The following is a 144179-nucleotide window of genomic DNA, read 5'->3' as shown; positions in this document are numbered from 1 at the left end:
GGCAAGGTCTCAAAGCTGTATCTAATTTTTTTTTTCTTCAAGGTCATGCAATGTTTGTCTATTCTGTTTTCCTGTTTTTATGTTTTTATAAAAGGAGCCAAGGAGCCTCTTTTTTTTTTTTTTTTTTTTTTTTTTTTTTTTTTTTTTTTTTTTTTTTCCTTTTCTGGCCCTTTTATTAGTGATACACTCGCATGGATTACCTACTCCCTAGTGTGGTAACATTATGGACTATGAAACATTACTGGCCATGAAGTCTCTGAGCAGTACCAAGTGAAATGTCAATATAATCAGATAGCATTCCACAGGTGTAAAAAGTGGTGATATGCATGGAAATATTTTTTTTTATTATGTATTATGTACATATGTATTATTTTTTTTTATTATGTATTATGTACATATGTATTTATATATATGTATTATGTAATTTATTATTACAGTTTATATGGCTAAACTGCCTTAAGAGTTAGAGATGACGGACAGATAATATAGAACAGAATTAAATACAGAAAGGTGCCATGGTTTTGCTACATCATGAATGCAAATTCAATTTAAAAGGGGTGAATGGTGTAGAAATCCTTTAAACACAAGAATCTTATTAGCAGACTAATACATGAAATTGCTTACTGTACAATGGGCAGGACAGTACAATGTACTTACCTTACAGTAGTAAGATGTAAATATACATGGTGCAGTGCAAGTCAAGTACCAGTAGAGGTCATGGAAGCAGGAGTAAAAGCATGAAAAACACCAGTAGACTTCCAGAAAAGATCTGTGAGGGGTAAAATAAGGGCTGAAATGCAAATCAAACAGTCAGAAAGTACAGAGCCCCAAACTTAAGTATCTTGTAAACCTATGTGATGTATTGTACCAGTTGAAATCTTAAAGAAAATGTGAACTTCTCAGAAACAATAAAGGTGTTAAAGTGCTAAGGTGCAGCAAACTGCATTACAAAACTATCTGGTAGTAGGAGGTATATACTCCTTTAATCCAGATACACTGGATTAAAGAACATTTAGTAAGACATTACCAAAAAGCATTATAAAAATTAAAATCAAAGTGTCATTTATCCCAGTGATCAATGACAATTTTCTAATAAAAAGCCAAGAGGTACTAGTGTTTATATTAACGGGAAAAAAAAATAGTGGAAGTAAACTACTAGAATTTCTTATTCAATCCTTATTCAGACTTCTCTTTGTAAAATTTCAACACGCATGTGAAACTTTTATTAGAGCACACACCAAATTTTTGATCTGTTTATTAAATCATGAAAATAGCATACTGGAGATTGGGAAGGTTAAATCTATTTTGGAAGCATTATATTGCCTTTAATTATCAGAAGATACTTTAAGCTATCTGTAACTGATGTAAATGATATTGTGTGCAGTACTATAATTTTTATAGGACAAATAGACAAGAACAAGAAAAATAGAAGTTTATTTGTTAATGTAAATACTACAACGTTTTCACAATTTTGTTCTCAAGCTCTAACCAGGCGATGGCAATCAAAGAGGAGCGGGGAAAAGCTGAGCAGTGTTTAGATTTCTGGCCACTATTTCTGTGCATTAATAAAAGCTATAAATCACTTGGATGTACAAGTAGAAGCATTTTAAATACCGAAGACAAACACAGAGCAATTCCCCTAAATGCCTTATGTTTTAAATGGCACTACAATGATTTCTTTAGAATGAAGCCTTGCTCTAGTAGAGAAAAATCATTTATTTATTTAATGAATCTGCTGTTGCTCAACCTGAAAAGATTGAGACAAACACTTAAAACAATGGTCTTTATATTTGCAGGTCCCCATTTCTGTGTGTTTCTGTAATGGGTACAATAAAAATATTTGTTTCTTATATTATTATTAACATCTTAGATTCTTAGATTATTATTAACATCTTCAGATACCTTTTTTTTTGCTGCCTTTACAAATGTGAAGTGCTTATTATTGTAGATAGCTTTATCCTCCAGTTTTGAGGATTTGTTAATATGTTTTGTTAATATATAATTAATATATATTTCTTAATAAAAAAATATATTCATGGCATTAAGGTTCTAAGATCTTTCAGAAAAATGACAGATTGCAAAGAATTCACCCTCTAAAAAAATCATATTTAAGTTAGAAAACTCATTTCCGTTGAATCCTTTTACTATCTGAATACAAATCAGAGATTTGAGTCACGACAATTATCACTAAATTTACATACTGTAAGTAGGAATATGATCTGATGAGAGACAGTATCTTCAATAACTTTTATGACTTTTGCAAGTTGAGTCTTTCATTCTAAACTGTAACAGCAATTAATTATAGATCTATGCATTTTTAATTATTGCTTTTTTTGAATAAAATTCTTTTACTACTCTATAATAAGGGACTCAGGGTAATATGGATCACAATTACTATAAAAAAAAGAAATAAATCCTGGGAAAAAATGAACGATGACTGTAGCCTATAAGATATGTGTAGATAAGATCTAAAATGAAACTTCAAGGTATTTTGATTTGAAAGTAAAGCTTGTCAGCTACAGGCAAGTGAGATGTCCATTAAAAGGATCATAAATATAGCTGTGCTTCATAGGAGCAAATCAGTTACACTGAGGGCAGTGATGAGAGTCGTTAGGAGCTTTATTGGATGCTCAGGGTCTTCTTAGACGCTTTTTACTCTTACTTTTGAAGCAAGTAATGTTTCCATACTCAATATCATGTATATGCATATCAGAGATATTGTGAAGCAACCAGGTGAGATTACAACCAAATATGAGAGAAGGTCTTGTAGAATGAATATTTTTTTAACACCTCTCAAGTAAAACAATGAAGTATGAAAAATACTGGTACCTCTTGGCAATGAACAGTGGTCAAAGCTGCTATGAGTGTTTGTTGTTGTTTTATTTTATTACCATGTGTGGCCTCCATTTGTAATTAAAAGTGCACTACCACTATAGTGTGAGACCAATTGAGTTTTGAAAAGCCAGTCACAAGATACAAATTTCTGAAAAACTGATTTTTTCATGGCAATGCTCACAGGACTACCTATTTAAAATCTAAGCAGTTAATGCCACTTGATAGCAGTGACGCATTCTAGCCTTAGCATGTGATTCTCTCTGTGCTATTAGCATATGCCTTCTAGCTTTACCTATTTCAAGAACATCTAATAGGCTAAGACCACTGTAACTTTGTTTTTGACATTTAGTGGTTTTTTTTTTTTTTTTTTTTTTTTTTTTTTTTTTTCACTGCATATTTTATTGCATTTACAGACAAGTCTGTGTTCTATTTGTGTTCCTGTCCTCAAGGTACCTGCCCTTTTCACCATGCTCTGGCAGCCATTTTAGATTGCTGTTGCCTGAAGATTTAGGGTAGTTGCCCCTCTGCATGTACGTCTTCATTGGAGTAATGTGTGTGTCCTGTGTAGGAGCGATTAAAAAATATATTAGTGAGAAGTAGTTAAGTTTTGAACACGACCAAATAGTGCAGAGTCAGTTATAAAGCAAGTGGCAGTCTCTAGTTTTGGAGGCCTCTGTCCCCCTTGGGCCTACTTGCAGGAAACCTCTGAAGTCACACAAATTCTAAGCTAGTTTATTTCAAATAAGCTGGTAGGTAGAGATTTGGGGAGGTACTTAGAGATCAAGTTGTTCACAAAATCTTTTAAATGTTTTGGCCCAAAATAACATGGCTCAAACTGAAAAATGGTGGAAAACATATTGCCAGGGAAATGCTGCAGTACCTGTGGAAATTAATGTGAGGCTACAAAGATATTAGCAGTTTTGCATCACTTTTTGTAAAACTTTGTGGATTTGAATTTGACCTGAAACAACTTATTGAAACATGTAATGGAACTTCTCACACTCAGAAGAGATAGAGTCAAGGTGTATGGTGTATTTTTGGTAGGGCACATTTATCAATTCCAGGTGAACCTGTGAGTAGAAGCAGAAATAAAAAGGGGGGGTGGAGGGGGGGGAGGGGATAGTGGAGAGAAGTTTCTTCCATACAAAATTAAAATTGAGTAAATTTTACAAAATAATAGATTTCAACTTTCCATAAGGAGTTTGAGAACAAAACTTTAATGAAAATTGTAGTCCATTTTTGGCTTGTGAGCAGCGGAAAGGACACTTTGTCCTGTTTGTTAGATTTTTTTTTTCTTTTTTTTTTTTTTTGGGGGGGGGGGGAGGGGAGTGCTTGAGGTGCTGGAACCTTTCTGATCAGCTAGTATTGTTTTCCACAAAGAAGGTGGGCCCTCTTGGCCTGCATACTGCCATACACCTGGGGAGATTACTACCTGTTGTGAGGTGAACTCTGCTTACTCTTTGTAGGAAGGTAGGAAAGTGAGGAAAAATAGATTTCTTCTACAGAAAGAACAGTAGTAAGCTGGGAATCTTCCCTCTATTTCCAGTGCCACCTTTTTTAGGTTAACATTTTAGTGCTGGTTTTCATCTGATGTGTATGGATGTAGTTGAGCTGTCTTCTATGGATCTGCATGGTTTTCTGACAGCTGTCTGGCATGTGGTATGCATATCATAATTTTACAGATTTATGCTCTTGTATAAATAGTTTCTTCATTTCTTTCTATGTGATCATTATTTCCACGTGAAAAAAAAAAAAATCTAAATTCTACTTTGCGTATGAGATATGAAGGATATTTAAATTTCACTTCCAAATTAAAAAAAAAAAAAAGCGCTACAGAAAATCTTCACTGGTATGTTTTTATGGTACACAAGCTAGCTGCTGTGTGAGGAGTTTTGTATTAAAGTTGATATGATTAATATTGAGCTTTGTCCCTTCTGAAGTGGTGAATAAACTGCTTTCCATCTGTTTAATTCTTCTGATTAAAATCTTGCCCTCTAGTGCTCATGGATATTTTTACTGCACTGGGTAATATTTTGACACCCATCTTTGATTTCCATTTTTTTCATTAATCAAAAATTGCTAAAAAGTCATATTTCTCAAATTAATTTCCACATTTTTCAATTCTAACCATTTATCAGTATAATCAATGGTACACGATGTACTTATACCGCTGAAATTAGTTTTATTGTTAGTGCTCACAGAGTTAGAAGTTGAATGATGCTAACGTTTACTGAGATCCCCATAGTTAAAATGAACGAGTAATTTTGCACTAGCGATAAAAGTTACTTATATTGCAAGATACCATACCTGATTGAAAAGAATTTAGATTTCTTACCCAGTTGATGGCTAGGTAATAAACCCAAGCTAGAAACACTTTGAATGTAGTACTCATAGTGCAATTCATACCTGTATTGCAGTGCACTTTAAAACATGAAGCAAAAATATTCTTGTAAAGGAGAACTGATTACTACTACTACTACTAAAAAATTACCAACAGTGGTGTAAACTACTCAGATGGTGGGAACTGTGTTCACATAGCAGAGAACAGGGTACTGAGAGTGATTGCAACCATCTAAGACAGCCAAACGGGGGACCAAATTTTGCCTTCATCAAAACCTTTATTAGCCACCACTGCACTTGATAAGTTAGATTAAATCATAGAACTGAACTGTTGAAAGGAAAAAGCTTGGACTACTTTGTGGCTTAAACATATGCCATGAAAACAATTAATGTGAAAGAAAAGATAACCCACAAAAAATGGAACATGTAGTTTCATAAGGATATTCTTGGATTAAACCTATACAATATTCACATTCTGTTAATGTTTTTAAGGAGGAAAAACATAGAAACTACAGAAGTATAGAATGAGTCAGTGCTAGCCAATGGGAAGAGTGGCTGATCCATCCCTGAGGGGAATTAAATTGGTCATGAGGCAAGTGTCTGAAACACCAAACTTCTATTTAAACTGATTTTAATAGGGGAAAAAAGTGCCTTGAAGTTGAGCCTTTAGACCATGGTCTAAAACTTGCTGAATTTGACAAAATCATGCCTTGAACAAATGCTGAATTATCCTCACAGTAAATAAGTATAAGTACCCATAAAAAGCAAATATGAAATGTAGCCTGTCAGCCTTGTGATATGCATATGAACATGATGGAACCTAGTTTAACTTGCCATACATCTTCCTCACCTACAGGTCACTTAAATCCTTAATTACCAGATATAGTAAAGTAAATAGGACACTATGCTTGACAAATGAATATCAATGAGGGAATTACTCATACAAATTAACAATTAATGATGACTTAATTTATAAGGAGCATAGAGGAGGGTGCCTGAAATCATAAAAATATTACATATAACTATGTGGCATGCAGTGCTTCCTGATGATAATGCTCTTAGAGGAACACCACCACTTGATTCTGAGGAAAGCATCTTTCTTCTAGTGGTGCTCTAACTGTGTTTTGACTACAATCTCAACTCCCCAATTTACCTGTCTCCAAGTTGTCTATTTTGCAGCTTTGCAAAACTTCTACACAGGAAAATAAACTAGAAGATGATACTTGAACTTAGGAACAAAGATTCTTTTTTCCTTTTTGCAACCCTAAAGCATTAAGTGGTCAAGAAGCTCGCCATGTCAAAACCTACTCTGCTTACACAAGCACTGAACTATCTCTCAGATAAAAATGCTGCAACCAGTGAAAGGTAGTTGATTTTCTTGTGTTGATTTATAGCAAAGTATGCCTATTAACCATTGAGGAATAAGGACCAGTGAGAAACTTGTCATGAAATAAATCTATGCAGCTACATAGGCTTGCTTTTCTTCCAAATTATATTCTGAGGGAAATGGGGACTGGCTGCACTTGTGAAATTATTTCTGAGATTTTCTGATTGATTAGAGATATGGTATTGGGTCAAGAATATTTTTAAATAAATAAAAACAAAACAAAAAACAAACAAACAAAAACAAACCACTACCACCACCAACAAAAAATACAAAAAGCTTTTTTTGGTGAGAACTTGTGGTCAGGGTAGCAGAACTGCCTATATTTCTGGAGTGGTGCAGTGGAGTGGAGTTTATTTCTGGAGGACAGCGGTGGCTCAAGACTGACAAGTTTTGCAGTAGAGCTAAGAAATAAATCCCGGTTAGCACCTTTAACATGTGTTTAAATCACTAATTCTATGTCCTGTTATTAATTTTTTACTCTTGCCTTACCCATCACTATCATTATTCAGTTACTTGTGAGGAAAAAGCACATTAAAATATGCTTTCAACTATGTTTCTGACTTACCTCTATTCTTACTTTTCTTGACACCTCTCCTGCCTCACGGGTTTGTTTCTCTCTTGTGTTGTTTGATGCCACCTTTCTGCATGTTCCACCAAATCACATCAGATGCTGAGTTGCATTAATGCATGATTTGGAGATTTTTTGGTTACTTGGTTAGAAATCATGAATGTGCTGTTTAGCATAGATGTTCAAGTACATTGATAAGGAATTGCATATCTACATATACCATATTGTATATAAGGTTGGTCACCAATAACTTTTTTTTTTTTTTTTTTTTTTTTTTTTTTTGTGTGTGGTCTAGGAAACAGCTGTTGAATTGATACTGCTAATCAAGTGATAGTTACAGAATTAAACCCCTAACTTTAAACTAGTAAAAAGGAAATGACATTAGAAAATGCCTCATATCAGAATATACCATCATACCCCTTAATCTGTGACTGTGAACCTCTTATTTCTGTTATTGACTACTAACAGCTGAAGCATCTCCTTTAAGCAAGCACTCATCCATGAAGCAGGCTATTCCCTACCTGCTCAGTCTGACAGAATTTGAAGAAAGACTGACCACCTATCAAGAAAGACTTGGCCACCTATCAAACCTCTAACTTTATTGAACACAGGAAGAAAAATCTCTAATGCATATTTATTTTGCAAATGAAACTGGTATTGCATCTCTGTGGGCATTTTAAGCCCATTGTTTTGTTTTGTGTGATGATATTTTCTATTACTTATGACAATCGTTAATGTTTTATGAAGTGCTGCATTTATTTGCTTAATGTTATTCTAAATCTGTTCTAAACAGCCCTGAATCAGGCATGCCTGACTGCCTGGAATGCTGACAAGTATCCACGTTCATGGATGGTTAACTAGGCAATAAACTATTCACCACCTCAGTGTGGAACACTGCATTTTAGAAAAGGCATAAGAACAAATGTATTTCCCTTTCATGCAATACAGAATGCAAATTAGATTTATGGCTGGCAATAATAAATGGATTAATTGACATGGCCTATAAATCTAAATTTTGCTTAAACTTCAGCTGGGGGTACAGCCCAATGGCTCCTGTTCCACATGGCTAATGAGCTGAGTTAAGGGTCACTTGAAATGTGCTGGAATACAAGTGGTCTTGCTGTATGTTTCATACCTGCAATACTGCACCTGCAACTCATACCAGAAGTCAGTAAACTGCTTCTTCACTAATTATAAAAAAATAAAAATAAAATAGAATTATTTTACTTCTATAAAAGGATTTTTGGTGTTTGACTCTTTCTCTAGTGCCTCTCTAATTTGAGTATTCAAGTGTAATGATGATGAATAACAGATATTTCAATAGTACCTGAATTGACTGAAATATTTGAGTTTAAAAATGAGTACTGAACTACATCATTTAAACTGAGAACATGCTCTGAGATGAATATAGTCATGAGAAGATCATGTGTTTATTTTAGTGAACTTTGAGCTTAAAAGCTGGGAATTCAGCTAAAATGTACATCTGCAGATGTCAGTAAGGTGAGAGGAAAAATAAAAAATAAAAAGTTTTGGTTCCCAGACGAAGAGACAGATGAAGGTAGCTAGAGAAGTCTTCTGTGAGAAGAGATCTTCTTACAGTAACCAGGGGATGGGTCAAAAAGCAATGGCACGGGCAGATCTTAGCGCAGCAGCAGATTTACAGAAAGCAGAAATGTAGCCAAGCTAGAGGTTTGTTGGAGATCCAGGTCCTGAGCTGAATTTGGGATGATTGTCTCAGGTTCAAGATCTTGCAGAACAGAACTACTTGAATATGGACAGTTAAAGTGCCTAGTCCACATACCAAATTCCCTGACCAATCAACAGGTACTACTTGAAACTAGATGATGGCAAGTAATTTTTTTAAAGAAAGGTTTAATATTAATGTTATTTTTAGAAGTGTTGTAGTGGCTTTGCTGTAGGCAATATGTGGAAAGATAATGGTGCTGTGTCTCAGGAAAGGATCATTAGCATTCAGTTAGAGTAAATGATTGCTGTTAGCATTCAGCTGGAGTAAATGATTACTGTCAAGAGACAGCTATACTGCAAGCTGTTCTCTTTCCGCATTACTGCTTATAGTTGAAGAGTCTTCCAAAATCTTGCATTCAGTTTTCCAGAAGAGTTTATCAGAATATCAGATTTTTACTCTTCTGGGGGACTGAAATTAAAAGAAATATGGATCTGAATATTTGTAATAAAGAAACAGTTACAGTAATTTCAGCAGCTTGAGAAACCATTAGTGCTCTGGATAGTTGCTTTATAAACAAACATTTGCTTGTACATTGATTGGAGGAGAAAAAGATAAAGGTTAAAGGAGAGACATGTTTGCTTGTGGTTTTGTTTAATGTGATACCACATGCATTTGGCCCCCTACAGGCAGATTTAATTAATACCAAATTTTATTTAATATCAGAACAGCAGGCATTTACTGGGAATAATTGAAATAAAAATGAACTCCTTCCACAGATCTTTCTTTAAAAAGATGCTTCAAATTTAGGAAGAAATGGTGGCCTCAAACAGTTATCCAAGGGTAGTGGGAAGAATGGTGGACAATATCTAATAAAAAATGCAAAACAAGATGATGTTAAATTAAGTCATGCTAACATGAGGCCAGAGAGTCACTTTGTGTTGCCTAATTTACTGAGAATGATGTCTTTGAAAGACTTTGGTGAACCTAAAACATAATCACATGGCCTTTTCAACTTTAATCATTCAGGTAGAATACACAGTCCTTCACAAACTGAATTCGGTGAACTCTCAAAATGTGCACCTTTAGGTTAGCTTCCAGCATAAGATTTAAAAAAGGGTATACAAAGGCAGTGGCTATTGAAAGTGGCAGTCTGCCAGAGGGTGTGCTGGCTTTCCACCTGACTTGGTCTGTGCTGGAGGAGCCTGACTTTTCAGCAGCATAACATGCAACCGGCCCAGACCTGGCCCTTGTCCCGCTGCTGCAGGGTGCAGGACAGAGACAGGCGCAGGGCTGGTGGGCAGCTTCTGCCAGCAGCTGCACAGCAGCATCAGGAGCAACAGGCACTGCTCACCCGTCCTCCTAGCAGCAGGGTGAGAGCTCTTGACTGCTGAGAGCTCTTGATCCCGGTCCGCCAGCAGGATCTGAATTGTCAGGTCTTCAGTATCACTTACATGTGTTTTCTGTAGTGATATTGCTGACTGCTTTTAACCATTCTGAATATAATCCTGGTTTATTTGGCTATGTCTGTGCATGCTCTAATCAAAAGACTACAGCTGTGTGGAGCCCTGGGAAAGATGGAAAATAGACTTTTTGGAACACAACTATGTCTGAAAGAGTGTTTCAGACTTGCAGGAAGCAAGACTGGGAGAGCATAATGCAGGAACTCTTTAAAAATTCAATAAAAATCACTATGATTTGGTATGACGGGGATCCCTCAAATTTGAGGATTTACTATTACCTTCAAGTAAGTTCTTAGGAACTCTACAAGAAAGATAATAGTGTGCACAAAAATGCATCTTCCTACAGAGCTGCTTCAGCGTGCATGCTTGTTTGAACATTTTCCCCACAACCAGATCTTGTCTGTTACAGCCGCTTGTAATAATGATAGACTTTCCTTATTAAATTTCTCTATTCTATTCTGCCTTTTTTTTATATATAGTTTAGCCTGAAAATCATTTGCCAATCAAACTTTTTAAAGCAAAATAAATGTGCTCATAAAGGAGAAGGAAATGTAGAATGTGAGAATGCTTGTGTGAACTTCTAACAACCAACATGCAGCAGTAGGAAGGCAGACAGAGCTGGCCATGTTCCTTTCTGAAGCTCTCCAAGTATATAAAGGTAGAAATTTTGGCTATCATATAAGCCCTGCTCAAAGCAAGGTGCAATATCTACCAGAAAGGAAACGCATATGCAAAATGTTACCCACGGACTGACTTGCTCAAGAAAGATGTTTACCAATTACTCATGAAAATTTGGGCCCCATGGGGGCTGGGTGAAACTAGAACAAATCAAACCAGGAAAAACCACACCCGAAAGTCTCTCATCCTTGGCCAGTACTTACAGACAGCCCACATGTGACATATGTTGGTGTGCTGTTTTGAAGGCTTTGAGCAGAGCCATTGATATGCTGAATATGTCCTAGGTTTATAGCAAATTTAAAGAAAATAGCTGTAGCACAGGAATAAGAAAAGTGCTAAAACTGAGCAATACTTTGCTGAAACACCATCTTACAAAGTCAAGTCCAGGTAGAAATTTGTATCCTGAAGGGACAACATACTGATTTATATATAGACACCAAAACAAAATATGGAAAGGCAATGTTGCACAGCAAGAACTGCAGATCCTGGCAGTTTCACAAAATTTTTCAAATTCATAAGTGCAGGACCAAATGTTTAGCTGGCATAGATTGGGTTAACTCCATGGAGTTTACTCTGTTGGGAAATGTATTTTGATAATACACAGGTATGAATACCTGTGCTGCCTTGGAAAAGGGGTCTACACATTCAAGTTCAAGCTTAACTTGTCTTGGAGGGTTGTAACACAGTTCTTACATTGCTGTAACAGAAGAACTGGTATTTCTTCCAGTATTTGTCTTGTTACCATAACAGTAATTGCTGTTACTGTGCTGTGTTTACCCCCTGCTGGTTCTTGCCTCTTAAACTGCCAAATATAGCTCTGTGTCTATAAATAGCTGTAATTCATTGCAAAAATTTAATCTCCTGAAAGCAGTCACATTCTGAATGTGTAAATTGTAATCTGAGACCACTTATCAGCATCTACTAATCTGAGATTCATTCTACTTTGAAATTTGCTGTTTTAGGTAGTATTTAATACGTGCTTGAAAAAACTTGAGAAAACTTAATACCACGAATATTCATTTTAATAGGTACATTTAAAAATTGTTGGCCTGTTATTTAGCGTGCAATGTACAATATATTGTTAATAACTAAATCTTACTCTTGGTTTTGAAACCAAAAATAAAAGCATTTCATAGTTGGCCAGAATTTTTCTTTGTGATAGTATTCCGGCCTATTTTAGCAAATGTCAGTGCTCTGCATTTTTTACTTTGGAAATACAGTATCTTGGAATACAAAGCTAAATCAGGGGCAGCTCTTTGTACTGTTTAGATGCACTGAAGCAACCATGAATCAGTGTTGACTCACCATTTCTCCACTGTCTTTGAAAAATACATATATTGATGTCGTAGGTAGTTCTGGAGAGCTATAAGAATGGAGAACAGAGAGGTAGCTATTATTTCTAAGCCATAACTTATTTCCTATGGGGCAAACCTTCATTATGTATTTGTTCTCCTTTCACTCTAACCTTAAGCTTTGCAACTGGCTATTTAATTCAGGATATTAACAACCTCAATATGTTCAGTTTATAGCCCTTTTTGTAGAGTTGCTCACACAGCTACAAGAAAATTGACGTAAGGCCTCCTGAATACCTTCTCTTCTTGTGTATAAGAGTCTTCAGTTTGTTATTCAAGCAAACACTCTGATAGTCTGTGACAGTTCCCCTCAACTGAGCAAATATAAATCTGGACCTTTCATCTCCATTGTCTGTTTGCTCCCAGATGGAGTGCCTTGTGGCTTATCTCTCCAGCTGCAGCTTGTTATCACTGGAGATTCTTTGAAAAGCTAACAATACGTTTTAAGTTTTAGAGGCTTATGCAGGACAGTGGCTTTTTTGGATATTCTGAAAACCAACTGGATTTTCTTTTGAAAATGTCCTAAAAGTACCATCTTACTTGCTTGTAGTAGCTGTTTGCAAATTTCTCGGCTGTTTTGCGATGCAATGACAGCAAAATGAATGTTCAGTGGTTTCTGAGGTACTCTGCTTTGAGTATACCTGTACCTATATCTACTTGGCAATAATAAATATTCGGATAGGTTGGCAAAGGAGAATAACGTCAGTAAAATAAAATAGTTCCCCAAAATTCCCTTTAATATGACTATCTTCTGTTCCCTTTTGCCTGTACAACCACAGAAAGAGCTTTCACTTCGGGTAACCTTTTAGGAAATGTTTATTGATATTTTTTTCCTATCTGTGGTGTCAGCAATCATTGTTCACTTTTTCCTTTAAAAAAATAAAAACCTATATAAAGAAAAAAGTCAGGTGGACTTGAAAAGCCCACTGTACATTCTTACTGAAGATGAACAACAGAGTTTAACTGAACTTTCACTGCTGTGAAAGTCACTTTGTAAAATGAGCTATTTCCCCAGGCCCACATTTTCCAATATTTTCTTTATAATGTATTTGAGTTTTTTTCTTGCCGACTGGCCATGTTGCCAAAGTCTTGTAGCTGTTAAAACTGAGATTTTGTTATAGCCCATCTGAAATACTGTAAATACTGTGAAGTCTTAAGAGGTGAGGTGAGGGACTTTTAAGGGAATTTAGGTGTTAAGAATTATACATTGGTAGCATGTGGATGTTTTCACAGATTATAATGCACATTACTTGTTAGGTTATTCTAATGTAACTAATAAGGGTGTAAAACTATTGCAAGGCCAATATCAAAAAACAGTGATTCTAGAATTTTCTTCCTTATCAATCCAGGTATAGATGAAGGGGATATACATGTACTCTCTTTATAGAAAGCACTAGGAAGAGGAGGATAAAGATGACTGGACATTTGAATCTTTTGCAATGTATTTACAATTGGTAGACCGAACCAGCTGTCTCCCAGGCAACCACAGCTCAGTCGCCCCAAACAGTTTAGTCAGAGAAAAACAAGATCAAATTAATTATCTCGTAGTGATGCATATAAATCTGAATCTACATGTCGTCCTCCTTCAGAAAGAGCTTGTTGGCTGTTTCTATAAGCAATGAGCACCCAAATAATCTGATTCAGGCTATCGCTGGTATCTGAGAGCTGCAACTAATTTGCATGCAGTTAAGTCATGAGGTACATGTATTTTGTAACCCCACAAAATTCATCTAGCATGTCCAGATGTTGCCTGTGCATAATTATGATTTTATTTGTATTTATTTATTTATTAAAACTAAAAGCTGAAGACCTGTAAGATACTGTATTGCTTTCTTATTAGCTCAAATTCTGTTCTGGCATCACTGCCCTCTTAGTGATCAAATCTGTCATGGATCACGCAGACAGCTATGTAGTGCAGGTCTTTCTGGAGACCCTGCATGGAGATAAGTGCTTTCCTGTAGCCTTGTGGTGGCAGGGACCAGTTAGGATGCCATAGAGTCTGCAGGACACAAGCCATGCTGCAACTATTGGAAATGAGGTCTTTCTAGACTCCCAGGGTTTCCTACTGTACATAAAGTAGGTGCCTGAAAGCAGACTCCAAGTCAACAGTCAGGGAAGTTCCAAGTCAGGGAAGTCAACAGTGCTATGTACCTGTTATGTACTGAGATAACAAAACCAAGAAAGAAAAACAAGCAAGTTTCTGTTGGATTTGTATTTAATTTTTAAAATCAGAAATAGATTTCTTGTACCTAGGGAAAAAGAAATACAACCTCCAAGATTCTAAATACTTGGGTAAGTCATATCAAAGGTTTTATTAATTAAATACTTCTGAATAAGTAGCATAAAACTGAAGAAATACAAAGCCGCAGAGAGAATGCCACTTCACAGGAGTCCAGAACACACATAAATGGGTGATCACTTGGGCCTACTGAAGTTGCTGCTGTATGGTAAAACTCATCTGCTTTTTATGTAGACCACTCCTAAAATGTGCAAGGACACCTTCAAGGACTTGGCCATCTTATTACATTTGTTTGCAAAACCTGTCCTTCAGAGGGGTTGCCCATTGCTTCAAAGTCTGAAGGTGTTTTTTTTTGTTTGTTTGTTTGTTTGTTTTTTCTTTTCTTTTTTTCCAGTAGCTATATTCTATAGCCACATAAACTCATGGCAATTTGAGAATATTTGAAATAAGGAAACGAAATTTTCCTTAAATGGGAATTTACTGAGAGTAATGAAAATTGGAAAAATCAAAGCTACACATCAGCAACCATCTTTCATTAAAAATAAATACTGGCTCCTGCCCAGCATAGGGTGGATCTCTCTTTACTTGCACAGCTTTTTCTGCCTTCTTTTATGAAAGAAGGGTACCACTGAGATCAAACAGAGTACTATTTTTAAGGGTTGTAATTCATAAAAAGCAAGAGAATGCTGGCATTTGAATTTCACTGCCCTGCTCTCCAAACGCAATATTTCTTTGTATGACAGGAGTTCATCTGTTCAAAATTGCTAATGTGAGGAATTTGCTTTTACTCACAATTGTCAGAGTTTCTGGTCCAGTTATGGAACATACTAAAGTACAGCTATGAATGAAAAAACAGTCATTTGTAACATGGACAAAAGCTCCAGCTCAATAACAGGGGAAAAAAAAAAAAAAGAGGAAGAGGGAAGAACACCTCTACAAGTAGAGTTCAACCTCTACTAGCTGTTAAAGCAGTAGCAATTATATATTTGTACGTTCTTTCAGGGAACTATTCTTCCCATTTTTCAACAAATACTCTTTCCAATGTTCAGCAAAGCAAAGAGGAAGAATAAAAAGGTAGAAATGGCAAGCAAGAGGTGATGGTACTGAGATAGTATAAGAATTTTATAGAATGCAATAATACAATACAGTAACTACTTTCCTAACATTTTCCCAAATGATAGAGGAAAAATACCAGATTTTGAACAACCTGATAGTGGCTAGGGTGTTGCAAAGTGACTCAGTAGTAAACTCACACAGGCTAAGAATACCCAAAGACTTTTGATGTGAGGTGAATGTAGGATATTATTAAGTAGATTTAAACAAATATTTACATTAATATAATAAGCAATTATCTGTGACAAACTTTCTATCCTAATTTGTATTAAATAAGGGACAACACATGAAAACTTTTAGCTGTTCTGATTTGGCCAAGAGAAATGTTAGAACAAATTACACAAAAACATTTTCCAGTCTTTTCCATTCCACATCTTCTAACCAAAGTTTTATTGCATTTTGGATTCTGCAGACATTTAGGACAAATTTCCTAAAGACTCTTTAGTATCAACACTAATCTATTTTGTTGTATAAACTGTTCCAGAGAACATGTGTTTTATGAAAATAGTAATGCCAAAATATGCCAAAAATGTTTAATGTTGGTATAAAATAATTTGGTATAAATTATAATTGTTTTGGTATATAATAATTATTTTGGTATAAAATAATTGTTTTATGAGTTTGTAAGGTTTATGCTAGTGATGCTGTGCCAGCATCTTCCTACATACAAAGATTTATATACTTATTAAATTGATGTAAGAGCAAATATTAATTATGCGGTGAATCAATGGCCTGACCGGCACCATGAATCATTTCATAATGGATGTCAATAGCAGTGGCAGGCCAAGTCTAGTATTGTCATAGCAGAGTACTGAAGATTATTCTGAAGTACACAGGAGCTCATTTTTCCTCATATGTGTAAAACCTGAGCTGATTCAGAAACTATAGTGTATGAAGAAAAAGAGGAGTAAGTGAAGAGGATGAATAGATGGAACATGATAAAGTACAATAAGTACAATGTTGCTATTCAGTGGGATTTAAAATGTATGTAAGTTTCTGATTAAGAAAACAAAAACAAAAACAAAAAACAAACATCAACAATAAAATACACAAAACACATTTTAAAACTAGTGCTGTGATAGAGGGATTGGAGTCAATGTCCTTATAGATATAGGAGAAATAGATTTTATTGGGAGGGAGAAAGCAATTTTATGACTTAGAGGTAAAGCATTGCTGTCTTTGTAAGCTTAGATACAAGTTAGATTCATGGGCACCTATGGGCAAGGAAGTGTATCACACAGTAAAGTTGATCACTTTACTGGGAGCCTGTTGCATTATTACATTGAAAAAAAAAAAAAAAAGTAAAAACAGCAGCTAGAAAGAGTGAGAGGAGGAAAGAGAATCAATTGTATGACATGTTATTCATGTGTAGTTCTACCTGAGACTGGGGATAATACTGATGTGACAAAAAAGTTCTTAAGTGGAAAAGCTTCACTACTATAACTCAATACTGACTCAAAATTTACTTTGTAGAAGTTCCTCTTTATAATTTCCTTCTTTGCTCTTTTAAAGATGCTTTATTTTGTTTTACTGCATTTAATTAAACCTGATTTATAGAAAAGGCTGATGCTCTAATGAATTTTTTAATATAGGTCCTCCTAAAATAAATGAAATTTTCTTGGTTTCTTCAAATACCCAGGGTATAGGAAGCTTCTGGAGCTTAAGTCCATTCATAATATCAACAAGTAGAAGAGAGCACAGAGGTATCCCTTCCCAGTAGTGCATTTCCTAAAATTTAGATCAAGAAAGACTGAAAAAGTGATTTTGGCCATTACGCTAAGTGTAATGGAACAAGGTATTTTGTCCTTTCCACTCCATCACATTAAGAGAAGGGGAAAAATGGTGAAGGATGTGAAAGAGCAGACAGAGAAGACATTTTATTTATTCTAAACTTGCCATGGCTTTTAATATACAAACTATCTAATGCTACTCTGCACTGCTAAACTCGGCACCTTGTTAGTACTGCTGGTACTGTTCACATTTAAACAGGAGATTCCTATCAGGAAGATCTCTAGAGAATTTTAATCTCATGTCATAGGTACGAGTTTGTAGTGTGACAGGAAGGGTGACTGGGGACTCTGATTTGATTTCCCAAATATGTTGATATGAATTCTCATAACTAAAACTAAAGTGAAGGCACACCAGATGGCATTAAAAATAATATTGCCATTTGCTATAAATGTTTATGCTTTGTTATTGAAGACTACAGTCTTAGCTCAACTATTTAAGAGCATCCTGCCCTGAAAATTGACTGATACATGATGTTTTCCGGAGGGAAAATTCCTCTTCAGAAATACTTTTATCCATAATACTTCTATCCATCTCTGGAATAGAAGGCAACACTGGTAGAGATGAGTCAGTAAATTCTGAAGGCAGTGATTGAGCTGCTATTAGCAACTGGGGATTTGCTGAAGTACTTGCTCCTCTGTTACCTTACATTAACAGAGGATACCCAGGACTTTGCTGCAACACACAACTGCACTTCCTGCAAGGCAACCCAGAGAATTCTCATACCTGGGAGCGAGCTATCCTACTCCTCCCCAAAAGCTAATTAAATATTATGAAAAACAAAGAAACAAACAAACAAAAATTGGATTTTAACCATTTTGTGTTCCTGAGTAAGAACTGGGGACTTACCTCAAAAGAGAAACAAAAACCAGAAATGGTTTCTGATACTTTCAATGCTTGGATAGTGTGTGCTTTTTTTTTTTTTTTTTTTCCTTTTGTAAACTTTAATGTTCAAGATGAGAAAAGTATTTAGTCTACAGAAATGAATTTGCAATTGAAATGTAATGTGCAGCAAAGAGAACGCTAATTTTAAGCAGTATTGGTTATTTATATGAAACAGCTAATCAGAAACTAAAAAAAAAAAAAAAAAGGCATTGCATGACTTAGTTTAATAATACTTCATACGGAAAATGAAGCACTTGTAAAAAACTACTTCAAATGAGATTCATGGGCTCAGATGAGGGAAGGGATCGAACGTGTCAGTTGATAAAAAAAAAATCACAGGCAATTTGAAGATGGAAAGAGGAGAAAGAAAAAACTATTGGAACAAATAGATTACAGCTCTCAGAAAAATGCTTAAGGATTTACAAGATAAATGTTTAAATGTTGGCTAACTATGCCTGTTCAGGAGTTAAACAGCAGAGATCACATTAAAATTTACAGTTGGACTCCAAACCCCACCTTAGTCTGGGGTACTTATAAGGACCAATTTTTTTTTATTTTTTTTTTCTATTAGGCACTTGATAAACCTATAAGAAATGCTGTGCCAGGAGGGAGGAGAGACAGTGGTCATGCCTGTTTTCTTGATAAGAAAGGAAGCCCCTGGTTTGCTGTTGATGGTTAGGAATGTAGCCTCTTTTTCTGCTACTTTCCTTTCTGTTTTTTCTACAGTTATTTTTTTGTTGTCCAGCTTGAAGCTTTGAGCACTGACTTGGGATTTGGCTTGTGACTGGGGCTGGGGAAAGAGTCAGTCTTTTCTGTGTCCGGGCAGCCTGTGTACTCACTTGCTGTCAGTCTCTCAGCTGGAGGACTGCATCCACATTTAGTTGCTGTTCATCAGGGAAGACACAGAGCAAGTGCACAGATCTATCTGAGGGAAATCTTAAACCTCTAAAAAAAATAAAAAAATAAAAAAAGCTATACAACTGGGAGTGATTAAATGAAAGAGTAGGAAATTTTTTCAGCCTAAGGACTGAGGGCAGTAAGCAGCAACACAACTACATAAATGGTGCTAAATTTATTATCCACTGTCATGTCAGCTTAAAATGTGGAAGTAGAATTTCAAATATGACTGGAGATTTTTTTTTTTTTTTTTTTTTTTAAGCTGGAAAAAAAAAGGAACCATAGAAATGCAATTGGTAATTGTTAAGAACAAATTAATTTTTAAGAACAATTTAGATGATTTCTTGGAAGTGCACAGGTAGGTACAGCTGGGCTTGCCTTGATGCAACAGAATAAACTACACATGAGGAGATCCCTTCTTGCCTAGACTTCTGCTCTATTATGGCTCCAATGTTGATTTTTTTTGCTCTTATTGGTTTAAAGGAGGGGAAGACATTGGAACATTTTCCTCCTTCACTTTATCCTTTCTCAAAACAATGAGATGATTTATCTGGGTCTTAAAGGAGATTTGTTTCTAATAAAATTTGAGAGGTTTGTTAAGTTTTAGCAGAAGTAATCCAATATCAAAAGATAACCATGCAGAAAGTTATGAAAATACATATTTGTTCAAGTGCATTGAAAATTTTCAGATGCATGCCACTGAGCAGGATATATTTTAGATGGGGACATAGATGATTTGAAAAAGCCCCCCTATCTTCCCCCAAAATGGATAGAGATATTTATGAGGCAATGAGAGTAAAGATACCTAGGCTTTTTTACTGAAACGTCTGCTGCCAGTAAGTGAGTTTGTGTGAACATAACTGCTCTCAAGTTGGCAGCTGCATCTGTCTATCCACTTACTGTACCAGCCATGGTCGTCTTGGAGCTATGAAGGAAGATATATGGGTGGACTAGCAAAACGCTATCTTTTCTGATAATGAGGTGTAACAGCTTGCCTACAGAAATGCCTTTCTGTAGGGTGTTTGGACTGAAAACAAGCCAGACACATCAAAGGAACTGAATCCCTGACAAGACATTTGAAAAATAGGTCTGGGCATACAGAGGAACAAGAACCTAACAAACGGAGAAGTGAATGAAAGTCTAATGGATAATGCCTCCCTCTCTCCTCCCAAATGTTTTCAGAACGGACACTTATTTCTGGAATTCATTTACTGCTTTACTGAATGCTTTCTCTTAGAGGTGTTTCAGAAATGATATTTTCTCTTGAGTGTTCCCCCTACACAGCTGCCACTTTCTCTCTTTTGTTTGTTTTTAATGAATCTCTTTGAAAATACCTTCTGAGAATTAGATGGGTTTGTATAGTTTGTCACCTTCAAGAGCAAAATCTTTACATGTGACAGGAGAAGTAATAAAGGCTGAAGGCTTGGAGTTCGGAAGCTGGTATCATTTTATTTGTTATTTTCTTAAGAGACTTCAAAAACAGAGCAAGCAGAGCAAATTTATGCCTATAAATGGGCAAGAAAACTGGTAGGGAAGGTCCAGGAGCAGCAACTGACACTTCTCAAGATAGCTGTAGTAAAATTGCTTGGTCAAGCAGCAGAAGTTAGAGTCATTTTTGGGTCATGCTCTAAAATGCACTGAAAATACTGAAGTGGTAGTAGTGAAATGAGGGATACATCTAAGTATGCTTCCCTCCTCAGAATTAAACATTAAAAATGTATTCCCCAGGACTTGGTTTCAAATCTCAGTTCCACTTAGCTGTGCTAGTTCCAGGAAAATTGATGGAAAGAACTTGAAAAACATATTAGGAAACTTACTTGCTATGATTTTTTGCAGTAGTTCTGACTGCAGATAAGCAACCAAGAAAACTGTCCTTATTAACCCAGTGTATTTTGCTGAGCTTGCATTTAGATTTTGGTGCATTCTCTTGTCAGCAACATGTACTCTTTGATGGGTTTGTGCTAATGTGTCTGAGCATTGTGCTTAATCAGTTGAGGTGATATGATGCAAAAAGTAAATAATTGAATTATAAGCTTTTTTTCACTAAATATTCTCAGTGCCTCCTTTCATCTCCCCCTGAAAGCATGCTCTATGCTTTTCATGAAATAGTTTTTAATTCATATCCATTCCACTGAAAAATGATATAGTCAACTTTCCAGAAATATATATATATATATATATATATATATATATTTGACACTACTTATTAGTAATAATTTCTCCATCAGGTCCCTTTCTCCATCAGCAGTCATTTGTAATACCTGACTGTTACTGGGCACTTGGCCCAGAACTTTTTTTGGTCGTTTTCAGTGACCTGAATTTCAAACCTGAAGGCAGTAGAAGCTGTGGGGCTCAGCATCTATGAAAAACAAAGACAAAACTAGCTAATTGAACATAGTCTTCTTAGGTTGTTGCCTGGAAAAAAGTATTTCTATTTTGTCTCCAGAAACACTGCAGTGACTTGTCTTTCTCACTAAAGCTCCACTTTGTAGTGCAGGTTCCAAGCAAAACACCAGCAGATGCATGTCAGTACTCTCCTGCCCTTCCTAGGTCACTGGCAACCAAGTAATGTGATTTTAGTCCCTCTCTAAAGGATTCATACGTAGTTGATTACAAAGGACTATTTTCCTGGACTGCAGCCAGAATGTAAGGCTTTCTGAAAGCCACTTTTCTATATGCATCTGAACTTTCCCAAAAGGTGAGGGCTGTGAGGTTAGCTGTTCATCTGCCAACTTCTATAGGATTGACTTACATGAACCCTAATGTGGGGGATTGGTCCTTTGAAATGAAAGGTTAATTAAATGTCTTATGTTTTTGAGTCCTACCTTTTCCAACAATAGTGCTGAGTTAGCCTCATTGAGAATTTGAAACAAGCCAACGTGCCTGCAGCAGCATGTATTGTATATCTCCGTTATCTGTCAGGAGTCTAAGAGCCAGAATCTGTAATCCAGCTAAACCTATTTTATTCTATGTTCAAGTGCAAAGTAGCCTTCAAATTTGAAATACTCACACTGTGTGAGGCCAATTTGGGCAGGCTGAGATATTACAGAGGTTTGTTTTCTGTTAGCAAAACTCTTTTGCCTATTGTAGGAATTAAGGAGGGGATAATGTGGTTAAGACATTTTGGAGTACAACTTTTGTCTTGAAGATAGAGAACAAAAAAGCATAATAGATTTGAATTCAGCTGTGTTTATTTACATAATATGATAGCTGTGTTTATTTACATAATATGATAATATTTGGGAGAGAGAAGACTGAATTGGGTACTCCTTACAATTTGTTGCTTATTTAATCATAAGCCTCATTTGCTGAGGCCAAGCCTTTTGGCCAGGAGTGTAATTAAGTTTTCAGCAGTAAGTCTTTCAGAGAAATAGAGCAAACTCTCTATTCACTTTCAGGAGATTGGGAGTACTGTGGCACAGCTGAGAAATCAGCATTTCCTTTCCTAAATTTTTGGGGAGATTTTGCTCTGACATGAACAAAAATGAAAGCAAGCTTCTAAACTCTTAAGTTTTGATAAAAGTCATAACATCAGTCTTAGTCTTATGTCTCATTTTACGATGGTTGTAAGACGTTTTTGCCTCGTGCTCCATTTCCACATACATGGTGAGATTTGTATCACCACTGTACTGAGGGAACTCAACTGTTCATGTAAGAATTTGCACTGTTTACAGCACATTATAGCCTATTATAGGCTATATAGTCTATAGCCTAAGTCAGTGTGATGATTCAACAGATACACCGTAAATACCTGAAAAGTCTCTGCAGAGAGAAAAAAACTTTTTAGGGGTAAGTAGGAAAGACAGAGGAGGTTTCCCCAAGATAAGCTTTTCTCATTGAGGAGTGAAATCCCTAAGTAACCTTATGATCTTAGTGTAAGTCAGTGCTGCTATTGTGAGACTGAATTAAGAATTCATGAGAAATCTGTGCCTTGCACTTCCCTACTCTAACTCAATGCCTTTCCTAATTTAATTCATGAATAAATTTTGGTTAACAAATTCTTCAAGGGGAAAAAAATGGTGTCTCACTGTTCTGGCTTAAGGAAACTAAAAATGTAAAGAAAATAAAAAACATTAGCATTTTCAAAATGAAACAATACAAGTTTTTATTCTGAAGACAGTTGAAAAGAACTTTTTCATGTGTTTATTTTCAGTAGTGCTTTGAAAAATGTGAAAATATTTATATGAAGTATTAAATACTTACACATACCAGTGAATTATAAGATTGCACATTATATAAAAGAACCTAATGTAAATAATTTACAGATCTTAGACAGGGACGATACTTGTCTAGCTGTTGTATTTGACTATGAATGCAATCTATATATTCGTCTATATTCACTCTCTTTATATTTCAACCTGAGTAACAGGTTGAAGAAAATTACCTTTGGGATTTGTATTAATTGCTTTGTTACACAAATTGTAAAAATTACCCTATTGACTGTTAGATTTTTCTTTTGTATTATTATTTATTTATTCATTTATTTATTTTTAAGACTACAAGTCCCTACAGCTGTATCTTTTGTTCTGAACAATAGTTTTGAAACATATATTACAATAGAAGACCTAGAGAAATTCGAAGAGCTAGAGAAATTCAATAGCAGAATTACAGTTTGGGGATAGATAATAAACTTCTAATTATGAATTCAATAAATATCATATTTCTATATGATATTTATATGCTGTTCTCCAGTTTAAGTAACTTTTAGTAGCTGTCATTTCTAATAAAAGTAACTTTGCAGGATAGAGCATGAGACACCTTTGATGTCTTAGTTTCCCAGATCCAAACTGAGAATTAGGTTGATTTTTTTTTCCTTTAGAGTCAGAGAACTGTTTATGTGCTTAATACTAAACTTCTATGTAAGTGTTTTCCTCAGTCATGATCTGCATAATTGAAACAGGATTGGCTGTCAAGAAAGCGCAAGGCTTATTTTAGCTTCTGTTGATCTTTAGAACGCAAGCAGCACTGATGCCATTGCTCTGCTCAGGCCTTCTTCTCCGCTGAGAAGAACAGGAAGACAGCCCTTCTTTTCTGCCACATGGAGCTTTTGGCATATGGCAAGTGCTGTATTAAAATGTAATGCAATTAGGGTTTGTATTTAACTTTAACCTATTTTTCCAGGCTCCCCTTTCTCATGTAGTGTGTTCTGGCCCTGATGATATCACCCTCCTTAGACTAGCAATTAATTCATAGACATCTGGCATGCCTTTAAAATCAATTTGACAGTATAAAAGAGGACATTTTTCTTCAATTGTGCTCTGCTTGATTTTTGAAGAATATGAAATATCAACTGACTGTCTTCCTTTCTCTGCTATAATAGCTGAAATCCTAAAAGAGGCACCAGCCCCAGTGAAATAATAGGGCTATATTTTCTACAGTAACCTCTTCAGAAAACAAAACAAAACAAAACAAAAATGGAGCTCATGAGCATGTTTTAATATATAGTGGGTAAATATAATTTCTAAACATTTTGACTTTTAACTAGAATACTGGATTCTCCATAGCCTCTCACATACTGGGTCTCTATATACTTTTTTGCAAGTGTGATTTGATTTGTGTGAATGCTCATAAAAAGCAAATTTTGATATGATACTAAGATTTGTGTAATCAAAACATGATTTTAACAAGTGGAAATAGTTTACAGAGGTCAGATCATGCAATCAGGAACAGAATCTAGTGTGAGTTTGATCACAACACAAGGACTGAATACTTGAACAGCTCACAGGTTGAAATCTACAACCTGTAATAACTTGACATAATGTTGGTAGCTTGGAGAGAAAAAGGATAAATCAATTAAGTGAATGATCACAATCTTTGTATATAGGTGTTCCATTCGTATCACCATCATGGAGTTTTCCTTGGGGACTTGTATGTTTAAATTACTGAATTGTTTCAGACTCCTAATGGCTACCACAGTTGGAGACTCAAAAAGGAGAAGCAGATAAAGAACAAAGCACTAATCCTGCAAGCTGGGAGGTTAGAAAGTTCCGCAGATTTCCATTTTCCAAAGAATAGAACAGATTGCAGACTATGGCAAGAACTTAGAAATTTATATGGTCTTTTACTATGACTCAAATAATCCCATTATAAACTTGAGATATCCAAGATAAAACTTCAGACTATTAGAAAGTGCTGTGTGTGGAGGATGAAGATTCAGGATACTACTCCAGCCAGAGACCTTGGGGTAGAAAGATATGTAGAGTCCAATCAAACTGTATTTAGCACTGTTAAATTACAATAGTGTGGAACAAATGTTATGACCTGCTGCTGACATTTTGTTCAACAGAAAAATGAAAACAAATGTCTGCTATGTTATAAAAGGATACCAAAACTTCAGGGAACAGCAGAATCATAAGAAAGATATGAAATAGCAAAAATACAGTATCAAAATGGGTTCAAAATGCTGCTTCATATTTCAGCAAGAAGAAACTGGCTGAAACAGTGGTGGGTGTTGTTAGGTTCTCCCAGTTGCTGGAGGTTGTCACCCCAAAAGGATAACTGCCACAGTGTAACATCTTGAGACAACTGTTTATGCTGTGTTGCTGCACTACACAACAGGGAATGTTCTGCTGCATCTTCCAAGCTTCAAGATGGTTTTAAGTGGAAAACAGATCAGGAATTTGGGCTGGTGAATACAAGACACAATGTGATCTGTTTACTATTAGTGAGACTTAATGACTCCATTCTGAGTCATGGGCTCAGTGGTAGATGTGGGGTTGACATGCACCATCAGCAGGACTGTTAAGAGGATAACTTGTGGTAGGAGTACAAACTTGTGGGGTTTCAGCCATTATGGCAGTCTGCTGTTACAGTCCAACCTGTGTGGGAGCTCCTCATAGTTCAGTTGAGGTAAAGGCTATGTGTTGCATTGCATTTAAATGCTTTCTCTACAAATTTGCTGGTTCAGACATTGGGTATTCTAGCACACATAGGTTCATAAAGTTTTGTTTACCCTTCCTCCCCCTCCCATGAGCTTTATTAAAGCTCTGCGTGACTCTAATGTACCAAGAAAATGGAAATAAGCTTACACTGCCTAATTGATGTAATTGTGAATAGTTTTAGGACTGGCTTACTGTCTGTCTTCACCCCATGAGTAGTCCCAGGGGAAATCACAAAGGCTGCAGTATCTATTAAAAACTGTTTGTTTATTCAGGAGAATATGCAGAAAATATTAAATATTCCTCTGTAAAGGATAACAAGATTTCTCACATTTTTAATTAAACTGAAAACTTGTGTTTGAACAATAGACTAGTTTACTTGCTTGGATGCATGCTCTTTTTAGTTATTTCTACTTATGCAAGAACCCTTTTCACACCTTCTATTTGCTCTCTCTAAGCAGTTTATTTTCAGTTTGATCTTCACTGACAGTTTCTTTGCTGTGTTTTCTGTGCACAAAGAGTAAAACATACATTTCATACTCAATGACTTTCATTTTAGATTAGGAAAACTAAAATACAAAGTGAGAACAAATATAAAATCTTTATGAGAGAGAAATGAGCAATCTGTAAGATCTGCAGTTTAAAAAACTCTGCAAAACCTTTCATCTTTCATCTTCTTACAATGCTGTCACTGGGTGACAGTCAAGTGGAGAGATTTTTCATTTTGTGGCAAAGAAAGGACAGATTTGTGTTTAAAGCATAGACTGAGTCTCAAAGGATTCTAGTTCAGTTTACGTCTTTTGGTACAAGCTTTGCATATGTGTCAGTTTAGACTTCACCTTGCCTGTATCTTTTTTCTCTTTTCCTCTCCTCTGTAATATGCGGATCATAGCGTTTCTCAGTCGTCTTAGATGTTGTAATTTAAAAAATGCTCAGTTGCAATGGGATTTTGGGAATTTTGCTATAATCTGAAATTTAGGCCTGATAAGTGTTACACAATAACTCCAGTCAGGGATGCAGTTGTGCCTGGGCCTACTCCTTTTGGGATGGGTGGCTAAGATCATACTCAGTGTATGTTTCTATACTCTCACCTGAACTGTGGCTAAAGTTGGAAAACAAAGAGTTTTTTGAGACGAATTAAATGTGCCAAATATTTCTATTAGGAATATGAAATCTGCACAGCACAAAGAAAATGTTAAGCAAGTTTCAATGATGTGAGAAGGATGAGGGTATGTTTATATTTGAGTGGGTTGCTATCTTTGATCTGTAAGCATAAAGGAATATTCATCTCTTTGGTGCTGCACAGACAGCACTGGGTATTTCCAGTCCAATGTCAGCAACGTTTGAAATGCAGGTCAATACTGTAAAACACTCTCATTGGAAGCTCATGTTGTCTTACATAACGACAACTTATTTTGATGCTGTTCACATTTAGTTGATGTTGTTTTATATCTTATCTGAATTTTACATTGTTAAACTCACAATGAAACCATGTTTCTTTTCAGTTAGGGGTAACATGCCTTTTTTAATTTTAACATTTTTTTGTTTATTATTTTTATGTTGGAAGTATACAAATAACAAAAAATTGTACACCAGGAAACAATGCAAGCACTCTCATTCAGCCTTTTAGACTTATAATATCAGTGAAGTGAAGATTTCTGTGCTAGTAAAAGAGTGAATTAATGATGGTTCTACAAAGAAAACTTTTTTTATTCCAAATGATGGAACTAGGAAGACTTTTTTTTTTTTTTTTTTTCCACATTAAGCAACCTTAAATGGCTCCTTGAAAGCCTTCTGATATTACCTGCTGACAGTTTTAATATCTGTAGGAAAGGAGAGCTGTGTCTCAAGATGACTTTTTGCTTCACCCAGACTCTGCAAAATAGGCTCAAGAGAAAAGGAATTCACCAAGTGAATGGAGAAAAGGATTAAAAAAAGACTTGAACAAATGCCCATTGCATTTACCACTGGCCCCATGAGTAGTACCACCAGACATCATCTTGATAGGGAGAATTGCTTGGCGGGGTGAACCAATATACCTGCTTTTTACTTGCAGATCATGAAGTCTATACAGTAAGAAAGCTCTGCACAGTTGTCCAAAAGTGCTGCAATTGCTGTCTGCTTGATTCTTTTGTCATTCTGTCCTAGAAGGTGTAGGAAATAAATCATTCTTCTACATTGTCAGGTGGGCTCCCTTTCACTTCTTTCTTCTCCTGTGAAAAATAGCTTTCAGAAATACATTTTCTGTTCATCATTGACTCCAAATGGGCATCTCAGTCTTAAAATGAGCCAGCCCAGGGGATGAGTAAAAACTTGCAGATCATCTATAAAGTATGCATCTCTGGTTTGTGGAGTAGAAAAAAGAATTTATCTGAAGAAAGCCTGTACAATGTAAATCAAGACACAATTTGTATTGCTAGCTGAGTGTGATTGCTTGAAGGAGGATTCAGGTCTTAGCTATTGTTTCTTGAAACAGAAAATCTCTTTTTAGATTGAAAATAGAAGGAATAGTGTAGTCTGCCTTTATAAATTACCCCCTAATCTGAAAAAATAAAAAAATAAAAGACAGAATTAAGGCTGCTTCTCCAAATGATGGCATTTTCTATGTTTCTCTCCTTAATGGTGTTTGGCAGTTTGCTAGACAGTTTGAAAATGCAAAAGAATGCTTCACTTGCTCTCAGAACATAACCAGGCAGCATGATATCTCACAAAGAATATTTAGATAATGTTTAAGAATCTCATAAAACAGATTAATTTATTGTTTACAATATTTGCTGCAAAATATTTAGTACAATAAAACTGAAGGTATCTTAATAAGGTCATATACCCAAATGGATTTTTTTTTATTTTAAGTGGTAAAATAAACATATTGTTGCCTTTTAAAGCTTATTATTTAACTTTATATAAAAAAGTATGGCAAAGAGAAGATTGTATCACTGAACTGATAACTGTCTAAATTCTGCATGTACCTGTCCAACAATCTGGGAAGAGGGAAAAATACTTATTAGTTTATAAGCAAGGATCTTATTGATATAAGCTAGTTTATGAGCAAGGAGCTCATTTATAAGATCAAAAGGAAGAGGAAGGTTTATGAAATGTGGAAAAAGTGCCTGTCCTTGTGGGAAGAGTATAAAGGTGTTGTCAGGGCCTGCAGGGACGTGACAAGGAAGGCCCACCTAGAGATGAGGCTTGCAAAAGATATAAAAGATAATACGAAGGTTGTTTTTAAGTATATAAACAGTAAAAGGAAGACTGGGGATAATGGAGGTCCCTTGCTGAATGAGGGGAGTATCCTGGTAACGGGAGACACTGAGAAGATGGAGATACTGAATGCTTTCTTTGTTTCAGTCTTTGCTTCAAGGACTCCCCCCGGGACTCCTCAACCCTGGAGGGAGGAGAAAGGGTCTGGGAAGCGAAGATCTCCCCCCTTGTTGACAAGGGAGTGGTTCGGGAGCATCTGAGTGGGCTCAGCACACACAAATCCATGGGTCCTGATGGGATACATCCACGTGTGCTAAGGGAGATGGCCGAGGTGATTGCCAAACCGCTCTCTATCATCTTTGAAAGGTCCTGGAGAACAGGAGAGGTGCCTGAATACTGGAGGATAGCCAATGTCACTCTAGTCTTCAAGAAGGGCAAGGAGGAGGATTCGGAAAACTACAGGCCAGTCAGTCTCACCTCTGGCCCTGGAAAGGTGTTGGAACAGCTTGTTCTGGATGACATCTCCAATTGGAAGAGAAGAAGGTTATGAGGAGTAGTCAGCATGGATTCAGCAAGGGGAAGTCACACTCAACCAACCTTATTGCCTTCTAAGATGGCATCACCAGCTGGGTAGATGAGGGAAGAGCAGTGGATGCCATCTACCTTGACTTTAGCAAGGCTTTCAATACTGTCTCTCATGACATCCTGCTAGCAAAGTGGAGAAAGTGTGGGATAGAGACAGTAAGGTGGGCTGAGAACTGGCAGACTGGCCGACTTCAGAGGGTGGTGATCGGCAGCACAGAGTCTGGCTGCAGACCTGTGACTAGCGGTGCTCCCCAGGGGTCAGTGCTGGGTCCAGTCATGTTCAACATCTTCATCAATGACCTTGATGAGGGAATAGTGTCTGCCCTCAGCAAGTATGCCGATGACACAAAGCTGGGAGGAGTGGTTGACACACCAGAAGGCTGTGCTGCCATTCAGTGAGACCTGGACAGGCTGGAGACATGGGCAGGAAGAAACCAAATGAGGTTTAACAAGAGCAAGTGTAGAGTCCTGCACCTGGGAAGGAACAACCACACGTATCAGTATAGGCTGGGGGACGACCTGCTGGAGAGGAGCTCTGAGGAGAAGCTCTGGGGGTCCTGGTGGATGACAACTTGACCATGAGCCAGCAGTGTGGCCTGGTGGCCAAGAGGGCCAATGGGATCCTGGCGTGCATTGAAAGGAACGTGGCCAGCATGTCAAGGGAGGTGATCCTCCCCCTCTGCTCTGCCCTGGTCAGGCCTCACCTGGAGTACTGTGTCCTGTTCTGGGCTCCCCGGTGCAAAAAAGACAGGGATCTCCTGGAAAGAGTCCAGTGGAAGGCCACAAAGATGATATGGGGCCTGGATCATCTTCCTTATGAGGAAAGGCTGAGAGACCTGGGTCTATTCAGCCTGGAGAAAAAAAGACTGAGAGGGGATCTCATCAATGTGTACAAATACCCGAGGTGCAGGAGACAGAGGGATTTGGCCAACCTCTTTTCAGTGGTTTGCAGGGACAGGACAAGGGGCAATGGCCACAAGATAGAGCACAGGAAGTTCCGCACCAACATGCGAAAGAACTTTTTCATGGTGAGGGTGACGGAACACTGGAACAGGTTGCCCAGGGAGGCTGTGGAGTCTTCTTCTCTGGAGATATTCAAGGCCTGTCTGGACGCCTATTTGGGCAGCCTGCTCTAAGGAACCTGCTTTGGCAGGGGGGTTGGACCCGATGATCTTTCGAGGGCCCTTCCAACCCCTTCAGTTCTGTGATTCTATGGTTATAAAAAAAACTTGTAATTCTCTCTTGCCTATCCCTTTTTATGCTAAGCTCTGCTTCCAACTACATACCTCCGTGAATTTGGGGATAGTCAATAAGATCCTTGACAAAATGCAGCAAGTCAAATCACAAAAGATGTTCCCATAGCTCTAGGCTAAGACTGGTCACAATATTCTCTTGTGTACTTGTGTGCTAGACCTCAGTGGGGATTTCTCTGGTACTCCCAAGATGGGCATGTAGGATATAGAGATAATTACAAAATGTTACTAGGTACTTTATTAAAGAACATTTCTTTTTCTGTTTTCCAATGTACAAGAAGTAAATATTCTTACTGTGTTAATGTTGTATTGATAATGAATAACTTATATTTTTTATGTTTTGTAGAGATTTTTTTTTTTCATAAAAATTAGTTGTTATAAACACATGTATTCTTTTCTACACACCTGCCTGAAAGCTTCTGTTGAGATCTCCAGCAGTCAAAATGAGTTAAAGCCATCCTGCTATTCACGGAAGGAGCTGGGAAGAGGTAGTAAATCTGTTACACAAGAAAGGACACGCCATAGCAGTGTAGAGTAGTAACCATGCTAAACAGTCTGCCCCTCAGAGTTTGACAGCTTCAGTGTTTTCTCTATAAGAGTTCAAGAGGAAATGTGAAAATATAGATTCTGAAGTCCAGATAGATAACTAAGTGCTATGTTTTAAAGCGTTCTGAGTTACCTGGTGTTTTTTCTTCATAAACTTTAGTTCTTTAAACATACTTTAATTAACAGATAAAATTAGATTCATTAAAAAAAATAATAATTAGATTCATTAGATTCATTTAAAAAAAAGATATTTAAGGGAACTTCAGAAAGAGGATTGATAATTGTTTCTGAACAAGATAAAAGTAAATTATAGATAGAGCAAAACACAGGTGCTTTGCTCTAAAACATTCAGGATGGGGATATATTTATCGATTATTTTAAGTGTTGGGCAACACTCCAATGTTTCAGATTTTTGAATAGCAATGTATTTCAAATTAAGGGAAAAGAAGAATGTAAACTTCGAACGGTGCTAAATCTTAAAAAAAAAAAAATAAAAGTAGCTAATGAGATTTTAAACTTCTGGTTTGCATTACTTTGCTGTATTTTCAGATATGTACTTCCTTTGTCTGGTTTCTTTTTATTTTCATTTCCTATTTAATTATTTTCATTTTTTTTCTTAACAGTAATAAATAGAGGACTTTATTTTAATTTTTAAACGCATATTATTCCTTCAAACTGATAGTAATTATTGAGCATCTTTAAAGACTGGTTGTTGAGACTGTTAAGAATAAAATGCATTCTTCTACTATAATTTGTATGTCTTTTTTGTTAGTATTTTGAATGATATTTTGCCTGTTACCTATGAATTAAACAGAATTAAATAAATTAATAAGACTTTTGTTACTAAAATTGAAAACTGGTACTCTCCCTGTCTGTTTAAAAATGTTCATTGTACTGATGTTCCAGGTAATATCAGAATGTCAATCCACTTACTGGAACTGTGACAAGTTATTTAGGCAGGATAAGATTATTTAATTGTACCAATATTTGAGCTGACTTAGGAACTAGCGTACTTCTCATAGGATTGGTCATAATGCTCTTAGTGTACTGAGATTTCTTTCCTAAATTACTAATTTCTTAATCTGCTGAAATTTTACCATAACATATATTGCTTGTATCAGAAACAGTGTGGCCAGCAGGGCTAGGGAGGTGATCGTCCCCCTGTACTCAGCTCTGGTGAGGCCGCACCTCAAGTACTGTGTTCAGTTTTGGGCCCCTCGCTACAAGAAGGACATGGAGGTGCTTGAGCGGGTGCAGAGAAGGGCTGGTGAGGGGCCTGGAGAACAAGTCCTACGAGGAGCGGCTGAGGGAGCTGGGCTTGTTCAGCCTGGAGAAGAGGAGGCTCAGGGGCGACCTTATCGCTCTCTATGGGTACCTCAAGGGAGGCTGTAGCGAGGTGGGGGTTGGTCTGTTCTCCCACGTGCCTGGTGACAGGACGAGGGGGAATGGGCTTAAGTTGAGCCAGGGGAGTTTTAGGTTAGATGTTAGGTAGAACTTCTTTATTGAAAGGGTTGTGAGGCATTGGAACAGGCTGCCCAGGGAAGTGGTGGAGTCACCATCCCTGGAAGTCTTCAAAAGACGTTTAGATGTAGAGCTTAGGGAAATGGTTTAGTGGGGACTGTTAGCGTTAGGTCAGAGGTTGGACTCGATGATCTTGAGGTCTCTTCCAACCTAGAAATTCTGTGATTCTGTGATTCTGTGATTCTGTGATATCTTATTTCAGGTTTGGGATGAACTTCTGGACTTCTCAGAAAGGTCAGTGTTTTGTCCTTAAATTCCCTATAAAGGACAGAATCACAGACACACAAGTGTATTAACTGATTCTCAAATTCCAGAGCTCTGGAGCAGACCTATCCTGTTAATTATTGCTGGATGGGCTTCCTGTATTTTTGTTTACTTCAAAACTTCTAAAATATGCAGTTACAGAAATATGCTTACAGAAAGCTGCAGGATATTCAATGAGATTCTGAAATCTAAATTCCTTCATGGGTAGGGAAGAAGGCTTTGTGAAAGATTTTGGAAGGAAGTTGTTTTTGATTAAAACAGTCTCCTAAACTGGGAGTTCTACACTGTTATTTGGGGCTTCAATTTGTTTCTTTGCACGCAAATGGTAGGGTATGAGGTCAGCCAGAGCTGGAAGGAGGAATTACCCTACCTTTTCTTGAAAGTGAATGCTCTAAAGGACAGAAATCCCTAAAATATCAATTTAATAAAAAACAGACTAATGTACTCGAACAAGATGACTCTTCAAATACCTTCTGGTTAACTTCTTATTGCATATTAGGAGTTTGCAAGGTGGTTTCTTTCACACATTTTTACTCTCTACTCTAGAGATTTTGGATGGATCTGTAATTTGAGCTAATGCATTTTGCAATGTACCATTCTCACAGGGAAGCTGTCTGTCTATCCAAATGTTCTATGTGATCTAGAGGAAAAACAGTCACTAATGCTCACTCAACTTAATAGCAAATTTTTACTTAGGATATCAGTACAGCAAATTTGGAAGTAAATTATTCTAACAAATCAAAACTAGAGCCATACTTGATATTCTGTGTATTTATTTATTATTTTTTTTTTAATACAGATGAATTTTTATTGTAGTATTTTCATAAAATAATTCATAGAAATAATGGGGGAGAAACACTTTAATAGCTCATTGGCCATTTCTTAAGGTGCTTTTTCAGTGTCATTCTGTTGAGTGTTTTTGTTCTTTAATGCTACTATTTCTTCCATATCCCAAGTGTTTAAGCTGAACAACAAATATTTTATCAATTCATTATAAATTCAGGATTTAGTGAACTAACTTCTCTCAGTTGTCAAGGTCTTCTATCAAGGGGAGTTCACACTTAGGCCGTATCTGTGATTTCTTGACATTGAGAGTCCCCTGAGAGCCACGCAGACTATGCTCAGCAAGTGTATATCATTCCAAAAGAGTTGCTGAAGACTCCTGAGAAGCCACCAAAGCTATTGGATACAGGGAAGGCAGCCAAAAAACGCTCCTGAATTGTTACTCAGGTTTTGAAGGAGTTCATGAAAGTTGTGGCTGCATAACCATTATTTTTGTTTGACAGAAATATTTGAGGAGCTAGAGCATCTGTAGAAGGCACCTTTGTGTACTTGACACCAGCAGGACTGCTGCTATACAGGAAGGGTACAGCTGTGGGGAGACTTAAGCTACAACTACATGTCACCAAGGTTTGCAGGCTGTGCAAAGAAGGGTGCTCTCCAGGGTACTAAAATTCAGTGTTGACAGACTGGGTCTTACTGAGAGCTGGCATTGATTCGGCAAAACCAGGTAAAGTAAAGGCAAGCTTGAACTTAGCAGTTTGTCTGTCTTACCTCTTACTAGCTTCCTAGTTTTCAGTCCATTAGCTATACAGGTTCACTTGAAGTTTCTTTAAAATTTTTCAATTTACAGTAATTTTTCAGAATTGATCTAGAATCACAGAAATCTGGGTGAAGCTGTGAGTACAGTGATTTGTGGGACAGAAACATGCACACAAGAAAGAGGAAGTGCTGCTAGACAAAGCAGGAAAGTTATCAAATTCATGTGGAAATTCAGAGAGTACGAAGGAATTGGAAAGGGCAAAAGGAAAATTCCTTTTTCTGTAAGAGATCTCACTGTAGCAGCATGTTAGGAAGCCCTGATATAAGTACAACAACTATCTCAGAAGCAGAATAACATATGAATCTGAATAGATGTGAAATTATAGAAGGGGAAATGCTATCTGTAATTGATGAAATTGTTCTAGTCTTTTGCTCCTAGTTTGAAGGGAAACACTGAATTAAATTTTTAGAATCTATGAATGTGCATTGTCTTTTAAATACAAGCACACATATTTATTTAGCAAAAACATGAGATTTTTTTTTTCTTTAATCCAACAGTCTTCAGATAGGCTACATTCCCTTTAGCATGTCTATTTGACTTTCAAACAATTTGTAACACAAGCTACAATTTTTATAGATATCATATAAAAATATTAACTGGAAAGGTGTTTCTGTGCTTGTGTCTCACTTTAGGAATTAAATGAGAAGTTTTTGTATGTGTGTGTTTTGGGTAAATTAAAGTTAAGCTTCTCAAAGCAAAATGATTGAATCTGTAGCTAGGCTTATAGCACATCAGAAAATTCTAAAGAAAAATAGTGATGTCAAAAAAAAGAAAACTTCTATCTCATCAGATAGAGATTTCAATACGCTAGTATCACAAAGCATGTGTCTGGGAAGATCAATATATCTAATGATTTTCATAATGGTTGAATTAAAGTTATATTAATGCTTCTTCATTTCTTATTTCCCCTTTTCTCATTTTGGTGAAGGATATGAATTTTATGTAAGTTGAAATGAGAAAATCTTATCCATCTTATCATACTGTCCTTTTTATTTTTCCTATGACAGAAGTAAACTTTTTTAATATCTGTTTTTTTTTCTGAACTAATTTACCATTCTGAAATGAATCATTCAAGGGGGTTTGCTGGTGTGTAAGCAAAGCTTTTAGTTCATGTCTGTTATTCAACATCTTTTAAAGGTCATGAACTTTCTTTTACATATTCAACAGATATACTTTCCATTGTAAATCTTGAATTTAAAAGAAAAACATGCTAATGTGGAAGTAGCAAGTACAAATCTTCTAAAAAAGGAAGAAAGGCTTTTAATTTTTATAAATGAAACAATATATCTCTCATGGATATAATAAGCTGATTTACCTGTGAAGTTTTTCACAAGATTTAATTGAGTTCTGTTTACATAGCAATTGATTTTTTTTATGAAAGACAACACTTGCATTTAAAAATGCCACTTTTTCCCCTGGGTTTTAATTAAGTTTCATCTAGACAGTTCCTTTATTTTTATATTTTCTTCCATGTATTCCTTAGTTTATAACAGGCTTTCTTCTTCCAGCTGCAGAAGCCTATGATCAGGCTTCACTCTTTACCTAATTCTTATCTTGGACATCCCTATTCATCTGTAAATAACATTAACCTTCTCTCATAGTATCACCAAATTCTGGTTCTTTATGCACATAGATGAAACCTGGCCCCTAAATATGCTCTAGTTGGTTCAGAGAACTGCAGCCTTCATTATTCTGGCCCTCACAATCACTGTCATTCTGTGGGTTGTATTGCCTCCTACCTTCTCTTCTTGGCTTGTTGCTTTGAGCGGCCTCTTTAGTCCCTTGGTGTACCTAATTCAGTAAATTATTTCTGTTGCTTCTCTAATTCAGTCCTCAGCTGCAGGCTTGATAGGGTACATTAGCTCAATATCAACCTTAGCTTTTGTGTCATATCATGCCTTAATTTCATTCCTCAACTACCATCTTCTCCCACAATGACTGCATTAGTTGGTTCTGCCTTTCCTCTGTTGCATGAGAAACACTCCAGCAAACCTGGAATTCTTTGTTTATCCTCTTTCAAATCCCACTTTACAGCTCTTCTTCATGATCCTACAAAACCAAGCTTTTGTGGTAAAACAGTTCTGTTTTTCCCTATTCTCTTAATGGTTCCATGTACAGTGATGCCAGCTACTAAAATCTGTGCAGTTAACAAAGCTTTCTTGTTCCATTACTGGTGTTATTCATTTGCTGGAGTTTTTTGTAACTATTCTTTCTTTTTTCCTTTTTCTATGTTTTTAGACTGAAGGGCTTTGGGGCATAGTGCAAAGGAGGTCCAAATATTTGTATGTTCAGTGTATGCCAAATATTTGCTGCTATGGATGTGTCATTGTAACTGTTACACACAGAATATTTGACCAGTTCATTCAAGTTACATAGATTTATGTGGCTGTGGAAAAACATGATAGAAATAAAATACTCATATATGGGGCAGGCAAGTGGATTGAAAGAGGAAACAAAACCACCTTGTGTGTGTGTTTGTATATCATGAGCTGGGAACAGTGCCTTTAGGAGGCTTTAGCACTTTGTACTGTACAGCATCAAAATTCTTTGATACGGACTAGTTAGAATATCATCTGTCATTTGTGGTTGCCACATTTTGATGACAGAACTGTTGCTGAGTTATGTTCTCTCTGAATATCAGCTTTTTATGTAGAAACTTAGGACTATATATTTTTGAAGATTTATAAAAGCTTTCAGGGTGTTCTCTATTGATTTGATATGTCATTATGTCATATATGACATAATCACTGGGATATGAATGCCTTGTCTTGGTTGGGACATCTATATACTCTTGGAACACAAATAACTTTGCCATTAGTGTATGCTTTACAAAACTCTTAATGACCGTCTGAATATCCACAGACATATCCCAGAGCTGTAGTAGCAGTCTGCAGTGTGATGAAAACATTTTAACAATTCTGCTGAGTGAGGACTTTCTTCCCTAGAACGCAGCTGGAATGGGTTAATGTGTATGAGTGCACATATATATATAAATATGTGTGAATGTCTTTATAGTTCAGTTTCTGAGCAGTTTTATCCTGAATAATAACCCTTATGGTATTGTATATAACCCAAATAGTATTTTTTATGTAACCCAAATGGTATTTTGCTTGCTGTTTAGTTGCTTTGATGGCAGTCTAACTTTACAATACAAGGGTCATCTTTTGGTTCTGTGCTGAATAGCTAATGCAGTCTCTGTTCATAACACAAAACTTTTTGCTCAGAGAGCATTGCATTGTGCTTTGGTATCACATCCTTACTGGTAATTACATGTTTCTCCATGAAATGTCTTTTTGAGTTTCATGTATCTGCCCCAAGAGGAAATTACAAATCACCTAAATCAAAGTGGTAAAAGCCACTGTGTTGGGTCATGAATGAGGAAGGGCTTATGTGCTCTACTTTGTCTAGTGACAGATGGTGATAAATGGTCACTCAAATTCTTAACTACAGGGGTGGCATACTTTTCTGTAATTTTTAACTCATCTCCTTCCTTTCTGGAAGGAGGAGGCCACATTGATTGCTCTTTCCTCAGTACTACGTGCAATTCTGCCATGCCTCAGGCCTTCTACAGGCACATGCGGTCTGCTGGCTGAACTAGTGTTGAGTGACTGAATCCTTAGTTTCACTGGTCTTGACAGAAAAAAAAATAATCTAAAAATGTTAACTGAAATACACTTGACCTCAGCAAATTAAAGGGCTGATTTAGGCTGAGACTCATAGTGATCTGTATAAAAGCTATTTGGTAACAAGAAAAAGATACAGGTAAAAATTGAATTCTTACATATTTAACATCAGCCACTCTCATTAAATGGAAGGAACTAACAAAAAGCTGTTATGTCAATGACCACTGAAAAAAAAAAAAATATTCGTTGAACAGTCTGGCAGCAGCTGAAATGCACTTCCATGTGAAAGATGATTGAAACTTATTCAGGGAATGGAGACACAAAGTGGAAAAGGAATAAGTTCTCTTTTTTTTCTTGTGATGATTCCAACTCTTTTTTTTTTTTTTTTTTTTTTTTAAGAATAAGATAATCTTAAAAATGCTTTAAAAGATTTAGTCTCCAACCATGAAAGTTACATGAGTGAGCCATTTGACTACAAAATAAGACAACACAGAGGGTTATGAGGATTATAATCAGTTATATTTAGGCAACTGATGAATCCAGCATCTTCAAGATGTCTACTCCTTCAAGTATGATTTTAACAAACCAATTACAAGAAAACTGTGGAGTTGAGTGCAGCAGTTTTATTGGAAAAAGTCCACAGGTGTGTGCAATTCCTTTATTAAAAGGTTTTCAAATATATTGGACAAGGAGCAATTGATGTTCAGGTTATTCCTTTTTTGTACATTTTTATTTCAAAACTATACAAACATTGGAAAACTTCCTTTTTCTTTTCTTTTCTTTTCTTTTCTTTTCTTTTCTTTTCTTTTCTTTTCTTTTCTTTTCTTTTCTTTTCTTTTCTTTTCTTTTCTTTTCTTTTCTTTTCTTTTCTTTTCTTTTCTTTTCTTTTCTTTTCTTTTCTTTTCTTTTCTCCATTTTAGCTATTAGTAATTCTGTAATGATAATTAAATATCTCCCATTTCAATCTGCAAACCCACATTTCTGGAGGTGACATTTTACATCTTTGACAATAATTAAAAAAGAAGTCAGTCATATTTACATGTGCTTAAGGTTGCATAATTGAGCATCATAGAGGTTCTGAAAACCAGTGGGTAAGTGGGTTTCAAGATTCAGCCAGGTGGGCTGAATTTTTTAAATACACATAAACTGCATAAATATGACTTAGTAGCCAAGACACTCTTTGTTCTCTTTTATTTTCAAGGCTATCTATAAACTGTGTGCTAGCTATGGTGTTAGGGTTTGTTTAGTAAAGGTACTCACTGAGTGAAAAGCATCACTAGCAACAACTATTGCTGATCGATGACATGAATGGGCAGAGAGTTGTATGTAATACAAAACCTAGTATTTCAAAATGAACTTGAAGTCCTTATGTAAAAATGTCTACAATAAAAGCTATTTCCTGACTGGATTAAAGAGGGGAAAAAAAAACAACCTTGTGTGAGGAAAATAGAGTTCAAAGAGTTCAACATGGGAAAAAACAATGGAAACACATGGATTAAATTTAGAAGCTGATCTTGCGATTTATAATTACTGGAAATTCAGTTGAAATATAGAAATGTTATCAATGGAAAATGAAGGCTACAACTGCAGCAGACGTATACTATGAGCTATTATATTGGCCATACAGATTTGTCTACATTTTATTTATTTGAATCCTTAAGGCTTCTCTAATGTCTTACATGAAAGTGCTGTCTGCTTGGGTCTTCCATGCATGAGGGAAAGGGGAAATTTTTCAAGGAAAAATGTTTTTAATCCACATTTAAATTACAATAGCACAGCCAGAGACACAAAATAAAAGACAATACTTTATGGTACCTTTGTTTCATTTATTTTGGCCCCCAGAAGATGCATGCACTAGACTTTATGTACTACAAGGTATTGAAATATTTACAGCATTGTACATGTGCTCTTAAAGGGATGGCAAAGGGAAAGGTCTATTTTTATTTTGGTGGGAGTAGAAGTTACTTTCCTAGCTTAATAATACCTATTCAAAGTGAGAGATGACTCTTCCAAAAAGAAAAGCCCACAGAGAATAAAGCTATAGCATAATTATAGCCAATGTTAACAAACTGTACAGTACTTTACCTGGGAATTCTCTCTGTCGCTTCTGTTTGAAATGGCAGTGCCAACTTAAGTGATGTTGCCATGCTCCCCTTGCCCTTTCTGCTCTGTTTCTCTATTCCATCAGGTATAGCTGTATATTACCTATTTATAAGATTTTTATTTCAAATTATTTCAACATGTTGAACAGACATTTAATTCACAACAACCTGATGGTAATTTTTGGACAAATGATATGACTGGTATTTACTGGGTAATGGCACTAAAGAATTCAGACCACTATAAAGCGCATCATAAATACTTCAAGTGGACTTAGGAAACCATCTCTCTAAGAAATTCAGTGAGTAAGGCTCATATCACTGATTTCCTTTTGCATTTAAAGGTAAAGATATGATACCCAATACACCAGGTTAAACAAACAGAAGGCAGTTGGGAAGAAGATGCGGGCATAGGAGTCCATTTTGGCAATGCGGATATGTATTCTTCCATGCCTCCATGCTCCTGTTCGACAATCCTCAAAGCAGCAAAAAAAACTAGCACAGTCCTTGCCATCAAGACACTCATACCCATATTCTTCATCCCTTTCTTGGAGGTGTGTAGCATTGTTCATTTGAATAGTAGCTGATCGAGGTCGGATGTCAATTGTAGGTGCCTAAGGTGAAGTGGCAAAAAAGAAAAAGATGGCAGGAGGGAGACACTCTGTTATTATCACCAGACCAACAGGGAGACAGACTAATGGGCAACATGTGAATGATGGTTCTGTGTGGGATACATGGCAAATTGCTAAGAAGTTCTAATGGTAATATTACCTTGAACTTGTTAAAATCAGTTGTGTCATACACTTTAATTTTACAGGAAAGCAGCACAAATCAATATCAAGTTAACAGTTGTGGACGATTAACTTTAATGCTGAAGTACTCAATAGAGGTTGAAGTAAACATTCAGGAACGTAATTGATGGTATTTTGAATGGATTTTGTTTTAGACTTTACATAGTTGCTTGGTACATGAAGGCAATTTGGGTGTTGCATGTGGACAGCACTGAAATAATCAATTGGAAATGCAGGATTATTTTTAATATAGGGATGGTTCATGTTTAGACATGGGCAAATATATATATGGAAAAAAAAAAGGCAAAAAGTGAGTCTTTTGAATAAGGTTAGGAGAATCTTGAAAAGACTCTACAACAGTTTGAATACATGCAGTTCACCATCTACTAATGTTCACCAACTAGAAGATTCAGTGTGTTCCAGATATTGTGTGGTAAGTATACATATACATATATTTGGAATGAATTGAGCAAATTAAACATTTAAAGTATGATTAAGCAGTTGGTGAACATTAGTATGAAAAGTCTTATAATTTCTTGGTGATAGATACTAGGGTAAAATTACAATAATTTGATTCCATGAGTATGTAAATTTCTTGGCTTTCATTTGATATGTTGGGTTGTGTTTTTTTGTTTTGTTTTGTGTTTTTTTTTTTTTTTTTTGAGAAAATCTCTGCATTTCTGAATGAAGATAAGATTTAGATGTAGAACATAGATATATTTGCTTATTTGCTGAGAATGTGTTGATCCAGTGACAGCATTAATAAACATATGCATCTTAAACCCTTTCAAAACTCTGACTTTTAAAAAATTATTTATTTATTTATTTATTTTCTTAAGAAACAGCATTTGATGATGACAATGAATTTTGTTCAGGTCAATATCAGACCAGATTTGGTTTTATAATTTGAAGCTAAATAGCAAAGGTTAAACAGAATGATCAGAGCTGAGTTCTAAAAGGGTGTAGTGCAGGTTTCTGGTGTAGCTGGTGGCATTGGATCCCATGGGCAATTGAGTAAGAGACAAGCAGAAATGTTTTCAACACATTAAACTCTCTTAATTCATGCGATCCAATAATGTTGGTCACTCTTGAACTTAGGGTAAGTTCAAAACTATAGTGAATCAGTATTTGGGCTGCTGAATCAACTCTACATATTATTTAGAAATACGTAATCATTCTACTTAATTAGGAAGTTGCCTTGGGTAGAATGGATGTCTAATTAAAAACAAACAAACAAACAATAGCACTCTCATGTAAGCTATAATAGTTAAATTCAGCAGTTGCATGCAGTGAATTTCCATTCCAAAAAACTTTATACCTTGAAGGAAAACATCCGAAGAAGCTTTCATTTTGTAGACAGAAAAGAGAATCAGAGGATTTTGTTTTAAATTAAAGAAAGAAAGAAAAGAAAGAAAGAGAAAAAAATAATATAAATTAAAAATATGTTTCTAAAACATAGTCAAAAAGAACTAAATTTATAGAAAGGTTGGGGTAATAGCCATTTCAACAGGTATCTATGATATAAAACCACATATTTTTGTCTTGTAACTGGCTTGTAGCTACATCTGGGCCAAAGACAGAACATCAAACTTCATTTGATCTTTTCATATTCCCGGTAGATTTCATTCTTTTATGTTGGACTGTTTTAAAAGAGGAAACTGATCACAATTTATGAATGCAAGTTTTAGAAAAAAATCTCTTTACCTGGGTGCTGAAGACTGTACTCTTAAGATTTCTAGACTCTGGATTTAGGATTTGGGCATCTGTTATATTTCTGTTTGTCCCTGGATGGTCACCGATAAGTAATGTAAAGAACAATCTCTATCTCAACTCATTTTGAGTTAATCTTTGCTCTTTTGCATATGGAAAACATAGGTGCACACAAAGAACCTGAGTCAGGCCAGAATGTGTCACCCTCCAGAAGTGTTTATTTCTTTTGACCAAAAGAGAGCCTATGATGAAATCCAAATTGAAAGTAAGGTGAAAATTCTTCCATTATGGATGCTTTGCTGGATGTTTACTCACTACAGTGTACATCTGCTATTCTTTTTTTTTTTTTTTGGTGACTTTCTCAAAAAGCTTCTAATGGTGAAATTATAAAAATAATGTTTAATAAAAGGGACTTTAATACATTTTGTTGTATTTGTTTATATTTGCTATATATTAGAACTAAGAGAGAATATCTTAAGAAGTCCTTGAAGATTTTAGCAGAGCAATTTTTTTTCCTAGATGTCTGAAATGGATTTGAAAATATTCTTAATTAATATAAAACTATTGTGTCCTTCACGTTTTACAGAGGCATATTTGGCTTTTTTGAAGAAGATTGGGTTACTTTTTTCCATCTAGTATTTTACGCTAATTCTTTTCACCTCACAGGTTCTAGACAACACACTTTTCTTGCCTTTTGCAATGGGTTGAAGTTTGTCCTGGCCAAGACAAGCACATATTTCTACCTATCTGGGAAAGATACCAGACCTCTACTGAGGGCATTTCCAGGATTTTTTTTTCACCGTGGCTATTATATGGGTGCATGCTACACAATAATAATCAAAAACAACAACAAAAAGAAAGTATAAGTAACATTGCAAACTGTTGCCAAATAACCTTCAAAGAGAGAGGAATAGATGAAGGGAGAAAATACAAGAAAAAGAAGATAAGGAAACAATTAAAAGGAAACAGATACTTAAGGGGGAATTAGAAAAAAAGCACAGTCCATAGGTTGAATATAAAGGATTAAATGTGGTCCTGATACTAATAAAAACAGAATCACATCAATAATACAGACATAAGTTAATGGCAGAGAATATTACTAAAGCTAAAACAGAGAAACTGACAGTTCTTGCATAAAGGTCACAGCAAGAGCTCTTTCTATAACATGAATAAGGGTTTTGGTGGTAGTTGTGATTTGCAGAACAATTTGGCTAAAAGGGCCCTTATTCTAAGAAATTAGTTTCTCTGGCATCCATATAAGCTTTTCGTTATCAAGGTGAATGTTTTTATTCCTAGTAGTACAAAAGAAGAGTATATATGTAATAGAGAACTCTCAAATGAAAGTACAGGTTTGAGGAGGGATGTAAACCTAGTTGAATATTATACCTTGCTGGTAAAAAGATACATACTGGATTTTTCTTCTTTTTGTCTTTATCCTTGCTTGGCTTTCTGTTGCTGACGAAGTAGTGCAAAGTTCCATATTCCACCAGTGCAGAGAAAACAAAAATAAAGCAGACTGATACAAAAAGATCCATTGCTGTCACATAGGATACTTTTGGAAGAGATTTACGAGCAATTGTACTTAAGGTGGTCATTGTCAGGACAGTAGTAATGCCTGGTAAATAGACAAAAAACAACAGAAATGTTATTACTTCCTGTAACAAAACAACTTTGCCAGTTGTCTCTGACTGTTTCTGAAGGATGCCTGGAGTTCTGACATACAGCAAAAATGTCAAACAGCACATCCCAAGCAGTGAAATGTGGATACAAGTGAAAGCTTCAAGGATTAACAGGGAGTGCAAATCATTTTTGCATAGTTACTGAGAGTGTTGCCCTGCAAAATATGTTCATTAGAGGGATTCTGGTTTTAAGAATTTCATTTATTTATTTATGTAGTTTAGGTTTTAGGCATCCTTAGTTTATTTTTTACTGAGAAATTGAGTTTTAGTGTTTGTGTACTTGTCTACTTAAACAGGGAGATGAGAACTTCTATCAGAGTGAGAAGTCATAGCAGAGAATAGAAATAGGTCTATTGCTTCAGTTCATTCTTCATTGTATTCTCAAGGCCCATCTAAAACTTTCCACGCTGTTAGGTTAAGTTTCATTTATTGAATTGATATGGGTAATGGTAACAGCGCCAGTAAGAAACACATTTACAGACATTATACGAGAGAGAAATTCATGAAAATTCTTAAGAAAGCTTCTAATGAAGATAAAAATTTAGGAGAGGTTGTGTCTATATCTCCATGTGTGCCACATAAAGAAAGAAGACTCTTTCCTTTCTCCTCATTCAAATGCATTCTAAATGTATGCAAAAGATGCTAGCCCCAAATTCCCACACACATTCTTTGCTGCTGGTTATTTAAGTGGTTTGTAAATAAAGCTGGATGGGAGAGTCTCTCAGGGCTCTTTGTGGGGGCCATGCTGTGAGGTCAGATTTCTCGCAGTGCCAGAGTGTTTCTTCTGGCCTTTGTAAGCAATTGTAGTCTATAACTGAGAGCTACTATGACATGCCTCACCTTCCTTTCTCCTTTCAGAACATTATTCCCTGTACTGCCATGTGAAGAACATTAAAAATACATCAGAACATTTAAAATCCATCACATTTTTTTAGGGCAAATTTCATAACCACTGACTTCACCCCCTCAGAGGTATGGATAGACTAGTTCTTAACAGTGGCCAATCTGTATTGTACATCTAAACAAACAAACAAAAAGAGCTGAATGCATTTATTAATTATCTACTTTTTTAAAACCTGATTTTATGACCTTGTTTTAGTGTGAAAAGGCAATAAAACATTTAAAACATTTTTGTTATGGGGCCCACTGCTTCTCTACTCCTCAAGGAATATTCTTTCAAGGGAGCTCTTAAGCAAAATGCTGTCCTTTATTTTGTAATCCAGTGCTCTTTGCTGCATTTTTATGAAGAAATATAACTGCAAAATGAAAAACTAAAATGTTTTTTATTTGTGTGGCTTTAATTGAGAAGTAAAAAATTGAGTGTTTCTACCTGCCTCCACAATCAGGTTTCCACGTTATTAATTCTTACAGATCCAACTGATTTGTACAAGCAAGTGAATTTGGTATCTCTTAGTTTATTTGTGCAAAAGCATGCTAACTGTGTAGAAATTGCTAATTTGGATTAATTGCATGTCACATTTACATGCATAGGATTTTAGATACCACCAAATTCAGTAGATTTTGTGGTCTGAAGGCTAGATTTGACTTTTGGTCCCTGAAGGTATTACACTCCTTCTTTTAACTGTCACACAGAGAGATTGTTTCATTCTTGGCATTTATTTTGTTTGTATTGCTGACCACTATCATATAGAAGTAGAACAAATAAAACTAATGCATTGTTGTGCCTAATCCAGAAGTGTTTTGGCATTTATAAAATACTACTGTTATCAGAAAAGGGGCAAAAGCTTTTATTAGAGGCAATCCACAATACTCCTAGTCTGCCATAGTAAAATGGAAGAGAGAGAAATATGCTTTAAGTTGCTGTTCCTTGGAAATTATTACATCTTTCTAAATGATGAGAACTTGTGAAAAAATGTCTTTTCTCTTATATTTAGAAACCTCTATAGAGGTGTTAACTGAACATCATAATGCTTGAACAAAAGCAGGAAGGTAAAACAACTCACCCAGTGATGTTCTGGCTGGAACTGCATCCTTGTTAATCCAGAAAGAGACCCAGGACAGCACAACAATAAGCGTGCAGGGAATGTAGGTCTGAATAGTGAAATAACCCATTCTCCTACTCAGGTTAAAGTAAACAGACATGACTACATAGTCTCCTGTAAAATAAAAACATATTGAGATAGGATAATATGTTTAAAAACAGGTCATAGAATTTCTAGGTGGTACGTAGGACTTTCCTATTCTATGTCTGAAGTTATGTAAGTCATACATGTAACTTCAATGTCAGATTGCGAAGGTAATCTTCCTTGCGTACATAGCACAGCAGGCTTCTTCCTTACCATGTCACTCGTCATAACGTGGAGATGCCTGCATGGTCCTCTTGCAGCAACTGACTGACTGATGGTGGTCTGGCACACCTCCAGTCACCACCCTGTCCCTGTTAGCATACTCTCAGCTCTGCTCTCAAATAATGCATGCTTTCAGATGTACTTTCTAAATTATTCAAGTCTCAACTATTTTTCAGGGCAAGGTTGTCTCAGTAATTAATTCTCAATTTGCCTGCAGATCTTCTTTTGTATTATCTCCTCTAAGAGGATTGGAACCCATGTTTACCCAAAATGTACCCAAAAAAAGACTAGGCTATGTATTACTCTGGAGTGCATACAACATAATTTGCATTCAAACATTCAATGGTTTTGTGATTCTATTCTCAGTTTCTTTTTCCCTGTAAAACTATTAAATAAGTTACATCTGGATTCAGGAATAAAGCAATGATTCAGGGTTTTGATGTATTTCTTCTAAACTAAAAAACAAACAAGCAAAAACAACAACAACAAAAAAAAAAAAAAAAAAAAAAACTCTTAGATCTCATCTTTTCTTCAGATTACAGCACTCCTGGGAAATCTTGATTGCAAAAGAATTGCAAAACCCCAGGCTGCAAAAAAACTTCATTGCAATTCTGTGAAAAACAGTCCAGAGAGAAGTCTTGAACTGAAACAGAATAGGATTTGCAAATCCAGAATAAGATACTTTTCCACAGATATCAAAGAGACTCTGTGGGTAATGTGTATTCTGCTTAGATCAGTACCATTACTTAACAGTGAGTTTTCTGTTTTCAGGCATAATTAAAATTTTTATTTCCCCAGAATAATCCCTTTAAATCTAGTCACATAAGAAACTTCAGAGATTGTTTTTTAAGCTTGTGCTTTTTTTTTTTTTTTTTTTTTTTTTTTTTTCCCCAGAGTGAATGTCCCTGTCCCAGGGATTAACTGGTTTATAATTTGTCATTATTATAAGAAAATCAGAAATTTAAACAAGAAAATGGTGTATGTGTGATTTACAAGGCAGTCTGGTTGAATATAAGAAACCAGATTTAACAATTAGGTGTTGCCTGATTATCCCCTTAATTCACAGATAATCTTGTGTTTGTCCTTCATGTACAATAAACTTCAGCCATAAAACCGAAGCCAGACTCATTCTTCATCTCTGTAGATCATCTGTTAATTTCATAGAAAGTGAATATTTCATCAATTTGGGGAATTAAATTTTATTCATTCACCTTAATAATTGGTATTTCAAATTTGTATGGTATTATTTCTTTCAGGTAGCTTATGGTAGAGAGAACTTAAAGCAGTAGTTGCATTACTTCAAAGCAAAGTTTCAAAGAAAAGGCTGTTTTCATGTGCAGTGTTGTTATATTACATTAATGAGACAAAGAAGTATCAGAAGAAAAATGTGAAACATAAACCCAAATACATATGAGAATGTAAAAAGTTACAAAAGATAAGATCAGCATTGAAATAAAATTTGGCTGCTTTCTCTCTGCTTTTACTTCTTTTACTCAAGTTGTAAATTCTATAGACCATCTTGTAGAGTAGCTGAGCAGATACATTGGATCCTAGCTAACTACTTCTTTCCTATATTTTGTCCAAATTTTTTTGTCTTGTACTTGGACAGGTCTTTTTGTTGATTTTACCACTCTTGTATGATCTTTTGCTCAAAAGAATAGAAAATATCAGGATCTATTACAGAAGCCAAAGCTTCATGTTAGAGCCACATCCAAAACTCAGCTGAAACCTGTGCTGAAAAATTCAGCAGATAAAAGCAGCTGACATAGACCAGGGTGTTCTGCCAAGGCTTATGTAGAGCCTCTGTGTTCAGTAACACTGTATGCAACTCCACTCAAATGCTGCTGCGAATAACACACAAATACGCACATGTATACAGAGAGACAGAGTAGCTTCAGTCCTTCCATTTTATAGACCATTTTCACAAACACTGTTTTACCGTGTTTTCTCTAGAAAACCTTATGCAGATTATCTTGGCTCCATGGAGACTTTTTTTTGCATTTTTCCCTTAATAAAAGTAGTGTTTTTGCATAGTTAAGTTATCACAGTTATATTTTACAACTTTTTATATATTATTTAAAAAATATATATTTTTTTCAAAATATAACAAGAACTTTAAAATATTAACTAACTTGTAAAGGCCTTGGTCCATTCAGCAGCAGTGAGACATTACTTTGAATTCTCTATTAGGTCAATGACATGCTCAATCCCTAATATTCTGTGGTTCTGTGAGGATGATCTGTTTACACAGAGCAACAGCAGTATCCTGACATTTGCTACTCAAATTGGAGACAGTCCAGGTGGAAGTGTTTTTCATATAAATGAACACAATTCCCACTGCTTTTTTATTTTTATTTTTATTTTTTGTTTGTTTTGTTTTTAAACACTGGACTTCTTAACCAATTATGTTTAGAAATAGTATATCTCTATTAATATGTTCCAAAAGTTAAAAGTAATGCAATTGTTCTAGATTTTGTTCATCTCTCACTAATGTCATTGCAGTTACTTTTATGGAAGGTCTTTGTTTCCTAATGGATGCAAATATAAAAGTAACAACAATAAGTACCCACCACCACAAAAAAAAAAAAAAAAAAAAAAAAAAATCAAACCACTTCAGAGTGATATCCACAGGAAATGTTTTTATCAGCTCCTGGAAATTGCAGAGAAAGCCTACAGAATTATTCTTACAGACCTTATTTCTTATACCTTGTAGAATCTGGAACATTTTACTGAAAACTCAAGGAATCAAAAGAGATCGTAAGTACTCTAATAGGCTTTAATATGTCTATGAATGGAGAAGTAAAATCAAAGGAACTCAGAACCTCAGTGTCCAGTATAACTTGCCAGGCAGCGTGGAGGTGACCAGTCTGAAGAAGCATTTAAAGATATGTAAATTCTTTTAAATTAAATCTTGCTTTCTAATCTGAAAGCCTGCTGGAGCTGCAAAAATTGTGTTGTGGAGTAAATTCTGATATTTTAGAGAATCTTACTAAAGAAAGGAATAAAGTTAATACCACAGAGGAATTTTATTTATTCCTTACCTTGCTTGGTTAGGATTTGGGGAAGTTGGATGTGCTGATGATTTTTCTCAATAATGAGCATGTGACAGGAAATGCCATGATGAGGCAATGCAATAATTCTTTAATGTACTGAATATCTCTTCTAGCCTTTAACTAATATTAAACTAATTGTAAACAAAGCAATAAGGAATACAGGAGTAAGTGGTGGGATGCTCCAGAGAATCATGGTGCTAGGTGTTGCCTAGTTTATGCAGGTGACGTAATGGTGTAACAGCAGGCCTTCTAGATGCTACACGGTTTTGAATAAGACAATCATTCTGGCAATAATAAAATATTTAACACTATAGAAGCACACAAATTAATTCAAGACCAAAGACATGCAGTTTATCACCTAATACCTGTTGTCATAAAACACACAGTAAAGTGTATTGAGTCCTTTGTGGAATATGGACTTGGCAGTACATTGCTTTAATCCCACTTGTCATGAGATAAAACCATTATCTCTTACAATGGAATCTTGCCCCGGCCCTGTTTTTATCCACCTTTGTTCTTTTCTGACTTTATTCATGGTCTTCTCTGCTCTTCACCTCGGACCAGTTTAAATGCTTGTTGTTATTTTCAGGTTGTCTCTGTGCCTGAGGTCATTTTCACTCCTGGTGTGGTGCCTACATGAAGCTGTCAAGCTAAGACTCAATTTTAGTCAAAAATGACCAGAGTTGATACTTAGCACAGTATTTGCCACTAGCCCTTATTTGATAAATTGATATATTTTTTTCATTATTACTTCATCCTCTTTCCCTGAGCTGTAGCTCTTGTTTATGCACTTTTTTTTTTTTTTTTTTTTTTTTTTTTTTTTTCCACAGCAAGGGAGGTTCTCAGACTGCCAGATTGCTATTTGGAGGACTGATAAACTTTTGGACTTCTCTAGAAATGACTGATAATGCAACCTGACTGTATCTTGGTAACACAGCATAACCAAGATAATTAAGTACTCAAGTACTTAATGTTTGGCACCATAATTAAAAAATTTTGGATTTAGATTTAGCCTTTCACTAGAGGTCTTATCATCCTGCCCATTTCATGATGTATAGGCATCATTTTATAGGTCTTTTTTTTTTTTTTTTTGAGAAATACTCTATTGCCCTTGAAAAAAATAATCTTATGTTGAAGAGCATAACAAGTCATCCTTCATATATTTAGACATAGTCCCCCTACTCTGTACATGAATATGCATATATCCTCTATTCATCTGTGTGAGTATATATATATAGATAGACATAGTCTGAAGGTATGATAATCAGTTGAGCAATTTCTTCAGAATTTTTAAACCAGAATGGAGTTCCTTGGGAAGATGCTATTCGGATCATACTTATATGCATGTATAAATACTCATCATATTTTCTACTAAATCCATATTCCTGCTAATTATGTTCAGATCAGGAGATGCAGGGCAGGATTCTGACTTGAGGCACAGCCTCCTCATGCTGCTGGTCTGAATGGGAAGCTGAAGATTTCTCTTGGCAATAATCCTTGTTACATGTAGAGAAAGTGCATGGACCTTAAATCATATCTAGAGCAGAATATGGTTTGAAAGGGAGATGCATAACATCAGTATCCAGTGATTACAACATTAGTAAGCCCTTACAAAAGGTTGTATTTCAAAGGGCCTTGTGCCATTCTAATTTATTTCTAATTTATGCAGTCTCAAATCAGTCTGAGAACTTTAAGCTCTTCCATGTACTTGTGCGATACAGTAATTTGAATACTTGATTCAGGCTCTGTTAGACATTAGGGGAAGTGAATTCATGATTTGAGGAACCATCTGTGCATATGTCCTGGCCTAAGTCCCAAAGGTTCAATAGAAGGGATTAGTCGTGCCAGGAAGCGTAGCTGGGGGGGGTGTACGCTGCACTTGGCTGATTTAATCAGCACAGTGGGTGTGATCCTTCACTGCATCCTGGTTGTGGAATTGCTTATACCTGTGCAAAGCAAATGGGAAATTATACCTATTAGTACTCTCCTTATGCCTGTTTAAGTGACTGTGCAAAGTGTGAGGTACTGGGGAAACAACTCTCTAATTTGTGCTCACAAGTGATTTGGAAGCTAGTACAAATGGTAGAGAAGAGAACAGCTTTCTAATATCCCAGGAAATTGGTGCCTTAATTATAGTTCAGGTAGCAACACTTACAGCCCAGATCATCTCACGCTTACTATTATAAGATTCTGTTTTCTCTTGTTTAAAACACCACTAGTTTTATATTATATAAAAAAAAAAATGCAGAAAAGCTTCAGAAAAAATTGAATGTTTCATTTCTGTTAAACATAGTTTAACAGGAGTTTGTAACAGAGAAATTCAATTAGGCAAAGGGCTGGGCTTTTTATATGTTGGCATTTCTGTGAAAATGCTTCATGGCTAAGTTAACAGTTTGGAAAACAACAAATGTGTTCACAGACATAGGAAGTTCTTTGAGAAGTTATAACACTTAGTTTTGTCTAGCCCCATGCTACCTCTGTTTCATACCAGGCTACATGCTACCTTGAAGAGCACAACAAAAACAGATGCATGCTCACACAATGAAGTGTCTCTTTCCTTCTCAAACCTTATTTGTTCCTTTAGACAGTCCAATATATGAAATCTCCAGAAATTCTCTGAGTGCTGAAAGCATATAGAGCATGAGGTCCTTGCCTCATGCTGAATCTGCAGTGGAAGAGCTCTTCTCCCACAAAAACTGGAGGTATTCTATCCCAGGGTCTGAAAATGAGTTTCCTGGAGTATTTGACTACATTGAATATTTTTGCCTGCATATAATTTTATGAAAATATAGCTGTATTTTAGTAATTCTAATAATACTTGTAATTTAACACGTTTCATCCTTGCTTGAAATGTAAAAATCTGTGGAGAAAACAAATTCTATACCAGAATATTGATGATGAATCAGTAACTGGCAGAAAAAATGCTACCAAGTATAATGTCTCTTAAAAATTTGAACTCTTCCTCTTCCAGGTGCATTTTGAAACCGTTTGTTTGTTTGTTTGTTTGTTTGTTTATATATATATATATATATATATATATATATATATATATATATATATATATATATAAATAAATATAAAGACAGAAAAAGCAGTGGTATTATTAGCCAAAATCTCTCATAATTTTTCATATAGACCATAATTTGTTCTTTAAGGTCTGATCACTGGCAACTGGGACTTGGACTCGATGACCTTGAGGTCTCTTCCAACCTAGAAAATTCTGTGATTCTGTGATAAGTCACTGTTTATGTAGTAAGTAACAGGCACAATTTTGTTTGTGCAGCCAATAGCAGCCACATGGTGCATACAGACCCAGACTTATACCAGCTGTCCAGATTCCATTTTTTTATTTTTTTTTTCTTAATTTAAATAGAAACCAAATAGAAAAGAGCAAGAACCTGTAAAAAAAAATTGTTTGGGAAACCATATGAAAATATAGATAGAAATGGAACCTTTTCTCAGTTAACTTATATAAACAAGTACATAAATACATGACTTGTTATATATGGAAAACCCTTTTTAGTTCATCTTTCTGGATGGACTGTATATAGGAAAAATGCAAACAAAAAAAATCGTGCCACAGGAGGGCACTGTCACCTCAGAATGGAAATGAGCTACGATTGTAAGTCTGCCAGTGGAAAACTGAATCTTAAAATTTTCTGATTATTCCTCTTATTGATTTATGTGGCCACTCGAATGGCCTGAATTCTATGGCTATATTAATACAGGAGCATTTACAAGAATATAACTAATTCTTGTATGATAGAAATATTAGCTAAGTAATATCACCTTTGTGCTACACATAATGAGTTTAAACTGCATAAATTGTTAATGAAGAACAACCATGGCAGCAGAATTTATTTTGTTTTGCTCATAAATAACTAATAGAAACATCACTGTTCTCTCTCTCTCTCTCTGTTAACATGGTCAAAGGTCTCATTTTCTGTTTGGTGGAGCTAACAGCTAACACTGTTTTTGTTTGGTTTTGTTTGTTTAAGAAAGAACAGATAAAACATAGTTTAATGGAAAATACATGTTTTCTTGTTTATAGTCATGATACATGGAAATACCATTTAAAAAGTAACAGTTCTATATATACCTCCTTTAAGCTAGGAGCTGTAGTTATAAACTGGTTGCCAGCAGCATTCTAGGTCAGTCTAGATCAATCTCAGGAAAAACAAAACAAAACAAAACAAAACAAAAAACAACAACAACAACAACAACAAAAAAAAAAAACACAAGGGAAGGTCACTCATATTGTATTTGAGAGATCAATATTCAAACCCATGACAGACTGTGGGCTGTACAGTAGAGCTCTAATCTTGGATGAAAAATCATGTAAATAGTTTAAGATTGGTGTACGCGTTCTGATGCATCTTCACTTGGCTTTTGTCCTCATCTCTTTTCTTGCCTCGACAGAGCCTGTGTTTGGAATACTTTCTGGCATTTTTGTTTTGGTTGAAGGTAGCAAGTCAGCCTGAAACTGCAGTTCAATTATACGTCTTGCACTGTTACTGTGATATAAGGAAAACATAATATTCTTTTCTGAATACATAATTTTCTATGAGTATTCAGATTTAACCTACACAAATGACTCTCTTGTATAACATCTAAAATGACACATTTTGATGTTTTTTTTTCTTTCCACTGGATCAGGATGTTCTTAGGTCTGCCTAGTTCAGTACTAATGAAATAGAACTTCTAAAATTGGTCATTTCTCACATGAGGAAATGCTGACATTAGCTTCTCCTTGTGGTATGTTTTTACATATGTCATAGTAAAATCATTTGGTCAAAGTCTTTGATCACAGTGTCACATAAGTGAATTTTCATTAAGATAAGACAAATTTAATCACAGTGCTGACTGTAAGCTGATATTTATAAGTTTTATCGGTGTCCACAGCCAGAAAGAAGAGACTCTGGGGAAAAGGCACAATCAGATACTGTACCCTAGATACCTAACCATAACACCTTCTCATTATCTCATCCATTGCCAGGTACCTTTTTCATTGTTACTTTAATTCAGTTTTTGTCCTTTCATTGACTCATTTTTGGACTGCATAAGTGCATACGCTTCAGAAAATAATTAAGTCTCTTTTCAAAACATTCTCTTTCCCTCTGAGGTTTAATAGTGAAATGCCAGTATTGTGTCATAGGAAATCATGATGTGAAATAAAATACTGTGAATATTTAGCCTTTGGGGCAAAGAAAAAAAGAAAGAAAATCTGTCATGGCATTGTATCTATTTGCTTGCAGTAGTCTTGAAGAACTCAGAAGCAGTCTCATTCTCTACCTGACTGCTGGCGCTTGCTCTGCCTGGGTGTTATGTAAAGGACAAGGCAATTCGTGGTCATCACTGATCCAACACGGCAGCTGTACTAAGTGACTTCCATCCCAATTCTAAGTATCCATTTCTAAGCTACGATTATAGCTTGATTATGTAATGGGGTAAAACAACATTAAGACTTTCACAAAGCTTGTACTGTAGTCCATTTATATAAGATTATCTCTGGGATTCAGATAGCTGCAAGCCTGGTTTTCAATTTATATTCCAAAAGATAGATCCTAACTACATTGAACAGTAGGATGAAGGGCAGGAGATCTACTTTTTTTCTCTGTTTTTAAAGAGTAACTTTTATGTCTGTGAATGCATCTGACATCAAACACCTTGATTTCCTCTAGGACCAGGGGGAAAGGGAGCTGAAATTAGTTTGCATTTGTGCGAAATGGCAACCCCAGCTGATGAAACTCCTGTAAAATGAGATGAATCATTATAGCTATCAAAGCAAATGAAATTTCTTTATGTATGACATGACTTTCTGCCCAATAGTTCTGACTTTTTTTTGGTCTTTGGCCACTCATTCCACTTGAAGTGCTGTTTTCTCAGTTTATTTGACAGAATGTGTTCTACTTCTCATATGTTTCTAATTATAGGAGGAAAGAATGTAATGATGCTAGACAGTAATTAAAATCTTTTATTGTTGTTCCTACCTTCCCTTTGAATTCACAGAGATAAGCCTCACCCTAAGATATTTTTATAGCTGAAAAATATCAATATGTGGAAATGTCTTGAGGGACTGAAGGTAAACTTAAATGTATATGTTTCTAAAGCTCTCTCTGTGAATAGTTCAAATCTGAAAGAAAAATGAACTAAGCCTATTTTTATTTTTTTTCCTTGTTGAGGTAATTACAAAAAAACGATCCTTTTTGTTTGTCTTTGAAGACAGCTAAACTACTACACTGACATTATCAAACACAGGAAGATTTTTAGTGTGCAGGATTAGTGTTTAGACGTGGCAGCAGCATGATGTAATAGGTTGCAGCTGCTGTGAAGGAGACTTTATGCTCCAGTGAGTAAATAATCTGCAAATTAAAGAACTTTCTGCTCCTTTTCCTGCTCCCTTCTTCCCTAGGAAGCATCATCCCAGCATCCCATTTGGATCAGCATCCCATCAACCTATTTGATTTATTGTGGTACAAAACAGGATCAGATAGATGAGGAAATGTAAGGCTCACAGAAATCTCAGGGAAAATGAAAAAGCAAAGAGTGAGAATTTCCAGGTACCACAACCAGTTGGGATGCTGTTCTGTGCTGGCATCCTGTGTCCTTGGATCTTTTGGATGTCTGGTTGTTTTCTGAACAACCAAGTAAAGGCTGTCCCCTTCAAAAAACAAAACCAATAATAATAAATTAGACCTATAGCTAAGGGCTCCACATGGGTTTAAAGTAAAGATTTGATTCATTTGGAATATTTGAGTTATTATCAGTCTTATAATAAGGTTTTTTGTTTGTTTGTTTGTTTTTTGAGATGCAGGGAGATCATGTGATATGAGCAAATAAGAAATATGTTTTATCATATTCCATTTATTTCAAGGTATCGAGATGGTATACCCATTTTCTGGAAGTATCTGATCCTTTCTGCTCTTAAATACAGGAGATAGCTAGTTTGTTTCCATTCTTCTACGCATGAAGTACACCATAGACCTGGTACTTCAGATCAGTCACACTATCAGGATTATGAAACTGCTTGAAATAAGAATTGTCAAAGCTATGTACATTTTATGTTAAAAGTTTCAGCAGTTTTTATCAAGGAAAAAAGTACAGGATGCTTTTTTGTTGTTGTTGTTTTTTAACATTGGTGATAATGCACAATGTCTATACTCTGCCATGGGTCTATATTGGGACTTTCTAGACAACTGTGTGAAAGATTTGTGTGAAAATGGAGTGTGGGAAACTCCAGTGATAATAAGAATCATGTCAGATGTTAAAAAAAAAAAAAAAAAAAAAAGTAGGAATGAAGTTCAAGAAAATGGAGCTTTGATGCCTAGATTATTTAGGCTTTAACAATTGCTAACATTAAGTACCTGTGAGAACAAAGCTAGAAGTGAATGGTCAGTTAAGAGAGACAGAGAGATTCCAAAGGGAGTCAGATCTTAGCTGAGCTAATTCCTGTCATAGTGACGTCTCTGCTCAGCTGACGTTAGACTTTGGAGCTCTGTTGTGGTCAAAGGATGAATCTATGGACAGAACCACTCCAATTTCAACAGGAAGACCCATGTGCCATCATGCCACTTATGTGCCTACTGCAGACTTCCTGAAAGTCTTTCAGAAGTGGTTGAAAATTAGGTATAAGTAGATACATTCAATGAACTCCACAGTAGAAGAAGAAAAAATATTTATTATGTCTAGTCTAAATAACAGACTTACAGATGAGTTAGCAAACTCCCTGAAATTATCAGTATTTCACAAACTTTGTGCATGTCCTGGTTGCTGAAGTGACTGCACAGGACTAATGCAGCTCATATAACAATGCTGCTTGGATTTGCTTTTACATCTTTCCAAATTGTCTTATGGGCCAAAGGCCATCCTGGAATTCCTCTGAAGGCCTTTTTTTCTGAGAGAATAGAAAAGGAATTTGAGGATATTGTACATTTAATCTTTGGTCTTAATGTTTCCAGTTATTTTCAGAACCAAGAGACAGTATTACATAACCCGAGGCTGCAATAAAACTTGATGTTTTCTTCTACTTCCTCTCCAGAGGAGAAAAGGCATGACTGCATGGAGGCAAAGTTTAGCAGGGAAGCTATGGTTTTCACAGATTCGTTCTGTCTTAACCCCCCCGCAGCGAAAGAAATATTTATAAAAGAAAGTCCCACTTGAACACCAGCATCCTGCTTCCACTGAATGCACAGGCAGATCACTAGAAAGACAGTACGATAAACAAAGAGCCCAAGGGATGCTGGGAGGAAAACAACATGTTTTACTGCTCAACTTTCAACACTATATTTATTTTAGGATCTTAATTTAATTTATTTTTGGCTTTCTTTAAATATTTTAGAAGGTTCCATCAGCACATATTTAGTTTTAACCCCCCAGGAAACAACTCTACATAACCAAGAAAAGACTAAAACTCACCCGGGTGTGAGATACCACATTTGGTGAATGGTAACCAAATCATACATTTGGAGGTTAATTAAAATTTAAGTAAATAAAATTTTGTATTAGAATTTCTCACTTTAAACTTCTATTTTTTTTTCCTCTGTTGAATATTGACATAATATATATATGTATATAGCAAAAAGATAACTATATTGCTTACAAACATGTGGTTTTATCTTAGAGATTCAATGTTGAAAAACTTGCAACGTTCTGCATGGAGTCCTCTCCATCAGCTTCCACTTCTACTTGTTGGCATATTAAATTCCTCAGTAACTATTATTTACCCTCATATTCCAATAAAGGCAGGAAGAGAGGATGTTCACAGACCTTGTTATACTGTGTTCTAATGCTAACTTATTGTTGAAGATTTTCTAGTATGAGTGTGTAGGAATTCCAGTGCATATCTTAGTATTCATTTGCATTAACAAGAAGTAGCTGAATCTGTTTCCTTGTTATATAAAAACAAAACAAAGACAAAACAAAACAAATGAACCAAACCAAACCAAACCAAAACAAACAAAAACAGAAAAGTAAATTGTCAATCCCAGCATAGGCTTTTTAGCATTAGCCACAGTATGAACAGTATGCTTTATGCAGACTGATCATCAGCAGAAAGTTAGCCCAAACTCCCCCTGTTCAAAGGTTTGTCCAGTTTATCCTGGGCATGCCTGTGTATGTAAGGGGAACGGAAGAAGTGAGAATGAGTTTGTGGGTTTTTGGTAGCTAGTTGTGAAATCAACTCATTAATGTTTTAAGAATTATAATAATGGTGTGGTATGGTATAATATTGTTCTTACTGCCCATATGCAGTAGTGTATGGTCTATTTGCATTCCAGGAAAGCAAACTTTGAGCTCTTACTGCTTATGCTGCATGACATCTTTCTCAGTCTGCAGCCAAATGTGATTGCTGTCAGGGTTCCCAGTATTGGTACTACTCGTTTGTGGGCTAGGTAATTTTTCTTTCGTGTTTCTTTCCAGTGCCACGTTATTGTCTGTGAAAAGAATGACTATATTTTTGAGACGTGGACACTGGTAGAATGACCCTCAGAAAGAGGTGACTGTAAGAAACACGTTTCTTAGACTGTCCAGTACAAGGAAGCTTCCCAGCTACGTGTACAACCTACAGAGCTACTTCAGTTTTGAGTCACTCCCCCAATGATGGTAGTGATAGGTTCCATATAGATTATTTTTGAGTCTTTTTTAAAGTCGCACAAAAGTGTATTTTGCTTTCTCCCTCCAAGGAAGCTAAGTTACATTTAACTCTTACAAGTAAATTGAGTTTGGTTGTATTTAACTTGTACAAATAAAATTAGAATTTAAAATTGGCCAGTGGTTAGTCTATACTCTGAGAGTGGTCATTCTGAAGAGAATATATAATATATACCAATATAGGCATATCTGCATATATGTATTTCAGCTTGCTTCAAAGCTCCCATCCAGAATATGGCTCATAAGACTTCATAACAAAGTAAACACTTTGGATTGTTTAGAGAGCACCTTCTGACTGAGAGAACAGGTGAGACTTGAAAGAAATCAATTACCTAAGCTGAAGCATAGGAATCATGAAAAATACGCTTCCTTTGTCTACTACAGAGATATACATTGCTCAGAAAATCAATACATTCTTCTTTATCTTGCGTGGTCTGGGAATGGGAAAATGGGAATAATAGCGCACTCTGTCTCAGGGAATATAGACCTGTTGCCTATCTACTTTCTGAGTACGTGCTGTCTCACACAAGTAGGTTCTCTCCCACGAGCTGTAATTTTGTGCATCCTTATATGCAAATGTGCTATACTGGGGCAGGTTACTCCCCCTAATGTACATGTTTCAGGAAGGTATGCAACTGTCTCAAAATATTTGGTGACTACTTGGATTTAGAACTGTAGACTTATTAAGTTCTGTTCATGACAAATTAGAAAATATTGTTTATTTCTGTTATATCCTTGATTTCTTAAAATCCTTCTCAGATTCACAATGGTTTTTATGAGAAGAATATGGATCTTTATTTAGGTTTACTTGTTAGGTTATTTACGTTTACTTGTTTTTTTGAAAGTAACTTTTTTATTGTCAACTTTTTGTAAACATCTTAACTTCCTTATAGCATCACTTATAGCATCCAAGTAAACCGTTTACCCCTGAAAACCATTTTTTCCAGTGAGAAATGTGGAAGAATTTGAGATGTTTTATTTCATATTCTTAAGTATATAAATCCATTATATTGCTGCAAGAGATTACTCCAAGTAATTCGGCTATTTGTTACTTCAGAGTTACATAACTATTAAAATAAGACATTCTGAATTGCATTTTTTATAACTACTTAGAACATTTCTTAAGTAAAAATATCACAAATGCATTTGTGTTCCAATTTGAGACAATCCTCTAGGAAATGCGACTGGGGACTAATGTTTGAGAGGTAAACAGAAGCATTGTCATTCTCCTGCTATCAATTTGCCTGAGCACAATGCCTGCTCTGCGAGCAGATTCCAAATTGTTTCTAGTTTCTGGAGTGTTTTGTCTCACAGAAAGCAGGTGCAAACCTTCAGCAATGTGGAAATTAATCTTGTTCACAATCACAGCTAATGTCACAGCAGAAACATACACTGACAAAAGGAGGTGTTGCAAATTAGTCCAAGGTGTGATTGGTGGGGACATGGAATAGAAACAACTAGCTCTAACAGGACAGTTATTTATGTGCTAAGAAAGGATATGGAAAATGTGTTTGGGTGTATTTTTAACTTATTGAGCTTTTTAGGGGGAAATTATTGGCATTAAGTAGAAAGCAAAATCTTTGGAGGAAAAAAAAAAAAAAAAAAAAAAAAACCTGTCAAACTCAGAATCTCTCCAGCTATCAGGAGGAAAAAAAAAAAAAAAAAAAGTATTTTAAAATCAGAGAAAAAGAAATGAAGGCACTGAAGCAGAAGGAACTAGGTTATGGTTAAAATAGTAAATAAGTGTAGAGTTTAAAAAAGTTGGTGTTAGAGATAGAGACAAACTATGAAAAAAGGGAAATGGTAAGATGATCTAAAATTACACTTAATACCAAGTGCAAGAGTAAGGCCACAGATCTGCATGCAACAGGCCTGAAGAGAATAGGGATGAAGAGAATGTTTAGTTTGAAGATCATGCCTCAGAAGAAATAGCTATGAAACATGAATAATTTATAACAAGTATTGCCATTTGAAGTCAAACAGATCAAGCTTAGAATGTAAAAAAATAAAAATAAAAAAATCTTTAGAGACTACAGATACCATCTTGAAATTTCAGTTATCAGCTTTGCAGGAATAAAGGTAGAGCTTCTAGGTGTGTGTAATCACCCTAGTCCAAATCCTACAAGGTATTTAAATGACTCACCCTTTTCAAGAGGAAACCTTTGAGGATCCATTTATTTCTCAAATAGATATATTCAGGATAGTGTTCACAGCTACTACAAAACAGGTTCCTCTGGGATTCCATTCCACATCGCAGTGTGAATACCATCATGTTGTATGTTTTCAGGCCATGAAGTGCAACCTCTTAATCTTTTTCAAAAATGTGGGGTTATAACACTGTGAATCCCATGGGTTATGTCTTTTTCAAACATTGAAAGAGGAAAGTTTTAAAATGTTATGTCCTGCAAAGCTTTAAAAAATGACCTGGCAATATTGGATCTAAAACACTGTGTGGCATACAAAGAACGATGCATTTGGAGTGCCCCAGGACTGAGGTGTGGGAACTAGGGACTGAGAGTTGTCCTGTAGCCTGGACCATACCCTATGCATAAGTGATGAAGGTGCTGAAAACTAGCTAGATCTGTAAGGTCTCCTAGACTGGTTTTTAGAAGAACAGAAAGAGCAGTCAGGCATTGGAATGGGTTGCCCAGGGAAGTGATGGCATCATCGCCCCTGGGGGTGTTCAAGGAAAGGTTGGACCTGGTGCTTAGGGACATGGTTTAGTGGGTGATTTTGGTGGTTGGACCAGACGATCTTGAAGGTCTTTTCCAACCTTAATGATTCTATGATTCTATTCTATGATTCTACAAACATCTGCTGTGTTTGTAGCTCCATACAAACAAAGCAAAGGCTGTGACAGGAGCTAGGCACCAAAAAAAGTTAATATGGCCAAAATAACTACCTAATGGTTTTTGCATTTATCTTTCTATGAAGGCTGCTGTCATAAAAGATAAAGAGTTGAGATGTGAGGCTGGATGCAGAATTGATACACTGGTTGTTGATATCTCTCAGGTATAGCTCATTATAGAGATTCTCCATGAGGCAAAGTTGATCATCAAATTACTTCAGATGCCTCAGATTCCACAAAAGCAAAATAATGCAATTGTAAACAGTAACTTCTTACACTCAAGAAAATATTTGTTTTGAAAAGAGTTTTTTTCCTGGAAAGGGGGGCTGGCGGTGATGGGGGACTGGAAATGGAAATGCCACCCAGTTTATCTTGAGAAGCTAACGTTCCCATCCGGCAAATACAGCACTCCTCTTCCCCAGTGCTGTATGCAGCAGTGGGGCTCCCTGTGGATTTGGCTCTGCTGGCCCCATTCGCCAGCAACTTTGCCATTCATATCTGCATACAGCAGGTGGGAGAGAAAGAATAGCTGGTGCCAACAGAGCATTTAAAATACTTCAGTACAGTGACTATATATATATATATATATATATATTAATGACTAGTTTTACCATGGAAATGACAGCAGTGTTGTTCCCAAACTACACGTCAAAGGGTTCCCAGCCAGATTAATCATAAAAGTTTTATTATTTCTAGTAGTAGTAGTTCAAAAGAAGATGACTGATGGTAGTTTTTGCAACCTGGTATATGAGGTAAGTTCCTTCCTGTTTCTTGATCCTAACAACAGTATGTGAATAACTTTTTAGGCAAAGCAAAGTGAATGTTTGAAAATATGAACACAGCTGTAAACTAAGTTCTCAAAGCAGCTCTTGGTGTGATAAAATTTGTTGTTTAGTTGTATTACCATGAGGTAGCAACACTGATTTTGGACTCCAATTTTACTATAAGAGAACTTATATCAAGAAGAAACAAAGCTTGTATCCCCCAAGTTTGTTTTCCCAAGAATTACAGAGCTGCCATATTAAAAATTATTAGTCCTAATTGCCCTTTTCTAAAAGGCTAATACTTCATTTCAATTTATTTTTATAAAGTGTCTTTTAAGTTTTGTGCTTGGGTGGTACCTGTGACACTCCATTCAGATAGGAAAATTAATTATTATCCTATATTTATCTTTGATTTTGGCTAGTGAATTTGGAATTTATTTGCCTTACTTAGTGAAGTGTAGACTCTCTACATGAAAAATCTTTAGCTTGTGCTGAATTTCCTCCTCTTAAGAGGTGCTAGAGTCAAATATTATTTTGAGAACTTTTGCTATGCATTATTTTTGTTCCCTCCTCAGGTGTGCTAGAGGATCTTCATACACTTGTTCAGTGACTATTAGAAAATTACTATTTCTTTAATTCACACACCAAAGACATATTGTTTATCTGAACTATACATAAGATGATTTCCACTTAAAAATATTAGGCTGAAAACTCGGTCTTCCAAAAGCCTCCCAGTAGTTTCCCGATTTCAGTTTAATTTCTAATGTTCTCATTGCAGTATTTTTGCTCATAGACCTTGAATCCCATCTGGGGCCTGAAATTGCAATGGCTTGTGAAATTTAATTAAAAATGAAACAAATAACAAGTAGGGCTTTTTTTAGAGCTTCAAATCTGGTACTGATTAAGCTTTTGGTGAAATTTAGAGATGCATATTGCCTTTTATCTTGTTCCTGTAAGAGAAATCAAGGCTATATTATCTCAGAACCTCATTGTTTATAATTCTGAATGCACTGATCAATTGTAACTATCAAGACAGAAGTTGCAAAGTGTCAAAAAAACATGTAGAGGGATCAGAAAGACTGTCTTATAATGCCACAATGCTGCTTTCTGCAGCTGCTCCATACATTTCTCCTGCCAAGAAAGGGTAAGACAAGAATTTGGTATTGTTAGACTCTAGAGAAACTAAGAGAGCACCTGTGAGGAATGCTTCAGCTGCTTAAAAAGCTTAAATTGGGATTTACATGTCCATTAGGCAGTAGGGAATTCTGCCATGAGATACTAATCTGTAAGAAATCAGCCTTCTGCTCACAGAAATGTTCATTTTTCAGTTTTAATTCTCCCTAGACAAAATCTCCTATCACACTGTGAAACAAAAATCCATTTTAAACTTTTAAGAAGGTGACCATAAGGAAGAGTAGGGCCAGAATAAAAGAAATAAAGAAATTGAGATTTTTTTTCTTCCCAGTTTATCAGCCTCATCAGCAAAGCATTATTTCCAAGGGGTATGGTTTATCCTGGAGCCACCTACTGAGGAAGGGGTGGACATTAAAGCTGGCAAACTCTGCAGGGGAATGTCTGCTTGTGGTTACTTTTGTACTGAATTGTTTCAGAACTTAACCTCCAGGAGATGTGGTAACTAAATCATGAGGATGTAATGATTCATCCCCCTGCACAGAACAGGCACTACCACCTCAAATGGTGCACTGACCGAGCGATCTTAGATCAGCCAGCTGGTAGGAAGCTCAGGGACAGTCTTAGTCATTACCAAGCTCTGAAATAAGGCTACTGTGACTGCTGAGACTATGTCCACACAGAAATTGCCCTTTCCTCTGGGGATGGGAGGTTACCACCGTGCCTTTTCTCTCTGGGGCACTGGTGGGATTTGCTCTCCACACACAACATTCCACAAGTTGACAGAAATTTACTGTTTCTGTATTCCAGTATCCAGCATGTTGATGTTTTCCTTTTGCACTTTTCTTCAGACTTATTTTTCTTCTCTGACTTAGTTTTCACTATTTGCTAGTAATACATTCTCCCCGGAAAGTTCTCTGCTTTTCTCATCAACAGGGATGCATGCTGTCTGCGAATTGACAGATATTGCAGATATCCTATACCCATACTGAAAGACTTTTTTTCTGCATTATTGCTAAACCTACTTCTACTGTTTTCAACATTTCTGAGTTAAAAAAAAAAAAAGCAAAATAAAAATTTTTGCTTTTCTTCAAATTCAATAATAGTTTTTTTTTTTTTTTTTTTTTTTTTCCCAGAAAGAAAACAAATGGTAACAGTTTTACAAGAACTCATTTCATAGAACAGATCCTTAGATCTGTTGCAAACATAGCTGTTGCAAACATAGCTGGAGTGTGACATAGTGTTCTCATAAATTACCTTATGTTATTTATTTAAGAAATTCAGTTCCAAGATGTTGGTGTTTTCAGTTATGATTTTTTTACCTATTTTTTATTATTTCTAATAGCAGAACAGTAGTTTGCTGCAGTGATATACAAAAGGGCATTTTAGTAAAATACAAGAATGGTAGGAAGGATGTGGATTTATTTTGTTTTAATGGAAGTTACTAGATAACAGTAGAAAATAGTCTAGGAAGTTGTTACTAATTATTTATTGACTATATGTTTTTGTCTTTTGATTAACTAGAGAAGGGACATTAAGAAAGGTCAAATAGTTACTTCTATGTGTAATTTGAATGGGCAAAGTGTAAACTTGTTAGGATTTTCTGAGCACTACAAAGGAAAAGACTTTGTTGTTGATGTGTTTTTTTTTTTGATATTTTTTTCTTGACCCATACAGTCACAGAAGATAAGCAACCCTATATGACTGTTACTAATAAAATACAACTCTTTAATTCCTCCTTATGCTCATATTCTCAAGGTTAAAAGAGAAGTGATGAGATTGAACCAACAAGAACACATTATTTGTAATAGTCAAGTTTTTTGACCATTTCATCAATTCTTAGAACTATATACAAGAACAAACAGTAATTTGACAACTTGTTTCATGATCATTCCTGATAATTAACACTGAGACACACAAAAGGTTTATGCATAAAGTCTTGAAAAATATTTTAAGATTTTCCTATGTAGAGCATGATACAAGAAAGAATTATTACATAAATTTTATCCTGCAGCTCTTTGGCTTTAATTATGCAGTCTTTGAGAAAGTAGCAAAGAGCTTACTTAATAAACTGTATCGCTTGTAGAGATAAGTGTCATATTTATAGCTTCTGTAATGTGCATCAAAATGAGGACAATTATGTCTTGCTTAAAAAAAGGCAATACTGAAGCACACTATTTACAAGTAAGAATTTATTTTAACAATACAAATGAGGGGGTTAATGTTTATTAAACAAAATGATAATGACAAATATACGAACATTACAACCATCCTTAGTGCTACGCTACAATGTTGCTCTGTGAGAATGTGCTGTCAACATTATAAAATTGTTCTATGGAATTGCAGACCACATGTATCTAAAAATATAAGTAGAACACTTACGATCATAAAGTCCTGTGGAGAGTGTTAGTTATTTCTACTTACTGCACATTTATTTAACGCCTTGGTTTATTTTCTTTTTGTTTCTCCTCTTTTATTTAACATACCAAATTACAAATTGAAGCTTACTAGTATTGTCTTTAAACTTAGTGGTGTTATATTAGTTTCATTTGCTTTTTAAGTCAGATATTTGGCTGGATTTGAGAATTATTAGCTCCCATTACTGACATCTGACTCTGATAGTCCTGTTTCACTGTCTTGTGTATCCTTCTTCCAATCAGACTTACAACTGTATCTATTCTAATACAGTGATAACCTCCCTCAACAAAACAGCACCTTAGATAAATAGGTTGCTGAAAATGTAATGTAATGCTATGAGAATGAGAAGCTAGAAAGTGTGCTTGCAAACTGAAGGGATTTAGCTGCACAAGAACAGCCTTTGAAGCATATGTTTATTATTTAGGACATGCATGTGCCCCAGGCAAATCCAAACTTATTTCAAATGAGCTATTCCTACACTCTATAAATTGTGAACATTAAACTGTCATCACCTTCAAACATCCTTCCTGAATTTGTTTTTCTTCCCTGAGAGAACAGGAAGGTAATAAGGAAAGTGAGACTAAAGGAAAAAAAAAAAAAAAATTATCTGAAAATCATTGTACTAAAAACATATTTTCTGATCATAAAAAGGGTCTGGAAGTGAAGTACTGGTGAAAAAATCAAGCATCAGTGCTATGCTGACCAATTTACAGGTTACAAAGATTATTTCCTGACTTTATAGCTGAAAGGCTGAAGTGCTTGGGAAACCTCCAATTTATTACAGGATTGCTTGAAGTTTAATTATTCAAATAACACAATAAAACATTTGTTTAAATCTATAATTGAAACATACCTATTCACTATGAAGAAAACTACTAAAAATGCTTAAAAGTAATTTATTGTGATGCTAAAATAATTGTACATTTATGTTTTTGACTGCTAAGCTATACAGTGATTTGTTATAATTAGATCTGGCATCAGTTGCAAAGAGTGGCATTACAGTGATTTTCTCTTGAGATATTGCAACAGTTTCTGTGAAAGTTAACCAGAGGATGAGGTATGATGATTTTATTACCAAACAAGAATTAAAAAAGAGACCTTGGGTGTTAATATTATTTGTGTAATCAGAGTAATCAGTACCTATGTAAATATATTCACAGATATACTAGTGACATCACAGAAATTTGTGTACTAAGTTGCTTGTAGGAGATGCTTTAAGAGCAAGGATTACTCTATTTACTAGTTTTGTCATAAAATAAAATAAAATTAATAAAGTGTAAATAACATTGACAAAACAAAATTTGATGTAATATTAGCAAAATAAAAATTAAATAATATTAATAAAAATATTAATAACTACACATTGTTTTTAATTAATTTACTTTTTCCTAAAATATCAAATTATTTTCTTTCTCTCAAATAAACAAATATTTTTCTTAAATGTACTGTTGTATTATATCCCCCCAATTTTGTTCCTTAGAACAAAATTTCTTGCCTTTAGCATCTGAGCTTTTGCAATTGTCATGCGTTTGGTTTAGTGGAAATGCTGATAGGGTTCCATATTATCCCTTATTCTCTGGTTCCTTGCTGTAGTGGGTTTACGTGGCAAGGCTTTGGTAGCAGGGAGTCATAGGGGTGGTTTCTGTGAGAAAGATCTAGAAGCTGCCCCATGTTTGGGAAGGGCCCCATTGTTTTCCATATCCGAGCCAATAAGCGATGTTGTTTTGCGCCTCTGTGAGAGCATATTTAAGACAGGGAAAAAACGCTGCGACACACAGCAGCCGGGAGAGTCAAGGGAGTGAGAGAACAGCCTTGCACATGCCAAGGTCAGTGTAGAAGGAGGGGGAGAGGTGCTCCAGGCGCCGGAGCAGAAGTCCCCTGCGGCCTGTGGTGAGGACCATGGTGAAGCAGGATGTCCCCCTGCAGCCCATGGAGTACCACGGTGGAGCAGGGTTCCACGCTGCAGCCCATGGAGGAGACCACGGTGGAGCAGGTGGCCATGCACCGACGGAGGCTGCCGCCTGTGGAAGACCCCTGCCGGAGCAGATTCCGGGCCGGACCTGTAGCCCGTGGAGAGGAGCCCACGCAGGAGCAGGTGACCCGGCAGGAGCTGCTGCCCGTAGGGGAGCCAGGTTGGAGCAGTTTTCTCCTGAGGGATGGACCCCGTGGTACGGACCCATATCTGGAGCAGTTCTGGAAGAGCTGCTGCCTGTGGGAAGCACACGCCGGATCAGTTCATCAAGGACTGCATCCCGTGGGTGGGACCCCACAGCACAGGGGACGAGAGTGACCGAGAAGGAGCGGCAGAGAAGAAGTGCTGTAGACTGACCATAACCCCCATTCCCCCGTTCCCCTGCGCCGCTCGGGGGGAGGAGGTGGAAGAGGGTGGATGGGGGGGAAGGTGCTTTTGGTTTGCTTTTTCCTTTGTTTTCTCACTTCTCTCGCTTGTTAGTAATAGGCAATAAATCTTACTATCTCCTTATGCCGAGTCTGTTTTGCCCGTTACAATAATTACTGCGTGATTTTCTCGTCCTTATCTCAATCTCTTGAGCCCTTTTCACATATTTTCTCCCCATTCCTTTTTGAGGAGGGGGAGTGAGAGAGCGGCTGTGGTGGAGCTCGGCTGCCCACTCGAGCGGAACCACGACACTTGCATTAATCCTTTTTATCCTTACCTAACCTTTCTAAAGCTCAGTTTACTTTGGAGCAAGCCATGCTTTCAGTATGGCAAATGTTCAGAGAGACAAACTTGCTTTCAGGAAGATAAATGACCCCCAGGAGTCTTTGTTCAATTGGGAAATCAAGAGGTTTCTGGCTCCAACAACCCTTTTCTTCAGGGACAGTCATGATTTCACTTTGCTGGGGTGACTCAATTGACATTACTGAGTCTAGGAAAACCAGGATTAAAAGAGCTGAATTACTGTCACTGGAATGTTAAGAAGGCTTTAAAATATTCTCAAAAGATAAAAAGCATCAAAGAGGCTTTCAACTCTATTTATATGATTAGTTGGTGAACTTATATGATTAGCAGGTGAACTTGATTGCTTAAACCTGAAGCTATATAGATACAAGTCTGAAGAAAAAACTCAGATTCTTTCAGTCCATAGGAATTTAAAATATTCTGATTCCATAAGAATAGTCTTTGTTTGTTTTGTTTTTCCACCCATTAAACCTCAAAGATCTAACCTGTCACTGTAACAGAAATAACCAAGCTAAGTCCTGGTGCTCCAGATCCTTTTTTGCATTAACACCCAAGCCCTTCACTCTCAGTTGCTACTTCCATGGCTTGGCAGTTCTCAGTGCTTAACCATCATGCTCTTTCCAAAGGGTCCTACAGCAGCTAACAATTTTAGGAAAATGCATTTCAAATGGGTGCAACTACACTTGTTAAAGACATGGAAAAGTTCCTTTTTACTGTGGTCAAAACTGAACATAGAATAGAAAACAAGGCCAAAACTAGCTCTTAATAATAAGTATTACTTGAATCTACAAGCTTGCTTGTTGGACATGTCATTTCCATTGAATTCTCTGCTCCCCTGCCTATACTGTTAAGGTGCCATGGGTTGATTTGCTGTCACAAGGGTGGGTGTGTAGTCATTTCAAAAACTACATATCAGATGATGGAAAAAGTGGTGTTTGAATGGATAAAGGAAGTGGAAAGGCACCTGTTCAGATATTCTCAGGTCTCTAGAGGTGCTACCAAGAGCTGAAGTGGTTGGCATAGGAGAAGAGACATGAATGAAGTTGACTCGAATTCTTCACAGACATCCCAGGAGAGGACTCTGTCCCTCCTGCCTGTGCTCATTGCCCAGTTCCACAGAAAGCTTTCAGCTTGTCCCTGTCTTCTGGTCTGTCTCACAGCTGCGATATGGGGATAAATGGATCTAAGGGGTTCTGAGTTAGCAGTTCAGAAAAGGTGTGTGTGCATACGTAGGTTTTGGTTGTCTACACAACAGGAAGGAACCAAAAAGCCTGCTTACAGAATAAGCTCATTTATGCAGCCATGTGAATTCATCTATGAATACTCATTTGCCACACAATTAACCAATTTGGATGAGAAAAAGTGGAGAACACAATAGGTATGGGAGAGAGGGACTTGTACTACATCTCTACGTTTTGAAGACATCATCCTGAGAGGTAGACTGTTTTCAGCAATCTTTTCAGCGTAACTTCAGCAAACATTCATTAATTGCTATAGTTTGATGAATGACTGAACAGACATGAGTATCTGGCATATCTGAGAAATGTTTGTTATTTATATTTCTTATCCTTCATAAGTAATATGCAGGCATAGTTACCTTACCTGTTTTATTCCCTGACAGCAATATCAAACTTGTAAGTCACCACCAAAAACACTCCTCCTCCTCACAGATCATCTGTAACTATTCATAATGGTGGTATGTCAAAGTTAAATAACTCAGTTTATTCTGGATTTGCTTGTTTGTCTTTTTTCAAATAGTGATACACTAGGTATGGCACTGTGAAATAGTGGTTCATAAGAGTAGTTCTGCATTATTAAAACAAGGGAAAGTTTAAATGTCAAAAGAAAAAAGTAATTTACTCACTGGTGCTCTTTCCAGAGAGGTGACAAGAATATTTATATTAATAATAAAATCTTAACATTTGTGAAGGATATCTTAAGAATATTAAGGATATTAGCTTGGAGCTCTGGGTTTCCTTGGAATCAGCAAGCATAAAAATAGGCCTTTCTGATTGTTGTGTCTGCCTGCTGCTTTAAATGTTTCACTCTTCTACAGAGAGTATCAGAGAGCAAAAATGTGAAAGGTAATAATTTCATATAGCTTTTCAAAAAATTAGAATATTGAGATAAATACCCTCCAAAGCCATCAGGAGAACAACAAGGATACATAGGACAAGCTAAGACACTGTGGGTTGAGTTCTCTGACTTACAGCTTACATCATAGTTTTCTCTGCAAATTTAAACAAAGTATGTTTAAACTCAGCCAAAATCCAAATGTGGGTACAGGTATCTTGTGCTTATTCACTAGGTCAATATCTTTAGACAGGGAACAGTTTTTGAAAGGACCTCCCTGCAATGCCACATGCTGTATTCAGCCTGTATTGGGCCCTGGAACAGTGTGTTGGGCTGGCAAAGACTTCTAAGCGTGGTGGAAATCCACCTATGGGCATGTTTTAATGCCAGGCCTATTTCCCAACAGGGGGAAATATCTTCAAATTTTTTATGCACTTGTCTCATCATATTTTGACTTAATAAAGAAATATAAGACAAGGTTCCTATTTTTTCAGAGTGCTATGCAACCTCTGGGGACTGCACGCCTGCCAACAGTTCAATTCATTACAATACAGCATTAAGATAAAATATAAAAGTGTACAAATATGTCCTCTTCCACAAAATAATAGCCTTGACCACATTTTCCTGATAAAGCAGAAACCTGACCCAGATGTATTTACATAGTTAAATAGATGTCTAACAAGATAAATATTTAATTACCAATTTGATGCTTTTTATCAATTATGAGCAATACACAATCTCTATTGCACAGCTCTGGTTAGCTGTGCAAAATACAGAACTGAAAGAAAATAAAATGGAATTTACAAGTGTTGGCTCACCAGTCTCATGGATTCTGTTCGCCTTGTTAAATTGCTGTTTATTGATTATACTTATAATGCTGTGTATCTAACTAAAAATTCAGGACTGGCTCTGCGACTAAGGTATATGCCTGGTTTAAGAAAGGAAATACCCAGTCACAGAAATGGACTGGGAATAGCAGAAGCTCCATCTCTCCTAAATAATGACACATTTACAAACTTTGGCATAATACAGTATTCAGTAGCAGGATGTCCATTCAAAAACACTGAATAATCAGTAGAACTGCATGTTGTGCATTAATTTTATGAAATTTGTTGAAACTTATTGATTGAAAGAGTTCTTTCCTTCTGGTCTGAGGTAGGATCGCTATATTTCTAGCCTGTCTCATATTTCATAAAACCTCTGATTTTAGCATTTCTACAATCTTCCTATGCGTCAGTGTAAATTATTATTATGGTTTTAAAAGAGTGTTTTACTCTCCTGCCTAAATCTTACTTGATGAAAAGCAGCTCATTATTTCTCCCCTAACCCTAAGTGAAGAACATGAGCATTAGCTCCTTGATCACTGGTTATTCTTTCTTCCAGGCTAGTCACATCCTTCCAAATGTTTGCATAGGTCATGTTCTCTAAACCCTTTACTTACTACCATCTCCTGCACTCCCCTCACTTTCTTACAAGGCTACACTTAAAGTCAAACACTTTTTTGAATTAAGAACAACAACTTCACATCAGTTTTTCACCTAGTAGAACAGATATTTCGCTCAAATTTATACAGCACTTGGGGCCATGAATCCCAGAAAAAAAAAGTTTTTTTGCAACATTATCACATTCTGTATCCTGGTGTATTTTTGGACTTTCTTTCTCTCTTGCTCTTTCTCGCTCTATCTTTCAGCAACTCCTGACTTTTTCATATGTGTGCATTTTATTATTTCCTTAATAGCATCTTTCACTCTTTATTTTAAGTAACAAATTTCAGATTTTTGAATTTTCCTATTTTGTCTTTTTCACAAAGCACTACATCTCCCTGTTTGGTAACACTCACTTGTGCATTCTGTATTGCAGATCTTGTACTTCTGCATCGCTTGTTGCATTGCAGTAATAATCAGAAAGATTAAAGCTTATCTTTCTTGTTAGTCAAATCAGAGGTGAGAGAGTTGTATAGAAAAACTTCCTTGAAGTGCCTCCTAAGCTATAGACATTTTTATTCTCTTACGTGATTTTGGCTACACTCTGTAATATTTTCATTTTGACATCCAAAGTAAAGAAAAGTGGTGGACTTGCTGCACTGTTTTCTAACCACATTTTTTCCCTGTTTTTAATCCATGGTGAATATGAAAGGTCAGAAATTGAATTTAAGATAGTTTTTAAAGAAAAGCTAAGAACTATCATTATTTGAATTACATGTGGTGTAATTTGAATTACATGTGGTGTGCAATACGAAAAGAAAATATTGAGGATGGGATGAGAATATTGAGGATAACTTGTGTTAGAGCTGTCATTTTTGTTTTTATCTTTATTATTATTGCTTGTTATATAATACAACTTGTTTTCTGTGTTAACTGTCCATTCTCTGCCACACTTATGTTTTAGATTTATAATGTGTAGAACACATATCTAATAGATCAGACACCTTTAAATAACCAAAGGCAATATCATGAACTCTGAACATGTAAAAGAAAAACAGCTAGGTGCCTCAGCATTAGGTTTGAGGTAGGATTTTGTAAAATACATAACAGATTGCTTTGTGAGGATTACTCATGAATGCATCCATCTAAACTTTGGAAACAAACAAACAAACAAACAAACAAAAAAACTACTTTTTTTGTCCCCAAGACTTTCCCATTAACTCGTTCATTTTTTATTGAAGAATCTCAGTACCATTCAGGGAACGGGACCTTAGACTGTGAGCCAAAAGGTCACATGACAATTGGTAGTTTCTGAGTAATTGATCCAAGATATGGATCAATTTATGAATAATATGAAAATATTTAAAAAAAATATGAATATATAAAAATATTATCAAAATATGAATCATTTGAGCAATGATTATGAATGCAATTCAATAATACAATAAATCTTAAAGCCATCTCAGTTTATGTCAGATCAACTGTAATATTTTACATAACTCAAATTATATATTTTAACATTCATTTTATTCCAGAGAATCTAAGCTTAATCACTGCTGTTTACACAACATAGGTGGTAATGCAAAGGCAATAAATATATACTGGTAATATATTGTTAATTGTAGAGACTATCTAATAATTTCAATTAAATGTCCATGGAGCAGCGACTTGAGAGTTAAATTTTCTTAGTGGTTTCTGTTATTATGGACAGCAGATTCCATTAGCTAAGTCATGTCTTATTGCTTGGCCTGTGACTTTCACAGAACATTAGTCACATTGGGATGTTCCGTGTGGAGAGCAACAAGCTAATGATTCTGGATGGCACACTTCAGAGAGACAGACAGAATGGTTTGTCTTTTCCGTTTGCCTTATTTTTCCACCTTTGTCTTATTCTAGCTCCTTTTTGCTGCTGTTGTCAGGGTTTTCTAACTAATAGGGGGCTGAATTCCAACATCTGGCCCTTTCAGTTAGTCTTATATTTCTGCACTGGTTGCAAAGGAAGAGCTGCAGACAAATGTCACTTCAACAAGTTCATCAGATATTAAGGAGCTTACACTCATCGGTTCTTGCTTCCCTCTGCCCTTAACTCAGCCCAGATCTTGAACATTCAGCTATGACATGACAGAAACGGAATAGCAGGGAATTTTTAGTGACCAAGTCTCAGCCATCCTTTCTGATTCTCTTCTCTGCTCCAGTCATTGAGACAGCGTAGCCCTCAAGGACTTGGACGTGTTAGTAACTGGGAGACAGTGAGAATCAAGAGTTTCTTTTAAAATGGAGTAAACATAGATATGGAAAGTTGACTCCAGTTTCAAATACCTTAATACTACCCCAGGCTCCTCCTGTTTTATAACTGTTCAGTCTCATACACTAGCATCTTGTGTTCAGGTTTCACTGGGTTCTGTTGTCACCTAAATCTAGTCTGTGGAAGAGTTGAGGGAATTACAGTACAGTCCTCTTTCTGACATCTCCTTAATCTCCTCCACTGCGCCTAAGCTCATATCTCTTCCAAAGCATCACCAGTGGGACTGTCATTAGTTTGTACCTAAACTCCATTATCCACAGCACTGCAATTAGTTGCATAAAGCCTTGTGACTAATTTTGGCTATTTGGGTATTCAAACTCTTGTGTAATCAGGCTGTACATAGGTTGCAAGTAAATCTAATAGCTTGGATTATTTTTCTTTTCTTTTGGGGCAGCTCTGTGTATGTCAGAGTAATTTTAGGTATTTTCTCAGCCCAATTTATTTTTTTTTTTTACCTAAAAATAGAAATATTGTACTTAATATAGTTCCCAGCATGCCAATAAGGCATTTAGGTAAGCAACAAACAGTTTTTGGGCCCTGCCAGCTTTATCACAATATTTGTAGGAGGTAGAACACATTCATGACAATCTCTTCTTTTTTTCCCTTCACTTTCTCATTATTTAGATTCTGCACCTGGATCAAATTTTCTTGCATATCCGCAGGCATATAAACCAAAGAGTCAAGGAAAATCAAATTTAAGATAACCACTGGACAAGAAACATACACAGGATTATTTTCCAAGTTTTTGTACTCAGAGCTTTAGAGTAGGTCAGGATACTGAGTAGTTCTCATGAGCACTTCTTCTTAGGGGTTAAGGGATGTCTAGAGGGACTCTGCTTTAAAGGACACGCTAACTGCTAATCACTTATTTTTGTTTCAGCAAATTAAAAGGTATAGTGTATGTCATCATATTGAAAATTACTGGTACAATATGATGGTAGTGCTACAAGCTTGAATTGCTGTTCCCCCCCCCCAAAAAAAAAGGCTTTCTTTGCATGGAAAACTATCTTTTTTTTCTTTCTGTGCTTCTCTGCTTATTTCCCAGTATGTGCTCACTTCACATTAAGAGAACATGAGAGTGCTTTTGATTCACCACCATAAGATGTGGATATGAAGCTTGTAGTATAAGATTTTATTGCTTTGTATTTCTGGTCAAAATAAGTTTATCAGAGAATCGCTTAAACAAAAATAAATAAATAAATAATAAGAAAAGGAGCAAATAAGGAGAACTTAAGTTACGGCTGACATAAATCTAGTGGTCAGCCAGTGCAGGATGAGATCTTAGACCATGTTTCAGTTTACTGGTGTCTTTTGTGCTGTGCCTGCTGCAGGGGCAGTCTGAGGTGTGATGCATTGCTGTTTATATTTTTGCTTTGAGATCAGCTCCACCATATCATGTGTAATGGTAGGTATTAGCAGCTATGGCTCCCATGCACGCTGCTATCTTGGCCTCTTTTGCAACTGTATTTTTATTTCCCTGGGAAAATGAGAAAGGTCGAATGCTTTCTTGAATAGTTGACTAAATATTTCCTTCAGATAAAATGCCAGAAGGGGTCACAAGGCAAATGTGGCTACTGCTTGGAGACTTCATTCTGTTTTTGCCCTGCTCCTAAGACCAAACATGTCATTGGTGCTTAATATCCAGTGATTCAGGAGTTAGAAGTTGAATTAATTCTCAAACTATTTGTTTGCACTCCAGTATAATGCACAGCAGGCTGCTCTCAGCTCTGGTGTTATCTCGCTCTCCTTTTGAATATAATAGTGATGCTGACCTTTTAGAAATAATTGTGTTATTCTTTCTAACAGATCGGGATATTTCTGTAGTCAAAATAAACACAAATGTCTGAATTTAAACCAATATATTTGCCAGAACAATAAAATATGGTGAAAGTCAAAAGAAACCTGAAAAGAAAAACTGCTTTCATTAAAGTAAGAAATCAAAGACAAGGGATACCATGCATGTACAAGAATATTAATATGTAATTCTTCTTTGCATCCTTTCTCATACTCAATGATTTCCTTTCCACTGACAAATACAACAATATATGTCTAGAATAATGTATTTTCCTGCTTAGCTAGTAGGGTTAAAATTGCCATTTTTATTAAAATCTAAGTCTTTCCTCATTTATCATTTTAAATTCCATTACTTGTTTCCAAGGAGATAAAAATATGCAGGAAAATCATCTGAGACTCTGGCTTGCAAGACTGTTCTCTTTAATGAGAGCTGAATGTGCCCTGTTTTAAGGAGAAAAATACACTTGGAGCTGCTGTAGTAAAGAGGATAGGACTTTGAATTTCATCTCTGTCCAAGCCTAACTTTCTGCTTCTAGGAGTTGGGAACAGAACCGTAAAATATTCAAACCAGTATCAGATTATTACTTGGAGGCTGTGCTGTTTTCTATGCCGAAGCAGGCTAGGAAGTACTTCGCTCACTCACTCCTTGCAGCAGTAGCTTTCTTCTGCCAGTTCTAAGCATTTCTTGGAGGACAATGCAAGAATGGACAATAGGCAACAACTTTTCTTTCTGTGAGTTTCTCTTCAGAAATACTAAACCCTGTATCTTTTCTGTGAAATGCTAATGCCAAGTTCCAAACAGTCAGAGATTTCCTTCTTTCTAATTCTTTTAATACAATTGTAAATAAATTGTAATTTTTAAAATTATTTATTATATTTTATATTTTATTATTTTTATTATAACTATTATTATTATTTGCAATTGTACATTGTAAATAAATGTGATAATAAATAAATCAGTTGTCTTACCTGATGTGGTCTTCACTACCTCAGTTGTATTTCTTAATCCCGTAAAGGAGAACTGGTAAAGCCTCCAGGACCTTGTGTCCCCCACCTCCACTGAGCTGCGCTTCCATTGGTATATAATCTCTTCTCTTGGGTAGCCATCTTATTGCGAAGGAAAATACAGAATGCTTTGTTTCATAGTCATTGCTAGGATTTTAATGTATTCTGGGGAGTAAAAATACTATTTTCTATTTCTGGAAAAAACTGGAGAAGCATATCGCAAGTAAATTATATATATGTGTGTGTTATTTTCCTCAAGTTATTTAGTAGTGCCTTTTACTTGATGTCACATTTTAGTTATTATAAATTAAAATAGCATGTGAGGTAAATTTTTCAAAAATGAGTTTTTCACTTGTTTGCCCCACCCTTTATTTATAGTCAAAAACTCTTCAGCTGGACATAGAATTCATTCAACCTGAATGCAAAAAGCCAAACTCTTACCATTGCAATAGTAGAGCACCCATGTGCAAAAAAAAAGTGTCAGGCCACAAGGCTTTGATGCTGGAAATAAAAATGTCTACTTTTATGCTAAGATATAAGCATAAATATTAATCGCAGGGGTCCCAGAAGTCACACGTGTTTTGTATAACATTTTTTGTGAACATGTGTGATCCATATACTTCAAAATAATGTCAAAATAAAACTGAAAACTATCACATTATGTCTAGCTAAGAATATAACCTATCTAGCACTAAGTATACAAATATAATTTTTTAATAAATAGTTCAGCATGGGTCAGGAAAGAGTTATCTTTAAGCATGTTACTTACAGCTTGAAAATTCCAGGGGGCAGGAATGGGCATCCATTGGGAAGTTGTGCAACTGTAGCTGACACTCAGCATCAATTGTCAGCCTGAGGAGAAAGAGATCAGGTTATACAGAACACACCTGAGAAGTTTGTACTGAAAGCTATGTCACGGCAAGTAAAACAAGGGTGGTTACTAGGGTGGAATCTGACTATGAAATATGCATATATATAATGAATATAGAAAGCAAAAGTAAATTATTGATACGGATATATTAATTTGGCTATTCCAAATATAGGAAGATATGCTTATTGATAAGCAGGTTTGTTTTTGTTTGTTTGTTTGTTTGTTGTTGTTGTTGTTGTTGTTTTAGTTATTTTGGTCCTTACCATCTACTGTAAAGCAGAATGAGATATTAAAAGTTCTGTTCCTATGCATCTGAAATGGCAGAATTACTCATGACTGGCTAGTCCTTGAGTGGATACACAGGTTTTCTCCTGACCAGTGACAAGTCTCTGTGTCACAACATGCCATAATGCACTAGGGAAATGTATTTTACATATATATATATATACATATATATATATATATATATACTATTTCAGAAATGATGTGTAAGAGTCCAATTTTAGACATCTGCATCCAAGATAGCCATCTCAGCCATCTTTACATCCAGTGGAAAGAAAGGTGCTCTGGGGATATACTTCATTGCATTCCAAAATAGACATCTGAATTAAATTGGAAGAGGAATGCACCAGGAAGGTTTTTCTCTCCACTGACTATCATTAAAGTCTCAATTATAACTCAAGTGATGTAGGTGCTATAGATATTCGTCACATAGACACATGTGCTTTTGGAAATCCAAAATTAGATTAGATGTATGCCCTGCTAAAAGCTCCACAATTTTTCACCAAATCCCTTCCTTGCTTCTAGCTTACACGGATTCCAGTCCTGACATGAGCTGCACGATACATGGGCTGTAAGCAAATAACCCATAAGAAGAAAAGTCTGTGGACAGGAGGGAGGAGGGGGGGAGGGGAAGAGCAGTGATGTTTATTTGCTCCTTTTGTTCATATAAAAACTATATTTTTTTTGTTTGTTTGTTGGTGTTTTTGTTGTTCTGTTTGGTTTTTTTTTTTTTTTTTTTTTTTTTTCCTCCTGGTTCCTCGGTGTCCAAATGAGCAACCCTGTGAGATGAGCGTGCTTCCTGGTTCATGCATGTCAGTGCTGTATGCAGATGTCTCCCTGAATCTCCCACTGGGTGGATGTGTGTGTGTGTGTGTGTGGATATGTGTGTTATAGAGGAATGCTGTGGCTGCTAGTCAACAAGTTAATATAGTCAAAAGGAAACTTTTCTACATTAGGGATTTAGGAACAAAACTCATTTCTCTTGATACTAAGGGATAATGTGTTTGTGACACAAAAGGAGAGATAATTCTGTGTGCTAAGAACATTGTCCATTCTTTCTCTTCTCATTTCTATCATCTTCAGTTTCATTTGAAGAAAATTATAATATGGAAAAAAAAAAAGTTCCTCCTTCAAGTGTCTTTTCTCTGATAAACAAATTTAACATGGTTAATGGGATGGAATCAGATTATGCTACTGTTTGTGTGTGTGTTTTTTTGTGTTTTTTTTTTTTTTTTGTTGGTGTTGTTGTTTTTTGTTTGTTTGTTTTTTTTTGTTTCCTTTTGTTTTCTCTTGTGGAATTGAGTAGATATTCCCTAGGACAAAGCACCACCAAGCTTTCAATATTGCCAAGCATGGAAACTTCACAACCTCACAACCTCCCTAGGCAACCTGTTTCATGGTGTGTCCACTTTCTCAGTAAGAAAGCTTCTTATGTTTAACCAGAATTTCCTGTATTTCCATTTGTGTTTTCCAGCTGGCTGGCACCCAGTCTGTTCTAATGCATAGGTTTATTCATCACCCAATACAGGGCTTTACATTTTCCTATGTTGAAGTCCATGAGATCCTTCTTGGCCCATTTCTCCAGTGTGTCGTGGTCCCTCTGAGTGTCAGCACAACCCTATGATACACCAAACACTTCTCCCAGTTTAGTATTACCTACAGACTTGCTGAGGATGCACTTTGTCCTATTGTTCAGGTAATTAATGAAGACGCGAAGGTGTTAAACAGTATTGACTCAGCACCAAACTGGGGACTACACCTCTAGTGGCTTCTTTCCTTCTTTCATGACAGTGCTTACAACCCTTTGCACCTGGCAGCTCATGAAGTTTTCCATCCACTTTGCTGCCCGGTATTTTAGCCTGTGCCTGGTTCTTCTCCACTGAGGGTGTGCCTCCCTTGCTCCAGGCTTTCCCACTCATCTTGGAAACCTGGGATTGCTGGAGGTTTGTCTTACCAGTAAAGACTGCAAGGCAAAGGCAACATTGTATTCCCAGGGAAGCTCATGGAGCAGATTATCTTGCGTGTAATCACACGGCACTTACAGGGCAAGCAGGCGATCAGGCCCAGTCTGCATGGGTTTATGAAAGGCAGGGCCTGCATGACGAACCTGATCTCCTTCTATGACAAAGTGACGCGCTTGGTAGATGAGGGAAAGGCTGTGGATGTGGTCTACCTTGACTTCAGCAAGGCTTTTGACACTGTTTCCCACAGCATTCTCCTCAAGAAACTGTCTGCTCATGGCTTGGACTGGCGTACGCTTCGTTGGGTTAGAAACTGGCTGGATAGCTGGGCACAAAGAGTTGTGGTGAATGGAGTCAAATCCAGTTGGAGGCCGGTCACTAGTGGCGTTCCCCAGGGCTCGGAACTGGGGCCGGTCCTCTTTATATCTTTATCAATGATCTGGACGAGGGCATTGAGTGCACCCTCAGTAAGTTTGTAGATGACACCAAGTTAGGTGCGTGTGTCAATCTGCTCGGGGGTAGGAAGGTTCTGCATGAGGATCTGGATAGGCTGGACCGATGGACTGAGGCCAACTGTATGAAGTTCAACAAGGCCAAGTGCCGGGTCCTGCACCTGGGGCACAACAACCCCAAGCAGAGCTACAGGCTGGGAGATGAGTGGTTAGAAAGCTGCCTGGCAGAGAAGGACCTGGGAGTGATGGTTGATCGTCAGCTGAATATGAGCCAGCAGTGTGCTCAGGTGGCCAAGAAGGCCAACAGCATCCTGGCTTGCATAAGAAGCAGTGTGGCCAGCAGGGCTAGGGAAGTGATTGTCCCCATGTACTCGGCTCTGGTGAGGCCGCACCTCGAGTACTGTGTTCAGTTTTGGGCCCCTCGCTACAAGAAGGACATGGAGGTGCTCGAGCGAGTCCAGAGAAGGGCGATGAAGCTGGTGAGGGGTCTGGAGAACAAGTTTTACGAGGAGTGTCTGAGGGAGCTGGGCTTGTTCAGCTTGGAGAAGAGGAGGCTCAGGAGTGACCTTCCTTCCTTCCTCCCTTCCTCCCTTCTTCCCTTCCTCCTTTCCCCCCTTCCTTCCCCCCTTCCTTCTCCCCTTCCTTCCCCCCTTCCTCCCTTCCTCCCTGGGCTAAAGTTGCACCACGGGAGGTTTAGGTTGGATGTTAGGAAGAGCTTCTTTACCAAAAAGGTTGTTAGGCATTGGAATGGGCTGCCCAGGGAAGTCGTTGAGTCACCATCCCTGGAGGTCTTTAAAAGACATTTAGATGTAGAGCTTAGTGATATGGTTTAGTGGAGGACTTGTTAGTGTTAGGTCAGAGGTTGGACTAGGTGATCTTGAAGGTCTCTTCCAACCTAGATGATTCTGTGATTCTGTGTGATATTCCTTGCCTTTTCTGTGTCCCTTGAGACCAGGTCTCCATTCCCATTTGGCAGTTCACCCACATTTTTCCTAGTCTTCCATTTGTTGAGGATGTATGTGAAGAAACTCTTCTTTATGCTTTTATGTCCCTTGCTGGATTCAATTTCAGATGAACTTTGACTTTCCTAACTCTGTCTCTGAGAGCTTGGACAGTGTTCTTGGTCAACTGTTCCTGCTTCTGCCTCTTGTACATTTTCTTTCCACATTTGAGTTTTGTCAGGAGCTTTGAGTTGACACGTGAGACCTCCTTGCTTAATTTCCTGCTGGTCAGAATGGACTGCTCTTGAGCTTGGGGGAGCCATTAAAAAATCAGCCATCAGTCCTGGAGCCCTCTTCTCTTCAGCCAGGATTGCAGATTTGCAATGATACTATCACATTTCATTTCTGGATGAATCCTAATTGGTGCTTGCTGTGACTCATCTAGGCAACTAAACATACATAAACATTGGCTAACTGTTTCTAAGATCTATCAAATATATCTCTTTCTAATGAGGGAAACAGTGGTTTGAAGAAAAAGGTTCCAAGTCCAAAGAGACATTGGTGTAGCAAAGTCCAATTTAACATTTCAAAAGTGAACCTGGGATATTCTTTATCAGGTTGACTTTGATTTGCACTGGATTTCAATTCCAATCTCTCTCTTATATCTTCTGGTGATGCAATGTGTAATGAATGTAAAATAACTATGAAATAAGACTCCTTTTTGTAATTCAAACATTTATAATATTAAAAGGTTGTCTTAAGGAAAGATTCAAAACTATTCATTGAAATGCTAATGAATATACTGTCCTGAAACTTTCTTTTTTTGCCACCCAGTAAAACGAAAGCAGAAAATCCATAACAATTTGAAAACGTAGTTTAAAATTCAGAAGGTCCTAAGCCTGATAATTTTGACTCTGTACTTTTATTTTAAATTATAAGGTCTCTTGAATAGACACCTCCTTTATCTACATTTTACTTACAGCCAAATATTACACCACATTAGAAAAAAAAATGCACCTAGGCTTTCCACATTTAGGAAATATATTATGATAATTGGGAATGTGCTTTTTAAATTAGTAAATGTTGCATATGCAACATTTAGATGTAGGCATGCATATAACAATTATTTACAAGACTTATAAGGAAAATCTGTCTCAAAAGAAAAACTATTCAGGCAAGTGAGAAATCTGGAGATGAGCATACCAAGTTTAGTTTGTTAGGTATTGACCTAAGTCATAAATAATCAATCTTAAAAAGAGAATCATTATTTTCATTAGATATTTGAGGAATTAAATATTTTCTCAGGTAGAACTTCATCTAGCTAAGCACTAATCAATTCAGAATATGAGGCTTCTGGTGTTTGCAGTACCTCATTTCTAACATCTATTTGATTCAAGGATATTTTGAATTTTTTAGTTTAACCTAATAAAAAGGTAAAAGACAGTATGGACCAAACTACTGGTAAACAATAGAACATACATGAAAATGAAGATGAATTACTATAACCATGCTTATATTCTTTTAGTATAGAAATGTAACTATTTGTGAAGGAAGACAGAAAAATCTATAGGTAGAAATGAAACCATTTTAATTTATCAATATCAAATATATCGCATTAAAAAAAAACACAAAAAACAAAAAACTTTCTTTCCTTTTTCAGGGTTGTCCACATAAGTAACAGGAAACAACACTGTTTTTTCCTTTGGATTAAGGTCAAGTGATTTTAATTCACAGGAGCCTTTTCTTTGGTTTTCCCTTGAGAAGTTGAAATTAAAGTCAGATGTAAATACCTCAGTGTGTACAACACTCTGCCGTCATTCCAGATCCTGAGCATCCTATTAGGAGTTGTTATCCAATGAGCATCAGCTTTCTTGGAATTTCGGAAAAATGTATCTGGTATCCAGATCTTCCCAACCATGTTGCTGTTTAATCTGAGCACTTTTATAGTGCTGTTGAACTTCAGACGTCTGTCATACCACGTTTGGGCGAAAAATATATCAATTGTATATTCCTGTTGTGTTAACCAGAAATACTGATGAAAACATAGCACTCAGCATTTCACATTACTCCTGATATGCTTTCCTTAACTTCATAAGAAAACAAACAGACAAATGTGAAATAGAGAAGAAGATACTAGAACTGATATATTTTTTTTTTTTGTGATTTTTTGAGGAGATTCTTTATCAAAGATTGTTGTTAAACAAAACAAAACAAAATCATTTTTTGTTTGTTTTTGTTTTTGTTTCATTATTTTCCTGCTGACAGGTTGACCTAAAATAAAATAGAGTCATATTTGTATTTACCTTTCTGATTCCGTGTCCCCACACCTTAACCCACACCTGATCAGGTTAGAGAACAATTTACTTATTCCCTTGGATCTAGGACAGGTAAGATTTGAAGTGATTTGGCTAACCCAGTTGCCTGTGACCCTCCCCAGTTAATGTCAGAAGTGCTGAAGTCTTGCTTTCCCTGGTAGCCAGTCAGCAGCCAGTCAGCAGCCAGAAACAGCAAAAGAAATTGCAGAATGAAAAAGAGCGATGTAAAATTTCTTGCTACACTTGAAAACTATTAGAATGAAGAACACATTGTGGTGCTAAGGCTAAATCACTTTCCATCAGCTATATGAAGATAGAATTAAAGTTTTCTTTATGGAACTTTGCTTTTAGGATCTGAGCTTTTTCCTTTTATCTCTTGGTGGCAGGAGTAGTAATATCACTGGTGAATGCCTTTGCTTGATTTGTAGCAATCTGGAAGGTCAGTCCTACAAGAGCTAAACTATCAGAAAGCACTGCAGAATACAGCACATGGATGTGCAAAAACTGTTGTTATTCACAGCTCAGTTTTGCTGTCTCATATAGACTCATAGCTCATGCAGTCCTTACATCTATAGTAACAATAAGCTTTTAAATAATATAGGTATAACACAACATTAAAATTAACGGAAACCTTGTAATGCCAAAAATTCAACCTTGAACATTGTAGGAAAATGTGGCAATCATTTACCTACCATATTAATAGCATTCACTGGCCCAATGCTATTTACATACATGTCAGTGTGAATTACTGTTGGTTTAACTGTAAGAGAAACAACAAAAATCACCACCATGAATGAAGGTCAAAACCAACTGCAAGAGAATGAAACAAATTAAAAAGATTGTTTTAATACCTCTGTTATATGGCTATGGTTGCCTCACATTTAAATGTTCATATCCAATAGATAAATAGATAAATTTACAGAAATTTCTCCAGCTTGAAATTAGCTGAACACACTTTGAGACAAATTCTTATACAATATATTCTATCAGAACATATTTACTTATGATATGAGAACAAATACTGAGACCAGCGTCATTACTTTAGTGAGTCATATCTCAGTGAATATGTATATTTTGTGTCAAATCGCAGCAACACATCTGACAAAACACTATCAACGGAAGGAAATTTATTCCTCTTACAATTTGTTGCATCACCCATTTAACATTATAATGCTGAATGCAATGTGACTGCTGTTGCCTGCAGAGATGCCTGTATTTAAGTATCAATTTCATGAACCCAAAGTAATATTAATACTCACGGCTCTAAAGCAGGAACAAAAACAGTTGCTAGATTAATTTATTTTGAAATTACTGTAGCTTTATTGTTCTCAAATACCCTGACTAAAACATATTTTTTTTCCTAGATGTTTTCTTATAAATGCTTACTTTTTCTCTGCTCTTTAATGTCTTGAATTCGAAGAGTAAGGCACAGTCCTCTGTTCTTTAGACTACTCGCATATGATGAAGGTTAAACATTCACGTTTTCACTCATCATAAAATGTCCTTGGTTTATAAGCCTCTATAAACTTGTTAGAAACAGTTTCTTTCATTAACCTTGCTGTTCTATGCATTCCTCTGCCTGCCTGCTTCATCTGTGAATTCTCTTTGTGTTTTCCTATAATCTTACTTCTGTATCCTCTTCCACAGAGGTATTGTCTGGCTGTTCTGTACACACATAGGTCCTTCTCCTATCTGCTCAGGAACCCTCATCTCTCAGATTCCTCAGTAATCAATAGAGAGGAATACCCTTGCAAAAGTTTTTTTTTTTTTTTTTTTTTTTTTTTCCCAGTTAAATAAGACTTCTACTGTGAGTCTGAACTTGGGTGTATAGACTTTTATAAGTTGTGGGGGAAATCTATGGAAATCAAGTCAATCTGCTTGATTGCAGTTATCCTTTGTGAACCCTTCTTTCTCACTGTCTCATTTCCCAGTCACTTCTTGACCTGCTGAGCAGAGACCCAAGGGGACAGCTTGGAGCTGGGACAGAGAGGGTCAGGCTCAATGTTAGGAAAAGGTTCTGCACTGAGATTGTTGTCAGTCACTGGGACAGGCTCCCCAGGACAGTGGTCACGGCCCCAAGTATGACAGGGTTAACCTTCAAGGTTACAAGTGTCCTGATTCAGCAAATCATGATGGTTTTGTTAGGTGTCTTAGGCTAGATTTAGCAACCTTAACAATTTATGTCAGGTTCCAAAATCATGGGTACTTTTTGTGCCAGTGATGTTTTACTACATCTTACTTTGTTTTCATAGCAACTTTCAATGGATTCTGCTACCTGTGTAGTATAATATGGTATGAAAAAGCTTTCTCTTCACCACTCAAAGTTGGACTAAAAAGAAAACCAACATACCTCCTATGTCAGGTCTCAACTTGTTGTCATATCCTTCTAGCAAGCCATTTAAAATAAGAGTGACATCACTCTCATGAACTTTGGGAGTCAAAACCCAAGTCTTATTTGAAGTATAATCTTCATAATCATCATCTCCCTTTTGGGTGGAACTGTAAAAACAAATAAAAACAAAGAAATGCAAAGCCTTGAAAAAGATGAATTTACAGGCAACCTCTTTGGACACGGACAATACACATATAATTCTGGTTTTAGTAGTACTGTACAAAGCATTGAAAAGTAGCCTGCTTTATAAAAGGAGACTCACAGTAAAGATGTCACATAATAGTTGAGGTTACAGTTCACTTTAGCAAAGTTTCCTTTTAATACAATTGAGATCACACTGTCTATTTGAAGAAGCTTCAGTGTTTCTTACCTTTGGCATGTCTATTTTTTCTCTCACTGACTCAGGTTGGACCTCTTATAAAACAAATCTATTTGTCATTGTTATGTAACTCTCCACCAAAATATCCCTTAGTATGTACACAGTGTTGTTGCATTAGTTTCCTTTGGGAGAACAATTTGATGGAACACATTACTGACAAGGCCAATAATTAGATTCATTCAAACATACTGTCATACAGCTTTTCTCCATTCTGATGAACTTGAGCTTATTGTTCATTTTGGAAGTTCAGCATAAATTTTTGCCGGTGTTTTTGTTTTCACTTTTGCTAAGCAGAACCCAGAGAATAAAAATAGTCTACTTCTTTTTTTTTTTCCCCCCCCCCCTTTTTTTTTTTTTTTTTTTTATCTTCTGCTACTGAGCAGTATGGCAACAGATCTAGTAAAATTCATCCATCTTAGTGTGGTAAAAGGGCAAGTTGGGCATCAGAAATGTGTAGACTAGCCTTAATGGATGTTTTACTTTCTTGAAATCTGTGCCTCCAGTTTCCTGAGGAAAACATAGAATCTAATTTACTGTATGGCATCAACAGAAATTTTCATTTGAGAATGTCGGTGGTAATCAAAGCTGAATGGTGCTAGGCAAATGTGAGGTTTTTATTTAATTTATTTATTTGCATAATATGCTAGTGCCCTCCTTTCCTGACCTGCTTCTATGACAAAGTTTAAACACTACTGGATATTGAAATTCTTAGTGATATTACAAATGTTTTAAGCAAGACAGTGGGTTTCGGTATGAGTAGGTTAAAAGCAGAAATTTTCATTAATATTCCTGTGTCAGCCTGAATCTCTACAGTCTCTCCTGTACAGCACAGAAGTGGGAAAGAGTGCAGAGAAGCAGATTTTATGGGGTCTGGAGCTCATGCTTGACACGTGATTGAAAACAGACATAGCAGACCATGCTTATGAGTGTGATAGAAAAGGAACAAGTAGTCCCAGATGCTAAGAGAACCATTATGCTAATACAGACCTTCTCTCAGTCGAGGTCTTGCATGTTCCTACCTACAGCACTATACTGATGCATCCTGATCAGACCTACCCAGCGTGGGTGGCCCGAGGGCTTTCCTGTGTTGAGCATTTGGAAGCTGTAAGCCAACTGCATAAATACAGCTTAATAAGGAAAGAGGCTTTTGTTTCTGTCTTCCCCATGAACCTAGCTTAACAGAAAAGAGCCACAGCACCTCTTCATATAGAGCTCTTTTTCCTAGGAGGTGCTGAAGGCACAGAGAACTTGGAAGCAGCATAGCACTGTGCATAAGACACTGGCAAGTGGGAATTAACAATGTGCATGAGAGAGCAAGTCTTGCATTACATTGAGTTGAGCTTGCTAGTGAAGCTAGATCAATTTATGCCCTCAATGCTTGTACCAAGTACCACTGACTGCAGCCTCCAGGCATCACCTAACCCATCCTGCATCAGCATTAACATCTTGGAGCTTCAGCGTTCCACATCAAACAATAGGCAACCCAGCCTTCTCTCTTTGGCTGTACAGACTGAACCTGTAATGTATTACGGGCAATCAAAGGCTGAGTTTTAACAGGCAATGTGCTATATAGTATTCTGCTGGTACTAACAAATGGACCAGGATAATTAAATCAGTGAGGGAAATGTGTTTATTCAGCTGTCCAGGGTTCAGAGATCTACCTGCAATTCAAAGGAACATAACTGAAGCAGGGTTCTCCCTCCTGAAGGAAAGGAAATCCTTCTAAATAGAGTCATTGCAAACAGAAGGCATTAGATTATATGTTTTTAGTCTGCAGAGTAAATAAATAAATAAATAAAACCTTTATGTATAAAACCTTTACACCATACTCCTGTTGTAAAACCAGTTAAACATGCCTTTTCCAAGAAGAAATGTTTTTCTAAGTGGAAAAGAAAAAAAAAACAAAACAAAACAAAACAAAAAACAAACAAAACAAAACAAAACAACAACAACAACAAAAAAAATCAAATACCTCCTTTCACAGAGACAATGAGTCTGTGAATATACAGGTGCTGAAAAAACATCAAAAGCTAAGCAGCTAGTTAGTAGAGTCTGGTATACTGGACAGTGTGAAATCAGAAGGTGGAAAACCTTGTGCTTGTCTGGGACACTTCTCAAATCTACAACAACCTTATTAAATAGCAGCTTGAAGGCACTAAAACTTGCATTTCCCTTTCGTAATGATTTGTAGGAAAGAAATAGCTATCTGTTTGCTCATCTGCCATCCCAAGCCATTTTGGCACTCTATATCTCAAAACACAGCAAATGTTTTATGAGATTAGTGTGAAAGAGAGGGAAGGGAACAAGGCCAATGCAACTAGGGAAAAAGGCCACTGAATTCCATCTTTTATCTGAATTCCAAGTGGATCTTAAGTCAACATGGATATCCAGTTGCATAAATATCTGTGTCTATAAAATTGAATACCAGCAAAAGCAATCAGAGTTGCATCTATATCCAGATGGGCAGGGCTTTAGTTGTGCAAGTGCCATTAATACTAATGAAAATATAAGGATAAAGCCCTTTTCATCTCCTTAAGACTTTCAGATCAGTCTTTCTGATTATATGACCTAAATATTGCAAGTGCTTTTAATGTCCAGAAAAAAAAAAAAAAAAGATAATGCCCAGATTACACTTAAATATGTACTGAAAAGTATTTTTATTTTTGACTGCTAGACATTTTCAGGTCTATCAATAGAGGTAAGCAAAACCACATCTGTTTACCTATTTGCAGATTATAGTACATTTTTTGAAAGTTAGCGTTTCAGACACTGATGCAAAATCTCATTCTGAGATATTCCCACTTCTCACATTAGTGTTGTAACAAGATGTGTGCAAACCAATCTGCTGATATCAAGTTTTCCTATTTGTGAAACATGATTCAAGGGTGTCAGAATATGAACTTGAGACTTCAAATAGTAAAGAAATTAAAGATTAGAAGGTACTTTTAAATTTAGAAGGTGCTTTTGAAGGTCATCTGGTCCAGTCCCTTCTCAGTTTGCAATATGGGCCTGCAAGAGCCTTTCATTGTAATTACTTATATAAAACTGTGATAATACCTGAAATTCAGGGGGGTTCTTTGAATGTGTCAAATTACTTGAAACATATCATCACAAAGCAGATAGAGGGCAGAAAAAATGTTAGTAAGTATTTATTAGTGCATTAGTTTTTATTTGTAGTATTTATTATTGCATTAGTATTAATTAGTGCATTAGTTTGGACCATGGGAAACTTCGTGGATGGATGACAGCACAAGACTGAGTTGCTTGCTTCATTCATTTTGTGATAAAATGCATAAGATCTATAAACTGGTAAATCACTATAATTGCATACAAATGTCATTCTGCCAGTAAGGTTTTTAAAATGGCAGGATCTAACAAGTTCTCATGTTTTTTAGCTTTCTCACTATATTAGTCCTAATTCTACATTAAATTAATTGTTCCTTGACTTCTATCATTTAAATAGCTCTTTGGAGTCCTCATTGGTAAAGAGTCGTGGTAAATGGAGCCAAGTCCAGTTGGAGGCCGGTCACTAGTGGCGTTCCCCAGGGCTCGGTGCTGGGGCCGGTCCTCTTTAATATCTTCATCGATGATCTGGACGAGGGCATCGAGTGCACCCTCAGTAAGTTCGCAGATGACACCAAGTTAGGTGCGTGTGTCAATCTGCTCGAGGGTAGGAAAGCTCTGCAGGAGGATCTGGATAGGCTGGACCGATGGGCTGAGGTCAACTGTATGAAGTTCAACAAGGCCAAGTGCCGGGTCCTGTACCTGGGGCGCAATAACCCCAAGCAGAGCTACAGGCTGGGAGAGGAATGGTTGGAGAGCTGCCTGGCAGAGAAGGACCTGGGAGCATTGGTTGATAGTCGGCTGAATATGAGCCAGCAGTGTGCTCAGGTGGCCAAGAAGGCCAACGGCATCCTGGCTTGTATCAGGAACAGTGTGACCAGCAGGGCTAGGGAGGTGATCGTCCCCCTGTACTCAGCTCTGGTGAGGCTGCACCTCAAGTACTGTGTTCAGTTTTGGGCCCCTCGCTACAAGAAGGACATGGAGGTGCTTGAGCGGGTGCAGAGAAGGGCGACAAAGCTGGTGAGGGGCCTGGAGAACAAGTCCTACGAGGAGCGGCTGAGGGAGCTGGGCTTGTTCAGCTTGGAGGAAAGGAGGCTCAGGGGCGACCTTATCGCTCTCTATAGGTACCTCAAGGGAGGCTGTAGAGAGGTGGGGGTTGGTCTGTTCTCCCACGTGCCTGGTGACAGGACGAGGGGGAATGGGCTTAAGTTGAGCCAGGGGAGTTTTAGGTTAGATGTTAGGAAGAACTTCTTTACTGAAAGGGTTGTGAGGCATTGGAACAGGCTGCCCAGAGAAGTGGTGGAGTCACCATCCCTGGAAGTCTTTAAAAGACGTTTAGATGTAGAGCTTAGTGATATGGTTTAGTGGGGACTGTTAGTGTTAGGTCAGAGGTTGGACTTGATGATCTTGAGGTCTCTTCCAACCTAGAAATTCTGTGATTCTGTGATATAACTTTAGCACAAACTGGGATTACACCAGCTAAATGTTCAGGACCAGATTCTCCATATCTTTGCTAATGCACATCATCCATACTTTTTTTTTTTTTTTTTTTTTTTTTTTTTGGCAATACCAACTGGGCAACACATTCATGCAGAAATTGTCATCTCTGGGCAGAGATACCTACTGTAGCTAGGAATGGGTTCTCCTACCCAGGAGTGAAAAACTATAGAGATGCTCTATTTGATTGGCATAGTCTCTTTTACAGAATCCTCAGCATTAAAAACATATACTGGAAATATGTTAAAACTGTAGCAGATTAATTCAGTCATTCTGAGAAGATCTCTGCTGTAAAATCACCGATACCTTAGGGAAAAAACAAGGTTTTTTGTTTGTTTATTTGTTTGTTTATTCTCCTTATCTTCTTTTCTGAATCAGAAGACAGAGCAAAGCCTGCCAGTCAAAGGTTTCATTAATGTGTTGATATACTCTTCTCTTAGCAGTCCAAAACTGTGCGCGTCCATGTAACAGTTTTGAAATCTATTCCTCCTCTCAGTAGGATCAATATGATTTCTTTTCTTTTTTGCTTTCATTTCCCTGATGGTAAGATTTAGACCAATGCAAAAATAATCACCTTTTTAGTAAAATTCAGAAAACACATATATTAATGGTACTTAGCTGTCTTAAATGATTATCCTTTGGAGTCATTTGATCTAAATTCTTTAGTTCAAAATTCAAACTAGAGAATGGATTATCTTTTTCAAAACTACCATGTTTACTAACTTAAAGTCAGAATTATAACTGTTGATGATCTCTGCTGTTCCACAATATTTCTGCATCAAATACATTCTTATATAACTTTCAGAAGAACCATATGTAGCATTGGAAAGACACCACCATTTGTCAGTAAAGATGCACTTCTGATTGCTTAAAATTACTGCCAGCAGCAATAATTTTTTTCTCTAAACTGAGGGAAAGATTGGGCACATCTTGTTTCATTAGTGAGCAATCACCCACAAAGGATATTCCTCCAAAATAAGGTGAATATTAATCTATAGGAATATGATTTTCACAACTGGTTGCTTCATAACTTGGATAATGACATAAGCAGTAGAAGGGAAAAGATGCTTTTCTCTGAAGCAGAAACCTATCGTGATTGCTCAGTCTTTCAATACTCAGATGTGAGCTCATGTATTCTGTTGGTCTAAATCTCTAAAATTCCAGTGACTTCAACCAAGACATAGTGATTTATACCCGCTGTGGTTCTGTCCTTTAATTTTCTAAATTTAGAAAATGAATTTTAACCATTTCCAAGTGTTCTGTTATGAAACTTCACACAAGAGTCAATTATCCCTGCTGGAATCTGCTGGCTACTGCACTGCTGTTTGCAAGCAGAATCACAGTGGTCACAGTGCCTAAAGAAAAAGACTTTTAGCAGTACTGAATAGCCAACAAGTAATTAGTTTAACTCCAACTAAAATTTATCTGTCCAAAAAAAAAAAAAATCTGAATGATTTTATCTTTTATGCTAAGTAGGCTATAGAAGCTACAGAGCCCACAGGAGAGATTTAACAAATTACTCATGCATACAGTAAATCTCCACTTATAGCACAAATGCTTTCTACCTCTGAGTGAAGAGCTGAAACAAAGCTTGCTGCTTTACTTAACAGAATTGTTTAACTTAATGAACAGTCAAACTACATTCATTCTCTGCTGTACATAAAAAATTACTGTACTCTATGTTATACATTATTCATGATAATAATACTGTCACTGGGAGGGAAGGACATATTCCACGTTCCCACTGCAGATACAAAGATGCTCTATGCATACAAGACGTGTAGTGAATAGCACATTTTCAGGAGATTACAGTGTCTGTGGAAATCTAACTGTATCTATTCTCTCTCCTTTTGACTACTGATCATATTTTAAGTAAAAATATCTCATTTAAAACAGATTTATTTATTTTTCTCATGAAGCACTATGCTCGGTTTTCTCTCCCTGCTCACATCTGTTCTGTCTGTTTGTAGTGTTTAAACCCAAAAGTTGTGCTCAGGACCAGGCCTCCCATAGAATCACAGAATCATGTAGGTTGGAAAAGACCTTTAAGATCATCAAGTCTGACCATCAACCTAACACCTCCAAGTCCATGTCCCTAAGCACCACATCTTCACGTCTCTTAAATATCTCCAGGAATGACAACTCCACCGCTTCCCTGAGCAACCTTTTCCACTACTCTTGGCCACCCTTTCTGTGAAGAAATTCTCCCTGATACCCAAACCTGCCCTGGAGCAACTTGAGGCTGTTTTCTTGCATCCTAACACTTGTTACCTGAGAAAAGAGACTGACATTGACCTCACTACAGTGGTACTTATTTCTGTTTTACTATTAAGTGTTCACTACAATACCCAACCATATTTTTTTTTTCATAATTGTAGATCATGTAAATATGAAGATTATTCTCTTCCCAAGTAACATACTCTTGAGTTCCCACATCTGAGACAGAAACTGAAGATAATGCTTTGCTTAGAGTAGAAGATAGAAAATCCAGTTAGCCATCTGAAGTTCCATAACAGGAAATGGAAACTGCATTGGAAGATTTGGGCTTAAAAATCAGAGAAAAGTGTTTACTTGTCCTGCTCCCTCCTCTTAGACCTCTGGCACCAGTGAGACCATGATTCTCTTATCTGGATGGAGTCTTATTCCAGAAGGACTAGACCGAACCATGAAATGCTGAGTCACATTGTTTCCAGAAAAGCTTGTTTCAGACTCAGCCTTTAGAGTTTATTAACTGTATTTTGGCCAGTTGTGTTAGTCATGGGGTGAAGGAGGCTAAAGAAATTCACAACAGGGAGAAAGAAAATGGTTCTTACCCCTACTTAATGGTTTGGGTAGATTTTAGGTAAGTCACCTGTGGTTCACAGTTTATTTCCTATGCTACTGGTGCAGTTATCATTCCATGAAGTATTCTAATCATTTAAAATATTCAGAAACTGCTCACAAAATGATCAGACTAAAGTCTTGGAAGGCTAGTGTAACAGCAAATGCTGGTAACAGCAGTAAATGGCACAGATCTGTGTAGTCCCATTCACAGCCAGGAGTACTGCTTGAATTTTTTTATCCTTCCTAAGTCACAGAGGTACTGAGGCATACAAGGAAAAGTGATTAAAATAATACTACAGTTTTCACAAATAAATTGCTATAACCAAAACAAAATTAAGTAGGGACTGAGTACACAGGTCTCAGAGGGAGTATTTAGGACCCAATATCTCTAGAACAGGAGAGATGAGTGCTCCCAGCAGATGACTTTTCAGTCTTTACAGTATGTGAAGACCCTAGATTGCCAGCAAACAAACAAGCATTTCTGAAAATTATGCCTACTTCAAGATTTAAAGGCTGGCTGGATTCTTTTGAATATTTACTTTGTTTTCTACTGAATAAGATGGTACCTTAAAACATAACACCTAAGTAACATAAATGGAGCAGATTATCTTGCGTGTTATCACACGGCACTTACAGGGCAAGCAGGCGATCAGGCCCAGTCAGCATGGGTTTATGAAAGGCAGGGCCTGCATGACGAACCTGATCTCCTTCTATGACAAAGTGACGCGCTTGGTAGATGAGGGAAAGGCTGTGGATGTGGTCTACCTTGACTTCAGCAAGGCTTTTGACACTGTTTCCCACAGCATTCTCCTCAAGAAACTGTCTGCTCATGGCTTGGACTGGCGTACGCTTCGTTGGGTTAGAAACTGGCTGGATAGCTGGGCACAAAGAGTTGTGGTGAATGGAGTCAAATCCAGTTGGAGGCCGGTCACTAGTGGCGTTCCCCAGGGCTCGGAACTGGGGCCGGTCCTCTTTATATCTTTATCAATGATCTGGACGAGGGCATTGAGTGCACCCTCAGTAAGTTTGTAGATGACACCAAGTTAGGTGCGTATGTCAATCTGCTCGGGGGTAGGAAGGTTCTGCATGAGGATCTGGATAGGCTGGACCGATGGACTGAGGTCAACTGCATGAAGTTCAACAAGGCCAAGTGCCGGGTCCTGTACCTGGGGCGCAATAACCCCAAGCAGAGCTACAGGCTGGGAGAGGAATGGTTGGAGAGCTGCCTGGCAGAGAAGGACCTGGGAGCATTGGTTGATAGTCGGCTGAATATGAGCCAGCAGTGTGCTCAGGTGGCCAAGAAGGCCAACAGCATCCTGGCTTGTATCAGAAACAGTGTGACCAGCAGGGCTAGGGAGGTGATTGTCCCCCTGTACTCAGCTCTGGTGAGGCCGCACCTCAAGTACTGTGTTCAGTTTTGGGCCCCTCGCTACAAGAAGGACATGGAGGTGCTCGAGCAAGTCCAGAGAAGGGCGATGAAGCTGGTGAGGGGTCTGGAGAACAAGTCTTACGAGGAGTGTCTGAGGGAGCTGGGCTTGTTCAGCTTGGAGAAAAGGAGACTCAGGGGCGACCTTATTGCTCTCTATAGGTACATTAAAGGAGGCTGTAGCGAGGTGGGGGTTGGTCTGTTCTCCCACGTGCCTGGTGACAGGACGAGGGGGAATGGGCTTAAGTTGAGCCAGGGGAGTTTTAGGTTAGATGTTAGGAAGAACTTCTTTACTGAAAGGGTTGTTAGACATTGGAATGGGCTGCCCAGGGAAGTGGTGGAGTCACCATCCCTGGAAGTCTTTAAAAGACGTTTAGATGTAGAGCTTAGTGATATGGTTTAGTGGAGGACTTGTTAGTGTTAGGTCAGAGGTTGGACTTGATGATCTTGAGGTCTCTTCCAACCTAGAAATTCTGTGATTCTGTGATTCTGTGATCATGACGTATATTTTACACACCTTCTTCTAATCATTCAGCAACTCATATCATTCTTGTTGGCACTTGTCATCCATTTTGAGTAAAGCAATCCTATTCTTAAACCCTTTCACTGACGTCTTAAATATTACATGGCAATGAAGCTTTTTTAATAGTCACCGTAAAACAGACCAGTTTATCTCACAGTTATTCTGTATCTGCCCCAAGATGTGCACTCATATTAGCTAGTGCACCTGATCACATCATAAAGTTTAGCTTTTGGTAGTTATATTTAAAGCATCTATTTTCCATATTTACAGTTTCTGTAGAATTTGGCTATAGCTAGTGTGTACAGAGAAAGGTTGAAAATGAAAATTAATCTTAGTTTAAATTTTATTTGCTGCTTATAAGTTTTTGAAAATTATTATTTATTATTATTATTATTATTATTTTAAAGAAAAAATATGGGGTCCATTTATTGAGAGTGTTATACATAAAAATTTTGATTTATAGTATTTACTGTGTTTTCTAGTTTGCTCTACTGAAAAATTGCATTGTAATTTTTGCATTATGCAACTGATTGATTCAAGTTGTGAGTAAGCATGATAATGATTGTCACGTTTTAAATATTGATTGAAGTTGTGAGTAAGCATGATAATGATTGTCATGTTTTAAATATGTCTAGTATAAACAAAATGGGATTTTGACCAATTATCACTAAGATTACCAGAAGCAGAGATCAGTGTTAGTGGCCCTAAAAAGAAAACAAAATGGAATGCAGGCTGAAACATAGCATCTAGTCTGGGATCAGTTTATCCAGCAGAAAGGTGAGGCACGTTGGCTGAATATATAGATAAAGGATTTCTATTGTCAGATATACTGGACTAGGATGATGTAGTGGACCAAAAGTGAATTATACCATGATATAAGACTTTTGGGTAAGGAGAGGAAATACATACCATCCCCAGAAAGGATAACAAAATGTAGAGGTATGAAACAAACTTTTATAACCAGTAAGAAAAAAGAGTGATAATTATAAAACCAAGCTCATATAATTCATTTTGAATGGCCTGAGCTAGAAGAACAGCATTTAAACTTGTAAGAACTCAGATGATTCAGATAAAGTTCTGTAATTTAAAATGATCATTTCAAATATTTTTTTTTATTATTTTTTGAGCTGAAATTTTTTATATGTTTTATTTTGTTTACATGAGGTTATATAATCTACCCATTTCTCTTTTTACTGTAGTTATGGCTACACATTTAAGTGGCAAGTGAAGGACAAAATTAGGTAGAAATGAACAGAAACTGAGAAATAATTTCAGTATTTTTCTGCATCATAATCTTAGCTTGAATTTAGCTTTGACTTTATTTGAAATTATCTAGGCATATCTAATTGTAAAAAGCATAACCTTGGAATTATTTGAATCTCAGAAGGTTTATTTTTTGGTTTACCTCCCTCTTTCTCCCCCCTGCCCCTACCCCCCCCCCCCCCCCCCCCCCCCCCCCCCCCCCCCCCGTTTTTTTTTTTTAATTTCTTTTAAAACTGTTTTATGTATCTCTGCATGTGAAATCTGAGGCTCATGGGGTATGATTGTTGCCTATTGCTATTACTCAGCTCCTGTAGATTTGTGCTATAGCTTGGAGAGCTCAAGAAATTAAGTTAACAACCATTACTGAAATGTGATCTGAATAGGTATTGTTTAGTGTGAGTTCTCACCATTTGTTCTGGCTGCATTTTTTTTGTATCTAATTTCATCTGCTACTATTATATATAATTTCTATTCTAAAATAATATACTTTTTTTTTTTTTTTTTTTTTTTTTTTTTTCCAGAAAAGATTACTTTAAAATCTCATTGTAAATTAATAGGAGAAGCATGGAGCTTAATGCTATTCTCAGTAAAATTAGGAAAACATGAATGCCCTGCAGCCACCTATTTAAACAATATTATCTCAAAAAAAAAAAAAAAAAAAAGTTATTGCTCAATTAGGTTTGAAAAATAGAAGAATAAAGATTATTGTTCTGTAATACCTTGTAAGGTACTCATATTCATAGTCTGTCATGATACTTGCACAATTTTTCTGTATTTTGCCATCATGATATTTTCACTTCTGGAATCAAACATTCATGATGCAGTCATATTTACATCATTATCTGCCACTATTTAGAAACAAACATGTAAAATGCTGTTAATTTCAGCATTTTTTTCTTACTGAGTAACCCTCCTAAACTTTTTATTTTAGATTATTTATTTCTTTATGTATTTTTATTTTATATGTGAGCTTCAAAATTCAGGTGAAACTGAATATAATTTCTCATTAGACTGAAATGTATCAGGGAACGTTTTCATCTTCTATGTCTAAATACACAACAAAACACTGTAGTGTGGTGTTCCCCATGTTGGGCTGGGAGTCAGGAACATTGGATGCTAATCCCACTTAAAGGACTAGTGTGCTTCTTGCTCTACTGACTCAACTCATTTAAGAAATACTCAGCTAATAATATTCCACTGTATAGGGCACTTTCTGATTTGTGTCTGACAGCACTGTGATGAATATTATTAGAACAGCAAAGCTGTAAGCAATTATAACAACAGAAAAAAAAAATCTTGCCATGCTTCACTTAGTGTTAGAATGGATTGCTTAGCTAAGATGAGGAAACAAATACCTCAAGCACAGCCTTCTCACCTTTGGAAAAAAAGCTTTTGTTGGACACACTTGTTTTTGTAATTAATGAATGGGAAAACCTGTTTATATGTGAAAACTAAACTTTTTATGTCATTCTTTCTTTCTTTGTGCGTGGTCTTAACAAGGTAACAATAAAAAAAAGAGTTTGACATGAAGATTATCACCACATCAGTGCTACATAATACCAAACTCTGAATAGCATATAATCCAGACAGAAATGACAGTGCAATTTGAACATAAAGAAACAGATCTTGAAAAGCTCTACACAGGTCACATAGTAGTAATAATAATAATAATAATAATAATAATAATAATAATAATAATAATAAAGATTACAGTTCTCATTTTCTTACAAGGCTGAACTAGGGTGTTTCTATTATGGCTTACGTGCAGGAAAGTGAGAAGGAACTTATTTTATACAAGGAAAACATTTATTGGTGTTAAACTTATGTAAGCATGCATGGTTGAAGCATCTCTGTAGCCAAGGATATTACAGGTAATACTTGTTACTAGGAGCCCTCTCATCCAAATCAATGTCCTTCATTATAAGCTTTTACACTAGACCAGGTTTCTGACTAGGTTACTTTTTAAATCTGGGGGCATCCTGACCTTGTGTGAGAGCAATGGTGTTGAAGGATCTGGATTTTAGAATGTCGAAGACCTAAATAAACAGTTCATTTAGACACAGATACATGGAAATGAAATAAGTTTTCTAACAATCCATGGTGTCAATATTTTTCTTCTCTTCCTTTTAATGTGCAATTCATCAGTCAAGCTTAAGATATCAGTCAGAATTAAGGAATTCCATCCTGGTTCCTAGAATAGGCATTTGCATTCTGACAAGTTCTGTCCTCAGATTTGCTTATGCCAAATTGAATACTTTCTATGGCTTTCTCAGCAGAGTTCCTGCTAATGCAAACTCTTTAGGTTTTCTGCAATTTCCACTTCTGCAAAATGATTAATTTAGCTAATTGAATCATCTTATTCAGATATGTTAACACAGTATTGTTGAATTCAAATTTGTTTCTGTCACCTGGAGAAACCTTTGGACTACATCTTCTACATGAATCTTGGAACCTAATTGCCTAGGAACCACATGATTTTCTTAATGTAAATGTGTTTTTTGCTGAAAGGTGTTGAGCAAGTTCTATCAACTGTTCTTGTAAGCGTATATTATGTTTACAAAATAAATACATAAATCTGCGTAGTTATTTGTGTTTGGTGAAGACTAGGCATTATTGTAAATGGCCTTATTATGAAGGAATAAGCAATCATTATCTGTGTCTTACTGGAAATAAGGCTGCATTGCTGGGAATCACACTTCCATTGCTCTTAACAGCCACATTATAGCCCATAGCTTTGTTACGTCAGGTGTGTCAGTTAACCTTAGAATGACTGGGGAACCAGGCAACAAGAAATTTAAAAACAATATGGGTTTATTTATTCATTCAGAATATATTCTCAATTCTCAATTCTTGCTTCTTTAAGATCATGGAAGTATCATTATGGACATGTTTGTCAGATAGAAAATGCGTCTTGAAGAGCGAGCTGAATGAACAGCAAGTAGTTGCTTGATACATGGCTCTTTAACTTACTTATCATGAAGCTAACTCATTCACAAAATGAGTATAAGCAAATAGTGAATATTAAACTTTTAGTTTTTAGCAATGCTTTTGATTTCACTTCAGTTTTTATGCACAGTAACCAGCTGTAACCCATGCGATCCCACTTAAACCAGCTTATACGTGTATCATGCAAGACGCTGTTTGCACTCATACTCAAAAAACAGGCTGTGCAGGGGTGGATGTGGAGTTTAGTCCTGATCACAGGTTAGATGTGTGATACATTAAGAATGTAAGTGGCAAGCTAAAGTCTTTGTGTCATCTGCATAGAAGAATAGTCAACAAGTGTGCCTGATTTTTTCCCTATGGAATGCATTAATTTCAATAAAAGGACTATATTGGTTTTGTTATGAAATTACGATAGAACCAGCCACAAGGAAAGTCCATCAGGATGGCTCAAGTCAGGGTCTCTTTAATTTTCTAGAATGTATGAACATACTAGCTTCTGGATAAGGATTGTTAGCACTTCTGCTGTCATATGCAGCTAGACAGGTATATATAACCTTTAGCCCTGTCAAGTGGCACCTGATTTTACAAATCTCTTCCTTCGTATTGGAGCTGGAATAAATTTTTACAGTCCCCCTCCCCCCCCCGCCAAAAAAAAAAAAAAAAACAAGAAAGGGGGAAGGGGGGTCAGAGTGTAATACTATAATATGGTTAGAACTATATTTCAGTCTCTTATTAATAAATAAGAAATAGGCTGTCCCACTCAGAGGGAATGGCTGGTTGTGTTGCTTCCCATCACTGAAGGCAACAAAAACTTCTGTTTCCAGTACCATGTGAGAAGAGAAACGTAACCTTTTCCCATTTTATAAGATGTCCAATGCTATTTTGCAGTGAAGACCTGGTACATTCTTCATATATTTTAAACATAAATTATTCAATGAAATAATAAAGAAGAAAAACTTGTAAAAATGTTGTTTCTTAAGCCCTTCCAGTTTTAAATCACTTTACAGAAGAAAATCATATCCACAAGCATTCACAGATCAATCTTCGGTATATATCAGAAGAAAGAGTGATTATCATTGCAGATCTGCAGCAGTGAGAGATGTAAACTAATTTTCTATTAGTGACTGTGAGCAAACAGTCACAAACAGAGAAAAAAATAAAAGAGATAAAAAAAAAAAAAAGAGGAAAAAAAAGGGGGGGGGGTTTCTGGACTCATGTTCAAGCCTGTAGCTATTACTGCAGGGACTGGTTTTCAGAGAATTTTCAAAGCAGCCAGGTTTCATTGAGTAGGATCTGACACATATATAGCTGTGCAGAATTCCTTTCCTTCTTTGCACAGGAAGAAATTATTATGAACCCAAATTTCATTTCTGCAGGACTGCAGTTCAAAGCAAAGATACAAAGAATCCCTTGGTGAATCCCAAAGTGTCCCTTTGTCTTTTGGACAAACTCAAACTCAAACTCAAACTCAAACCAAGTGCAAGGAAAGACATTTGGTTCAAGGGTTTAGAACAGTTGTTCCTCGACTTAAACAACAGAGGACTTCTGAAGGCAAAACTTTCTGGAGACCGTCCTGGTGATCTCAACCTGACACTGAAGAAATGAATAAATAATCTAAGGCTATCTCAGGCAGTCTCACTTTCATTAAAGGTCCTTTAAAGCTGTAATGTGAAAGAATGAGTATTCACTAGAGCCATCAAAGTAACCAGACTCCATGGGCATGGGAATCATCATTCTGTTGTGCTCAAAATCTTGTTTGTGGGCAAAAAGGAAACACACCTTACATAACAAGCCAAGAATTTATTGTGCTTATAATAGGAATCTGAACAGTCTGACAAGAATTTTTAGTAGTCCACGTGTAATTATGTAAAGAAATAATATGTTTTTTCAGAAAAAGATTCAATAATAATGATACAGTTAAAGTTGTTATATACCCAGTTTTTAGTTTCTATGCCACTTCCTGATGTTAGGCTCACCCTTCTCCTGCTCCTGAGGTTGGTGGTTTCATAATGGTGGTGGTGAGGTCTTACAGTGAGTTGCCACCATCTGGCATCTTTTGCTGGAAGAATGGTCATGTTGGTAGTTTCCTTCTTCTCACCCCAAGATCCACTTGGGATCATTTTTCTTTCTTTCCTAACGTGTTTTTAAGTCTTAGTTCTTCCTTCACTGGCATGCAGCTCCACATTATATCCAAGCTTACTATATAAGTTGACCTTGTTAAATACTATTTCATGATTCTTTTTATTACCTTGAAACCATATTTATCCTACTCTTTGGCTCTACAGCCTGTTGTTAGCAATGCCAGCATACAGAAAAAGATGTAAAACATGTACTTTGGATATCTGTTACATTGAAAAAATCTTGCCATCAATTATATTCAGCTTTTTATGCAAGATTTTTTTTTTCTGAAAAAAATGCTGAACTGTTGATGATAATTAATAATAATAAGATTACTCAGCACTTTATTTTAATGAGAAGAAACTGAGTATGGATTCACTTAGCTGTTGTCTTATTTCTTTCTTCCTGTTTCTTCTATCAGTCTCCAATAAACAAAATGTAAGGCACATAATATGCAATTTTTACCTATCTCTCAAGTTTTTGACATTTGAGTGGGCTGGGTGTAATGATCATTGCAAAGCCTATCTCCCCATCCCTTATGTTTAAATGTGACTATTATCGCTAGTCAAAACACCAGGAAAATAGGAGAAATTTCTATTTCACACACATACAAACATATACTTCACAGACCTTTTCCTTCCTTCCTTCCTTCCTTCCTTCCTTCCTTCCTTCCTTCCTTCCTTCCTTCCTTCCTTCCTTCCTTCCTTCCTTCCTTCCTTCTTTTTTTCCAGAAATATTTTAACACACCTTTTTTCACTCCTTGACATAAATCAGCTTGGAGAAAAGGAGACTCAGGGGCGACCTTATTGCTCTCTATAGGTACATTAAAGGAGGCTGTAGCGAGGTGGGGATTGGTCTATTCTCCCATGTGCCTGCTGATAGGATGAGGGGGAATGGGCTAAAGTTGTGCCAGGGGAGGTTTAGGTTGGATGTTAGGAAGAACTTCCTTACCCAAAGGGTTATTAGGCATTGGAATGCATTGCCCGAGGAAGTGGTGGAGTCACCATCCCTGGAGGTCTTTAAAAGATGTTTAGATGCAGAGCTTAGTGATATGGTTTAGTGGAGGACTTGTTAGTGTTATGTCAGAGGTAGGATTAGGTGATCTTGAAGGTCTCTTCCAACCTAGACAATTCTGTGATTCTGTGATTCTGTGATAAAGTAGGATTTTATTTTATAAATTCTCATTGCACTGATTATGATCAAGGAAGTCTCTCTTTGTAAAATTTTTAAATTTGTAAATTTTTAAAGGGAAAGCTGCTAGGAGCATATTTTAGAGTTAGAAGATAGGCATAGGGAAAGATGGATGCCTCATAATTCAAAAACAGGGCAGGAATCAGAACAATAACTGAGTATGAGCAGAAGCTAAGAAAGTTGTCTGAGTGAGTTTGATTAATGTGTGGAACTGGCTATGAGGGTCAGAAATAGCAGTAGATGTAACCGTGACAATATTCCAAAAACATACTTAGGAAAAACTGCGTTGGGAACAAAGATGATAGAGTATAACTATTACTGATATATTTCTGAAATTCGTATAAGAGATAAAAACACATTAAGGTCTCAGAGATGCAGACTCAGGTAAATAGACTTTCAAAATATTTTTAGCAGTAGAAAGGTACAGAGTGCAGAAGATATCGCAGAGAATGATGTTAAGTGGAGAAAGACCTACAGAAGTGAAAATGTATTCTTCAGTTTGAAAGATTACATAAGAGGATATATATATATTTTTCTTCACTGTAGCTCTGTATTGTGGCTAAATCAAAAGATCCACTAAATGTGCTGCAGAGCATTTTTCACACATAAACCCAAACATCCATATGTTCAAGGCCACAAGTTCTAGCACCCAAGCAGGTTTCCCTGGTTCTTTCTGAGAGCCCTGTGGAGTGTTCACTGTGGCCATGACAGTGATAAGTTTTAAAACTGAACAGATGCAAAACCTAGCAGTGAAAGGCAACTGCTATCTGATTTTGCTGGCTCATTTTAAACTAGTCCATTCCCAGCTGTGAGGTCTCCATTTAAGAGCAGCAGATACAAATGGTGGCACTTATGGGCGATGTACTATTTGTGAGCACCTAAGCTAAGTCCGTGGAGATAATTAGGGTATCAGCACAAGCATCATATTTTCTAAGAATAAGATGCAGATGGGTTTAAGAACCCATTTTCTATGGGTGCAGAGAAGGCTCTTCAGTAAAAAAATGTAGAACACCTGACAACACGATGGTGCTTCAGAGATTATGTGTGTACTTTTCAAACTGCATGATCAAGATCTATTTAAAAACAGGAAGTCTTCTAGTGGCTTGAGCAGAAGCCAGCTGGGACCATCAGGTGAGGATGGAGACCTGAAAACCTGGAAAGAAGGGAAATCCTTAAAATTACCAGAACATGAGCAGAAACTAAGGAGGGATGGAGATGTTTTACTAATTATAACATATTTTCTACATGGCTAAATTCACATTCACTTTTACTTGCTAAAGTTCCAACAGCTTTTTATGAACTGTGGATTTTCGCAGAATATCTGATAGGGTACTGAGAAGAAATTTCACTGGAAGCCAGCAAAACAAGACTTTTACATGCAGTTTGTTCTCCTGAATTCCTAGGGAATTTGGCAAATACACCTCAAAATATTTTCTTAAATGAAGAACAGGTGCTGTTCCAAGACTTAAAGTTTTCCAGGAGACATAACTGGAATACGTTTAACTGGCAACATTGGCATTTTTACATATCCCTGTCAGATTTCCTGGGATTATGCTCTTCATCCTGCTTAGTATTCTGGTTCCTGTTCAGAAAACCATATCCAGAAATACATAGCAGAAATACATAGGTAACAGCCACTGTTTCCTGAAGTGTCATTGGCAGACACAACATCTCCCTTAAAATAATGTATTCTTCACATGCTCTTTAGAGTTTTTGCAGATAAACTAAAATAAGAAGTCCTATTTAAAATATGTACTATTTATGACTGAACATCATTTGATTATTAAGCTTCCATTTCTTTCATTAAATCTTTTTGATACTGTTTTATTGAGGAGCTCAGAGCATTGTGTGTTCAGGTAACAATTGCAGATAACAAATGTTTCTCATTCTTTAATCTGAATACATATTGTAGTGAATTTAATCACCTCTGCTGCTAATCTACTATAGTGAGAATAAAGAAATACTGCTATGGGTACCACAACACAAGAATTGATTTTACAGATGTAGTAGGTTTCCTTTCTTTTTTTTTTTTTTTCCTTCCTTAACAAATGTTGTAATTAAAGCTGCAAATTATTTTCAGTTCTAATACTCTCTGAAGCTCTTCATACACTCAGAACATTTTCAAAGTTCTCATGTGAGCTACAATTCTTGGTTTCTGGCCGATGAATAATTGTTTTGCAAAATGTAAAATAAAATCCACTTTTTGAAATCTGTAAGGCTAAAATTATTCCTATTCCTATTTTAAAATCATATCCATATAGGGTTTGTTTTCACACGTATAATCCCTAGATGACTGAGTAGCGAATTATGGAACTCAAAAAAGTAACCATTATGGAGACAGAGTAAAGGGTTAAAAGTGGTTCAATATAAACAGCAAATAGTAACTTGGAAATGCTTCATTTTAGTATTGAGAAATTATATCTCTCTAGAAGCCATGTCAGCATAGAATCACAGCATGGCTGAGGTTGGAAGGGACCTCTGAAGTCCAACCCCTTTGCTGAGCAGGACCACCTAGAGCACATTGCCATGTTGAAAGACAAAAGGAACGCTGTCCTCACTCTGGGAAATAGAGGTATCTTAGCCTTACAAACTTTTTGACATCCAGGAGGCAGAATTGTGGATCTGTATCATGATAATCGGTAGAAGAGAAGAATATTTTCACGTTGCTAATTGTGGGATCTTAAAAATTGTGCTCAGAGCCTGATTAGATATGCTGGACCTGGAAGTTAAGAATTTGCTCCTAAATATTTGTGGTGACGTAATCTCATGTGCTGCATTAGAGATTCAGTAAGGTTTTAAGTCATTTTAAGCACATAATTTAAGTCTTTAAAGCTGCTTACTAAGGTTTTTGAGCTTTTACTATGGAAACAAGGGAGAGAAAATGAAAAAAGATATTAATGATGTAATGCTGTCTTTGCCCCAAAGAGTTTACAAATATCAATATAGGTTTATTTACTATAATGCACTCTTTGACATTAGTTAATTATTTTGGCCCAATAAAAGAGCAACAGTATTTGTGATTGTCCTCTAAGGACAATCCTCAAAGCATTTTACTACTGGCAAACTTCCCCTCTTCCAAATCCTCCCCTTCCAAGAAAATGGTGATACCTTTACTAACTTATGAAATGAAAGCGTAGTACACAAAGAGATTTGGGTTCACAAGCCTCACTGGCTGTAGAAGCAAAATGCATCATTTCAGTTATATATATGAAAGCAAAAAGGTGTCTTTTCAGTCTTCAGGTTCACCTACTAAGACTGTTCCTGGCAATATAAATATTATTACACAGATAACATCTCATATCTTCCAAACCCTCTAATCACATCACCACTTCTTCAGCCAAAGTTGCTTACTGTGGTAATGGATTTGCTTTGCTTCTTTCTCCTTTTCCTGCATAACTGTGAGCTACCATCAACTTTCCCATTTGTTCTTATTCCACAGTGGCATGCTCCCTTCCCTCTAAAATATACTTACTAAAGGTATACACAGCCTAATTTCACTTAATAGAGAAGGTTGCCCTGCATTTTGTCTGTTAATTTGATCATAATAACTCACCCTTCTGAGTCCTTGCACTGGTTTCCTATCTGCAGTAATGCCAGTCTTCTCGTCAGTATGTTCAAAACACAGTCTAATTCCAGCCTTCATTTCCATATACCCTTCAGTTCTGCCTCCAATTCACAACAGTCTTTCTGGGCTGATAGCTAAAGCCCTTATTCTCAGTAGGAAGTCCCTTTAAGAGCTAACAGTGTTTCATCTACAGAGATTCAAACTGACAGTAAATTGAATTGTATATCAATTATTTGGTAGTATTCTTCATTCACTAACATCTGTCTGTTTGTTTGCCTTTAGTGTGGTATCTTTCTGGGCAATATTTTCTCAGCTGTTTTGAAAATATTGGTCTTTAGTACAGATCAGCATGAGCCAATGATCTACATATATACCTATATTATTGATTTTTATTTATTTACTTATTTTGGTCAGGGGATTATCTTTCTTCACATGGAGGCAGTTTGAGTGCCTAAATTTAGGTAGAATGGCTCTTTGGCCTATAAAAGCAGAAATCAGGATAGCAAAAGAGGAAAGATGATCAACCTTTATGAACCTAATGAACCTTAATTAACTGTGCTCCCTTGACTCCATCACTATTTGCTGTATACCCAGTTGAAGTTTTTTAACTGTTAATCTACTGTGTGAGGTCTTTTGTGCCTTCGTCAGTGCAAAAAAAAGAAGAGTATGTCCTATACCTCCCTTTTACAGGTTGCATGAGAAATGACTAAGTGACCAATCTCATAACTGACTTAGAAGAGCATAATTTAGACTGGTTTGGTAGCTTTCTCTGTCTTTACCAACCATATGCACGGACCATTGAGGGCCAGAAGTGCACCTAATAACATATTGAATAGTATATTGATTAGTTTAATAAGGTTTTCTAACAAACATTACCTCATTAATATTAATTGTTCTTAACTGTTTTTATCATTCTTCCTGTTTCTGTTTCTTTTTCCCTCTTCTCTTGAAAAATAATGAAATATTTTTATTTATTTTTTTTACAAGATGAATTAAGCAAAAGTGCAATTCAGTAGGTAATCCTCAATCTGTTGAAGCAGGCAGATTTCTGTTTCTATCTGAAGATATCTTACTACAGATTAACAAAAGCTTCATCTGACCAGAGCATGCTATTTGTGTTACACAATACAGCACTGAATCACTATTGAAGGAAAACATTTTCTGATGTCACCCAGTGTTTTCCAGGGAATTCTGTCAGAGAGTTATTCTGGGTATGCATGAGAACCTTTTTAAGACACATTTCTCATCAGTGTATAGAACCATAACTATTTTTCTGTTAAAAAAAATATTAAAAAAAATTAAGATGATAAATGGCTCAGAGAACAGCTAGACTTTCATCTCAAGGTTTCACACCAAAGTCCAAGATGGCATTCAGTGAAAAATACAATTTCATATTTCATGATTACCTGCATCGTTTGGAATAAGCTAATGCAAGCACAAAAAGTAGATATCTTCTCTTTCCTTTCCTTAAAATGTTCATTGTTAGCCTTCATTCCTTTGAGACACTTTTCTTTCCATATATTGATGTTTTATTTATGGTAATAATCTGTATATGTTGGTTTAGGTTGAGTACAAGTGCTTTTTCTTTAATGTTTTGCTGTCTGTCTGTGAACAGATGAAAGTTATGTCTTGTAAGAGTAATATTTAGTTTCATATACAATGGCCAGATTTCACAGTTAGGCCTACGCATTGTGTTGTACATCACTGATTATGTGTGAAAATGTCCTTCAACTAAATCTGAAAAAAATATAACTGAGCCTGTAGGTAAGAAAATATGACTTACACTTAAGTGAATTTCTTTCTTAAAGATAACCATTTGTTGCATTGGGATTCTTGCATAAATTAATGAAGTTCTACTACCTGCCATTGCTTTGGATATATAAGAGGTTAAACTAATGATTATTCTGGGTCTGATCAGCTATATATCATGTCAGGTCTCTTGCATCTGACATGCCACTAGCAGAAACTAAGAGCAAAATATTGGGGAAAGAATGCTTTTCTGGTAAAATCTCTGCTTCCAGAAACATGCAGCTGGAGATTTCCTGTAACAAAATCTTGCCACTGAGTTCAATGCTCCTTGATGTACTTCTCTTGGTTTTGAACCTCTGTAAAACTTCAGGCTCTGCAGTTACCTCACTGGCTAGAAAAGTAAACTTTCCTTAATTTTTCACATAGCTAATGATAATTTATTCAGGCTTTTTATAGGAGAAAACAAATAATGCTTCTGTAGTGAACTTCCTTCTGGTTGCTTAGGACATCATATGAAAATTCATTATGCTGTTGAAGTAGTCATTTATATGGGAAGGTGTTTGCTAAATTTCTCTTCTGCTTATGCAGTCACTGAATTATTTCTCCTGATGGTTTTCAGCAGCATTAAAGCCTCCCATTTTTGAGAGTAGTTGTGTTAAAAATATTATCCAGTTATATAAATAAGAGGATATCATTGTGTGTCAGACTGAATACCCAATATTCAGTCTCATGAGACTCACATATTAATTTCCTGGCACAACTGTACAAATAACCCAGAATCACACTCGATGATTATCACCCTCAATAGCTGTCTTCAATTTACCACCTTCAGCCCTCTTCTTCAGCCACCTCAGTTTGTCTCAGCAAACTGGTAGGTGCTGGGACTTGTGAAAATATGTACCCACTATCTCCCTCTTCCAACTCTTCTATGAAAAAAGATGGAAAAATGATAGTTTTTATATAAATTTCTCACATTGAAGTAGATGATTACACATTATGTTATAAATGAATTTCTAACCATATGACAAATTTAAATGTAAATATTATTTTATTGTTTCCAAAGATAAAATTAAATGATATTTTCTCCACCTCCTGGCTTATAGCAAACCTTAATTTCCTCTTAATTGGAAAGGTCAAAATTGCAGGTTATTTCTGGACATAACAGGAGAAAAGATGGACTCAATTCAAACAACAACAAAGCTCCTACTGACTGCACTGGAGCTCTTCCGAGCCAGGAGCTCACCTAAATACCTGTAAAGATAATGTCTCTCTAGGTATATATGCTTGGAAGATTCAGACTCTCATGGCCTGATTTTTGTTAACATTATAATGATCTGGGCTACAATCCAGAATCAAATGGAAGAATGTAATATATACATTAAGTTTTAAGTCTTTAGAAGTCACTAATCATGTTGAGTCTAAAGTCTAAAATCAGTGAATTTAGAATGGACCATTTAAGCTGTTCCTTTTTCATATCACTTTTATCCTTCAGCTAAAATAGCTCTTCACCTTTTCACCTGCTTTTTTGTGTTTGTTTGTTTGTTTGTTTCTTCATGCTATGGATATATTCACCTTGGTTAATCATATTCCCTAAATTCATTAGTGCTCAGCAAGTTTAGTTTTAGTCTCAGTTAGTCTCAGTTAGTTTAGTCTCTTGAAATAGGCTCTTCCTTACCTCATAATAATATAATAATAATAGTTTTCTGACTATGGCAATGGATTTCTTTTTCCTGAAATTTGTGGTTCTTTCCTGTTACTTTCTGCAGGAATTTAGTCTTTTATGAAATGGACGTTACTTGTTCTAAATACACTTGCTCCACCTTTGCACACAGAAGCATGTCTCTACTTGCAGTAAAGTTACTTGGACACCTATTTCTATCATTAATTGTTACATCTATTCCAAAAAGAGATAAATATACATGCATCTTGGTCTTTTAGTGCTGCACAGTCTCCCTAGCTCTTGTGCAGAACAAGAAAACAAGTTCTGCTCTTCAACAAAGAATATTGTTTATATCCAGAGTGTCAGGACAAAACCTACGTGAGACTTAAGATCAATGTATGCTATAGTTTGTTGGCTGAAATGGCATGTTAGGTTTAAGCTGATCTTCAATACAGAATAAATTTCACCCTGGCAGACAAACAGAAAACAACAACAACAAACTGTTTATAGCTATTGTAAATCAGTTAGCTGGAATGTAGATTGAGAGCTTTCTGCAGAGTAAAAGCATTATACAGTGTAAGAAATACTTCTTGAAGATTCTTCTGGAGTTATAATTTAACTTTGGGCTATTTCCCAGTTCTTAGCTCTAAACACATTACATATAAGAATTCATACTCTGTAGGTCCTGGCTTTTCTCTCAGCAAGAGACTGACTTCATCTGGTCAAGTGTTAGTGAGAAGATTAAACTGGGTCCATGATATGAGGAGATTCCTAAGACTGCAGAGATGTTCAGCATTAGCTGCAGGATAGGATGTTGATTTCTCAGTAGACATCACAGGGAAAATGTAAAATCAAGCCTTACCATCTGTGTCAAAGGGAATTTATAGTGCAATAAATGTCCATAAGGAAAGTGCAACACTAGATAAACTATGAAGCATCAAAACTAAAAAGAAACTTCACTTCTAAAATCTTTGTGTGTGTGTGTGTATACCAAGCCCAAATCCATATTAAGCGAGCCTTCAGCTAGCAATGTACTCTCCCCTGCCATTCTGACATAACCTACTTGTTCTGTACAAGACTGAGTGGGGCTGCAGGTGCAGTAGTTTGTAAAGCAGCAGTTCAGACTGCATCAATGATGCCGACAACCACAGTACACTCTAGGTATTCTGTTGCATGTTTTCAAAGAACTAATGAACTATTACTTTAATACAAAGTCTATATCTGTGAATGTATAAACATTTTATAGTTAGAATGGCTGAACAAAACCAGGGAAAGGTATAGGGTGCTGAGCTAACTTAAAATGGGTTAGTGGATCTCCAAGTTGCAGGAAAGTGCCATTTGGGAGTCTGGACCTGGGTCCTTAGGATGCCTCTTCTTTGGAGATTACTTTTTATACATTTTATCTAATCTTCTAATAACTCATGTTTTTAAGTCATGATTCAGTGCTTTTTTGGAGCAAGTGGTGGTCATTACTAAGGTACTAAAGTGTTTAAGCATAGTGGGATGGAGACCTGCAATGAGTTTCCTGTGACCAGATACGTACTTCCTTTGCCTTCATACATTCACTCCTGTCAATCTTCTTTCCTTTTAAATTTTTGGACAATGTTACAGAGTTTCTTGACTTATAACAACTGAACAAATATATCCTCAACAGGAAAACAACATAATCACAATTCAAATCAACAAGATATTTTTTTTCCAGATAGCATTGAACTAGAACAGTTTAAATTCATGACCAAAGACATGGTTTAGATGGCCACTGAGAAGACACAACATGAATTGCATGGTAAATATTACAATTAAAGATTAGATTCATTTCTAAAGCTGCTGTTAGTTTGTTTATTTATTTATTTACTATTAACAAGTTTTATTTCTCAGATTTTCAAGGATTCAAACTTTTTGAAAGGCTTTCTAATATCACTTTGCATATTCATCAGAGTAATTTGGAATACATGAATATTAGTATGCAAGTTATGGTTATGTGGAATAGCCGAAAAACAGAAGTTAGTTAAAGGGTTTAATACACATTTCCAAACCATTATATACTTGAAAGTAGGGAGAAAATATCTACAATATTTTATGCTCCATTAAAATTACTAAATAGAATGTTATTTACTTGTTCTAGTCTGCTTTATACCATTGCTTTTTGCAGTCTTTTTATTAGAATCATAGCTGTTCCAAATTCCTTCTCTGAATCAGTATGAATGTATCACCATTACAGCTGATAACTGATAAAAGTCAGGAATGCAGTATGGCTATGAAAAACTCAAAGGCAATCTCACTCTCCTTGCTACCCCTGAATTTTTCAAGTAGAGTGAAGGTCCTGTGTCCATGCAGTCTCAGCTCTGCTGAAATACACGGTGGTATATAGGCCAGTCAGCACTAAATCTGCAATTTCATTGTACAAGGATAAAGTCATCATTTAACAGCATTTATATTCACAACTTCTGTTGTGGTGCTTCTTTACAAGGGAGTATTCCTTGTTGAGAAATTGTCTCTTGCTCAGCAACATCATACTCCAGTAATGCTCCAGGTGACTTCCACAGGACCTCTGACTTTACAGAAGTGCTATGCACTGCATGAAAGAATTGGAAGCTAGTATATGAATAACTACATCTGCAAGGTTGATTCCAAACTGATGTTAGCAAACTTTACAGTAATTCTAAATGACTGTTCAGCTCAGGGATATTCATGCCCCTCTTAATCATTGTTATTATATCATGTACCACACGGTACAAGAAACCAGCTGACACTGCTAGTGATTTACAGGAACAAAACAATTTTATTCATTTCCATGCTGTGTAATTTGCTAAGAAAAATATGCTCATTCATATATGCACCAAGGTATTTTAGAGTTAAAATGATTGTCTTGTGCTTTTTTTTTTTTTTTTTTTCTCCTGATCATTCTTGACAGTTTTCAATTTTAGTTATTTAGTTGTAGCATAGAAACATTGTAGAAACGCTGTCATTCCACTACTTGGGCACTTCCAAGGAAAAAAAAAAAAAGTAGCCACTGTCCCAGCATTACTCTGCACTGCGTGATTTTTGTTGTCAATGAGTTAGAGCTAAGGACTAGACAAAAATAACAAATAAAAACCATATGTAAACAGTACACAGGGTATAGCTTTCAATCTATCTGAAACTTTGCTGGTAAGTGAGCTTTAATAAATGCAATATTCATTAATTACTTATGTAGTATACAATAAGTTTAATCAAATATTATTTCCAATTAAACCCCATACTGATATGTGCAAATATTAAAGTATTCTACGTACATTTTTAAAATATTGTCTCAAACCCCGTATTATGGTGCACAGACATTTGGAATTTGGTTTGACTCATTTTCTATGAGTGTTTCAGTCAAAAGGGTGGGCTGCACAGTGCTGTTACATTGGTTTGAGTGATAGGATAATGGGGGAACTTAACTTTATGCAGTATTTGCAGCACAGTTAGGAACTTATGAAATTTTGAAAGAAACGCTTCCTAAAACTTTAGTGTGCAGAGTTGTAAAGATGTACTGTGTGAATGTTATGAAACTAATGATATAAAATCACTGTAAAGGTAATGTACCGCTGTGCTATAATGTGACATTTATTCTGAATTGATTCAAATCATGGTTTGTTGCTTTCAGTGATACCTGAATAGTGCCCTAACTTTCTTCTTCTTTCTCTGATCTTCCAAACTATCAACAATTGTGAAACAACTAATTTCTCCAGAGAATAACTTCTTTTTTTATATTTAAATAGGAAAAACCTCTGCACAAAATTAACAACCAATTTATGTTCAGCTACTTTGATAAGATTCTGCAAATAGTTTAACATCTGTGTGTACTGACTGTTTTCAACACATTTATTTACACACATAACATGGAGCACATGTTAGTGTTCAGTTACATTGCCCTATAAGAATTTAAATGTCCAAGACAAGTGACACATAATACAATTATATTGCCCTCTATCTGATCTGTTTGATGAGTTTTTAAGAAAGAAAAGTTTTCATTGTGGCTATAAATAGACACTAAGTTCAACTTTCCTAACTCTCTCTTGGTCCATGACTTCCCAAAGCTAACATTAATTTTTCTTCCACAACAGGAAGAGAAAGGTGTCTTGATTATTAGAAATAAAATCATGTTTTCATGTTGACTCATTGAAAATATTTTTGTAAAGCACTAAAAATAATTTTCCTCTTTAATTGTAACTCCTTAATATTACTTCTCTGTCTGTTTTTCCTTAAAATATGATGTCAGGAAAGTTTCAGAGCAAACCATCTTGGCTATCAGATGGTTATGAACAGAAAACAGAACATTTTGCTGAGCTAAAAGTTTAATTTCTACTATGAAGAGTTTCTTTTAAAGCTTATGAAATAATTTTGGCAAAATTCTGTAGCTGAAAAGTGAGTGAAAATAAGCAAATTAAACTAACTATCAGGGATCGTTTTAGTGGAAGTTTTACAGTAAAATAATCTGAGACTGTATCTGTGTAAAGTGAGCACTGTCCAGTGGGAAAGAAGGAAGAATTACACAGAACAATACAAACACAGGTACAGTCACCTCAGCTGAAGTCCTTAGGTGAACTGCTTTCTTGAAATCCAATAAAAGCTCATTTTCCATTGCTTTCTATTCACATAGTAATCATAAAGAATTCTTACAAAATCAGACATGCCTTTTGCTTGTCTGGCTTCTGACAACAAGGTCTCTTTTCTGGTAGGCTCACTAAGTTTTATTTCACTTTCTACTCCATTTTCAGCCATTTTACATTTAATTTTAGGGGAATTCTTCACGAAGTTATTTGTTTGTGATGAAAGCTACTGTAAAATCCAGCAACTTTTAATTTCCTTGGTCAGTAATTTTTGTCTTTTGTTTTGCTTGGAACTAAAGTCCTACATCTGCAGCTACAAAGTTCACTTTTTTTTTTTTATTTATTTAAAAAAAAGCAAACAAAATTAAGCCACTTTTTTTGTATGGCAGTGTCTAAGGAAAAGGAAGGGAGCAGAAAGAAGGTAAATCTGAATGAGAAGCCTGTATGACTACAGCATTAATAAGAGAAAAAGAGAGAAAAAGGAGTTGGTACTAACTTCTGTAGTGTATAAATGTCAACAAGGCTTGTGCAGCTGTGAGGAAAAGTCTTGAAAGACCAAGTACTTTACAATGCAATGCTACTTGCTCATCTAAACTGTTAAATGTACAGTCCAGAAACCTTTGTAAGAATGCCTGGTTCAGCATATTGCTTGGCACTGCAGTAGTACTTACTCTCCCCCTCCACTTTCTGCACATCCATATACAAACTCCTTCTTCCTCTGCTATTAAGATTTTTACCTCTTCACATTTATGTATACAATACACACATGCAGCATGCTTGCACATGTTGTCTTCAAACAGTACATGTGTAAGCACGTGGGGGTAAATGTTACTGTAAATATTTGTCTAATCTGACCAGCTATGTGATTTGCACACTCTATTACATCCCACTGCTTGTTTCATCAGCATTAAACACATCTCAGTAACCAGCAAATGCAGGCAGCAGCTCACTATCTGCCTTCAGAGGTTTTGCAGAGATATGCATCCCTGTCCTTGGTCCTAAATCCTTGCACTGGCTCCTTACAGAACAAACATACAGCGCTTCAGAGCCCAAAGCCCAGGCACGGCCATGATGTGGCTGCTTAGGTGGAAACAAGCGTGAATGCACGGACATTCTACCCACAAAACACAGCTGCATTATAACTCCATGCACTCTAGCAAACAATAATTCAGAGGGAGAAGGCTTCATTAATATGGCACCAAATTCCATGAAACACCCGGCATGTACCACCATCACACACACCCGCTGCTCACACTCCCTGTCCGTTTCAGAGCAACCACAATTGTAAGAGAAATAAAACATTAAAAGATCTCGTCTGCTAGGAGATAGATGAATGTAATGTCGCTATCTAAACCTCCAGCATTCTCACGACAGCTCTGTGAATTTGAAAACAGCATCTTCACCCCCAGCCCTCCTCCCCCCCACCCCCCCAACAAACAGAATCAGAAAGCACATCTTACCACTGGATGAGAGAGAGGAACACAAGTGCCCACACCATCATTTTGAGAGAAAATGCAGGATTCAAGAGTGCAGTGCTCCCCAGGCTTGTTGGATTTGGAGGAATCATCTCTTTCTCTCTCCCCCCCCCAGCCCTGTTTTTTCCCCTTTTCTCTCGGTTGCAGATGGATCCGTCCCCTTCTTTCTTTCTTTATTTTTTTTTTGGTAGTGGTTCTTCCCCCCCTCCCTACCAGGTCCCGTCAGTGGGATGATACATTGCGCCCAGCTGCGGGAATTAATATGCAGGGGGGGGGCAGAAATTAGATCTGCACAAGCCCTTTGCAGATATAATCAAAAAACATCAGCTCAGGCAGCAAGCAGCAGCTTCCAGATCTAGGGCAATAATATAATTGGGAGAAAAGAAAAGAAAAACCGCACATACACAAACACTCGCAGAATAAAAACAGTCAAGGGAAGGAGAAACACATACACATGCACACATTTACAGAGCCACTCACATACATGCAACAATCCGATACAGCAGTGGAAAGGGTAGATGAGAGAAAAGAAAGAAGAGAAAAAAAAAAAAAGGAAAAAAAAAAAATAATGAATAAAGCAATGGAGCTTCTGCCTGAATGCAGATTAACTCTGAGGTCAAAGTGGAAATGATGCACTCTGCTGCAGCAGCACAGATTAACACATGCGTGGTGTCAGCCGTGGTGCTTTTTAACCTTTGATTACACATATGCAGGCAGCCTGGATTTTTGCTTTGGAGGCAAGAAAGATTTGGCAGGCATAAAAAGGGAGGTTGGAAGGAAAAGCTTGCCCTATGCTGCTGAGGATCCTCATATTTCTAAACAGCTTGGAAATCGTGATTGCAAAGGGGAAAAAATAAAAGGATGGATCGGGGGAGTGGAAAAGGGAGGGATGGTTGTTGCTAAGTAACTCAGGAAATGGGGAAAGCAGCATTGGTGGAGTCAGTATCAATGAGGTGATTCAGTGTGTGATAGGATTAGGGAGAATATGCAAGGTCTTCTTCTCCCCTCCCCCTAATAAAATCTGGCTAGACCAACACAGGAAATGCTTCCTGGACAAAGGGGAAACACTAGATGGCTATAAAAGCTGGATCTTGCCAAGTTTTGGAACCAGAATCCCAGGTTCCATTGTACAAACATGAATTTTAGCTGCTATTAGGGAAAACAAAACAAAACAAAACAAAACAAAAAACTATCAATAAAACAACAACAACAAAAACAAACAAACAAACAGAGAATCTCATGATTTCCCAGAGGCAGAGCACCTCATTCTAAAACAGACAGTTGGACCATGATCCACAGTAACAAATTTTTGACCCCCCCCTTTTTTTTTTCTGTCTAAAAGCAAGGCAAATATAGACAGCATTAAGCCTCCTCAAACCTGCTTACAAACCAGAGCTTGGTGTGCAGATATAATCATTAGGAAATGGCAGCTGCAAACTGATACTGTTTCAGTTCAAAACCCACCCCTGTGAAGCTCTAAGGAGAAAAAAAAAAAAAAAATCTTTTAAGGAGTGCTCAAATGGAGAGCAAGTGAAATGCTTCTCACAGAATAAAGGTAGCAACATTTCTATCTGTTCTGAGAGCAGCCTGAACCAAATTTGACACTTGGATCCTGCTCAGACCTGCCAATACTTGGGCTAATCTGGTAACTCCCAATGTCCAAATGCAGAATGTAATTTATCCATCAAAAACATATAGGTACACTAGTTGCTTTCCTGGAATCTCAAAAAAAAACAAATATCCAGCCTTCAGCCATCACATTTAACTACAACAATAAAAATGCGATCAATGTTATTAGTTGAAATAAATGCATTTTGGAAATGGCTGTTATCTTATGTGATAATCTGGAGCCCATATCTAACACATTCACTGCATGTTTATCGGCGGTTCCAAGCAAAATACCAAGTTATGAGCCTGTTTCTTAATATTTCCAGTCAATGACCTTATTCTTAATTCAGTCACTTCACCAATCTATGAAATACAGCTACTTCAAAGATAAAATGCTATAAAGTATTCCCAATGGTCTCCACGTATCTCTCTGTGTATATATGTATGTTTGCATATTTAAATATTAATAGCTCATAGTTCATTTCATTACCTGTGAACATGCCACCTTTGTGTGGTGTGCTGTAGTCTCTCTCATCAGTTATCAAAACATCCCTGTGAAAGTTAACAATGTTGTGTGTGTTTTGATTAGGGAGTTAAAATTGCTTATAGCTGATCTAAGCATCTGAAGCATGCAAATGTTATTGTCTTAGCTATAGCACCTCTGTCTCATGTAACATAGGAAATATCAACTTTACAGGACAATTTACTTACTGAAATTTGTCCCATAGCAAAATGTTTCACACCCATTCTGTCTAAAAACTCCCTACAAAATTGTTCTGCAGATTTACTCCAGAGGTCCAGCTCATTACGCTCCTCTAGAGAGGCAAAGAGCCTGCAAATGAAGAAAAATCTTCTGGTGCCAACTCTCAATTTTTATTTTATTTTATTTTGTTTTATTTTATTTTATTTTATTTTATTTTATTTTATTTTATTTTATTTTATTTTATTTTATTTTATTTTATTTTATTTTATTTTACTTTATTTTATTGGAGGGGGGGAGGGGACAAGGGGTCAGGTTTGTTTGTTTGTTTGTTTGTTTTCCCTGGGCTTCCCATCACATGTAGGTTATCTCAAAAAGAGTTAGTGTTATATTAATCCTCCACTGCTTGGAGTTCATTAAGATGTACAGAAAAATAGCCCACTGATAATATTATTCTAGTAGGTATGTTATTATTATATATTATCTGTACCTTTCTATTTACATTATTAATTGGACATCAGTGGTCTTTCATGTTTCATATGATGATCTTTGTTCACCTCACTTTTATTTTCAGATGTATGCCGTTGGCCTTTGGGCATCAACTTAGATAGTGGAATTAGGGTCTTTGGCATCTTGTACAATCAGCAGACTATACAAAGGCCAAGTCACATTTTTCAGTGCTCCTTGGTAGTAGATACAGAACTAACATAATTTCAGTACCAAAATATTTGACCAAGAGTCCTAAAAATTACCAACCAATAATCAAGGAATTGACAATTTGTTTGCAACACCAAATACAAAATCATCCTGCAGTTCTTTTCAGTCTTGGCTTGGAGGAAGAGAAAGCAAAAACAGATTTTACCCTTAATACGTTTCAATATTGTAATCTCTGGTTATGATGATATCCCTTGCAGGGAAAAATATTGTTTATCTATAGCAGATGTAACTGCTCCAAAAAACAAAAATCTTGTTGCTGTGTTCTATTTGAACATGTGGTCTTTGAAGCACAGGCTTCTGCTTTTTATGCCTACAAACTCAAATCAGACAGCAATCTTTTGGAACTCCATCATAATAAATTATCACAAAGGACCAAATTTACATGAGGACACTGCCTCGTGTCAAATGTTTCTCTGACGCTTTGTGTGTGATAAATCAATCCCACGTATTAACTTATCCCTGAGCACAAATGTGGCATGTTCATAGCAAATTACTTAAAGGTTTTGTATGGAAAAAATATAATGAAAAATAATTAAACAAAGAAGTGATTATTCCAAAAACATACTTTCTGTACAAGACTAGAGCAATACTCACAAGAGAATCCTATTGTACTTTGTCAGACATCTTGTTCATTTACAAACAGGCTCCCAGCTCCCATAGTTTTCCTGAGCACTCTGTATCGTTAAGCCCAAAGAAAATCTGTCTCTTCCTTACCACTAAAATGATTTTTCCTGTGTATCAAATATTGCATCATATGTTACCAAAGAAGACAAAAGGGTATATGAGAAAAAGTAAATGAAATATATATATATATTAATGAACTCACATCAACCCATCTACTCATTCACTGCTCCCAAAGTAGTTTCTTCCATGGCTGAAAGCACCCCCTTTGGCTTGTGGAAAGTATTGGGATGGGATGGGATGGGATGGGATGGGATGGGATGGGATGGGATGGGATGGGATGGGACGGGACGGGACGGGATAGGATAGGATAGGATAGGATAGGATAGGATAGGATAGGATAGGATAGGATAGGATAGGATAGGATAGAACAGGTAAAGTACACTGCCAATGTAAATAGATTGCCAAGTTATCCACAGAAAAGATAACATACATTATTTTCCTATCTGCAAGTTCTTTCTGTTTCAGCTTGTTATTTCTTTTGTGTTACATTAGACAAGAAAGAAAGAAAGAAAAAAAAAATATATATATATATATAAAATGTTCTTAAACTTAATTTTCTACCTTTCAGGTGGCTGATAAAATCTGAGTAAGAGATTGGCTTTTATAGGTCATGATAAAGATGGTTTCTCAAAGGCAAAATAAAAAACAAAAAAAAAAATAATCAAAACTTCTTCGTAGCTAAGCTGCCTAGTGATGATTTAGGAGACACTGTTAATTTCATGTTACCTAATCTTATGATTCTTAGAGAAATATATGGAATGTTTCAAGTTATTTTTATCCAAAAATAAAATACCTGAGTTACAAAGATCAAGAACAAAGTAAAACAAACAAACAAACAACAAAAAAAAAAGCCATTTGAACACTGCATGAATATAAAACTTTAAGAAAAAAAAAAAAAAGACTTCCTTAAAGCTAAATATAAATTTCATGGTATTTCATGGTAGTAATAGTAACACTGATAGAATTTTGGTTTCTTCCAAGATTCTCCTAGCATAGTGAAGTCAATAAAAAGTGTTCCTTAGGCTTTGATACAATTGCTGACTTTTCCCAAGGCCCACCTTCTAAAACATTTTCTGTTTACTAATAAGTATATACATTTTTATTAAAAAATGGAAACAACTAGAAATCAAATGAATCTTGCAGAACAAATTCATCTCTTAGAAGAAAGATAGCTCGTGGTTTAAGTGGCTATAACTGTATGTATGTCTGTGATGGTGTGTGTTTGTGTGTGTTTTCCTGATAGGTTATTATCTCACAGATAAAGAAAATTCTCTACTAGAGGAACTGCTAGGTCTGACTACTTACTGCCAAGTAAGGGACTGTGGATGGAGATTTCTAGAACTAGAAGACCTAGTGAACTAGGTTTAGTTCTAGTTCTAGTTCTAGTCTAGTCTAGTCTAGTTCTAGACTAGTTCTAGGTCTTGTTCACTTTTAATTCATTTGCACAAAATATTCCTAGATATTTTGTGAAGAAGTTGTATGTACATGGACTGAAGAGAAACTACGCTTTTTAGTGACAGACTGAAATCATAGATTAGGAACATTTATTTATTTATTAATGGAGAGGAAATTTTGGCCATTTCAAATATTTTTGTTTGTTTGTTTGTTTGTTTGTTTTTTGTTTTGCTTTAATCAAGTCTAACTAAACATTACTGCAATTAATACATTCATACCAAGGCTAAGTAGACGAACTCAAAACTACAGTGCTTCACGTATATACAGTCCTCTATATTTTGGCAAATGTAACTTAAATCTAATTATTTATTGTGATATAACTAATAATAATCACTTTGTAATATTAAATCTCACTATTACTTTCTCCTGGTAAACACTGAATGTAGTTAGACAGATTGCATATCATTGTGTAGAAGATGGATATTCTAGATTGGCAAAGTAGGACTCCAGATGGATTTAATTTTTTAACTGAGAAAGTAGAATTTAAACATTATTTCAGTGTTATTTTTTACAATTAAGATGATTCACTTAAGCTGCTAGAGTAAAAGAAAACTGAGATGAAAATGGCAAAAATAATAATTCTTTCAAGAAAGCAATCAAGCTGGGGTCAACTTTAAGGGTATTCAACCTATCAATTTTATTAAAAAAAAAAAAAAAAGATTTTATGCTACTAGGGAAATAATTATCTATGTGTTTTTAGAATTATTTAAGAGGTTAGCAATAAAGGTTCTATTTTCTAAAATATGTACATAGTAGTATTTCATTTTTTTATGCAAATCGATTTTTTTTTCAGAAATATTTAAGCTGTTTCACCAGGTTTCTATTCTGAGCAATTGCTTTTTGAGTATCTGACTTACAAGAAAAAATGCTGGTAGCCTAAATGTACCGAAAACACAATCCCAAAATACCGTGTTTGTTTATGTGCTTTGATCTTGTGTTTAAACATTAAAGAAAATATATTTTTTGGCTAAGAGTTCTCTAACTGTACTTAGATTCACAAGCTCCTGCCAGGAAAAGCCTTAACAAACATTATTTTTTACTATAAATATCCAGCATTATTTTATCACAAAACTCTTTCAGTAGACTGCATTCCCCTTGTCCCTTTGACAGTGACCCTGTCAAAGTTTTCTTCTCAACCTGTAATATACTCTTGAAGACCTAGTTCCATTACACTAACTTCTATGTGAAGAAATCACCATATCAAGAAACTTTGTAAGGAACACAATAATGGTTTTCTAAACAGTACCATTAATGCCTAAGAGAAATCTCAACTCCACAAGAGTTTCAGAAAAGCATTATTATCAGGAGCTGTGTATTGTTACATATTCAAATGTGTATTAGTCTTTAGCAAGGTATCTTGCACGTAGTGTGTTTTGAGTGTTTTTATACTGTATAATGAATGAGCATAGGTCAAAACCCTGTGTTCAAACTCTAGCTTTCTCCCTGTACCTTGTGCTAAATGTCTAAGATGAAGACCAATTTTTATTTTTTTATTTTATTTTATTTATTTTATTTATTTTTTTTTTTGTGGTGGTGGTTTCTGCTTCTTGTTGTCAAGCACTATACTGAAGGGGAAAGGAGAAAGTTAGAGATGTCCTCCTCTCATTTCTGAAAGAGCGAGGTGTAACAGCCAGGTAATGCTGCTGTTGCCTCTGGGATTACACTAGAGCCTGTTCCCAGAGAAACGAGGGAACAGTCTGTACTTTCAGTGGGATGAGTTCCGATGAGTTCTGTTCAATCATTTCCAGTACAGTTGTGATCAGTGATCTTTCAACCTACTTGTGTACTTTTTGGGGAAGTTATCTTTCAGTATCTGTATGGGATAAACAAATTTATAACTGCATGTATTCTGTACTTAGCAATGAGAGAAGGAAGAAATGCAACATATACATAAGAAACACTGAATAGCACAGGGAAAGACGTGAAAAATGTGGGAAGAACATTTTGAAAGGGTACTTTCAGTAACTGTTTTCTGATATGCATATGTGAATATTGGAGTGAAACCAAACAGGTGTTTAAATCATCTAAGAAGCAGCACATTTGCTAGACCAATTTGACTGGGGGACTACGAAGAAAATGAGGGGTCTGGAGAATCTGTCATACAAGGAGAGGCTGTGAAATCTGGGCCTGTTTAGCCTGGAGAAGAGAAGGCTGAGAGGAGATCTTATCAATGTATATAAATACAGGGACGGTGTCAATAAGATGGGGCCAGATTCTTTTACAGTGGAGCTCAGTGTCAGGAGAAGAGGCAATGGGCACAAACTGAAATACAAGAACTTCCATGTGAATATGAGAAAATTCTTTACTGTGAAGGTGACAAAGTGCTGGAACAGGTTGCCCAGAGAAGCTGAGGAGTCTCCTTTTCTGGAGATATTCAAAACCCACCTGGACGTGATCCTGTGCAAAGTGCTCTGAGTGACCTGGCATGGCAGGGGCTTGGATTAGATGATTTCCAGAGGCCCCTTCCAACCTCAACTCCTCTATGATTCTGTGATTTTTTCTTTAGTAATTCAACTCAATCTTTTTTTATTTTCTTTGTAGGCTGTGATTATTATACCTTTTGAAAATTTAAGTTTTTTTTCTGATTTACTGTTACAAAAAAAAAAAAAAAAAAAAAAAAAAACTTGAGGATCCTAAATTCAGTTCATTTAAACTGTGCACACATACAATATTATTTTTATTCCCAGATGAAGAATGAAGCATGTTTCATTCATTTATTGGATTCCCCTAGTCTATAGAACAGCAGCAACACCAAACACTTGGTTTCTGCACAAGAAAGAGAAAATAACTGACCTCAGCTATCTGAAGACTTCTTTCAGAAGTACTTTATCAGTTTTTCTGCAAATACCTATATTTTGTGGGGAAGAGTAAAGTCTGCAAATTCCTGACAAGTAGCTACTACAAAAAGCAGCTAGAAATACATGCTTATAATAAAGTCCAAGTTTAAGTTTCACAACTTTGATGAGCATTAAGAGCATGTTTAACTGCTGTCTCTGACATCATCATCTAAGTCCATGTCTTTGCACAGAGAGGTGTAGCCTTTTCTTTTTCATTAATTCAACAAAAGGCCACTACTTTATGGAAAACACTTCAGCCTCAACTAATGTCAATTTTTAGAACTTTAATCACTGTTTTCTCATTAAAATTTCAGCATTTTGTAGGATCACATTCCATAAAGTGGATGCAAGTACATACTGGAAAACAAATGCTACCTAATAACAATACATATGTGTTCGGAGGAAAGGAGTACACATTTTAACTCTTTAGACATTGTGTATGATGTTTTCATGAGCAAACTAAGGATATATGATTTAGTTCTAGAAATCTTTTCTGGAAAGGTTATTTTCAATGTATTTCTTTTAAATTGGAGGTAGGTACTCAGTAGGATTTGTCATGTTTATTTTGGAGTCGATTTCTAAACATTTTCATTAATGAACTAGATGATAGTATAAATAATATCACATTCAGTAAGGATGACAACCTGGGGCTGGATGGGATTGGGTACTGTAGGGAACAGGCTTAGAAATCAAGAAGACCTTCAAAAATTTGATTAAAAAAAATAATAATTTATGATGAATTTCAGAAAGCTCAGAAGGAACAGACAGAAGTCCTTAAAAATGGTTTTGACAGAGAAAATAACAACAACAACAACAAAAGTGTTTTAATGCACTTTTTTCTGAGAGGAATTCTGCCAAGTTTCCTAATCTGTACTTGTGGAATGAGGAGGGGAATAGCTGGTATTTCTGTCTCATTGTATGATAGAGATTTGTCACAGCTTCTTAGGTTAATTATCTTTGGAGAAAATAGGAAAAAAAAATAAAAATCATATGGGAGGAGTTTCAGAACACTGAAAGAGCTTGCTTAAGTCAAATATGTATATAAAGTCTTTTCAGTGTTTTTTTCCCATGACTGAAACAAAAGTTCTGTGTATAGGTTGTAGCTGAAGGCTTACATTAAAAAATGGTCTGAAGTTAAACAAATAATTTCTCAGATAAGCTTTTAAACATAAAGGTAAAAAGTCAATATCCTACATTTCTTTGTAAGAATTGATAGAAATTCATTCTTTTAATAGGTTGAAGGGCATTGAAAACATTTGAAGCCACTAAAAAAAAAAAGCATTTTTCACAATTTAGCTGAGAAAAAAATAATGAGGAAAATGACACATATTAAAGGTAATGAGAAATTAGGCATATGAAATAAAAAGCAAATGGAGAAAAAATAAGAGGAAATTGGAAGTATTGCTTACAAGATTAAAAGAAAATCAGGAAAAAAAGTGTTCTCCTATGATGTTTTGTAAAACCTATAGCCTTTTTTCATCTCTGCCTCTCAAGTTCTGTTTTCTGATGTGAAAGCCTATTGCTAAGTAATGATTTTCAGTAACACATTGCTCACATAAACGTTAACCGTACTATGTTTCACATTATTTTGTCTTGCACTACTTACAATGTACTCAGAACTGTAACTGCATCTCTTCAAATTGCTGGGGCTGCAAAAGTCCTAGAATCCTTTTATTCCCCTTTTCGTTTCCAGTCTACATTTTTTTTTTTTTTTAACAGTGAATAGTAGCATTATTCTCTTTCACTGTCCTCTTTTGCACCTATAAATGACATGAATAATAACATAAATAACAGGACCATATAATAATAAAATAGAAATGAGATTGGAATTAACCCTTTTCCATTGAAGTGTGGGTTGTGTGATGACCTGAGTTGCAGTTTAGATTTGAGCCTTTACCTATATTAGCAGATTTCTGTTTCAATGTTTCTCTCTGTTCCAGGTGTTTAATAACACTAATGCTCCAAAACAGTTCCATATCATCCACATATGTCACTTAGTAAGTCAAATGTAAACAGAAAGAACTGTCTCCCCTACTACCTACTGTTTATTTTCTCAGATTAAATGAGGCTTGAGGAACTGCTATGAGTTCCTACAGTGACAGGAAGTACAGAAATTATAAGGATTCAGGAATTTACTCTCTTCAGCACTACAAAGCTCTCAGAATTGGGACTGATTTCTCTGAAGACCTGTCATATAAAGATGTAATTCAGCATCAGGCTGAAAGCTGAGGTCTGGGTACACTGCTGGGATGTACTCAGACTCAGGTGGGAAAGGACCACATGGGTCTCTCATCAGAAGCAGTATCAGCAAAAATTCAAACCAGGTTTTGTCTGGCTGGCTCTAGAAAAGCTCCAAGGACAGAGATTTGACAAACTCTCTGGGCAATTCATTCCAATCCCTAATAGTGAATTATTATTTGACCTGTTTGGATTAATGACCCCTTTCTTCAGTGCTGCCTTGTCAGCTACCTTGCTGAAGGTCCTGGAAAGCTGCTCCATGTGCCCAAACCTTCCCTTCCTTTGGCTACGTTCATGGCCCTCTGGAGACCCACTCAAGTTTATTTAAAAATAAAACTCTGGTGCCCTAAAAATGATTCAATGCTCCAGATGCGGTCTAATGAGTGCCAGGTAAAGGGGAATGAAAACTGTTAATACTTGTACCCTTTATCATTTCCAGGGCATGCTCTTGATTCCCATTTCTTCCTGCTCTTCTGCCCATCAGTTCCCAACCCTTGGCTGGCAGATCAGTCTATCCCATGTGCAGCATTTTGTATTTGTTCTTGTTGAATTTCACAACATTCCTGTTTTGTCATTTGTTCATTTTATTGAGGTCTCTGTGAATGGCAACACATTGACCGCATGCCCAAATTAGTGGTGTTGTCCACTAATTTGATGAGGGTGTATCCAATCTCCTCTAGTACTGAATTTTATTAAAAATAAAATGTGAAATGTGAAACTTCTAGATAAAAACAGCCTGAGAAAAACTATAATCAATATTTCTTTTATGTTAAAGAAAATTATTTTTGGGTGCCCACTTTGTATGCTATGTGATCTGTACAACTTCCCCTGGTGGAAGGAAAAAAAAAAAAAAAAAAAAAAAAAAAAAGATCATTGTAAACTGCTTTCTATTTCAGAAGTAGCTAGTTCTGTTTTCCAGTGCTCTTATTGTAAAGGCTGTATAATCAGAGGGCCTGATTTTTATTAGAATTAATAAGTTCATGTATCAACACAATCCCATTAGAACTTCAGTAAATTAAATTGATTTTAGAGCAAAAAAAATTGTAAAAATATTTAAGTTCAAATAAATTTAAACATATAAAACACTCTAATGTCTAGTCAGGTTAAGATAATTATTATTAGCAATGGTAATTATTAAACAATTGTACTATTAAAATTGATAACATCATAACCCAAATTAGGCAGCATTGCCTACTTTGAAGTCTGAAGGCCTTGAGATGTGTTATTGCAGGGACTTGGACTAAAGCAAATATTAATTTATAGATTAAAAAAAAAAAAAAGGCAAAACAAGAAAAGTAGAATAAATGTGTCCACTTGAAAATAAACTGTTCTGTCCTCTGACATAGTACTGATGTGCTAGTGAATTGATATTGCAAGAAACCATTAGGAGGAAGCTTTCAAGTACTTTTTAATTATTGGATTAATTTTACACTCTCCTCTTACTTTAGAAAAATGTTGCAGAAACATTTGATTATTTTCATTCAGAAAATATTGGTTTATTTTTTCATATTTTTCCCAAAGAAAAAGCCAAGAAACTAATGGACTGTACACTTTCATCTTTGTCAGATGATGTCAACAACAGTGATCTCAAAATGAATCCAGAAATAAAGGGCAATCTGCTGTTTTTATATCTGTCTGTCTAGCAGCAGGCACCAGCATCTTTTAAAACTAGGAATTCAAAATAAAATGATGTGGCTGGTTGTTTTTTGTTTGTTTGTTTGTTTGTTTTCAGAGATGTTTTTTAATTAAGATCCGTATAATTTCAGAGCAAACTCCTCAGTAACAGAAGCAACTTGTTGTGCCTCTGAGGTAGCTATTTGCATAACCACCAGCAGAAATTTATTTATTTTTATATATTTATTTCTTAATAATTCATCAGGGTCTATGAAACAGACTAAGAAAAACAGAGAGAGGTGTGGCAAAGCTCACAAGTTCAGATCCAAAACTGAAATTTCACAGACGTCGGTGGAGATGTGGGAAATCAAAAATTCAGAAATTTTGACAATTTTGACTTGCATTAAAGCTAATTAGCCTACTGTCCCTGAGACCATTACTTTGGTTGTTGTTTTTTGTTTTTTGTTTGTTACATCTGAAATTTATTTCTTTCCAGTCTTGAAACAGATAAGCTTACCCTATTGCCCAGAGTTTGTCTTTGAAGTACCAGGCAGGGAAACAGGCACCATCACTTCTTGGACACCTTTCTCCCTGAAGGATGAGAAGGGCAAGGCTGTGTCCCTTTCTGCTAGCTCCCAAGTATCTCCACTAAAGCTTCACTGGTGGGAGGGGAGAACAAAAAGTGGCCTTTTTGCAGGCAGACTGTGTTGTTGAGAAATGAAGGGTTTTAATTAAATGCCACAGTTTATGGTGCACTGAAAGATGCACTCTTTATGAGTGTAGTTTTTCTTCTGAAGGTAAGACCATTCTTACTCTTGGTTAAACAAACATTGTTATTTGAAAATACTCCACTCAGTTAGGTTTCCTAGTGTTCATTCCTGTCTGCTGCTGCAGAGTGGATATAGAATATGTGGACAGCTTTTCCAGTGAGGAAAAAACCGACTTAACACTGTTTGAAAGAGACAACAGATGGGGAGACTATTTCTCAAAATAATCCTCCCTAATGGACATTGCAGTCACAATCCTGCAGAAAGAAAGAGGGAGAAAAAATCTCTTCACAGCATCTGTGAAAGGCAATCCTGGGAAAACAAATAAATTAGGCTCATTTAAACAGATAGATGACCACACATGACCCAGAGTTGTTTATACATGTTTGCTTATTTATATCCTTTCATTTTATTTATGGATGGTTTAACTGAATTTTCAGATGTGTTCTGTCACATCACATTCCCAACCCTGATTCTTTTACACTGTTCAAAGTAGGGACAGAAAATTTGCTTAAGCAGCTGGGGAATTCTTGGCATCTAGACCCCAAAGGTGCTGGCCAAGTTTAGGCCAGCCATTTTGCCTTTTATTCTTGTCTTTGTCCCCAACATAGAAAGCAAAATGTTAAAATAGAAAAATCTTTTTTTTCTTTTTTTTCTTTCTTTTTTTTTTTTTTTTTTTCTTGAAATGCTATCCATATATGCAAATATTTCTCATTACTTCTGTTCTCTTTCTCCTCTTGGAAGTGAATAAACTTTTAATCTGTAAAACTTCAGAGAGTTCTAGCTCTGTCCCCATTCATTTTTACTGTAATTAAATATTTTTTTCTTTATTCTATTTATTGATCTGGGCAGTGTCTCATATATTCCTTTGTAGTGTTTAGAGGCTAATTATAATACCCATTCTGCACTGTAACATCTCTGTATTTAAAAGTAGACCTTTTTTTTTTTTTTTTTTTTTCTCACTGCTCTCTTTTTCAAAACTCTTGCATATTCAAAATTGCATATTCATTGTTTGATTGTGTGTGTTAAATTGTATGGAAATAAACATGGATTTTCCCTGTAGCAAAATGTCACAGAATGAGCTTCATTACTGCTAAAATGAGTTAAACTAAGGGAATGCAACAACATCAGAAAAAGTATGCTGAAAATAGGAATAAGAACAGATGGCCTAAGTTAGCATTTTTAGATATATTACATAAAATGGTAGGAGGAAAACTAAAAAGGTAAATTGCAAGCTTTTTAATAGTAGAAATATTCTGTGGATATTCTCTTTTCCAAGCTCATCTACAGTAATAAAGTAAATAGATGGCTTTAATAAATGGCAGTTATTTTCTCTGTCCTGTGTGGAAACTGTAAATCTCAGTGCTAAATACTACCAGTTTCAACATGAAAGTGGTTAATCAGTTAAACTGGAATTGCAAGGATACTCACAATGAGTATCTACATTTTGTGGCATTTTAAGACTTTTGCATGTATTTGAAAGAAAATATTAAGCAATTATTTTACACGATCAGATCTGCACTATTCATTTGCAAATCAAATTCACAGTAATAACCATCAGAGATACTCTGCCACAATGTGTCTCCAAAGCAAAAAGAAGTGTCTCTAGTTCCTGGCTTGAAGCTGTTTACTGCACTTCATGCTTAATTTCTTCAATATCAAATTGTTTATTTAGGAGCACAGCTACTACACAAAATTTTGTAACATTGCCAAAAAACTGCCAGTTGTGTTCAGGCAGCACTTCTTACTTTACTGTGAGAAAAGAAAAACAGAGTAGAATCACTTGCATAATCTACACTGTAAAAAGTTGTTCAACATAGTGGCTGTGACTAGACAAAAGCTTTGCCTTTTTTAAGTCGCGTACAATGGAAACTGGACAGATCCTCAGAAGATTGTTAAATTGTCATTGGCACTGTATTTAAACAGAGCTATACATTTAAAATTCAAAAATACAGATCATGTTCAAAATGTAGAAGATATACAACGGTTGTGAAAATGGTCCAGGTAATGTTTTGGTAATGGTTAATAGTCTGCTGGACAAATTTCCAGTGAAATATTTTAGTTGCCAGCATGAATGGGATCTTTGGATGTATAACCTGGGGCAATTTCTTACTCATAAAACACTTTGGAAAGATACTGAGTTACTGGAAAAGACATGAAACAGAGGTCATGGGAATGATCTGAAGACAAAGTCTTAAACTTGTCCTAGAGTGAGACATACTAAAAATCCCCTCTGTTTTATCCAAAAGAGTTAAGAAGGGGGACTATATGAGAATCTAAAAATGTTTGGAAGAAGGAGAAATTTCTGATAGTGGAAGCTTTTAAATTAAGCACATTAAAGACTCAGTGGCAAGAAGCTGAAGCTACGGTACGTTCCTACTAAAAGCAAAAAAGATATTACTAAGATCTCACCTGTTTTTTATTTTGCTAAATTAAAAAAATGTATACAATCCCTTACAATGCCTTATTGAAGTAGTATTTACTTAATCCATGATTTTTATGTACTTCAGTGGTCGTAGCAGGTGCCTCAGAGAAAAACTGGAAAAATTTTGCAAAATAATCTGATAATAAATGAATGTCTTCCTAAATCCTAGAAATTGGTCATGAACTGAGATGAGACATGTTTTGTTCTGGAGGATAAAAGACAGAGTTATTGATCATTTTATTGCTCAGGTCTGAGCTACTTTGAATCCTGCTCATAGATCTGAATCCTACACGTAATTTAAAATTATTTTCTCAAAATTGTGTGGAAAGGTTTATGGCTGCCAGTTCTTGTATTTTAGCTGATGAATTTGTAGGTACCTTTTTTAATTTTCATAAGTAAGGAAGAATTAAACACATGAAGCACTTTGGTGCTTCAGAGTTGGGAAGGAGAGCTGTTTGTTAACAAGCAACAGCGTGTTAATAAAAATTGTACCTTCCATCACAGCAGAAGCCTCACTAGCAACAACCAACAGTGTTCTGAAAGCTGTTCTCTTTATGGGGAAATAACATGTCACCTACAACCCTCTCCCACTAGTCAGTCACAACATTTCAAGTGAGCATCAGCTCTGTATGCTATGTCCTGGCTGGGCTGCATTTCTCATCTTTGTGAACTTTCCTCCTTTCTGAGTGTCTGAGGATGTTTCCTTCTCTGCAGGAAGGTGAGGATTCACCAGCCAGTGATTCACCACTTTCCCTAACACCTCTTGATTTGCCCCCAGCCTCCAACCTCTTCCTCACCAAGGTGACGGGCCCTTTGCACAAAGCTGTGCAGGAAGATAACTCTTACACATATCTCCTTTTGCTCACTCTGAGCCCTAGCCTTATCATTCCTGAGCACTCCAGCATTCATTGCTTTTATAACCATTTCTTTCACCACTTTCCAAAGAGAAGAGCTTAGGGCTGTGTGATAGGAGCAGGACAGCAGGACAGCAGGACAGAGTTGGAGCTGTCCTGCTGCCCCCATCCTACCCTGCTGCCTGGGTGGGGCTGGGGCGGCCATGACTGCGAGGCCCTGCCCTGCCTGCCCAGGTCCCAGAGGTGCCCTGACAGACTTTGTGAACAGTTACAAGTGGCAGTGAAATCCCCAGATGAAAGTGGTTTTATTCATTTTCTGACTTCACCTCATTTGTACTATGAGGAACAATTATCACACAAAACAAGATACCAGTTAAAAATTTGCTTGTTGGAGATTTGTGTATTTGTTTAATTTTTTAATATTTCATTTAATGGGAATAAGTACTGAATGAAGCGAAGATTATTTTACATATCAATACACATTCTGCATTTTAGGGATTTCTCTTAGATCCGTTAGTGCATGTTTGCAGCAGTAAATCAATTAAGAATGAAATTGTGCTTGATATGAGATTTTGATTTGTCAGAACACTCTTACATATTATTTACATGCCCACAACTTTTACGAGCCTCATCAGCTAGGATGAGACTCATAGTAGAATGCAAATTGTAGTAGTGTTGCTGACACTTAGGAAGACTAGGTGCAAAACTGGTCACCATGGTCAAAACAGGTACCAGGCAAAAACACAATCAGGAGCATCAGGAGCATCCTGACAGCATCCTGACAGCACTTGTATTGTGTCAAGGTCACACAGGAGCTGAATGATTGTGTCAGGAGTCACACGTCTCAAAACATAGGTGCCCTCACCTAAAATTGCAGTTCACTTTAGGCCTTCCAATCCTTTTCTGGAAATGGCCAAACACACTGAAAATATAAATAAAAACAAAGGATGAAGAAAGGGGAAATTAAATATTTATATAAATATATATAATATAACAATATTATATATTGTTATATAAGTATTAAACAATGTAATATTAAATATTAATATTAATATTGTAATATTAAACAAATTATTACAATGAGCCATTTAGTTTGGCTACAATGCATCTTTTCAATTAGAAAAGATCCACGCAGCTGTTCAGAATATATCCATAAACCTCTTTATGGCTATGCCTACCTCATATATCTGGAAAATCAGATATTTTCATTATATTCACAACTTTGAGCAGTGAATATAATGTAAGGTGCTCCCTTACATTGTAAGTAGTCATTTTCCTTTACCTGTTGATGTCATTGGCTTCCAAAAAATAAAATAAATAAATAAATAAATATTTTATTATTTGTTTACAAAATATTTATTATTTGTTTTTAATATTTTATTTGTTTTTTATTTGTTTTTATTATTTGTTTACAAAAAAACTAGTCAAAATGTTATAGGAATAACATACCTTCCATGAGCAACTATGGTTCATCTATGCAAAGAGTAATGAATGTTTATTTTATTCTTGATATAGGTTTATGACACTAGAAGTAGAACTGTATCATAATTATGACAAAAATATATATTTGATTATTCTTTTATATACAGATGTTCACCTCTATCTCATGGAAGACTGATAGCATAAATCTTTCATTTTCAAGAAGGATAATTTTATTTTTTAACAAAACAATTCTTATTTAGGGCAGTGGTGGAGAGGAAAATCTGAACTAAAGAGTCAATCAGAAATTTCCCCATTGTAATTGAACCATCTGGAAATAAGATTATCTGTTAAATATCACAGTTTGTGGTAGAAATGTTCCCAAAAGCTCCTTTCAGACTCTTCTGACCCAGCAATGTATGTCAACCATATCAGAGGGAGACAGTCTCTTGTGGAAACACCATAAACAGACCTCAAGGTGAGGTGAAGAGTTGAATCATTGTTGTAATCATTGTATTTCTACATTCTATAATATAGAATCAGGTCTGAGTGGAAGAAAGCCTTTTTAATGGTCAGTTATCATCCATACAGCAACTGCCTAAATTATGTTAGCTATTGTAGTTGTAACTTCCTTTCTGAGAAGAGTGCTGCATTGTAATAGAACATTCATTTCATGATACAAAAATAATATCCAATGATCTTTTACACACTGTCTCATAGTTTAGGAAGTTAATTCCTAAATTTACGACAATTTAAATTAAGATTATCCCTATTAACTGAGCAGATATTACAGGAAAACTGGTGAAATAAAACTAGACAAAAATCATGCCATGAAGATTTTCTGCACTGAGCATTTTCTGTATCTGTGTTCCTGGAAACTTTTCAACCATTTTGCTGTATATATATGCTACAGTATATGTATACAGTATCTGCTACAGTCAGGAAAATCTCTGCTGCCAAATCAATTAGTTTTTTCTTTTCCTGTTGGCTTACACTGATTTGAGTTAAATCATACTGCTATAAATATTTAAGGGTTTATAAACACAGTGACAGTAAATATGCATAGCTCTCAATTCATTGACAATTAGACTGTCTACTCTGAGGAGGAGAGGGGAGAGTAACAGTCTCTTTGCGTATTCTTGATTATTGCCTGCATACCACTGGTACAATTTTCCTTTTCCAGCTGCCTTTTGACTTCCTAACTGCTGTTTAGCTTTATTTTCACTCTCATCTTTTATATTTTCCCTTGGTGATAATACAGTTTCATTAGAAATACATAATTTGCCACTATTTTGAAAATAAGGTTCAATAATGCGAACAAACAAGACATGTATCAACTACGAGGATATTTCATTTGGGGATAGAATAATGAAGCTTAGCAATATAGAGATTTTTTCGCATGATTATTTACCATTCTTACTTGGACTTCATTAGAAATTATGTTGCAAATGGCTGGTATTAGGCTGGAGGTAAAGAATGGAAATTTTGGCAATATTTCAAAATACCCTTCAAGAATCACAAATAAAAAATATTAGTAATATAATAAACTTTTATTTTATGTGCATTGGGAATAGAAATTAGATACAGCAATTTTCATGACAAGTCACATGCTTAAAAAATATATATATTGGTATGCATTCAATTTTATTTGTATATGTTCAATTATAGGAATAAAAATACTTCATGAGTCAACTTTAAATCAATGTGTACATGAAACATTCACAATAAATACAAAGGACTATATGAGTTGACATAAATACATTCATCTGTTAAGTCGTTTATGATACTTTTTCTGTCAATTTCTTCACTTTCCACACAGAAGGATTATATTTTACTTTCTAATTGCATTTATTCTTTTAAACTTTTTATTTTTTTATTTTTTTTTTCAGAAATGAATGGAGAAACTTTTGTATACATCTTTTATTCATAAAACTGTTTCAGGGATGGTCTCAATTCAGCTATCTAACAAAAAATAAATTTCAAATAAGAATTAAATTAAAGCAATTAAAATCTTCATATAACTTGAGAGTTGTTTGTTTTTTTTTTGTTGTTGTTGGTTTTGTTTTTTTTTTTTAATATTATTATTATTATCAAATGCTTGAAGAAATAGCATAAGCAGGGAAGAGTCAGATTCACAAGTTGACAGGGAAGATCCTCCCTTATTATTCAGGAAAAAAGAAAGAAAAAGAAAAAAAAAAAAAAGAGGGAGGGAAGGAAGGAAGGCAGGCAGGCATTTAAAACTGTCATTTATCCAGCATTTTCTAGCACCTTGGTTTATTTCCTTCTGCTGCATGAGGATATCTGAATGTAGAACACCTACAAAAACCTTCTAACCAGTGCTCTGTGGGGTAACATGGACTAAGGTGCTCACTCACCATTTTACTTGTGTGACGCTATTAAATGTCATGAACTCTTTTAAACAGTTACTAAGCTGAAAATCTGTAGTGTTGCTATCAGGATGGTCTCATTGTTTCTAATCCCATACCTGAATCAAATAAAAATGTGAAAAATGATTAGGACTTAGATCACTTACATTCTGTGGAAGTATCTTTACCATTTTTTCCTGGTAAATATCAGCTTATTATATAACTTATTTCTGAGGGTAGCTGGTCAAGAAGGAAGTAAATCTGGACAAAGATGTTCTGCTTCTAGGCTTGATCCAAGAGTGACACATAAAGTAGAAAACATACAAGTAGGTGAGACATGACATGCTTTCAGGTAATTTGGATCCTACCTCTTCTGGCACAGATTTTGTGTCTCATTTCCCCATCTATAAAACACAGTTAAAAAGGATGCTTCTCTATCCCTTCAAAGTATATTATAAGGTCTCTGAGGAAATAAACAATTCGTGATATGTTCATGAAATACGTATGCCAGTTCTGTTCTCAGGTGTGAGAGCACTATTACAATGTAGATAAATTAACTACCAAGAACTAAGATTAGGTTTCTGAGTGCTAGAGAAGTCAACTGTCTACATTTTTCCTCTTGTGCTGAGGACCATAGTGGCTCTCTCTTTAGCTCAAAATCAAGCCAGATCCTCTTAATAAATCTATGACATCATGACAGGAGTTACTGCATGCAGATTTGCCACTTGTAATCAAATCATCATTTCCTCTATCAGTTTGGTAGCATTATTAAGTAACACTTACAAGTAATCTTGATGATTAAATGAGCTGTTCTTCACAACAAGCACATAATTTTCTGATTTCCACGAAGAATACAAATCAAGACATAATGACGTAAGTTCTGTATTTGGCACTTTTATACTAGTCATAATAACATTGGTTCAGAGTTTTACTTACTTTTTTGCCCATTTCTTAAATGTTCCTATTTCTTCTAGTATATTTTCTTTAGCCTGTTTATTTGATTGTGAGGAATTATTTTGCCACTAGTGGCAAGCCTGACAATGATCATGAATAAGTATACTTGCTAGTAGAACAGGAAAAAAGGGTGGCAAACATGCTGATTCATTTAGTCCTATTGGTTTCTTTCAGAGTTGTCAACCTTCATTGTGATATCAGATGGTATCTCTCTCTCTCTCTCTCTCTTTTTTTTTTTTTTTTTTTAATTTATTCAACAAGCATTATCTGAGCAAATGGAAAAATTGTTCTTTTCACTCAGGCAGGCCTCACACTCATATGTTATCCACACTATGTCTAAATGTTGTTTGGAACAAAGAAAGTCTCTCATTACCCTTTGTTGAAGATGTTAACAAAACATGAGAGGTATTTGCTATTATAGCTTCTATAATAAATCACAATCACAATATGACTAATTTTCATTGAAAACAGAATATATGGTCTCAACCCATTTACTTGTAATTATATATATGAAATGACAACTCAGTGTATGATGGACTTTTCAAATATGTCTTTATTTGTTTTCCTTTGATGCACAAGTGTTGAATTTTATTGTCTGCAAATAAAGGGTTTTAGCTGCTACAGTGATGCATTCTATTTATTAGCTTGGCAAGTAAGACTCAATCACAGATGGAAGAAACCTAGAGACATTTTGTCAGCAGGTAAGCACATTCATATCTTCATCCAAATATATATTTTATGATCATTGAGAGCTAAATTCCTTATTTGTAGATGTTTATGCGTTTTGTTATTGTTGCTGTTAGAAAAGATAGAATTTTTGTTTTTAAAAAGAAAATGATTTCAAATTGATTTCTCAATCAGATTTGAGACCTGATTCCTATCACATAAGGGTCATATACCTACAAAAATGCTAGGAAGCTGTTTGTTCTAGATTTTCTGAACTATATATCATGAACTAAATGTTCATGCCTGTAGCAATAACATTTGCAACATTTATAAATTCAAGTTTGTTTCTGTCATTCAGTATTTATATTAAAATAAGACTCTCATGTTTACACAATATACTTTCTACTAAACAAACCAACAACCAAAAAAAAAAAAAAATACAATTTTGACCTTGTCTGATTTCATTTATTGCCCTTTTTCTAGAAATGAACCAGTCATATGTTACAAGAACATTTACAAAGGTAATTGTAATTGTGACAGTGCTCACTTCCAGTATCTGCAGGTAGTAACCACATAGTTGAAAATACATGACATTGTGCATCCTTCAGAGATTAATAACACACCTCATGTTTAGGTGGCGGTAGTGAAATTATTAAGTCGATAAGCAGAGGACTAGCAGTCTGAACGGAGCTCTCCTAATCCAGAAGTACAATAAGAACTTTAACTTTACTAGCTCAGAGGACTGCATGCAAGAGAACAATTCAGCCACCTTTATTAACAATTAAAAAAAAAACCTGTAAAATTCTGTACATTTATAGTTTGATGAATTTAATGAAACAAATCAAGCATTTTATTTATCAGTGAGATTTTTCTTTTATATCATATAAACCTAAATTACCCTATTAATCCTATTATCCATTATAATCCGTATAATCCTATTCATCTGAACACCTTTACACCTGTTTGTAGATTTCAATACCAGTATGTTTCTTTTCCTTTTGCTTGCTTAATCCTTGTTGCTTTTTCCTAAGATACTTTTTTTTTTTTTTTTTCATAATGTATTAACACATTCAATAGTATATTTCAACATGAGCTTTTGAAAAACTCAAGAAATGATGGAAGGAATTTCCAAAGTGTCCTGTCTTATTCAACAAAGAAAACTTTTTTCAATTCTAAATGCTTTATTAAATCTATGAGTTCAGGACTACTCAATTACTAATATCATCAGTTCTTTTAAAAAATAAAGATATATATATATGTTCTATTCTGGTGGCTGGGAAAATAGTATTATTGTTCAAAAATCTACAATATGTTACCTGATTGTTCTTTTTGTAGCTCAAATTCAATTTTGGATTATGCTTAAAACTATCTGCTGTATTCTTGGTATCAACTGCCAAACAAATGATATTCAGGAAAACTGAAACTGCTAAGCCTCTCATGCAGATATTTGTTCTAAATGTTATCCCTAATTTTAGCACTGTTAACATTGTAATCTTGCAATTATACAGGGGCATATACAGCATGACCTGCAACTAATGTATCTGCAAACGGTTTTCCCTCCTACAGGCTTCTATTTCAAATGCTTCATGAAATCAGAAGGTATGTAGAAGTTATTCTAAGCTGGTAGCCCACCTACAACATGTCACTGTGGATTGCTGAAAAGTGCTATTAAAAATGGATTTAAGGTGAAGAGTATAGGAATCATTATTACATTTGTTGTGACGGAATTTGTAAGCTGTTCAGCTTTGTGAGTCAGTTAAAAGCAAAAGAGATAACGAATGTAATATGTCAATCCACAGCTTCACCAAAATAATTTCATGAGTTAGTATTTTGCCAAGTGCCAGATGGTCAGTGGCTTATCTGAGGGCTTAGATAATTTATTGAAAATCACATTTATTTGTTTCTATCAAATTCTAATTTATGAAAAAATTGAGGTCTTTCTATCTTCCTGTGCAGTGAATCATAGAATCGTAGAATGCTTTGAGTTGGAAGTGACCTTGAAGATCACCTGGTTCCAACTCTCCTGCCTTGGGCAGAGACACCTCCCATCACGCCCGGTTGCCCAAGGCCCCATCCAACCTTGAGCTCTTCCATGGATAGGCCATCCACAGCTTCTCTGGGCAGCTTGGGCCAGTGCCTCACCACCCTCATTGTGAAGAATTTCTTCCTAATATCTAATCTCAATCTACCTCTTTTAGTTTAAAACCATTCCCCCTTGTGCTATCCCTCCACTCCCTGACAAAAAGTCCCTTCACAGCTTTCCTGTAGGCCTCTTTTAGGTAGGCCTCCATAAGGCCTCCCTGCAGTTTTCCATAGGCTGAACAATCCCAACTCCCTCAGCCTGTCTAACAAATAAATGAAGTGAACAAGCAAATGAAGAGACTTTACAGTGTCTTTGGCAGCTTTGCTCAATACTTGGACAGGAATTCTTGGAGTAGTTGAACTTGATGGTAGGACAGGATATGTTGAATGCATAATGACTTTCCAGTTCTGAATGCTTAGAACTCTAGCTGGGAGTAAGAAAAATTGTTGAGCTGGGCCTGACTGATACAAAATTCAATAGCATATCATTCTGCAGACCTTGACAAGACCAGAATTTCTTAGTTCAATAAAGAAAACATCCTTCTTTGCAAGGACAATTACAGTATTCCAAATGGTGATGCAGGTGACTGTGCAAAGGATGGAAGGGACAAAGAGGCTCCATCTGACCTTTCTTTTGCCACCCCAACAGCTCCCTCTATTTTTTTGTTTTGGTTTGTTTGCTTTGATTTGTGTTTTTTGTTTGTTTGTTTTTGTAGTTGTTTTTGTTTTTTAGTTTCTAAACTCTTGTTGCTACAAAGTGGGTTGATTTCTTAGAAGCAAGGGAATAGCACTATTAATTGTCACAGATGCTAGAGGTGTGATAAAATTGCATGGTAAAAAATGGCAGTTCAGAAAGCTTAAGTATCTGAAAATTAAAGTTCTGGACCCAGGATAAACTTTCAAGAATTGAGCGCAGCTACGGAAGTTATTGGTGAGACTCATTAACTTCTATTGCTTCAGAGTTTATTTCTGAGCTCATTCTTAAGAATCCCATTGTATAATAATGAACATTAATGGGGTTTTCTAGATGTGATTTTCTCTAACTAGGGGATTTGAAAGAGAAATAGAAATGATTTTCACAATGGTCTGAAACAAATCCAACCCACAGAAAGTGTAATTTCATTATATCCTGTAACTGTTCTAATTGTTCTAACTGTTGTTCTCTCTCCCAGCAATGCCCTTGTTGCTTGGCTGTTTGCCCAGGTGAACTGTGCTCAGATAATCTTCAGTTTTGCTTGAGAGGTGACGTACAAGGAAGGAAAGTATTGGGTTCGGTAATTAATTACTCTATTTAAATTGCAGGTAACTTCTCTTAACTGTTGGTTCTTTGGTACCACTGGGTAAATAACACCTTTATGTCTCATTAAGAAGAAGCCAAAAAAATAATAATAATCAGCATACAAACAAAAAACAAACAAGCAAACAACAACAACAACAACAATCACATAATGAAATATGAAGGGAGATTGAATAGCTAAGAAAAAAGGCATATTATTGAAGATGAGCCTGATGTGAATTTAGAGCCAGTATTTAGGGCTGGCAAGAAAGAGAAATTAGAAACAGAATCTATTTGTATTTCATAGCATAATAAACAACAAAGTAATGCATTGGGAGTTACTTAGGAAATCTAAGAACTTGAGGTATTTAAAGCTACCTTAATGTTTAGTAAAAGTACTTCAGGCTATGATATCGCTCTGTTAAGGCAGAATCTGTCTTTTGGTGTGTACTTTCACTGCTTTTGATTTGGGATTAAGATTTTACTTTATCTCCCAGGCACTAACATAGGATGGAAAAAATAATATTACACAGAGCACTATGAGAACTAGGAAAGTAACTGCTTCTAACATTGGGGCTCCAATACTCTATTAAATTGTATTTGCAGATGGAATGTGCTGTCTGTCACAGGAAACCCATGACATTTTTAATCTTAGCTCCATATTCACAAAGATACTATCATCTAATAGTATATTGATCTGCTGAAATCAACATGACGTAGATTGCAAACTAATATTGGGTATTTGGAACAAGGATCTCTCCTTTGGTCACTGGGAAGTCAACAGCAGAGAATGTAGTTGAAATCAGACTCCTCAAGGCCTAAACTAAAAACGTGACTGCTGGCCTTTTCCTTTGAAGTCTAAACAGCAAAACTGCAGTCAAGAAATCTTAGCTTGAGAGAAAAACATTGCATATAAGTAGTGGGGACAGACAGACTCTAAATCTTTGTAGGAATCAGGTCTGGTAGCTTTATTTATGTTAGAGCATGTTACTTATTTTACTGTCATTGTCAGTCCCTAGTACTGTTGTTGGGCTTGGACATACGGTCATAAGTGCAAGAAACCTACTAATGTTTTCAAAAATTAAATACTGCACTTACCACAATAGACTACTGAATGAAAAGAGGAAGAGTTGAATTAGATTGAATTAGACTCCACTGAATGTCTTATATCATAGCAAAAAATAAAATTAACTGGAAAAAAAAAAAAAAAAAAAAAAAAAAAGTAACCCAAACCCCACAGTCTTAGATCTAATAAAGAGAGAGGAACAGAAAAAATGTGCTAGCTCTAAAATTAATTATTCTAAAGGGCAGGGACCCTAAATGGAAACTGTAGGGCTTTCCATAGTAATATCATTACCTGCATGACAGTACTGTGCCCAAGGGTAACAGGAGGTAACATTCATTATATTATATACATGATTAACGGAAACATTGATAAACACAATTAATCTATCATATATTAAAAAATAAAAATAAAAATAAAAAAATAAAAAACATTATCAAAGACAAGAGAGAAAAATAAGTAAAAAAATCTGAAAAATCTTCTCAGAATGATGTATTACTTTACCATTCTGCTGAATATGTACATATATT

At 36.0% G+C, this 144179-nt stretch overlaps 1 protein-coding gene across 2 annotated transcripts; it reads right to left on the bottom strand.

Annotated features, from left to right (window-relative positions):
• Positions 1-39613: 39613 nt before the first annotated feature.
• GABRG2 (gamma-aminobutyric acid type A receptor subunit gamma2) lies at positions 39614-118350 on the bottom strand. 2 transcript variants are annotated; one of them, XM_032196806.1, is made up of 10 exons: positions 117910-118350; positions 87628-87776; positions 85970-86037; positions 84753-84973; positions 79225-79307; positions 78420-78557; positions 46947-47099; positions 44713-44918; positions 42912-42935; positions 39614-41416 (listed from the first exon to the last, which is right to left on the bottom strand). In XM_032196806.1, the coding sequence occupies exons 1-10, from the start codon at positions 118014-118016 to the stop codon at positions 41141-41143; spliced, it is 1425 nt and encodes a 474-aa protein (XP_032052697.1). In that variant the 5' UTR covers positions 118017-118350; the 3' UTR covers positions 39614-41140. The 2 variants fall into 2 exon arrangements, with proteins under 2 accessions (XP_032052697.1, XP_032052698.1); XM_032196807.1 differs by lacking the exon at positions 42912-42935.
• Between the last annotated feature and the right edge of the window lie 25829 nt (positions 118351-144179).

Source organism: Aythya fuligula, chromosome 14 (assembly GCF_009819795.1).
Source record: "Aythya fuligula isolate bAytFul2 chromosome 14, bAytFul2.pri, whole genome shotgun sequence".
NCBI classification, from domain to species: domain Eukaryota; kingdom Metazoa; phylum Chordata; class Aves; order Anseriformes; family Anatidae; genus Aythya; species Aythya fuligula.
This window is presented reverse-complemented; position numbering and strand designations above follow the sequence as displayed.

What these genes read in the sequence shown, in the direction of transcription:
- GABRG2 (XM_032196806.1), bottom strand. Translation starts at nt 118,016, where the DNA reads ATGATTCCTCCAAATCCAACAAGCCTGGGGAGCACTGCACTCTTGAAT. An exon ending in CCCCCTGGAATTTTCAAGCT is followed by an intron (nt 78,558 to 79,224) that starts GTAAGTAACATG and finishes CTTCGCAATAAG; the next exon opens with ATGGCTACCCAAGAGAAGAG. An exon ending in TCCAGCCAGAACATCACTGG is followed by an intron (nt 44,919 to 46,946) that starts GTGAGTTGTTTT and finishes TCTATTTACCAG; the next exon opens with GCATTACTACTGTCCTGACA.